The 144,179-nt window shown below is 40.5% G+C and overlaps 1 protein-coding gene across 1 annotated transcript; it reads left to right on the top strand.

Annotated features, from left to right (window-relative positions):
- Nucleotides 1-23,493: 23,493 nt before the first annotated feature.
- PCDH19 (protocadherin 19) lies at nt 23,494-131,559 on the top strand (the record flags this gene model as incomplete). Its single annotated transcript, XM_082864514.1, is given in 7 exon segments — nt 23,494-25,640; nt 28,411-28,456; nt 28,458-28,552; nt 29,235-29,562; nt 81,545-81,603; nt 88,771-88,943; nt 130,970-131,559. Coding segments are annotated over 7 exon segments (3,438 nt in total).
- Between the last annotated feature and the right edge of the window lie 12,620 nt (nt 131,560-144,179).

The following is a 144,179-nucleotide window of genomic DNA, read 5'->3' as shown; positions in this document are numbered from 1 at the left end:
TCTTGTAGTGTGGCAGAACAATCCATCATTAAGTACAAAGATGGTCCAAAGGAAACTACTAAAGGATTAGCCCAAAGGGGTATTCCTTGATTTGTTCTCTGTGTTGCTTTTTTTTTTTCATTTTAGTGGAGGTAAAAGTATTGTTAATGGGAGGTACACCTTTTCACACAGGAGCACATGGAACACCAACAACCAACTTCACTGAACCACGTAGAGAGATAAAAAAAAGCCTCCAGCAGAAGGAAGCTATAACCAAGAACACTCTGTTTATTTAACTTAACCTTAAAGCTTATTGCTGATTAGCTGTAAATAATGATAAACTTATTGGTATACTTCCATATATGTAGGGTTCAGAGAAATTGAACAGGGCTCACTGTACCATGTATTCACTTGCTAAATGGTTTTGAATACACAGGGAGCTACTTGAAGTAGCCAGAGACTGATCTCATTACCCTGGCCTTGGGTTTATGTTTACTCAGTGGGGACCTAGGGGGAGTTTTTGGATGAATTCTTATTCTGGAAAAACACTACAAACTCTCTGTTTCACTGATTATGGCTCAGTAGGGTTATTTCTATTTAAAGGACAGAACATTTCATTTTTCAAAAGTGATTACCTCTGAAACATCTATTATTTATATTAAATAATGTAATGTATATGTTGGATTGGTTTATAGAAACCCAGACTGTAGTTTTGTAGCATGCAATCTTTTGCTTTCTTATAACTATCCCTCCTGCAGCAAGCAGCCAACAATAAATATTAGTGAGTTTGACTCGTATTTTGGAAGGGGCAACAAACTACCTTGCCATCTTCCAAACTGGTTCTGGAATCACAAATGTGGATGCATACTTCCACAAGCACACACTGTTTCTCTAAAAGGAATATCTTATAACTGTGTGATAGACATGGTGGGAATAATGATCACTAATTTACTGATAAGGAAACTGAGGCATGGGAAGATTAAGTGACATTCCCAGGGTAGTGCCCCCCTCTCCAATTAATTTTCACCTGGAACTAATGACTGTGACCTTATTTGGAAATAGGGTCTTTTCAGACATAATCAAGTTAAGATGAAGTCACACTGGATTAAGATGGTCCCTAAGTCCAATAGCTGATGTCCTTAAAAGGAGAGGGCCATTTGGCGACACAGAGACATAGAGACCAAAGGGAAGAAGAACAAGTGATGGCAGAGGCAGAGATTGGAGTGATACAGCTACAAGACAAAGAACTCAAAGGATTGCCAACAACCACCAGAAGGTAGAAGAGAAGCATGGAGTAGATTCTTCTCTAGAGCCTTCAGAGGGAGCATGGCTCTGCCAACACCTTGATTTTAGACTTCTAGCTTCCTGAACTGTGAGAGAATAAATTTCTGTTGTTTTAAGCCCCAGCCAGTGGTAATTTGTTACAACATCCCTACAAAACTTAATAAGCCAGGGTTGCATAGGTAGTGAATAGTAGGTCCATGGATGTGGTTAGGCTTTTCTGAACTCTAGTGCAGTTTTTCCAAGATGCCTCAATGCCTCCCTGTGAGTGCCTCTTCTCCATCCACTATCATTATCCTCAGTAAAAATAAGTTAGGGAAATCATTATCTTTGGGATATATGGCATTTTGTGTTTCAGGATGTTGTAATTATGGGGAGGTAGGTAACAGATTTGAATTTTAAGAGGACTGCAGTATAAAAATCCCATAGATGCTGTCCAGAGGCAAAACTTGCTATATTGGGCAATCCACATCGTGTAGAGAACATGTTCCTCCTTTCTGGTTTTCCCCACTGAGACTATCTCAAAACAGAGCTGTAATGAGCACTATCTATCTCTGCTGGTAACCTATGATACAATTATGATAATGATAATGATAAACGCTTATTAAGCGCCCACAGTGCAAGGTGTTACTTGCTCAAAACTCATAAAAGCCCAGGTCCCCACTGTCATAGTGTTTATCATAGTATTAGCACAGTGTGGGAGTTGGCATTTTGTGGTCAGTTAATACTTTATGCTGATCTGCTTGGACAACAGATCACAATCCTTCACACTTCCAAATTTCTGTCGTGAGTTCTTCTGCTGTCTCAGACCCTCATAAGGCCACTGTGCTTGGAGACCATAAAAATTATAGATTCTGGAAAATTTGGCATTGCTGTAATCATCAAATTATTTGAGCCCACTTTTCTCACCAATTTACTGATCACAATTTACTGATGAGGAAACTGAGGAGTGGGCAGATTAAGTGACATTCCCAGGAGTAGTGGGCTGAATGGTGCTCTTTCCCTCAAATTCACGTCTACCTGGAACATGTGGATGTCACCTTATTTGGAAATAGGGTGTTTACAGATGTAATCAAGCTAAGATGAGGTCATACCAGATTAGGTATGTTGCTTTGGTTGTTCTGAATTATTGGAGTTTTATAGGTTTCATTGATTCTAGATTTCCTTGTTATGGTTCATTTAAGCTAGCAGCAGTCCTGTTATGAGGAGCAGCTGGTGATGGTCTCAGAACCACATATCTTAGAGTTGGAAGGGACCTCAAGATACCACCGTGAATCACCTGCTTTAGGGTGACTAATCTATCATTGTTTCCATTTTACAGAAGAAATAATTGAAGAGAATTTCAGTGACCTGATAAAGATAACACATTTGGTTAGTAGCAGATAATATCCAACATTTTTGAGTACTTTATATGTGTCAGGCATTGTGCTAAGGATCTTATGTGCACAATCTCGTTTAATTTCCACAATAATCTTATGAGGTATCTCATTTTAAAGAAGAGAAAACCGAGACACAGAAAGATTAAGTAACTTGACCAGGGCAGTACTGCTAATAATTATCAGAATCAGGTATCTGAATATACATGGTGTGGGTACCACTGTGACCCCAGAAAGTCTGATTCCAGAGCCTATGCATTTAATCACCATGTTATATTGTTTAATGATCAGAGAGAACCAGGTCCTCTTGCCTTTGTGGTTTAGTGAAGTGGTTCCCAACCATTGTGCAGGGTCTATGAATCTGTATATACTTCAAGCATTATCTGTAGACTAAAAAAATGTGATCATTGAATGTTTTTAAATTAATATTGATCTTGTTTGGATATACTGTACATTCATTTAAAAGCATTGAATTAAGAATGGCTTTGGCAGCTGCCAGGTGTCTGCTCCTCTGGTGAGACAGGGCAAGGAGATGCTCTTCTCAGCTCCTTGCCTGGGTGGACAAGTCGGGCTCTAGGGCCAGCAGAAATCCTCGTTTGAGGGTCCCACTGAGTTCCCCAGTCAGAATGCTACAGCTGAGCAGAGCGACTGCTGGGACTAGTGCTCAGGTGCTGCAGAAAGACTTCTTGGAATCTGACATGTTATCACTTTGGGACCTTGGGCCAGCTGCTCCTGATTTGGCCAAATGAAGGCTCAGACTGTCCCAGTCTCTGAACTGAAGAGAACCAACACTATTAGCATATTTCTCACCACCATGAATACAAGGTATTTCAATGAAGAGTATCAGAAGGACATCTACAAATCCGAGACTGACATGTGCAAGTTCTGAGGAATGGTGGAATAACCCAATGTATCTGGGTGACCTTTGGAAACAGCTGAGACAGAGCTACAACAGGGAAGTGGCTGACATGTAACTCATAGCATATCTTCTCCAGTCATGTGGCTGACAGGGTCTTGGTGCTCCGGCCAGTTGTCAGGCCTGAGCCTCTGAGGTGGGAGAGCTGAATTTAGAACACTGGTCCACGAGAGACCTCCTGGCCACATGTAATATCAATAGGCGAGAACTCTCTCAGAGATCTCTGTCTCAATGCTAACACCCAGCTCCATTCTTCAACCACCAAGCTCCAAAGCTGGACACCCCATACCAAACAACTAGCAAGACAGGAACACATCCCCACCCATTAGCAGAGAGGCTGCCTAAAATCATAATAAGCCACAGACACCCCAAAACACACCACCAGACGTGGTCCTGCCCACCAAAAAGACAAGATCCAATCTCATCCACCAGGACACAGGCACCAGTCCCCTCCACCAGGAAGCCTATACAACCCGCTGAACAAACCTTACCACTGGGGGCAGACACCAAAAACAACGGGAACTATGAACCTGCAGCCTGGGAAAAGGAGACACCAAACACAATAAGTTAAGCAAAATGGGAAGACAGAGAAATACACAGCAGATGAAGGAGCAAGGTAAAAACTCACCAGACCAAACAAATGAAGAGGTAGTCTACCTGAAAAAGAATTCAGAGTAATGATAGTAAAGATGATCCAAAATCTTGGAAATAGAATGGAGAAAATACAAGATGTTTAACAAGGACTTAGAAGAACTAAGGAGCAAACAAACAATGATGGCAACACAATAAATGAAATTAAAAATTCTCTACAAGGACTCAACAGAAGAATAACTGAGGCAGAAGAACAGATAAGTGACCTGGAAGATAAAATAGTGGAAATAATTACTGCAGAGCAGAATAAAGAAAGAATTGAGGACAGTCTCAGAGACCTCTGGGACGACATTAAACGCACCAACATTCGAATCATAGGGGTCCCAGAAGAAGAACAGAAAAAAGAAAGGGACTGAGAAAATATTTGAAGAGATTATAGTTGAAAACTTCCCTAATGTGGGAAAGAAAATAGTTAATCAAGTCCAGAAAGCACAGAGAGTCCCATACAGGATAAATCCAAGGAGAAATACGCCAAGACACATATTAATCAAACTGTCAAAAATTAAATACAAAGCAAAAATATTAAAAGCAGTAAGGGAAAACAACAAATAATATACAAGGGAATCCCCATAAGGTTAACAGCTGATCTTTCAGCAGAAACTCTGCAAGCAGAAGGGAGTGGCAGGACATATTTAAAGTGATGAAAGGGAAAAACCTACAACCAAGATTACTCTACCCAGCAAGAATCTCATTCAGATTCAATGGAGAAATTAAAAACTTGACAGAGAAGCAAAAGCTAAGAGAATTCAGTACAACCAAACCAGCTTTACAACAAATGCTAAAGGAACTTCTCTAGGCAGGAAACACAAGAGGAAGAAAAGACCTACAATAACAAACCCAAAACAATTAAGAAAATGGTAAGAGGAATGTACATATCAATAACTACCTTAAATGTAAATGGATTAAATGCTCCAACCAAAAGACATAGACAAGCTGAATGCATACAAAAACAAGACCCATATATATGCTCTCTACAAAAGATCCACTTCAGACCTAGGGACACATACAGAATGAAAGTGTGGGGTTGCAAAACGATATTCCATGCAAACAGAAATCAACAGAAAGCTGGAGTAGCAATTTTCATATCAGATAAAATAGACTTTAACATAAAGATTATTACAAGAGACAAAGAAGGACACTACATAATGATCAAGGGATTAATCCAAGAAGAATATATAACAATTGTAAATATTTATGCACCCAACAGAGGAGCACCTCATAAATAAGGCAAATGCTAACAGCCATAAAAGGGGAAATCGACAGTAACACAATCATAGTAGGGGACTTTAACACCCCACGTTCACCAATGGACAGATCATCCAAAATGAAAATAAATAAGGAAACACAAGCTTTAAATGATACATTAAACAAGATGGAGCTACTTGATATTTATAGGCCATTCCATCCAAAGAAAACAGAATACACTTTATTCTCAAGTGCTCATGGAACACTCTCCAGGAGAGATCATATCTTGGGTCACAAATCAAGCCTTGGTAAATTTAAGAAAACTGAAATCATATCAAGTATCTTTTTGACCACAATGCTATAAGACTAGATATCAATTACAGGAAAAAAAACTGTAAAAAATATAAACACATGGAGGCTAAACAATAAACTACCAAATAACCAAGTGATCACTGATGAAATCAAAGAAGAAGTAAAAAAATAACTAGAAACAAATGACAAAGAAAACACAATGACACAAAACCTATGGGATGGAGCAAAAGCAGTTCTAAGAGGGAAGCTTATAGCAATAAGATCCTACATCAAGAAACAAGAAACATCTCAAATAAACAACCTAACCTTACACCTAAAGCAAGTAGAGAAAGAACAAAAAACCCCCAAAGTTAGCAGAAGGAAAGAAAACATAAAGATCAGGTCAGAAATAAATGAAAAAGAAATGAAGGAAACAATAGCAAAGATCAATAAAACTAAAAGCTGGTTCTTTGAGAAGAAAAAAAATTGATAAGCCATTAACCAGACTTATCAAGAAAAAAAGGGAGAAGACTCAATTCAATAGAATTAGAAATGAAAAAGGAGAAGTAACAACTGACACTGCAGAAATACAAAGGATCATGAGAGATTACTACAAGCAACTCTATGCCAATAAAATGGACAACCTGGAAGAAATGGACAAATTCTTAGAAAAGCACAGCCTTCTGAATCTGAACCAGGAAGAAATAGAAAATATAAACAGGCCAATCACAAGTGATGAAATTGAAACTGTAATTTAAAATCTTCCAAAAAACAAAGGCCCAGGACCAGATGGCTTCACAGGCAAATTCTATCAAACATTTAGAGAAGAACTAATACCTATCCTTCTCAAACTCCTCCAAATTACAGCAGAGGGAGGAACACTCCCAAACTCATTCTACAAAGCCACCATCACCTTGATACCAAAACCAGACAAGGATGTCACAAAGAAAGAAAACTACAGACCAATATCACTGATGAACATAGGTGCAAAAATCCTCAACAAAATACTAGCAAACAGAATCCAACAGCACATTAAAAGGATCATGCAGCATGATCAAGTGGGGTTTATATCAGAATGCAAGGATTCTTCAATATACGCAAATCTATCAATGTGATAAACCATATTAACAAACTGAAGGAGAAAAGCCATATGATCATCTCAATAGATGCAGAGAAAGCTTTCGACAAAATTCAAAACCCACTTATGATAAAAACCCTGCAGAAAGTAGGCATAGAGGGAACTTACCTCAACATAATAAAGGCCATATATGACAAACCCACAGCCAACATCGTTCTCAATGGTGAAAAACTGAAACCACTTCCACTAAGATTAGCAACAAGGCAAGGTTGACCACTCTCACCACTATTATTGAACATAGTTTTAGAAGTCTTAGCCACAGCAATCAGAGAGAAAAAAAGAAAGAAATGAAATCCAAATCGGAAAAGAAGAAGTAAAACTGTCACTGTTTGAAGATGATAAAATGCTGTACATAGGGAATACTAAAGATGCTACTGGAAAACTACTAGAACTAATCAATGAATTTGGTAAAGTAGCAGGATACAAAATTAATGCACAGAAATCTCTTGCATTCTTGTACACTAAAGATGAAAAATATGAAAGAGAAATTAAGGAAACACCCCCATTTACCACTGCACCACCAACAACAAAATACCTGGGAATAAACCTACCTAAGGAGACAAAAAATCTGTATGCAGAAAGCTATAAGACACTGATGAAAGAAATTAAAGATGATACAAACAGATGGAGAGATATACATGTTCTTGGATTGGAAGAATTAACATTGTGAAAATGACTATGCTACCCAAAGCAATTTACAGATTCAATACAATCCCTACCAAACTACCAGTGTCATTTTTCACAGAACTGGAACACAAAATTTCACATTTTGTATGGAAACACAAAAGACCCCGAATAGCCAAAGCAATCTTGAGAATAAAAAACCAAGATGGAGGAATCAGACTCCCTGACTTCAGACTATACTACAAAGTTACAGTAATCAAGATAGTATGGTACTGGCACAAAAACAGAAATATAGATCAATGGAACAGGATAGAAAGCACAGAGACAAACCCATGCACATATGGTCACCTTATCTTTGATAAAGGAGGCAAGAATATACAATGGAGAAAAGACAGCCTCTGCAATAAGTGGTGCTGGGAAAACTGGACAGCTACACGTAAAAGAATGAAATTAGAACACTCCTTAGCACCATACACAAAAATAAGCTCAAAATGGATTAAAGACCTAAATGTAATGCCAGACACTATAAAACTCTTAGAGGAAAACATTGGCAGAACACTCTATGACAGAAATCACAGCAAGGTCCTTTTTGACCCACCTCCTAGAGAAAGGGAAATGAAAACAAAAATAAACAAATGGTTCCTAATGAAACTTAAAACCTTTTGCACAGCAAAGTAAACCATGAACAAGATGAAAAGGTAACCTTCAGATTGGGAGAAAATACTTGCAAACAAAGCAACTGACAAAGGATTAACCTCCAAAATATATAAGCAGCTCATGCAGCTCAATATCAAAAAAACAAACAACCCAATCCAAAAATGGGCAGAGGACCTTAAGAGACATTTCTCCAAAGAAGATATACAGATTGCCAACAAACACATGAAAGGATGCTCAACATCACTAATCATTAGAGAAATGCAAATCAAAACTACAGTTAAGTGTCACCTCACACTGGTCAGAATGACCATCATCGAAAACTCTACAAACAACAAATGCTGGAGACGGTGCAGCAAAAAGCGAACCCTCTTGCACTGTTGGTGGGAATGTAAATTGATACAGCCACTATGGAGAACACTATGGTGGTTCCTTAAAAAACTCAAAATAGAACTACCATATGACCCAGCAATCCCACTACTGGGCATATACCCTGAGAAAACCATAATTCAAAAAGAGTCATGTACCACAATGTTCATTGCAGCACTGCTTACAATAGCCAGGATATGAAAGCAATCTAAGTGTCCATCAGCAGATGAATGGATAAAGAAGATGTGGCACATATATCCAATGGAATATTACTCAGCCATGAAAAGAAACGAAATTGAGTTATTTGTAGTGAGGTGGATGGGCCTAGAGTTTGTCATACAGAGTGAAGTAAGTTAGAAAGAGAAAAACAAATACCATATGCTAACACATATATATGGAATCTAAAAAAAGAAAAAGGTCATGAAGAACCTAGGGACAAGACAGGAATAAAGATGAAGACCTACTAGAGAATGGACTTGAGGACACGGGGAGGGGGAAGGGTAAGCTAGGACGAAGTGAGAGAGTGGCATGGACATATATACACTACCAAATGTAGAATGGATGGCTGGTGGGAAGCAGCCGCATAGCGCAGGGAGATCATCTTGGTGCTTTGTGACCACCTAGAAGGGTGGAATAGGGAGGTGGGAGGGAGACACAAGAGGGAGGGGATAGGGGGATAGGTGTATAAGTATGGCTGATTTACTTTATTATACAGCAGAAGCTAACACACCATTGTGGAGCAATTATACTCCAATAAAGATGTTGAAAAAAAAAAGCATGGCGTCTTGTCATGATTAATTTTATTAAGTCAGTGACTACTAAAATAACAATGCTCTTTTGGGGGAGTCTGAAATATTTTGGTCTGGGAAGGAGTCCTTATATTCATGAAGAAGATTATGAACCATGGTTTAGTAGAAAGAGAGCTCAACTTCGAGTCAGGTGGACCTAGGTGTGAGTCTTGCTTCTGTTTTCTTCCTGGCCGAGTGACCTTGGGCAAGTCCCTTAACTATCTTAGCTTCATTTTCCTCACCTGTAAAGTGGTATTCTGTAAGTTATCTCACAATATTGTTGGGAGTCTCAGCTTTAATAGTGTACATGAAAGTCTTTTATAAAAAATAGAGTTCTCTAGGTATATAATGAGATAATTATTATTCCTCTGTTATGCTCAAGGGATCAAGTTTGGCCCTTGACACTTCCTTGTGTTCACTTTTCCTGTAGTCTTTCTGTATACCTTTTAATTTTTAAAACTTTTGTCACTATTGTAATGCTAAGCTGGGGAACAGGTCAAATTCCAAGAAAATAATATCCATCCCTGGCATGAACTAACTCCACTTTCTAGTCATGCTTGAAATAGCAACTTTTGTGAGAAGAAGATTTTATGTGACAGAGAGGAAAAGAAGATGGCATTCCAGCTCTTCTGTGGGTTTGACTTCACCCTTCTTCTTTGAGTAGGTCAAAGTTATTATGGGATACCCTACATCCTTTTTTCTAGGCTGAGAGCTGGGGTTGGAAGAGTGGAGCCCAGCCAAAGAGAGGAGGAACAACTCTTTCTCTTTCTCCTATGTCTCTCCTTTCTTAGCTTTCTAATCTCTTTTGGGTGCACTATTTATTGAAGCATAATTCCAAAAGAACAGGCCAGATCCATATCTGGCCTTTCTGAGTGACATGAAAATATTTTCAGGTCTACTGAATACACATACCACTGTGAAGTGGCCAGCCAAGGGCCACTGGTGAATCCAAGGGCCCTGGTGAAGTTGTGTCTAGATGAGAGCAGGGACAAGCTTGAAGGAACCTCAGTTACAGCCATGAATCTATTTTAGTATGACTTGGTCACTGCTGTGACTTTCCATTTCCCCTTTGAGCCTAGTCATTTGTAACTGCTGAGATGCTCCGAGGCTTAGCATGAAAATGTTTGCCTCAGTTTCTGGAGCTAGAGCTGTGCTGCCACCACCTGGAGTTGGGGGGGATTTCAACAGCAGTTCTTACCTCACTCCCAGCAGCCAGTCATCTACAGACAGAATGTTCAATCTGCTCTCTTGTCTAAGAAAAAATTCTTTTCCCTGGAAGCTTCTTGATTCTTTAGGAGGTACTCGATTATGGAATGGGGTTTGGTTTCTAAACTATTGAATGAAATTTACAAGTTTGGAAGTAATGAATCTTTAAACAGGCTTCTTATACTCTTCACCAGCCACAGCTAGCCATTATGATTAATGAAACAGTGCATTAGTAACCTAGGTCTGACCAGTGCTAAGGCATGATTAATCTTGTGGCCCAACTGCTCTTCAACTCTTTTTGTTAACCTCTTGCCTGAGGATGTATAGGTATCAAGAGAGACTAAGCGCCTCCTTGTCAATTACACTAGGAGCCCACAGTCAGTGCTTTATAAGCCCTGGGAAGTATGGAAAAGCTGCTTGGCTGCTCTATCTTCTTATCATCAACCTATACTGAGAGCCTTGCCACTTATCTCCTTGGTTCCATCTACACTGCTATTTGGATGTCACCATAGTCCATCCTCATGTGAGCCTTGGCAGAAAATAAAGATGAACTTAAGTGCTTGATCTGCTACGTTCTTTGTTGTCAAGGAGAGAGGAGGGGTTACCTTTTAATTGATAAGTGAAACCTAGTGCAAAATGGGGACGTCTTATAGAAAGGAGTTGTCTTCTGAACTTTGGAGTTGGTCCACGTGTCAGGCCTAAAGCAATTGCATGGGTAGCACCAAGAGAGCTATCATTTGCTGGATCCACTCTCAAAGTCAGACTTGCTTTATGTTCACATGGAAGAGGTTGGTTCTTAGTACTGGTCATCTGGGTGCTCTTAGACACATTTAATTTTCATTATGCCAAGACAAGGCTTAAAGAAAGATGTCATAGGCTTGGAACACACCATACTTCTGGTGTACTCATGAGCTCTGACAGAGGTCGAAATTGTGGGAGTACACAGGAGAGTTCCAGGACCTTCTGTCCCCAAGAGTATGCAAAACATAGCAATACATGGTTTTACAGATATACTGTCAGGGTTCCCAGAATTAATAATTTTCACTTCTACCACTAGGTCTTATACTAACCTCTGCCTCCTGGTCTTTTCCTTGTGCTGTGTGATCTTTTGACAAAGTTCTTACTGCTTTTACTGAAACTTTCCTGGTCTAATTGTTAGCAAACATATTGAAGAAAATCAGGTCTGCTCAACAGTCCATCTCTTGGCATTTTGTGAATTCTTATCAATGTAGACTGCCTTAATTGGTTTTTAGGTCTGATATTAAATGTTACTTTTGCAGAGAGGCCTTTCCTGACCCTCTGTTTTAAAGTTAGTTTCTCCAACCTCTTCTTTGATATAGTAAGAAAACATGCTCTAGATCCAGATAGATCCATTCCTTGGCTCTGCCCACCACTAACTGTGTCACCCAAGGCAAGTTACTTGGCCTCTCTGCGTCCCAGTTCCCTAGTAAAATAGGCACAATAATAGTGCATACTTCATAGGGTTGTTGTGAGGATTAGTTATGGTACATAAAGCATTTAGAACAGTGCCTGGCTGTCATCATCATCATTCTCATTATTATTTCAGTTCATGTTTGTATCTTTCATATCATTTATTATAACTTTAAATTGTTGTAGGCGTCAGTTTGTCTTTTTTATTTTTCAGTCTCTCTCTCCCACTGTTCTGAAAGTTGTGTGAGGGTAGAAACCATGTTTGTGTTTGCTTGTTCATTCTCCTTTCCTCAGTGCCCAGCACATAGTAGGAGCTCAATAAATATTTGCCAAGTAAATTAACGATAATTTAAGGAGTATTTTTAAACTGCTCAAATATCTCTTTCCTCCAAGCTCTTATTATCATAAAATCTCTTTATAACAAGAAGACTCCCAGATCTCAATCAATAGAACATTTTATTTCAAGGAACATTTGCTACAAAAAAAATGCCAGGACAACACGTTCCAGTCTTCTATGTCAGCCTCTTCCTTTTTATTATTGCCTTTGCCTTCTCCAGCTATTTACAACTAGATCTACTAATGAGACCCACCTCTAGGTCCAGACCCAGAGCCCACTTAAATCATTTGACCCATAACTAAGGCAAAGTGATTGAGGATTTAGTCTAGGGTATGGAAATTTTGAAGGTACACACAATTAAATAATTTAAATGTGCCATGCAAACTGTAAATACACCTTATCCTAACATGAAGTGTATCCTAACATGAAGTGTAGAGATGTACTCTAGATGTCTGTGTAAGCTCCAAGTCATAGATCCTACTCACTGCACCCTCTGTCACAGCTAGATCTCCTGGAACCAACTAAAGACTCCACCTGTGCATTTTACCTGGAATCATCTGCTGATGGATGGATGTATCCTGTCCTCTTCTTCCTTGAAATATTTTGGAACTTCATGAATTCCTTGGACACAATGCCTTAGACATCCATCTGCCATTGCTGATACCATCCTCCTCTGAATTGCAATACCTCTGGTCTCAGTGTTGCCACCCATTCTCAGCCTGGAGCCTGAGCTCGCTCTAGTTATACTGCCTTGGTATATGTTGTACTGGAATTTGACTTGTGTAAGAATTAGTGAGTTAACCTAAAAGGTGGGTAAACTAGAGGAAGGAAGAGGAAGCCAAACTGATTTATTTCCAAGTGAACCACATATCATATAAATGATATTTAGTTACTACCTCATTCAAAACTTTGATGACTCCACTGGCCTCTAGTATAAAGTTCTAATTCTTCATTCTAGCAATCAAGGCCTTGCACAATAGCCTCTACTTACTTTTCTAACCTCAACTCCCATTACTCTATACAAAGCTTCTGTGAGATCCTAGAGGGCAGAAGCTTTCTCTTTTTTACTAGTAGCCTGGCACTTTAAATTTTATCTGTTAGTACATATAACAGCTAAAAATTATTGAGTCCTTTACTCTGTGCTAGGCATGTAAAACATGAAGTACTTTACAGATATCACCTCACTTTACAGGCATCATCTCATGTAATCCCCCCAACTTTATGAAATAGGTAGTACACTAATTTGCCCAAGGTCACCCAGCTAGGGAAATGTTAGAACCAAGAGTTGAACCCAGATCTGTTTAGCCCCAGAGCTTGTGCCATTAATAACTACATCATATTACTTTGATGATGTCTGTAGAAAAAAATACTTGAGCCAAACTATACTCTTAATTGTTTGCCTAACACAATGAAATTACTGCAGCTTATGTGCCTCTACAAACACCCTTTCCCACACCTGAAAGACTTTCCCACAGCTTCTAGGTCTTTAGCCACTCCTTTGGACTTAGGTTATTTCAATGCTGAGTACTGCTGTTTGGATACATGATAAATACTTCCTTGTATTTGTAGTTCTGCTTTTATGATATCCATAGCTAGACCCTAAGCCCTTGGAGGGGAGGATTCACGTCTTACACTGTTACGTATTGTCAGTCTTAAGTATCAAGTACAGGAACTTAGATCAATTAAGTAATATTTTCTGTTGGTGATGGCTTAAATGGGGATGAAAAAAATAAATTGAAGTAAGACTCATGATTAATTACAGTTGGCAAGAGACCTACATTACATAAGGATGTATCAAAACATGAAAGTCCTTTCATGTGCAAATATTAGTTACTGGGATGAGAAAGTGAAGAAACAGGAAAGAAATAGTTAGTCATCATCATAAACATCATCCTTACAAGTAAATCTGCTTCGGAGGTTGAATTATCCTAACACCTATCTTAGACCAATCTATGGGAACTTCCAGAAATCAGAAATTAGTTGCTTAGGCTGGACATAATTATTTTGCATTTTTGGAGTAATTTACATTTATAAAACTGCTTTATAATAATTACAGTGTTCACAGGAGATCAAACAAGACTGAACAGGAAACCTGGGAGGAACTTCAAAGGCTTCCTGATGACCAGGGACTGCCTATGGTAGGAAATCTTTGGTTAAACTCTATGTAGATCTCTTTTTCTCAAGAGAGGATCAGATTTCATTGATCTCCATGTTCCAAAGCTGTTCATGAGCCCTGCTGCTCTGGATGTGTGACAGCTATTTATTTCTCAGGGAAAAGGGAACTAAATTAAGCATCTTTATTTTACTCTCCTTGGCTAGAAAAATGTAATGCTATATTGGAACAGGTTAATGGTTCACCAAGTAATATTCAGAGCCCTGAGTTATAAAGGAAGAGAAGCCCATGCGTGAATCTTCTTTAACATATAAGAAAATATGTGAAATTCAGAGTTGTAAATTTTCTTCTGACTCTTGTAGGTGATTACATCTGCTGGGGTTTTAATCTGGAGATTTCACAGACTATGAGGTCAAGTATGGTACTCCATTAAAAAAATACATATATATATATGTATACAACGACATAACTTTCTATTCTCTTTACATTAGGAAGAAGAGTCTGTGGAAGACGTCTTCATATACGTTGACACTGAAGAGGGAAACTCTATCTAAAATTTTTTCCCCCCAGATAGCCCTGATCTCTGCTATGGAGCATGCAATTTGATTAGCTTGCTAGTGCTCACTTATATTGCATGACTAACAAAATTATTAATAGCTATAAAATTATTCAGTTCCTTAAAGATGCAGTCACTATGCTTCTCTCAGTGGTCTCTCACAGCAGCAAATTCTAAGCTGATAAGAAGTTGCACACTGATTTTAATTTTAAATGTATTTTCCATTAATTTAATTGAGCTCACTCTTGCTCTTCTGCAATGGCACCAAGAATCAGAAGGGCTTTCTTGTCTCTCCCACCACACCTCCATGGATGGAAGAAATCAGACGCGGATTTTCTCACTTCTCATCTTCAGGCTGAGCCTGTCTTTTTCACTGTACGGTTTCTTTCTGAATGACCCTGTTGTTGACCCTGGGCATGCAATCTGAGAGCTGCATGGGGGTGGAGTGTGGGGAGGATGTTCTGGAGCTCAGCAGATGGATCCCAAGAGCACAATGGTTTACTAGCCCTTCCGTGATTGTTGCCAAAACGCCTTCCTGTTTTCAAAAGTGTCTTGCCCCCTGCTCCTTTGTTTTGCTCTGTTAGGAGACTGCAGTTCCGATTTTGCTAGGGACCAAAATCGGCTGTTTCAAGGAAATGCAGCTGCTTGCTTTGGTGGGTGACTTGAGAGAGGGAATTTTTCTACCCTTCTTCCCCAACCTCCTTGCTACCCCACCCCCACATGAACTCCACTGGCTGGCTCATCATTTCATAAAACATTGATTTTAGAAGCTGACTATTTGCTTTTGATTGTTTGGCTGGGGCTGCAACGAAGTCATTGATGGCTCTCATTTTGAGCTATCTCCTGTCCACTCTTTTCGGTCAGCCTTCCAGAACTGATTGCTTCTTCCCCCAAATGAAACTGCACAGCCAGATGGCAAGGCTTTTTCAAGTTCTACTGTTTCCCAGGGCAGAGAACACGCAGAGCTGCCTGGGCCTCAAGCTGGGCCAGCTCTCCTCTAAGACTGTTGGTTCTCTTACCAGCCTATCATTAGGCACAAGGCTTAATCTGATCACTGCTGCCTAGCCTGGTATCCCTGAGTAGATATTGCCTGGTACTGATGTCATTGCATTTTGTGATCTTGCTGAAAGGGACCAGACACGCTCAGCCCAGCTGGTTTCTTCTGTGATTCAGGACACCCTCTTTCTTTACTCCTCCAAAGTCCCAGCTTTTGGAAGAAAGGTCTTTGGTTCTCTCTGGCCATTCTGGCCTCAGCTGCAGGCAACAGACACAAATTAATATGCTTTCCCTCCCCACGTCCAGTACACCGATATGCAGACTCTTGGACCCCAAATCGGGATGTTTTCCCAGCTGGCAAGCCATTGTTTTCTTCTCATTCAAAATGGGTGCATAATTTCTCTGCTGCTAAGATGATTTTTCTGTCACTTCTGCTCTATCTGTCCCCTTTATGGTACTCTCTCTGTCTACTTCTGGGATCTCCATCTTTCAGTTTATTCTCCACTGCCCCAGGGCTTGTCAACCTGAACAGATATGGTGCATTGTGCTGTTAGTGGCATACATGACATGCCTTTGGTACTTACATTGCTAGCCCAGGTACTGTAACTGTAGCTGTCAAACTGGTAGTTCTTCATGTTTATTAGTTTTCTTTCTTTCCTTCTTAAGTTGACATTAAACCAACTAGTAAGTTTCCTAGTTCAGTGACAAATCAGTCAGTGGAGCAACTGGAACTCCCAGGGAGCTACACAAGGCCTCTCCTGAGTTTTGGGAGAAGCTTTGGAGGAACCAAGAGCAAACCTAGGCCCAGCCTGGTCACCTAGGACAAAAAGGTATACAACAGGTCGGGGCTCCTCACTGAAATCATCTTTTGCCCAAGATATCTAGAGAAGCCCAGGAAGCTGGCTCATCAGATTGATTTTTGTGTTCCTCTTTTCACCAGCTCTTTGGCTATTATTGTCTATTTGAACTTAAGGCAAAGGGCTGCTCTAGGTGGAGTTCACACACTTACCCCAGCTCCATCACTGTATATCTCAAAGCCTTAAAAGATCTGATTTGTTTTTTCCAGTCCTGTGGACATCTCCAAAAAGAATCCAGCCTCCTATAAAACCAGGCAACCAGATAGATATTTTCTTTTAGTTTAGAAAACTAATCTTCAAGGTCCATCCTGTAAGGCTGATATTTTGGTAAGGGATCTTTCAGCACCATCAACCATTCCTTTCAATGATATTTCTGCATCTTTTCCTGCTCCACTTGAACAACTCCAGAAATAGCAGAAGAGACTTTGAGAGAAGTCGAGGCTGGGAGTCAAAAGCCAGCCGTGTCTGGAGCTCTAATCTAGGCAGTTACACATGGTATAGGGGCCCCTAGAATCCACTTACTAGGTTGCAGTACTAAAATGTGGGGATAGCAGTGCAAAAAAATGGATTGGCCTAAAAGAGAGCATCCCTAGTCTGTACACTTTCAATTGTCTCTTCTTTTTAGTATTCAGTTTATATTTCAGTTGGTTTTTGAGGTCTTATTTGGTGATGATTTTTTCCCAAGTTGTCAAGAAAGCATTTCTTCTGGTGGTAGTGGGGGTGTGGAATGTCACTCTTACCCTCCTCCTTGGGATGAGAGAAGCAGCAGTGGGAAGGATGGGCATGATCTGATCAGAGTGCCTTTGAAGGGAGAGCTTTCTGTTTTCAGAAGTGCTGGTGGTGGGGAACAATAACAGTTGGTATGAGTTTGCACCTAGGAAAATAGCGTTTGGGATCCACTTGGAGAGAATTCACATGAAAAGGTTCAGGCAATAATGCCATGAGCTCAAATGGTGCTGTCAAAACATCACAGGTAGTCACTGCAGGATAGTACAGAAGGTGTTAGAGAGCAGTGTCATTTATTGAAATGTATCTGCTGATTTAGCTTTTGCTAATTAAATAGTCCCCATGATGTGTGTTTATGTAGGAACCAGTTATGAGTTTTGTAGTAGCAGGGATTTGGCCCTTTGGGAAGTGCCATTCCTAATGAGAGGGGTTAAGCATGGAAAGGACTTGGGCATAATCTGTTCAGGAATGCTGGTCTTGTCAAAATGGGAAGACTTGGACTGATTAATAGCTTTCCGTCTCTTTTTCACCACTGTTCCCTACCTCTCTGTGTTTCTTGGAAAAGGCAAGCATCAGGGTCATGATGAACAATTTTAGCATGTAAGGAACACTTTCTCTACTCTTTGTTTTTCCTGCTACAGCTCTCTGGCTGTCATTATTATCCTTTGTCACAGGGTGGGATTGGGGGTGGGGCTTGGGAGGAAGAGAGGAAAAAGTAAAAGGGACTCAAAGACTTGCCTTGTACCCCTTCCCTTATCTTCCTGGTATTTCAAAAGTGTCATAAACAGCATCCAGGATGGTGAAGAATCACCCCACCCCTGCCCAGCAGGCCTACATCCCTGGCTGCTTCTCTTAAGGCCTTTCCTTGTGATGCCTGGGAGTGTGTGTGTCTGTATATGTGTGTGTTTGTGTGTGTGTGTGTGTGTGTGTGTGTGTGTGTGTGTGTGTGTGTGCTGGGGGTTGTTAACTAGAAATTGGGCAATCACTTTGGGCAGAAGGGACAGAATTTCAGGAAGATGTCAACATGGTATACCTCATTCTAGTTCTCCCATTGCCATTCAGCATTATTTCAGTGGCATGTCTGAAATTTTAAAGATAAAAGTATCTTACCAATTTGATTCTGGCCTCAGAACCAAGAGCTGTCTTGGTCCAGAGAGCTGGCCTGGGCTGCACAGCACTGTAGTTGATACCTAGGGGGGCCTAGTGTTTCTCAGCAAAGTTGGATCAAAAATACTGAGGATGGTCACTAGATGTCCCTCTTGTGTCTCTAAAGAGGCTGAGGAGGGGGGCTCCCTTCAGGATTGAAGTAAAGGGAAGCTAAGACTGAGGGAACTTTCTTTTGTTTTTATTATCTACACCCAGAACGGTTTTATTCAATTAATTAATAAATTCCTGAGCATGAAGGTGTTTTCGGCTACTCACTTAGTCAATAACATTGTTGCAGTACAATGATCAAGTGTGTCTATGAGCAAACATTGGTGGAGTATAATGATAAAGTGCGTCTATTCACAAAAAAATACATTCTGAGAGCAAAGGACGGTGGCCTTAGGGTTATCTGTAGAAGTTGATTGCGGGGGATGGAAGAACTATTTTTTTGGAAGGGAGGTGTCACTATCACTTTGATCTTGGGGGTGATGGGAAGATAGGAAAGCAGAGGCACCCGCCCCTGCCTCTCTCCATACCTGGCTTCCATAAAGCGGTTTAGTATAGCTGGGAGTACTTGGGGTGCTCTACTTGGAAAGGAGGGGTGCATTGAGTGTGAACGGGGAACAGGACCCAGGGGACCACGTGTGATCTCCTTAGCTAAGAGAGTATTTGTCTTTGCAAATGCAGAACAGGCCTTTACAATGTGATTGCACTTACAAAGGTAATGACATTGTACATGAATTGAATTCTCCTATTTATCTTTAAAAGACAGCAGAATATAGACATTCTATTAGCACTCCCCAAGGTAAGAGGTCCTCAGCCCTCTTATCTTGTTGTGTGCATCTTTTCAGATGCCACGGCAATATTAATCATTTTACCTGAGTAATTCTTCCATTTCTCGTTACCTGGGGGATTGTTAATGGCCGAGACTACTTCTCAGACTCTTTGCTCCCGCTCAGTCAAGCCGTGGAGGCGCCAGTTTACTTTTATTGATCAGCGGGTTCCTGACAGCCTTTGCCACAAGGAAGCAGCATCATCCTTTTTTAACTTAAAGGGGAACAGATCGCCTTAAAGTTTACAGCTAAAAGCTTCTAAGCAGAGCATGCAAACATTTTAGTATGCTGCTAATTGTTCTGTTTAAATAGTCCAAGCAATATTTTAGAAAGCTGCCAAACGCCGAACTCATATTCCGTGATCAGATAGCAAACCCATTTCAAATGCCTTTTTAGGCCTTTTTAATTAGACCAAGATGCACTTCATTCCCACTCGCTGACATCAAAGGTAAATAACTGTGATAAATCAAATGGAGCGCTTCTCTTTACGGAGCGCGTGAGGTGCGCCCGCGTTGCCTGCCATGTTGTCACTCTCCTCCAGAAGGGTCTGCAGAAAACCGGGCGGGCCGCGGGGCTCCCTCGAGCCACGCTCTGCTGTTCACCCGCATCTCTAAACGACCAAATTAAATGATACTTATTGCAGATGCTTCGATTTTCTCCTACATCTTCTGGGCTGAATTGCATCCTAATGTGAGAGAGTGAAACGACCCCCACGCGGAAAGCGGATCAAGCTCTCCGCGCCCTCCGCTTGGTCGCAGATGCACGTTTAGGGGGTCTCAACCTCACTCCCGAAATAATTCCTTTCTGTAGGAGGAAGCTGTCTTCTTCCCCTTCCAAGGTAAATGCTGCTAAACTAGCTCCTTTTGGAAAGAGAAATATATTTTTTTAAAGCAGCTGGGTTGCTCTCTGCAAGAAGATGGCAGTTTTGAGAAAACCTATTATGTGTTCAAATGCCTTTTCCCCTTTTCTTGTTTAATGTTTTTTAAAGGGCAAAAGTGAGTCTCATTTTAAACAAACAGACTCGGGCCAACGTCGCTGGGCTAATTATGACTTTGCTCACCCAAGATTCCCAAATATCCGAGACGACTCACTCAGAAGGGAGGTTTACTCTTCCAAGAATTCTGAATTCAGAAGCCGGTCCCCTCCACCCCCAATCTGTGATGAAAAAAACACTCCAACTTGTTCGGCGAAGTGCTTTTTATTCTTCCCGCCAGTGACCTTAATTAAGAGACTCAGAACGGGGCGGGGAGGAGTCCCCTCTGTCCCCAGGGCGCCTTCAGTCCAGAAGGCAAGCCGAGTTTGATAGCCCCAGCCACGCTGGCCTCCCGCTTCTCAGCACTGGCACACACCAGCCACTGTCGCCACCACCGCCCGAGCGAAGCTGGCAGCCCCCTAGGACCGAGGCCCCGCAGGAAGGCTGGGGCGCCCAGCACACCGGCGCCGGCTCCAGCTGCCAGCGACCTATGTGGACTGCGCGCCAGCTCCGCAGCTCCCGCTGGACTCGGGGCTCTCCCGGCTTGGCGCGGCGCGGCGGCGTCCGCTCCACCAGCTCTTCTCAAACGTACGGTTTATTTATAGGAAGCTAAATTCTCCAACGGGGTGGGGTGAGGGGCAACGAAATGTGTCCAGCCCTCTCGGCGGCTCACTCCCTGCGCCACAGATCTCATTTGATTAACAAGCAACAGACAAGAGCTAACCGAACCGGGTCAGGGGCCCTGCTTGGGCCGGGGGTGGAGGGGGAGCGTGGTGCTGCGTCTGCTGGGGAAGGAGGGAGAGGGGTGACGGTCCAGGAGGATGGCCGCCGTGGTTCTTAGCTGAAGTGAAGAGTCACCGGCCAAGAGCCGGATGAATGACCACCTCTGGGGCGCTTTCTCCTATCCGTTCTTCCTTCCACTACCCGAGAAGGAGAAAAGAGAAAGACAGAGAAACTGACTAACAAACCCAGGGCGAAGAGACAAAGAGGGAGGGGGGGAGGAGGAGAAAAAGAATATGAATATGAATATTATATTCAAGACATGAAGATATGTGAGGGAGATAAACACGCCGAGAGAATCAAATCCTGCAATCTCTACAAACATGAGAGGCGCGCAGTTCCTGGGGAGGCTAAGTTGCAGCGCCAGCACGCCGCTCTCCTTGCTCCACCCTGCCTTCTTGCCCTGGCTGGGCCTGCCCGCCTGGCCTCCCCTGACTCCTGCTGCGGCTCCGCTGGCTGGGGTACCACTTGGTCCCGCCAGTGTGTAAGTTTCCGGCTGGCCCCGCCCCGCCCCCTCCCGCGCATTGGCCCCTCCCCAAGCCCGGAGGCCGCTGGGCTGCGCGCTGATTGGCTAACGCCTGGCGTAGCCGGGCTAGGCAGCTCGGGCTTTCTCCGGCTCTCTCCAGACTCCACGGCCAGTAGTTTGCGGCATCGGCAGGAGCAGCAGCAGCAGTAGCGGCGGCGGTGGGCGCAGTGGGTAGACTGACGAGCGGGCACAGACGGTAGCACGGCTCCCGCGCGCCATGCCCCGGTTGCCCGGGGGACACTGGCATCCGCGTCCCTAGCCTGGCACGGGCCCTTGGCGCGTTACGCTCCGCGGCATTCTGGCTGAGCGGATTTATCGGCGATCCGAAACCTCCCACCCCTGCTCGCTCACACTCCTCACTCACACTCCCCACACCACACACTCACTCTTCCTTTCTCTCACACATTCACCCACAGCCCGAGACAGAAAGAGACTGCGAGATAGACCTCCGAGTGCTGGAGCGCCCGGGAGGGAGTGAGCCCAACGCAGCGCGGCCAGCGCCTCTCCAGGAGGATGGAATCAAGACGCTCCCGCAAGTAAACTTTGGCGGCGACATAACCGTCGACCGTGGCAGCTGCTGAGGCGGACCCCAGCGACATGCAACTGAGCTAGGAGGGCTTCCTACCGCGGCGGCGGCGGCGGCGGCGGCCCTCGGAGCGACACCCCAGCCCAGACTGAGGGAGGAGGAGAAGCCCCTGGTACCTGCGGCGTCGGCCCCGCCTCTCCTGGCCGGTACTGTTGTCGCTTTGCCTCCCCTCCTCCCCATTCCCCGCCCCCCGGGCCATTGGAAAGACCCGGACTTCTATTTTCTTGGACAAATTGCCATCGGCCCGCTTTCGCAAACTTGACGTGGAGGCTCGGGCTGCGTTGGTAACTGTGATTTTCGAGACGAAAACGCCCGCAGTCCAACTGCTCTGTGGGGGTGGCTCCGTGCCCATCTCCGATCCTGGATACACGCGCCCCTCAAGCCTTCTGAAGCCAACCACAGTGCAAGGGAGCGCGTTCTCGTCTCGGCAGCCTCTCTCCCCTCCCCCTTCTTCTGCCGGCCCGGGGAGAGCCATCCCGCTCAGCCGGATACTCTGGCGGCTGCGGCTCTTGACAGCAACTCAGACTCCCTCCTGCGACCCCCCTTTCTCCCCAACAGGCCTCGAAAAGGCCAGCGTGACCCCCCTGGACCCCGGAGGGCGCGTTCCAGGCGGGTCCTGTCTCCGCAGTGATCCAGGAGCACTGGGGGGAGGTCCTTGCGCATGCCAGGTGCACAGACTACGCGATAGCCAGCCCCAGTGCAGGTGCGCCGCGGCGGGCCGGGCACTGCCTGAGAGGCTGTACCCTCACTGCACTCCCCGCCTTCGCCTCAAGCGCGGTCAGGACTCAGCAGCGCGTCGACCCGGCCGCTCAGACGCCGTCCGACCCGCAGCCCTGCGCCGCTGCGGCCAGTCGAGCCCGGCTAACTTTGAAGGGGGAAAACTGAGTAGCCGGGCTGGAGGGAGGGGGCTCGGGGCCGCGCGGCGCTCCCTCGGCCCCCCGGAGCCCCCGGGTCCCCCGCGAGCCCCCGCCCGGTCCGCCGCAACCTCAGCATTGGAGCCGGCGCGGGTGTCCCCCCCGCGCCGCCGGGCCGCCCTGGGCGAGACTCCTCCGGCGGCCTCCGGGGCCCCGGGGCGCGCGCAACAGGCGGCCCGAGTCGGCGGGAAGCTGGAGCGCCGGCGGCGTCGGCCTCGGAGGGGTGTGGAGAGGCGAGGCCAGGCAGAGCCCCGCGCAGCCATGGAGTCGCTCCTGCTGCCGGTGCTGCTGCTGTTGGCTGTACTGTGGACACAGGCGGCCGCCCTCATTAACCTCAAGTACTCGGTAGAAGAGGAGCAGCGCGCCGGGACGGTGATCGCCAACGTGGCCAAGGACGCGCGCGAGGCGGGCTTTGCACTGGACCCACGGCAGGCCTCTGCCTTTCGTGTGGTGTCCAACTCCGCTCCGCACCTGGTGGACATCAACCCCAGCTCGGGCCTGTTGGTCACCAAGCAGAAGATCGACCGTGACCTGTTGTGCCGCCAGAGCCCCAAGTGCATCATCTCGCTTGAGGTCATGTCCAGCTCAATGGAGATCTGCGTGATTAAGGTGGAGATCAAGGACCTGAATGACAACGCACCCAGCTTCCCGGCGGCACAGATTGAGCTGGAGATCTCAGAGGCGGCCAGCCCTGGGACGCGCATCCCACTGGACAGCGCCTATGACCCGGACTCGGGCAGCTTCGGCGTGCAGACGTACGAGCTCACGCCTAACGAGCTATTTGGCCTGGAGATCAAGACGCGCGGCGACGGCTCGCGCTTTGCAGAACTCGTGGTGGAGAAGAGTCTGGACCGGGAGACGCAGTCGCACTACAGCTTTCGCATCACTGCGCTCGACGGCGGCGACCCGCCGCACCTGGGCACTGTTGGCCTCAGCATCAAGGTGACCGACTCCAATGACAACAACCCTGTGTTTGGCGAGTCCACCTATTTAGTGACCGTGCCAGAGAACTCACCTCCCAACACGCCTGTCATCCGTCTCAACGCCAGTGACCCAGACGAAGGCACCAATGGCCAGGTGGTCTACTCCTTCTATGGCTACGTCAACGACCGCACTCGAGAACTCTTCCAGATCGACCCGCACAGTGGCCTGGTCACGGTCACTGGTGCCCTAGACTATGAAGAGGGCCATGTGTACGAACTGGATGTGCAGGCCAAAGACCTGGGGCCCAACTCCATCCCGGCACACTGCAAGGTCACCGTCAGCGTTCTGGACACCAATGACAACCCGCCGGTCATCAACCTGCTGTCGGTCAACAGCGAGCTGGTGGAGGTGAGCGAGAGCGCCCCACCGGGCTACGTGATTGCACTGGTGCGGGTGTCTGATCGAGACTCCGGCCTCAATGGGCGCGTGCAGTGCCGTTTGCTGGGCAACGTGCCCTTTCGGCTGCAGGAGTATGAAAGCTTCTCCACTATCCTGGTGGACGGACGGCTGGACCGCGAGCAGCACGACCAGTACAATCTCACGATCCAGGCGCGCGACGGCGGCGTGCCCATGCTGCAGAGCTCCAAGTCCTTTACCGTGCGCATCACCGACGAGAACGACAACCACCCGCACTTCTCCAAGCCCTACTACCAGGTCATTGTGCAGGAGAACAACACTCCCGGTGCCTATCTGCTCTCTGTGTCGGCCCGAGACCCCGACCTGGGTCTCAATGGCAGTGTTTCCTACCAGATCGTGCCGTCGCAGGTGCGGGACATGCCTGTCTTCACCTATGTCTCCATCAACCCCAACTCGGGTGACATCTATGCGCTGCGATCCTTCAACCACGAGCAGACCAAGGCATTTGAATTCAAGGTGCTGGCCAAGGACGGAGGCCTGCCCTCGCTGCAGAGCAACTCCACCGTTCGGGTCATCATCCTCGACGTCAATGACAATACCCCAGTCATCACCGCCCCACCCCTGATCAACGGCACCGCTGAAGTCTACATACCCCGCAACTCGGGCATAGGCTACCTGGTGACCGTTGTCAAAGCAGACGACTACGATGAGGGCGAGAATGGCCGGGTCACCTATGACATGACAGAGGGCGACCGCGGCTTCTTTGAAATAGACCAGGTCAATGGCGAGGTCAGAACCACTCGCACCTTCAGCGAGAGCTCCAAAGCTTCCTACGAGCTTATTGTGGTGGCCCACGACCATGGCAAGACGTCTCTCTCCGCCTCTGCGCTCGTCCTAATCTACCTATCCCCTGCTCTCGACGCCCAAGAGTCGATGGGTTCGGTGAACTTGTCCTTGATTTTCATTATCGCCCTGGGCTCCATTGCTGGCATCCTCTTTGTCACTATGATCTTTGTGGCGATCAAGTGCAAGAGAGACAACAAAGAAATCCGGACCTACAACTGCAGGTAGAGCCAACTTTTCTTTCTTTCCTTCTTTGTCTTGGGTGAATAATGTGTATCTGTGTCTCTGTGTGAAAACCCCAGTGCTTTTGTTTCCTATTTAAATACATGCACCCTACTTACAGCGCTTCTTTTTGGAGGGAGGGGGGAGTTTATGTCAGCCCAAGTTGATCAATTCTTTTGAACTGACAGTTTTCTGGAAGACAATCATTTACTGTTCGAATGGATTCTGTCACATAATGATGATGAGCAGAATAGCAATTATCATTTTAAAATTTGCACAGCTGTCTCCATGAAGTTATGGCAGAAAAAAATTAATATGAGAGAGAGAGAAAGATTGATTGATTTTTAGCAGAACGTTGAAGTACCACAACTTGATTTGGGGGCTGTAGTGTTTTGGGGACAGGTACTGAAAGGAAAGGGGGTACTGGCAGCTGCCCTGTCCTGTTGTAGAGAGAACCTCTGAAGAAAGCCTGTGAGTGGGAGTCTAAGGTAGGAAACAAAGTTGGGGGAAGAGAGAACAGAAGTGTGTGGGGAAGCAGGCGATTAGAGTTTTTTAGTGTGTTCTTGGCTTATTTTGTATCCAGTCCCCAAACATCTGGCTATGTGAAGTGAAATTCTACTAGTCATCTATATGTTTTCAAATATCTGGTTATTGGGTAGAGACCAAACATCCCAATGAGGAACAGGACTTTTGCATCCAGATGTTTCACTAAAAGTAGCAATCTTCTGGAGTTGATGGTTCTTTCCTCTAATGTGGAACTCTGCTGTGGCCCTAAGAGCTGGTCCTTACCGGTGGATGTCACTATGGGCTGTGGTGTTACAGTTTCCCTTGAAATGTGTGCAGAATATGTGTGTGGTATGCCTGAGAGAGAGGGAGGTGGGGGAAGGAGGGAGGGAGGGAGGGAGATAGAGAGAGCGAGAGAGAGAGAGGGAGGGAGGGGGAATAGAAATGTGGAAACTGGAATGACACGTAGTAATTCTTTTAGAAAAAGATTTCCTGATAAGCACTTTGGAGGGTCTTACTGAAGCCCTTCCTTACAATATCCAATTTAGGATAATACATGTAATTTTTTTTCAGCAGTGTCTCATTGAAACGGTTGAAAAAAAAAGTTGTTTCTTTAGTTTGCTGAAAATGAATGATGCTGCTATTTCCAACCAAGGTGTGTATGTGCTTTCAACACACCTGCACATCCAGTGTGTCTTTTGTGCCATCTGTGCTTGCATGTTAATCAGTCAAAATATGTTCCTGTAGGTCCAATTTGTATTTGACATCAACTGAAATGCACACTTCTGTGAATCAGAGCCCCTTGAATATGTAACAGCCATGCAATTATTGTTTCCCTTTTACTATTCTCTGCGTTACACAAGTTAGTAGACAAATGCTAACCACACATGAATATCAATCAGGTGCCATAAAAGAGCAGCTGCAATGCCTCATAAATGCTTTAATCCTGTTGCTAGTGAAATGGCCATGACTTTTCTTTCCTTCAGCTCCGAGTCATTTCAGATGGGAGAAATGGAAATTAATATTACTCTTACCTTTGAAACCTGTGACTGCCAGTGGCATTTTTTATAGGAGAAAAATGAGGAGTCTATAAAATTTTATTTATATGGAGATAATGATAGAGGGGACTCTTAAGCCATTTCCTCAGCATAAAGTAAATGCATAAGACCCTTTCCTTGATGAAAAGAAATCAGGTTGAAATAAAGATATTGAAGGCTTTGCCACCTCTTGGTGATGTATGACTCAAAGTGAGAGCTCTTTCTGAGAGCTTGCCAGGGAGATCATTAAACAGGGAGGAGAGCATTTGAAATGAAAAGAAAAAAAAACAAAAAAAGTGAATCTCAGTGCTCTCCAACTTCACTCATATGTGTATTTTGTAAAGAGCTCTGTTTCCTGCGCTGGTTTGGGATTAATGAAGTACAGTTTAATTAAATAATTGCTCGATACAGAAAGGGCTGTGCAATGAATGCCTCAGCTGAATAATTGGACAGGGCATTGCCAAACTTACCCATCGTGGGTAAACAAAATGATTAGAACTTCTCATTGATTCTAAACGATTAGAAAAGAAAATCAACCCCAGTCCTGGGGTCTTTGGGATTTTATCTGCTCCCAAGCCCCAATAGCATCAACTTGCCCTCACTGCAAGTCTGCCTGAGCACAGAGAGAAAGGGTGAGGGGAAGGCAACTGCTCAGCTCTAGGAAGATCCCTGGGACATAGCAAGAATGTGCCTCTGGAGATAGGCAATCTCCTGGTCTGATCACTTTTTAGAAACCTAAAGTTTAAGAGCTTGTTTTTCCGTGTATTAAGCAGAGGTTTCTTGTTCTCAGCCTCTGCAGAGCCTCTTCCTGAAATGCATTCATTTATGATACTTGCGAGATGATCTGCACTTGCTGTTTGAATTGGGCTCCCTTTTTGTATTCAGACAATTAGCTTTGTCGAGGGAGAATACAGGCACAGTCTTTCCCTTGTAAAGATCAACCTGTATTATTTATTAACCCTATTGTTTTGCTGATTATTGCTCAGAAATGGAATTTCCAGACAATAAGCTGAATCATTGTGTGCAAAGTAATAAATGACTTTGAGAATCTGGCTACATTTAAATATATTTCTTTTGACAAGTCTCTTAATGCTAGGTGTCTTTGGTGCGCGTTGCTGGGTCTGTGTCAGTGTTAATTAAATTGAGCTCTTTATGTTCCAGCACAGCTGCTTGTAGGTACACCTGAATGGAGAGGGATGCTGAATGCACTAACCTTTAAATTCCTTTGCAGTAATTGTTTAACCATCATTTGTCTCCTCGGCTGTTTTAAAAAAATGACAAAACAGCAAGTGTCTGCATTGCATCTTGGTTTCTCCCATTAGCAAGGAGCAAGACAAAAAGGCTGAGGAGAAAGTGAGCCTAAGGGGAAAGAGGTAAAAAGTCTTTTCCCCTCGTTCAAATGGGTTTGGCTATCAGATATCCTGAGGAGAGGTGGGGGGTGGGGTGGGGAGTAGAAGGGAGCAGGGCTAGGGCAGTGGGAACGAGGGTGTGGAGGAGAGGAGCTGAGAATTTGTCAAAGGACAGGGTCTGATTTGCTCCCGTTCAAAATCGATCAGTTCAATCACCAAGGAACCTGATTGAGGGTGTTCGTCACATGGCAATTGCTTGGAGGAACTGGAAACGGGATTAGTTTTTATTTCTTTCTATCTCCTCTTCTGTTAAATTAGAACTAGCTTCTTATTTCACCCAGGAGTTCCTTTGGCTTCCAGAAAAGCTCCCGATTTGAGCATTTTCATGCTTTCTCTCCCATAGGCTCAACTTTCCCCGTCCCCACACCCTTGTTAAATGGTCACTCACAATGAGGAATTCCAAATCTAAAGTATAGAAATTTTGGGGAGGGGTAGTGGGAGGTTACTATGTTTAATATAAAAACTTTACAGCCCTCAGCTTGGTTTCACACGTAGAAAGCACAGGGAGAAACCTGATGATGTAATGCACCAGAATAAGAAGCTGGAGCGGAGATGGGGTGCAACCCTCTGGGGTGCTTAATGTTTATTAATCGATGCGTGGTTTGGGAGGGCGTTAGCGATACATGCTGCCTTTTCTGTCACATAGAATCGCTGAGTACTCCTATGGGCATCAAAAGAAATCAAGCAAGAAGAAAAAAATCAATAAGAATGACATCCGCCTGGTACCCCGGGATGTGGAGGAGACAGACAAGATGAACGTTGTCAGTTGCTCCTCCCTGACCTCGTCCCTCAACTATTTCGACTACCACCAGCAGACCCTTCCTCTGGGCTGCCGCCGCTCTGAGAGCACTTTCTTGAATGTGGAGAACCAGAATACCCGCAATACCAGCGCCAACCACATCTACCATCACTCTTTCAACAGCCAGGGCCCCCAGCAACCAGACCTGATCATCAACGGTGTGCCTCTGCCCGAGGTGAGTGCAGCTAAGCCGCTCTATGAGGTCCTCCGAGGCCTCTTTCCCATGCTGCTCGCTGGACCCCATCAGCCTCTATGGTGGCACATTCCCTGGCAGGGGTGGGAGAACTTCTCTGCCTAAGCCCATTTCCAAAGTCAGGGTTTGCTACCAGTGCTTCTTGGGGCAGAGGGTAACCCAACATATTGAGCCTTTGTAGGGGTGGATGTTGGGAGTAGGAGCTCAAGGTCTGAGCCTTTGAAATACCTATATGGTATTTTGGCGTAATATGAATTGTACCACCTGTTGCAAATACAGTACGCTTGCCAGCCTGTTGTACCAGTACAACAGTTAAAGTGGCTAAGAATCAACAAGTAGTCTTAAAGATAGATGAGCCCTAGAATGCTCGGGGGCCAGTTTCCTAGTGTGAGAGTGATTCAGCCTTCTGAAGCCCCCTTTTGCTTTTTCTTTGGTCATATACGTGCTTTGCTGAGAATATGGATGGGCCGGTTAAAGGGAGGCAAACAAAAATATAAAAAAGCCACATTGCTGTTTCTTAATAGTTCTTATGGTGACATTTGACAAATGAGGAGGTTGAAATTGTCACTAATAATGAAAATTTCAGGAATTAACTATGTATTTGAGTTAGCTCTGTTTCTCTTTACCAGGAATGAATGTTTTCAAATGGAAGCATTTTTTTTTTTTAGACACTACGTGGTCCGGTGTTTGCTGTCTATTGAAATTTTTCAGGGTAGTAGGGTAGTAACGTGGATGATGGTAGGTTGGTGGCTGGGTGGAAGGCTATAAATAACAGCTCTTAAGTTAATTTCATTTTTCCTTGAATTGCTTAAGTCCCTCTTTGGTTGGAAATTTAATGCACTGGGAGGCATATGCCCTCTTCCAGGCCACTAATGAAAGGAATACTACATACTTGGAGAGCACTTCACAACCTTTGTCTTCTTTGATCCTTACAGTCAGGTATCTTAATAGGTTGCACTTCAGTAGATGATGAAAGGAGGTCCAGAGATGCTAAGGGACTTGTTCAGACTCACTGGGCAGGGATATCAAGAGAGAGAGAGAGAGAGGAAGGACTAGATTGCAGGGCTCTATAACTCTGGCGAGTGCTGTTTCAGTGACACTTCCCTGCCTCAGAAATAATTCAGCCTAACATACCTGGGCTGGGATGCATATAAAATGGCCTGATAGTATTTATATCAATTTCATAGGGCAAAGGGTTTTAGGATCACTTTTATCGACTGCTCCTCCTAGTTCCTGAAAAATATTTCTCATCAGAATTAATGGGGCCAAAAAGCAGTGCTTTTCCTTAGAAACTGATGATTTTCTTCTAGCAACAGAGACACCAATATTGTCAATCTATAAGTAAGGATTTATTGAAAATCCAGTATTATGCTAGGTAGGCTCAGTTATAATTATGAATGTCAGTGGATACTACTAGGGACTAGACCATAGACTTTCTGGAGGACTGCTCATGGACCACCAAGAGTTCAACAACGGAGAGGGAGAGGTAGTGCTATGTAGTGGAATCAGATAGACCATGATTTTGAATCTGGGGGACATGTCTTGCTATGGTATCCCTCTGAATCTCTGTTTCCTCATCTACAAAATGGGTACATCTGTCATGCAAGGTTGGTCCAAGGAATAATATGGCATTATGTAATGTAAGGGGACTGACACATAGGTACCCCCTGAATCGTAGGTCTCTTCACCAGACAATAATTGAAGAGTGACTATTGTAATGGCCTGCATACCTGAGTGTAACTCCCTAGGCACTTATAACCAAAGAGGAATTTAGGCTGGTTCTGTATAGAGAAGATCTACAAAGTGGTGCGGTTACCGTATTCATACTGGACTTTTAAATAATGGAGGTAAAAAATGCCAAGGTTTTGGGTTAGGTGCTGACTGCTGCTGCCAGTGGAGATGGACAAAAGAATTGAATCCTGAGGGCTTGGTGACTATGCAATCAATTCAAAGTAGTAGAGAAACATAAGCCCTGGTGTCTATGGGATGCTTTGAGGGGGCAAGAAATATATGACTATATCTGCATGGTTTACTTGAGATCTTGGTGTTCTTTCTGAGATTCTCCTGTGGACAAAATTAAACAAAGTATTGTTTCAGTTATTTAGAAAAGCCATTGAAAGTCTGAATTCTGATCCTATCTCTGACTCACAAAGCATGCAGACCTAGCATCTAGGGCTAGTCAGGGCCAAGACAGCATATATTAGGCATGGTGAGGTTGTGTATTTCTAATATGCAATCCCGGAGAGTTCAACTGACAAACCCATTCAGAAGGAGAGAGACCCACTCACAGCAGAGCATGAATCAGGCCATTTAAACCTGCATCTGTCACAAAGTCCTGCATGGAGAAAATGATACTTCTTTTCTTCCCATACCAGAGGCCCTTGAACATGGACTAGGTAGAATACTTAGGTACAGTGAAATCTGTAGAGGTGTAGGGATGATTGATTCATACATTCAACTAATATTTGTTGTGTGTCTATTCTTTGTAAGGTTCTGTTGTAGGCTCTGGTGTTAGAGAAATGAAAAAGATGTCCTCTGATCTCAAAGAATGCACATTCTAGTGAGGGAGATAAGCAAATAGGTGATTTGCGGTATGGAGTGATAGATGCTACTATCAGGTACAATGGGATAGTCTCCATTACTAGGATAATAATATCATAATGTATTTCCTACCTTTTCTTTATATTTTTCCTAATTAATTAATTGATCCATCTAAGAAACCAACAATTATTAAGCAATTATAGCACAGAGTGTTAAGTGCTACCATGTGATACATATAAGATTCTGTGGAAATTTCTGTATTAAATCTTATTATGTCATGTACATTTTTCTCTATATTATTTCATTAAACCATTTTTTATTCATTAACTCAACCCAGGAGCATTTATTGCACACTTAGAACATGCCAGACACTGTATAACTTGCCAAGGATACAAAAATAAAACACTTGATCCTTGACCCCAGGGAGCTTACGGGGAGACAGACAAGTAAATAGGTCATTTCAGTTCAGGAGAACATCTCTTTACTGAGCACATATTACATTCTTACTCACCAGACTGGGACCAAAGGTCACTACGCATTAGGTTCCTTTGCTGGGCTACCTTGTGGACAAACTCACTCCCTTCATTAGCTGCAGCGTCGGTTACAGGGCTTACTGGCAATGGCATTACAGAGGAGTGAGAATTGCTTCCCTCACAGCGCTGCATCACACTTTAAAGTTTATCACCATGGCATTAAATCAAATCACTAAACATTGTTTGAGTGTCCACTGTGTGCTCAGCTGTGTGGCAGGTACCATGGGGATCCCAAATAAATATAAGATGTAGCATCTGCCTTCAGAGTTCATAGTTTGGTTGGGGAGCTAAGATCACCCACATGATTTCCCTGTAAGCAACACAAAAGGGTTTCTAACCTCCAGTCACTTTGCAGCCTGCTTAGTACTCTCCTGCTACTCCTTCCCTGGCAGTGCAGCCATCATTTATATGTAGATTTACTGTTGAGCTCTCAAGTTTGGTGCTGATGTGAGGGTAACTTTTGCATCAGTGTGCAGACCTAGCCACATTTGAATATTGTTGGCTCTAGAAACTGAAGGGAACGTGACTTTAAAGGCAGTTAGGTAGGAAAAGGCAAAGGGAATGGAGCACTGAAACATTCAATATTAAAATACTCAAATTAAAAAATGCCTCACCAAAGAGACTGGATGTTTGGCCACTTCACCCCTCCTGAAGGCAGGAAGAGGTCCCACCCAAGTCTCTATTAATTACCAGCAGAAGAAATGAGTTGCATTGGAACTCAGCCTTTAGAATTATGGAGACCATCTTGCCTGGAATTCTTTTTTTGTTCGTTTTTTTTTGCGGTACGCGGGCCTCTCACTGTTGTGGCCTCTCCCGTTGTGGAGCACAGGCTCCGGACGCGCAGGCTCAGCGGCCATGGCTCACGGGCCCAGCCGTTCCGCGGCATGTGGGATCTTCCCGGATCGGGGCACGAACCCGTGTCCCCTGCATCGGCAGGTGGACTCTCAACCACTGCGCCACCAGGGAAGCCCTTGCCTGGAATTCTTTGTCTTCATTTACCTGTCCTCTGATGTTGGTCAGGAGGTCAGCTGTGTGGATTTTGTGGTTTTGTACACAAATTTGATGAGGGAACGTGGAGGATGCTTTTGCTGTTTACAGAAGACTTTTGTAGGATTAGTGATGTCAAGTATCTCTTAAATATTTTAAATTGAAGGTGAGATTTGCATTCTTTGGCATCCTGGTTTATTTAGTCCATAGATTTAGTGTATATGTAAGTGAATGTGTGTGTGTGTGTGCACATGCATATGGGTGTATGGGGTGGGGGGATAGTGAAGAGAGGGGAAAGGAGGTTGAAAAAATAGATAATGGAGAAGAAAGTAAGTAGTTTTGCCAGTTTGCTAAGATTTTTCTAAACTTAGTCCAGTTTTTTTTATTATTATTATTTTTTCGATACACGGGCCTCTCGCTGTTGTGGCCTCTCCCATTGTGGAGCACAGGCTCCGGATGCACAGGCTCAGCGGCCATGGCTCACGGGCCCAGCCGCTCCGCGGCATGTGGGATCTTCCCGGACTGGGGCACGAACCCGTGTCCCCTGCATCGGCAGGCGGACTCCCAACCACTGCGCCACCAGGGAAGCCCTAGTCCAGTTTTTTTAGAGCCTCCTCAGTATGGCAAATAATTTTTCTTCCAATCTTATGGAATGGTGGCATGCCTTCTGGGTGTCTCTGTATGCTACAAAGTATTACTCCTTTGTACATCAGCATTCCTGCATTACCCTTTTTGTCACCCAGGCCATGGTCATTGTTGAAGGAAGAAAATGAAACTCATTTCTTCTGCTGGTAATGGAGACTTGGGTGGGACCTCTTCCTGCCTTCAGGAGGGGTGAAGTGGCCAAACATCCAGTCTCTTTGGTGAGATATTTTTAATTTGAGTTTTTAAATATTGAATGTTTCAGAGCTGACAATTCTAAGAGAGTGATAGTGGGCAAGAGCTTCCAGAATTCTAGTCATAGGGTACATAGGGATTTAATTTTGGTTTCAGACTCCATCTTGAGGTCTCTCTTTTTATTTTTCCTTCTTTCACTAGCAAACTGTAACATCTTTGATATAAGACATCCTCAGGGTGTGTGCGTGGTCTGCTATGGTCACTCACGGAGCAGTTTCGTAAGTAGCAGCGCGGTAGCAGTGGATGAGTTTGCAGGACAAGGATGTATGTGGCTGACCAAATTGAATGCTTCCAATTATCCTACCGAAAGTCTCAGTGCGTGTTATCTTAGTGCAAATAATGAAACTAAAACATCAGTTAGGCTTTGAAGAAAAATAAGAAAGAAATAGCATGCTTTGGTCCCTAAAAAGTGTTTTAAAAGTTAGGGATTTGCAGTGATCTGAATGAAACTCTGAGCTAAGGAGCTAGAAAAGCAGCCACAAACCTATCAGGTGTCAGGTTCAGAAGTCACTAGAAAATTAATAGGTACAATGAGGCTGGTTAGGATAGCAAGGTAATGACACAAATCACCCCCTCCAATTAAAACAAACCAACAAACGCTTCAGGAAGCAATTTTATTGTAATTTCCTTGTTTTGACAGGGTCTTGGAACCATCTGAGTCTTATCCCTAAGGGTCAAAAGTACCCCTCAGGCTTCAGAAGGAAGCAATGCAAAACAGTGCAGCCCACATATTTTCAAGGCTCACTCCAGTTTTCTTAAAAATCAAAGGCTCCACTTTTACTGAGAGACAGTCTAGGGCCACCCATTGCCTACATTGCATCTTATTGGCCCGTTTCACATCTAGTCTAAGCAGTACGTTTCCCATGGGGATCCGCTTGCAAGATGTGTTCCAGAATAAACTGTTCCTCTGTCATCTCCATGCAACTGCTGCAGAACTGAGTTAGTTTACATTAGTATTTGCTAATTTATTATTATCATTCCTTATTGGCAATTAACTGGTTACCTTAGAGATCACCTCTCTCCCCATACACCTTCACTAAAGTTGAGCTCAGCCAGAGAGCTTGCTAATGATCCTGAGATTTCTCTCCCTAGGGGACTGGAGGCAGGACATTTTCCATAGAGGATTCTGAGCCTTTGGAATTCCTCTTATCAGAGGACCACTTGCTTTGGGTCCCAGTCACCCTACCTGGTTTTTCTCTGTCAGTCAGATTTATAAGGTGGGAGGAGCTGCAGACCTCTCCTCCCCTAACCTTGCCCTAGTCTTTGCTGTGGCTTTGGTATACCATGCCCTGAGGCTGAAGCAGTAGGGTTGGGGGATTTCTTGCTCGGAATTGGAAGACTGAAAGAGGATGAAGTCACCTCCTGGCAAAGCTGGAGTCTTTCAATTATGGTGCTGCGGTGGATCTGAGGCGTCTGCTTGGAGTTTGAGATGTTGACCCCTCTGCATGTGTATCTCAGCTTCTAGGGCTTAGGGGAGGCCAAGCTTGGCTGGATCAAGTGTCTCAGATGTGGGTAAATGAAGCCATTTGTACAAAAGCCCTGTGTATAAGAGGCGGGAGGCTGGCTCTGGAGCAGCCATTTTCCCCCACTGAGAGGAGGCTTGATTTCTTGATGTGTGACTGGCTGGCCTTTAATGTGAGCCTCATTTACTTCGAACAATTGATAGGCTTGAAGTGAAAAGTCCCAGAGGATCAGTTGTTTGTAGAGGGAAATGCTCTTCAAGTTACATTTCCTCTTTGGCTGTTGTGTAGTTAGGAGTGGTTTTTGTGTGGGCTGCATGGTGAGGGTCACTCTGCTTCCAGTGGGTGTACCCAGGCTGCTAGTGCCTTCCTATGTCCCCCCAGAAAACCAGGAGGAAAGTACTGCAGCCTGAAACTGGATAACAGCTCTGCCAGCTCTAGGAACTTGGGGTCCCATGAGGAAATCTCATTTGCCATCATTCAGCAGCATTCAGGATACTGGTTAGGACCACACGGCGCCACAGCACTCCTGGAAGAGGTGTCAGAAGGGACCAGTATTTCTACTCTATAATCATGAAAATGGAGTTGCAGAGAAGGCAGATGAGTTGCCCAGGCACACATCATTTGGGGCCAAACTGGGTCCCTTTAGATCGATAGCAGTTCCTCTGTTGCAGTTTCCAAGTGCTTTCTGTCAGGTAACAGAAAACTTGACTGGATTCCACAAGAAGACCTGTGGCTATACCTTTGGCCCTTAGTTGTGTTCCTGAAAAGTTGTGCAGCAGGAAGTGTTTGTTTTGTAAATTAGACCCCCTGTTAACCACAGTAGTGGCATTCCTCATAGAAACACTGTGGTGGATTCCTTCATAAAGGAAAGAACCCTTGTGTAATGTGAATAATCAACTCCTTACCGATTTCCTTTGTAAGTCTGGATTTTTCACATATCTTGTTTGCTTAAAGTGCAATTCCTCACATTGGCAAGATTTACAAAGCCTTTGAAAGGTGGGCCAATTCATTATTCCCTTGACTTCTCACTGTTTAGCCTTCCTGGTTGAATCTCACTTAATTACAAAATGTAATTATGTAATATCTAAAATACATGGTGTCCAGAGAAGACAGATAATATCTCCCAGATTTAACAAATGTTAACATTTCATATTTGCTCCAGATTTAAAAAAATTAAAGGTTACAGCTATCCTCTTCCCATTCTATTCCTCTCCCTCTATCCATTCTTTGTAAGTCTGTAGCTGGAAGAACAGCAACCCATCAGGAATGTTTTTGGTGCGTTTTGTCTTAGCCTCATGAGCTCGCTTCTGAAAGAGATGGCTCTCATTTTGCAGCCCCAGGTCCTAAAAGCTCCCCAAGTCAATATGTGTCTCCTGGATTGAGTAGAGCCTGGGAATTACTTTGGAAAATGAAAACGCTCTCTTAAGCTTGCTTTAAATTCAGCCTTTGGTAGTATATAAAGATGTTAAAAAAAATTTCAGCCTTTGGGGAGGGAGAAAATTACTTTTTGGAAAGAAAATAAGTGAGAGTGAGAGTTAGACAGATTGACAGACAGACAGGTGTCAGGGGCAGCTATCTTGAGTTTTGAGCAGACCATTTGGGATTGAAGCAGGCAAGAAGCTTGGTGTGAAGCCTGCATTCTCCTTGAGCTCAGTGTACATGGACTAGCACTGGGGCTTCTCCATGTCAGATGCTTAAGCACTGCCTTGATGTGCATAGTCTTCGGATGCTCCATTAAGTCTCCGAATGCCAGGGTGGCCAGTTTTCAGCTTCTCCCACCGGGCCCCATCTGGCCACTGTTCTGTGGCAAGCTGCTCTCCCTCACTGCCACCAGCACTGGTCTTGGCAGTCTCTGCTTTCTGGATTATTTTTGCTTGTAAATTTGATTTCCAGAGCATGAAGGGCACTTCATCTCAGATTGTGTAGTTTGCTCTTCTGAACAAAATGGATTCCCTGTGTAAGCTGGTGGGAAGATAAGTTCAATACAAAGGCCAGACTCTCCCTTTAGGGGAGCGTGTGTGTGTGCGTGTGCGTGTGTGTGTGTGTGTGTGTGTGTGTGTGTGTGTGAGAGAGAGAGAGAGAGAGAGAGAGAGAGGGAGAGGGAGAGAGAGAGAGGACATATCTACTTGTCTCACCCACTTATTCTGCCTCTGAGGTGATGGAGCCTTTATGAGCTGGCCTGATTGTATACATATCTATGAGCTTAGCTTCTCAGAGCTCCCCTCCCCACTGTGACACTCTGCTGGTTATCTCCCTGAGGAAATGCTTATAAATCTCATCACAGCAGGGTGTGATCCCCCAAATGTGAGGCCAGGGCACCCCAATTTGATATAGCCCAGGGACAGATATCCTGGGGACTATTTTTAATTGAGAGCTCTGAGTAGGAAGCAGTCAAATAAACATTGCTGTGCATACAACCTAGCTTAAGAAAACCTTACAGGGAATCTCAGTTCCTTGGAAATGATTTTCTGAGTCTCAGTTTCTCTTTTTGTCTTTTTTGGGCATAATTCTGTTTAAAGTCTTCCTCTTTAATTCACTTGGCTCAAGGAAATCTGGTTTGGGCTGCCTATGTGTATAGGTACTTTGCTATAAAACCATATCTTTTCTGAGTGAGATGTATGAGTAGGGAGACTAGATCAGACTGCATTCATAGGGATTGACTTAACCTTTAAGCAACTCTTTTTTTATAACTAAAGATGCCTGTAATCTAGCATTCATATTTGAAGCTTGACATGCTTGAGGGATACAGGGCTCTGGAAATGCAGGGACAAGCAGAGGCATCTGGCTGTAGGTAATGTTGAATGACTTGTTGGAAGACTGATTCCCTTCTCTGTGCTGCCAGGCACAGAGGCCATGGTGAGGACACAGGCATGCTGCCCTCAGAAGACTGTCACTGACTCTGATCTTGCCATCCTGGTCATTTCTTTAATTAGTGCATTTCTGTTTTCTCAAGTATGGACTTCCAAGTGATGGAGTATGCTAATGGCAACATTTGTTCCTAAGACCTTAGGGGAGAGAACAGGATGGCATTAGTATTAAATAATGTCTTTTTCATAGTGAGATTTTGCCTGATTTTTAATTGCAAAACAATTTATGATAGTTATGACTCTTTAGAAACAAATCTCAAATGCTATATATGAAACACCAATTTTCTGTGTGGCTTGTGAGCCTGCTAATGGGATGTGTGTCCTTACATCTCTAGGTCACTCTTTCTAATTTTGCCTCTACTGGTAATTCTTTAGAAACAGAAAAAGGTGTGTGCTTTGTTGCAGCAAGAAATACAATAAGGAAATGCCTGAAATGGAAAGAAAGTTAAACTGCTTTTGCACGAACTCTATGTAGGGGCCTGATAGAGCAAAATCTTATAAAACTGGTAAAGCTTGGTGTTTGCACATCTGATCATCTAGCGCCCTCAAGAAGTGATCATGGAAGGTGGAGAGAAACTGAACTGCAAGGGTTCATCCGGAACTGCAAAGGTTTGTGGCTGTGCATGGTGTCATATTTGGAGTCAAATATGTGTGTGACACTTGCAATACCTTGTTTTCCTCACCCTTTGAGCCTAGAAAGCTCCATTGGGACAGTTATCCCTAATGTGTGTGTCACCCCTAGTCACTGTATTCCCAAAGATAATCTAGAAATCTATAATTCTGGGATAGGGGAGGAGGAGGTCACTAGCAAAACAGGTGAAACAGAATTAAAAACCTCATAAAAGAAGAGCTTTAATTTATTGAAATCTATTATTACTTAGGAAAGCAGACTCCAAGACATTGAGAATTCTGAAAAATCCAAACAGATGCCAAACGGCACCAATCCTGGAACAAACATATAAGGAGACTGGGTCAGGGGATCTCCAAGTTCTTTTGCAGTTCTGAGTATAATTTGAATTTTGCAGTATTGGTTTGAAGGGTTTCATATAACTGCATTAAGGTTTGAGTCTATGATGACAATGGCTGCTACAATGGCTACCACAATGGTGGTATTGAGACTAAGGAACTTAGCTATGACAGGTGACACAATAGATACGGCCCTTTAGCTTTTACATGAGGGCAAGATATTCTGTGTCTAATGTGAGTTGTATGTACGTCAAAAGTCAGTAGCCTCCCTATTCAAATGGGTCTCCTTGTCCAATGTGAGTTCTGTCATAAAGGCAGCAATGAGTACATTAACCTGGCTTCAGTTGGTCTGTACTTGCTCTAGGGATGAGTAGGAGATACACTTCTCTTGCCTGGCCAGCTAGACCTTTCAGAAGAACACAAATTCACTTAAGTATAAATTATGTTGATTATCATGCTACCGAAAAATTCACAGGGCTGTAAGTCACCAAGACCTCCTTTTTAAGTTAGGTATTCTTGAGAACTGTTTTGTATATCATGATAAATTATCTAACCTTTCATACTTTTGAAGGCCAACATTATGGAAATAAGCAGCTTTTTATTCCATTCTAAGGTCAGTCTAACTAAATTATGCAACTTCTAATGCAATTGCTTGAAGCTTCAACTTTGAAAGTTTTCTCATTTTAATACCTTGCAACAGAGATAAATATTTTTTAGCTACTATTCATGCTTAACAATATATTTCCGTGATTGTCCATTTTTTTTGGTGGCATTTGTTGGCATGAGAGGCAGTTCACCATGGCTTTGCTTATTTTGCTGTTTGCTATAGATAATCAGCAAAGAGCCAGAATTCAAAAAAAACATGTATTTTTGTTTTTGCTGTTATTTTTAAATTTCAGGCCATAGGAGGCTAACTGAGCCCTACAGAATCAATATATAGGGGGCACTTGGGGTTTTTCTTGAGAATCAAAAATGAGGTAGATTTTCTTTTAAAGTAGATTTGATTCCAGAAGTATTAAACTCAATGCATGTTGGAGGCTGGCGGATTGCATTTAGCAGGATTTGGGGCACTATCTGTAACAAAGCAATCTACTTCTTTCAGAGAGTAAACTGCTATTTCAGGGGAAGGAGAGGTCAGTAGGGGAGCTTTTGGGAAGCTCTGTTTTACTTTTAAGCCCCCTAAAGAATATTTTTCAGGGGCTCCTTGAAGGCAGGGCCAATTCTGTGCAATTCCTTCTGTACAGTGTCAGGTGTTATTGTGTTTTGTTACTCGTGAGTTATATAGTTTCTGTGGTGGTTATTGTGCCCTGATCTTAAAGGGTATTCATTTATTCTAGGTAAAGCCTGGCCCTCTATGTGGATTACTTCCAGACTTTAGTGAATGGACTTCCTGTTTAATTAGTTAGACTTTTTTTCAAAAAGATATTTTGGCTTGAAAATATTCACCCATTCGTCCATCCACCAAATATTTGTAGATCATCCTTTATTGACCAGCCAGTACTCAGCTCTGAGGTACATAGAGCAAGTATAAGCAGTGCCTACCCTCATAGCTTATATTGTCATTGAGGAGACAAACTGAGAAGTTAAACATTTTAAAAAGTCAATGGGGAAACTAAGGATTATTCACTAAGTGGTGACATGTAATTGATTAACAATTAAAAAAAGTTTTAATTTCCCACTATATGTCAAAATAAATTCCACATGGCTTAAAGAGTTAAAACTTTAAGATGAAAATTCAAATAATACAATTATTAAAAGAAAACAAATAAATATCCATCTAACCTTGAAACTGAATAGGACTTCAGAAGTGTAAAAGCAGTGTAAATGAATGCAAAGAAAAATACCAGCAGCTCTGGCTAAGTAAAATTTAGAAATGTCTGTATGTCCCAAAATATCAAAAGCTAAATAAAAAATAAACTATAAGCCAGGAAATATTTTCAATTTATATAGCAAAGAACCTATATTTATTATTTCTACAAATATTTATAGAGTGCTTACTGTGTGCTTATCACTATTCAAAGTGCTGGGGATGCAACAGTGAACAAAAAAGTCTCTGTCCCCATTGAGTTTATATTTTTATGGGTACAAATAATAAACAAATAAATATATAATATGTTAGGTGGTGATATGTAGAAAAATAAGGAATGGTAAAGGGCACATGCTCTGCCAGGAATGAAGGTTCTCTAGGGAGGTCAGGGAAGACATCTTGGATAAGGGGACATTTAAGCAATGCCCTTCAAATATAAAGAGCTCTTAAAAATCAATAAGACAAATACTACAATATAAAATTTATGGGACTTCCCTGGTGGTGCAGTGGTTAAGAATCTGCCTGCCAATGCAGGGGACACGGGTTTGAGCCCTGGTCTGGGAAGATCCCACATGCTGCGGAGCAGTGAAGCCCGTGCGCCACAACTACTGAGCCTGCGCTCTAGAGCCTGTGAGGCACAACTACTGAACCCACGTGCCACAACTACTGAAGCCTATGTGCCTAGAGCCTGTGCTCTGCAACAGGAGAAGCCACCTCAATGAGAAGCCAGTGCACTGCAACGAAGAGTAGCCCCCACTTGCTGCAACTAGAGAAAGACTGTGCGCAGCAACAAAGACCCAACACAGCCAAAAATAAATAAATAAATTAATTAAAAAATTATGCAAAGGACACAAATAGGTAATTCATAAAGAAGCTGTACAAATGACCAGTATATGAAAATATTTCAATCTTAATAACCAAATAATAGCAATGGAATGCCATTATTAACTTTTAATTATGGACACTATATATACTTATTAAAAAGTCAAGCAGTACAGGAGTGTACAAAATAGAATTGAAGTCTTCACAACTCTCTTCTCACCCATCCATTACCTCAGGGGAACCACAGACAATAATTTGATGTGCAAGATGTCATTTTTTACTTATCAAATTAGGAAAGATTAAAAAAATATACTGAGCATTGGCAAGAGTGTGGTTATCATACGTGGAGTATAATTGATAGAACTGAAATTAATATAATCTTTCTTGGGGTGCAATTTGTCGATATTTAAATGTCCTTGAGGGCTTCCCTGGTGGCGCAGTGGTTGAGAGTCCGCCTGCCGATGCAGGGGACACGGGTTAGTGCCCCGGTCCGAGAAGATCCCACATGCTGTGGAGCAGCTAGGCCCGTGAGCCATGGCTGCTGAGCCTGCGCGTCCGGAGCCTGTGCTCCGCAACGGGAGAGGCTACAACAGTGAGAGGCCCGCGTACCAAAAAAAAAAAAAAAAATGTCCATGAATATGTAGTGTTTCTTCTTCTGGAAGTTATCCTAAGGAAATAACTTTAGATTTGCTTAGAAATTTATGTTCAAGGGTGTCAATCTCAGCATAGATTATAGAAATAAAATATAGGAAATATCCTAAATATCATCAATATATGAATGACTAAATATATCATGGTATATATATTGCTAGAATTCTATGAAACCATTAATATAATATTTTGAGGAATATTTAGTGACACAGGAAAATGCTCATGTTTTACATTAATTGAAAAAAATAAGTAAACAAAACAGCATGTATAGATTGATTCCAGTTGTTTAAAATACATATGCAGAGAAAATACACTGGAAGGTAAATTACCAAAGTGTTAATAGTTATCTCAAGTTCAGGAAATCAGGTGATTTTTACTTTTTATACTTTTTAAATATACTTTTCTAATTTCCCTATTTTTCTACATTGAACATGTATTATCTTTGACATCGGAAAGCAGTTACTTTAAAAAGTTAACTACTATATTACACAGTAACTATTAAGGAACAAAGAGGTGGCATAAACAGGATTGTAAGTTATTATGAGGAGGGACAGATCAATTATTCTTTTCAATTTCATTTTTCAGTCAGATTATACCTTCTGAATTTTTCTTCTTATTTTTCCTTTTTTGGAGGTCTCTCTCAGATGATAACAGGTATGAAGGTTTATATTTAAAAATAACCCTTTTCTTTACAGTTTACATTTTAAGTGTGAGAAATAATGTTATGAAAAATATATTTTCCTCCTTCATTCTTCTTACCCATATGTATACTCTTGCAAAAGTAGATTTATTTCACCAGTGTTAGACATCTGGTTTACAAAATTTATTTTTAGAATGAGGGATTTTGAAATAGTAACATTTAACTTTAATCCATACAGATTTTTAATACTATAAAAATGGTGTAGACTTTTTCTAAGGGCCAGTTATACTCCTCAGTATTTGATTTCATGTTTGGGTTTGTTGGCTCTAAGACATAGGATAGCCCTGACAATTTGAAACAATAAAAATGAGGGAGTTGATGAGTTGGTGGTCACTGAGATACTCAAAATTTCAAATTTCAGCCTTGACTAAATGCACTGTTTTTTCCCCCCAAAATTGAATGAGTTCAATCCTTTTAAAGAAATGCTCATTTATTTGATTGCCTCCCCATCTAGTAGCCTAACTTAAACAGCATAAATACTACAAAACCCAGTATCCATTGGGACACCTTTTAAATGATGGCTGTGTAAACTTCTCACATACTAAGTATTGCACTTAGTATGTAAAATGACTATTCAGTGGCCCTGTGTAGATATCAGAACTATTTAGATATTGTAAAGAAAATTCTCATTACAAACAAACAAATAAACAGATGCTCACCCCACCACCCGCCACCATAGCTAATAGATGAGAATGTCATCTGTACAATGTCACCCTGATTGTAGATGAAGTGTTTGCCAGCTATGGGAAAACATCTGTGGCCTAATTCTGTAGTCTGTCCCTTGGATAAATGGAGACTATGGACTTCAGTAGAACTGTATTTCTTATATGTGCAGTCATTTAACTAGATGAGTTTCTATTCAAATTGTGTTTTTCATGTTATAACATGGAGTATTTGATAGAAATAAATAGCTGTTTCTTTTTTTTTTAATAGCTGTTTCTTTTTTGTGAGTGTGGTCACAGGAAGAAGGGACTAAAAATTAAGGGCAATTAAAGGAAACACCATTACCTTCCTCCCAGCCCTCCTCTTTTCTATCTTAGATCTTTAATGAAAAAGTCCTCATTTAAAGAAATATTGAGAATGCTTGAAACGATTATGAGGCAACTTAAAAAAGATTCACATTTTTCCTTCATATGGCTTGAAGATGAGGTTGTTTGGATTAGAAAAGAATTCCCAGGAAATTAAAATATTTAATTGATTTTAAGCCAGAATTTGAAAGAAGTTAATGTGATAAAGCAGAGTGTTCTACCTGAAAAAATAAAATGTAATACTATGTAAATTCGTATCACCACTAGAGTGTAAATCTCCCGAAGGTGATAAGAAGATTGAAAGCAAGGAATTTTGTTTACTGAATTCTGATCCTATTGGCGGTTGCCTATCTGTGGGGGTTTGGTACTGGCTCTGAAGAAGGCCCTACTAAACACATGCTGCTGCCTAGTATGTGTGTGAAGTTCTGATTCTGAACTTGCCTATGGGCCATGGATAGGTCTAAAGACCTTGAAGTTCTCCCTACCCTCCACTTTCCACACTGTTGTTGCCTAGGACCCAAGAACAGAATTGATTAGACTTTGTGGCTGAGAAGTTCTTGTTTACTAGTGCAATTATGAGGGAGATTGAGCCATGTAGGGAGATATAGGCACACAAAAGCCCCCTGCCACAAATGGTAATCTCACAGGTTAGTATCTTTAAAGACACATCTGTTAATGTCCTGAGTGAATGTAGTATACTAGCTGACTTTAACTTGACAATTATTAAGAAACCTGTTGCTCTCTGGGGGGAAAGTAGTCTGGGGCCACAAGGCTTGTGGTACCTTTGTTCCCTGACGAAGGATCAAACCCATGCCCCCTGCAGTGGAGGCGCAGAGTCCCAACCACTGGACTGCCAGGGAATTCCCCCAGTGTCTTTTTTATTATTGTTCTTATTGGTTACTCATTACAAAATCAATTCATTTTCATTGTGAAAACAATGGAAAATAACAGAAATATTTGAGGAAGTTGGAAAATCATCCATAATTCTACCACTCAGGGGCAACCACCATTAACTTTCTGTTCAGTGCCTGACACAAAATAAATGCTCAATAAAAGTTAGTGAATTAATGAAAAAACTTCCACGGTTTTACTGTTTTAAAATTGGAATCACTTTAGTTGAGATCATTCTGTTTCTTTTCCCATCTTTACATTATATCATAAGAGTTTTTTTCTATATCAGTAGAAAATATTTATAAGCAAGTTTTTTTAGTGGTTGAATTGTATTCTTTTCTATAGATAGGATTTATTTTACTCAAATAACTTTTAATGTGGATCTTTTAAGTTATTTAAATTTTTGTCATATTATAAATAGCACTGTAATAGATATCTTTATGTATAAATCTCCTTGTTATCTCTGATTGTTTCCTTAGAATAAATTCCCTAGAGGTGAAATTGTTTTATCTGAAGGCTTATATATTTTTAAGACTTTTTATATATATAATTCTCCCAGAAAAGTACCAATGTACAGTCCCACCAACAGTGTATAAGAACCCATTTCACTGTACTCACAAAGCATTATTATAAAATATCATCACCAATCTGATGAAACCATAGGGAACCAGACAGTCTCATACATTGTTGTTGGGTGTATAAATTGGTACCAATCCCACGGAGGACAATTTGACAGCGTTCTTCAAACTTGCAAATGATATATTTTGACCCAGCAATTATGTTTTTAGGGTATTCATCCTATAGATATGCTTGACCATGTGCAAAATTATGTAAATACAAGATTATTCGTTAATGTATTATTCGATATAGCAAAAATTAAAACAATATGTATGTCAAGCAATATAACCCTTTCAAAAATGAATGTTTTATGTATTGATATATTATAGAGATATGATCTCTAAATATATTGTTAACAAAAGGAAGATTCAGGAAAATATGTAAGCACACTATCATTTGTGTGAAAAAGGAGAGAAAAAATGTACATTTTATTGTTTTATATATGCATGAAATTGTATGAAACGATAAACAGGAAATTAATTAGAATGGGTACCTGTTGGGAAAATGGCAAATGAGAGTATAGGGCACAGGAATGGGAGGAAAAATTATTAGTTCCATAGATGAAAATGGGTATCTAATTTTAGTTTAAATTTGTATTTCTTTGATTTTTCAAAAAAAAATCTCCCTTATAATTTGTTGCAAAGACTTTTTTTCAGTGCGTTGTATGACTTTTAACTCTGTTTATGCTTATTTTTTATTTACAGTGTTTTGGAATCATTATATAGAAAAATATATCAGCCTTTTAGTCTGTGATATCTTTTGTTCCTTTTAAGCTATGAAACTTTCTTCCAACCCTGAGATTATATATATACAATTGTCCCTCAGTATCTGTAGGAGATTGTTTCCGTGGATGCTCAAGTCTCTTTATATGTCACAGTATTTGCATATAACCTACACATCCTCCCGTATACTTTAAATCATCTCTAGGTTATTTATAATACCTAATAAAGTAAATGCTATGTAAATAGTTGCCAACATGTGGCAAATTCAAGCTTTGCTTTTTGGAAATTTCTGGATTTTTTTCAAATATTGTTCATCTGTGGTTGGTCAAATCTGCATATATATATATCACATTTTCCAATATTCTTATGAATTCATTTTTTCATTACATTTTAAATTCATTAGGAATTTATTGTGGCATGTGGTTGGAGGTGACTGTAGAAAAATATTTTTCTAGATGGTTAGTTGGTTGACTTTGTATCATTTATTGTTTATTTCTCCTCCATCTCCACTGCTTTCTGTTGCTTCTTAAAAACATCATATATTAAGTTTTTATATATACTAGGAACTTGCCTGAGTTGTTCATTTTTTCCCATTGACCAGTTTCTCTACTTTTGTACTAATACCACACTGATTTAATCACTGATACTTTATAATAAATTTTAATAAATAGTAGGATTTGTTTCTCCTTATTTATCTTTTCAAAAAAAACTTTTAGTTTTTCTGTATTTTTTTCAGATAAACGTTGGAATCATGTTAAATTTAAAAATGATTATGTTGGGATTTTGATTGGAAATAAATTTAGGAAGAACTGATGTACATATAGTGTTTAATACCTTTTTATAAGAACATGATATCTTTTCATTTAGTCATGTTTCATTCCATTGTCATCATTAAATTTATACAGTTCTCCTTACATTTCTTGTTAACCTTATTTCCAGCTACTTTATAGTTTTGCTGTTATTTTGAGGGGGCTCTTTTCCCCATTACATTTTCTTTTTTTTTTTTAACATCTTTATTGGAGTATAATTGCTTTACAATGGTGTGTTAGTTTCTGCTTTATAATAAAGTGAATCAGCTATACATATACATATATCCCCATATCTCTTCCCTCTTGTCTCTCCCTCCCACCCTCCCTATCCCACTGCTCTAGGTGGTCACAAGGCACCGAGCTGATCTCCCTGTGCTATGCGGCTGCTTTCCACTAGCTATCTATTTTACATTTGGTAGTGTATATATGTCCATGCCACTCTCTCACTTCATCTCAGCTTACCCTTCCCCCTCTTTGTGTCCTCAAGTCCATTCTCTACATCTGCGTCTTTATTCCTGTCCTGCCCCTAGGTTCTTCAGAAGCAATTTTTTTCTAGATTCCATATATATATGTTAGCACATGGTATTTGTTTTTCTCTTTCTGACTTACTTCACTCTGTATGACAGACTCTAGGTCCATCCACCTCACTACAAATAACTAAATATCATTCCTTTTTATGGCTGAGTAATATTCCATTGTATATATATGTGCCACATCTTCTTTTTTTTTTTTTTTACATCTTTATTGGAGTATAATTGCTTTACAGTGGTGTGTTAGTTTCTGCTTTATAACAAAGTGAATCAGTTATACATATACATATGTTTCCATAGCTCTTCCCTCTTGCGTCTCCCTCCCTCCCACCCTCCCTATCCCACCCCTCTAGGTGGTCACAAAACACTGAGCTGATCTCCCTGTGCTATGAGGCTGCTTCCCACTAGCTATCTATTTTATGTTTGGTAGTGGATATATGTCCATGCCACTCTCTCACTTTGTCCGAGCTTAACCTTCCCCCTCCCCATATCCTCAAGTCCATTGTCTAGTAGGTCTGTGTCTTTATTCCTGTCTTACCCCTAGGTTCTTCATGATATTTTTTTCTTAGATTCCATATATATGTGTTAGCATACAGTATTTGTCTTTCTCTTTCTGACTTACTTCACTCTGTATGACAGACTCTAGGTCTATCCACCTCATTACAAATAGCTCAATTTCATTTCTTTTTATGCCTGAGTAATTTTCCACTGTATATATGTGCCACATCTTCTTTATCCATACATCCGATGATGGACACTTAGGTTGTTTCCATCTCCTGGCTATTGTAAATAGAGCTGCAATGAACATTTTGGTACATGACTCTTTTTTTTTAATATTGTTACTCATCTTTATTTTCTATGTTTTCAAATAAATGTCATGCCACATGACTTTTTTTTTAAAACATCTTTATTGGGGAATAATTGCTTTACAATGGTGTGCTAGTTTCTGCTTTACAACAAAGTGAATCAGTCATACATAAACATATGTTCCCATATGTCTTCCCTCTTGCGTCTCACTCCCTCCCACACTCCCTATCCCACCCCTCCAGGCTGTCACAAAGCACCGAGCCAATATCCCTGTGCCATGCAGCTGCTTCCCACTAGCTATCTACCTTACTACGTTTGTTAGTGTGTATATGTCCATGACTCTCTCTCGCCCTGTCACAGCTCACCCTTCCCCCTCCCCATAACCTCAAGTCCGTTCTCTAGGAGGTCTGCGTCTTTATTCCTGCCTTACCCCTAGGTTCTTCATGACATTTTTTTTTCTTAAATTCCATATATATGTGTTAGCATACGGTATTTGTCTTTTTCCTTCCGACTCACTTCACTCCGCATGACAGACTCTAGGTCCATCCACCTCATTACAAATAGCTCAATTTCGTTTCTTTTTAGGGCTGAGTAATATTCCATTGTATATATGTGCCACATCTTCTTTATCCATTCATCCGATGATGGGCACTTAGGTTGTTTCCATCTCCAGGCTATTGTAAATACAACTGCAATGAACATTTTGGTACATGACTCTTTTTGAATTTTGGTTTTCTCAGGGTATATGCCCAGTAGTGGGATTGCTGGGTCATATGGTAGTTCTATTTGTAGTTTTTTAAGGAACCTCCATACTGTTCTCCATAGTGGCTGTACCAATTCACATTCCCACCAGCAGTGCAAGAGTATTCCGTTTTCTCCACACCCTCTCCAGCATTTATTGTTTCTAGATTTTTTGATGATGGCCATTCTGACCGGTGTGAGGTAATATCTCATTGTAGTTTTGATTTGCATTTCTCTAATGATTAATAATGTTGAGCATTCTTTCATATGTTTGTTGGCAGTCTGTATATCTTCTTTGGAGAAATGTCTATTTAGGTCTTCTACCCATTTTTGGATTGGGTTGTTTGTTTTTTTGTTATTGAGCTGCTTGTAAATTTTGGAGATTAATGCTTTGTCAGTTGCTTCATTTGCAAATATTTTCTCTCATTCTGAGGGTTGTCTTTTGGTCTTGTTTATGGTTTCCTTTGCTGTGCAAAAGCTTTGAAGTTTCATTAGGTCCCATTTGTTTCTTTTTGTTTTTATTTTCATTTCTCTAGGAGGTGGGTCAAAAAGGATCTTGCTGTGATTTATGTCATAGAGTGTTCTGCCTATGTTTTCCTCTAAGAGTTTGATAGTTTCTGGCCTTACATTTAGGTCTTTAATCCATTTTGAGCTTATTTTTGTGTATGGTGTTAGAGAGTGTTCTAATCTCTTATAAAAGTGTTCTAATATACTTTTACATATACCTGTCCAGTTTTCCCAGCACCACTTACTGAAGAGGCTGTCCTTTCTCCACTGTACATTCCTGCCTCTTTTATCAAAGATAAAGTGACCATATGTGCGTGGGTTTATCTCTGGGCTTTCTATACTCCCCATTACATTTCCTAATTGGAAAGCTGGTAGAGTATGTAGGAGAGCTCTTGACATTTGTAGCTATTTTGCAGCTATATTTTGTATCTAGCTTTTTTTTTTTTTAGACATGGTTTTCACTTGGGTGAAAAGTTTCTTTTGTGGAGACAAAAAGGCAGGGCTTGGACTTATACATCTAGGCATAGAATAGGCAGGATAGTGGAAAGAGCTTGGATTCTGGATGCAGACTATACGAATTCTAACCACGCTAGTCTTTAGCCAGTGACTTTAAGGGAAGTTACTCTCTGAGCCTCAGCTTCCTCCATTGAAAATGAGAATAATACAACCTACTTCATAGATTTTTGTGAGTATTCAAGTACCTGGCACATAGTAAGCCTTTCATAAATATCAAGTAGCTATTATTATTATCATCATCTCTTTATGCCTAAGAAGGTATCTAATTTGTACCTCTCTATTTGAAAGGAAGCAATCAGAATCTCATGTCCCTAACCATGTACTGTAGAGGGCAACACAATCCAATTTTGAAATTAAGGAAAACTTCCATTTGCCTCTATTTAATTATTACAAATAAATTCCACCCCAGCATACGTTTTTTGCTATTAGTTACATGAAGTCCCTTTTGCATGACAATATTTAGTTTTCTCATTAGCGGCTCCTTCAAGGTTTCTCATTGCTCTTTACTATGATACTCATCTCTAGTTCAACTGTGAAGTTGCAGGAGGTCCTACACGTATCAGAGTTAGCTAGTTGTGCTGGCAGGAGAGCAAAAAGCTCTTCTCTGATGTTATCTCCTTGTATTTTCTTTTCAAAGTCAGTGGATATCAATTTAGGCCTTAATCTGGCATTTTTCAACCTTTCTCCTGCGTGACTCTGTGCTGGGCATCTCCATTAGCTAGGAAGCTCTAGAGATGGCAATTTCATGGACCACTGGCTTGGGGTTGTGACTTGCACTTCAATAAATACTGCCCCAAGCCTTTCTTCTCCTGTGACCTGCTGCTTCCGCAGACCTGGGCTCTGTTTGAGGCCCACTGCTTTTTCTTCTCTCTTTCACGCAAGTGACTTACAAATGAATTTTAAATAGCCAGTTCATGGTGAGGAAATTTTGAGCTCACGTTCCCAGGACTGTGCTCTGTGCCAGACATGCCTTCCTTCCACCCAGGAAACCAGTTCCTGGTGTCTCTTTTTGAGGGATACTTTATACTCTTTTCTCAACTTTTGGGAAGGAAGATAAGGGCCTAGGACAGGGGCTCCAATTCTACTTTGGCCACTTGGGGACCATTTTATACTTTTGGGAGTTTCAGGGAAATGCCAGGAAGTTAGTGGGAGTGGGAGTAGGAAGGGAGAACAAAGCTTGATTCTCTAGTATAATATTTAATGTGAATAAAAAGTGTGAACCTGGCAAACAAAGCTTTACTCTGAGTGAATATATTTCACCTGAATGGAAAGTGTGAACCGTGGCAAGCATGGTCTCACTCATTCACTGATGCCAACAAAACAATAGGTAGCTGGGTGCCACTATTTCCTAATCAGGTTGTACGTAGTCCTGATACACTAGTTTGCTTTTTTAAATGACTAGATATTGTTCCCTATAGAGTCAGAAGTTGAGTATCAATCACTTTCTGTTTATTTAAATACAGGCTGATCTTTTTTTCTTTTGTTTTCCTTTCTAGCTTAGAGAGTTGTAATCCATGTGCATACAATTAAAATAATATCCACATAGAGCTCAGGGTTTCCTGCGAATTTGTAGTGGCTTTTGTGCGTAAGGAAGGTTGTTGCTTTGCTGTAAACCACAGACCCAGCGTAAACCTCAGCTGTGCTGTAGCTATTTTGGACTACAAGTTTCTTGTTGCTTGTGTGTAATTGCCCATATTACATCATCCTAACCATTGTGAACTGTGCAAAATACAAAGCTTATCTGATGAGTCATTTCAGGTGGATAGTTCCTTTTAATGTAATTTTAGAAGTGATTCCCTGCACAAAGCAGATTCCCCCCTTTGCTCTTGCTTTCTTGTTCAGGCACAATGTAATTTAATGATTGATAACAATATAGCAGAGAGAAGTGTATCATATACATTGTGCTCCATAACCTTGACAGTCTACCTAAAACATTCTATGGGATGTAGTTTCTCTTGGTGCAAGAACCAAGGGGGAGAAAAATTCCCTCTACATCAAATCAAGTAAGCATTAACCCCAAATGAAATTTGATTTCCCTATGGCTGAGTGGAAGAGGAAGAAAAAATCTGCTTTCAATGACGACAAGAAGCTTGGATACAAATCACTCACTGGTTTTACTGGGGTTTCAGTTTGTCAGATTATGCTGTCTTTTGTGATGGTAAATGTATGCCATACAGAAGACTTTAAAATGTCTCTGTTGGTGGATTGCATTAACCCATCTTTAAGTCAGGTAGGTGAAATTCCACTAAGCTAAGACCTTCTGGCATTTTCTTACCAATGATAAACATTTGAAGACTAGGTAATAGGTCATGTATACTCATCTATTAGTAGGAAGGATTTTTTTAAAATAACATTTGTCTTTGGCCATGGACTTTATATACTGCATACAGAGTATAATTTGGTGAAAGGCTGTATAGATAATATTTCAAAGTGGAAAAAAAAGATTTCTTAGAACATAAAAGTCAGAAATAGATCAAATGATTCTAGGCCTTTTTATTGCTGAATAATGGACTATGTAAATACTGTATGTGACTATTAGATCAAATGAGAATACATAGAGTTCAATATTAATTGGTTAAGCATCAGCTGATGGCCTGTTTGCAGGATACAATGAAATTATGTTATCAATATGTTTTATTGATTCCTTGGTTTGCAAAATTAAATAAACATAGCATAAGCACTTGGATTGGTAAATTGTAGCAGGGAACAGGATTTTGATTTGGAATTTGAAAACAGAATTAAAGGTAATTGAAGCAGAAAGCAGGCTGTGGCATAAGGGTTCTGCCAGCATTTCTTGATGTAACTAAGTATATCTGGGTGTTTGGGAGGAATAAGAACCAAAGAACAGAGATTTTGGGGGAAGTGTTCCAAAATGCTTTTTAAGGCTTATGTCAATATTAGAAAATCCTTTTCTTGCATAGTTTAGCTTGCTTTGCTATGGATATATTCATTTATTTTATTCTATACTTTTCCCCCAGTGTTTTCTTAGTGTTCTAGATACTGGTTAAAGAGCGGTGACCAAAACTGGCATAATCCCTGCCTTTGTGGAGTTGGGAGACAAAAACCCCAATATAAGGTCATAGTGCTATGAAAGAAGGATCATGTTATTATGAAAGAAAATGGGAGAACCTGAGCTAGTCTGGGGGATTAGGGAAGTCATATTTGAGTTGACACTTGAAAGATGAATAAGAGTTGGTGATGCAAAAAGGTATGGAGATGGGGTGATAGTTGAAAGCTGAGAAAAGGAGTAGCTTGTATGAAGACCCTTAGGTGGGAAAGAGCTTGCTGGAGCCGGAGTGAGAGGGCCAGGGAAATCAAAGCAGGTGGGTAAGTGGGAAAACATCACATGCTGTGGCTGGTGAGGTGTGGATCTGGAATGAAACCCTTGGCTGAATTTCAGGAAGTTGTTCTTTCCCCCCAGGTGGTGTGAATCTGAATGCTGACGTCTGGAATCCCACACATAGCGGTTGGCTGAAAAAGGGAAAAGGGGTTGAGGCAGGAGGGTGGTGCACAGAGTCTACTGTGAATTCTGCAGAAAACAAATTCATTTCAGAGAAGTAGCCATGGAAAGGATCGATTTTAACGTAGAGAAAGAAGCAGCCTGCAGCCAGATTCAGATGGATGGTTTGTAGTTCAAGCCCATTCTGCTCGATGGCCTTTTGTGTTCATGCTGCATCCACACACATTAGTGAGTGGTGTACTGATGAGCTCTGTGACATAGTGTTTGTGGCACACTGCAGGCTTATCAAGTTACATTTACGACATGAATCAGTAGTGTCGAGGCATTATTTATGATTTTATCTTCTTTCCCGGCTGCTCTTGATAGAGAAGAAGGCAAAGAATTCCTCCTTTTCATCTTCCCTCTGGATAAATAAACAGCAGGCCCCAGAGAAGAAAGAACTCTTTCTTCCCCTATGTCTCGGCTTCTTTTTCTCTCTTCCCTTTCTGTTCCTTCTTCTTTTTCTGTGAAGTTCTGCCCAATAGCCAGTAGAGGGCGCACAAATGCACTAAAATGCAGCCTTTATTCCTCTGGCCACAGTAATTTCATTGTCTTTATCTCTTCATCTTTACATTCCTCAGAGATAGGGATGCATCTTGGCCTTTTCTCTTTTAATATTTTCATCAAGGGTAACCATTTCCCCACCTATTTTGTAAAGGTGGGAAAAAGCTACTGTCTACATTTTTTTAAAAAAAGAGAGAACTGGATTGTATTCCTGAGATCTGGGAGCAAATTGTGTGTGTGTGTGTGTGTGTGTGTGTGTGTGTGTGTGTGTGTGTGTGTGCAACTGTGACAGATCTCAGAATTGCTGGTACCCTCTGTGACTCATTTGGGAAGGACTCATTTTGCCAATAACAAGGCAGAATGTCTGGGCTCCTCTTCTTTGCTTTCCCTGGGTTGTTGTCCTCATAGCAGCTGCCCTGCTTCCTGACATGTCTTAATAATGAGGATGATATGGCCAGGGAGAGATTCACCTTCTTCCCCAAATATGACCTCTTCATTGAATTTGCTCCTTGCTGAAGTCCAAAGAGGATTGTCTCCTTTTAACCGTGTGCTCTGTTCACTCTGCCCAAGGTCAGAGAATCCACCTGGAGCCTGTCTGCCTCCAACATCACTGGCCGTAGAAAGCAAACCACATATGCCTGTGACAGTTCTGTGTGTGATGTGTGAGAGGCAGAGGAGAGCTAGTTTAAGCTCCTCTGAAGATGTCTTGGCATGGCAGTGCTGACGAAGGTGGAGACTTGTTTGTGTCAATGACATAATCGGAGAAGACATCCACAGCCCAGCTGTAGGGAGTGAGGAGGTGTGCAGCTTAGTACCAACTTCTGACAAAAGCCCACGTACTTCACGTTCATCTGCTCCTAGTGCCAATCTCCTTCTGATGTCTTAACCTGACTTTTGTTCTGCTTTGCTCAAATGATTCTGGTCTCACAAAGAATTGCTTGGCCGGGGGTAGTTATACTGGCTAGCACATTGATACAAGTGCAGGGAGCTTTATAACTAACTAGTTTTGTAATAACTCCACACGAGGAATGAACAAGGTTTAGTTTAGCATATTCTGCCTATTGTGAAGCACCAGGCACAGTTATAGCTTTCTCATAAATAATAGCGATAGCTCTGAAAGGCCATTTTCCATGTAAATTTTCTGACTGTTAGCGAGTTTGGAAAAGAGCTGTGTTGAAGAACAGGTTATTTAAAAAGCAGAATGATTTCCCAATAAAATGCTTTTCAGCTTTTCCCCTTGGGGCTCTGGGCTGCCCCCCTTGTTTCTAAGATCCACGTGGGTAGATTGCATGTTAGCTTATGAGCCCAGTAGAAGTATTCTTCTTTTCTATACCAGCAAAACACTAATACTTTAAACACAAAGGGCATTTAACACAGTAACTGTTACTGATGGAGTGAGTGGTGCTGCCAGCTTGCTCTCTCTTGGATGGCTTCCGTATGATGGGAGCAAGATTAGGAGTCAGGCCTAGGCTACTACTCCTTGGTTTGTGTGCTATAAATGAACAACTTAAAAAAAAGTGTTTGTATAGTCAGGGTCATTCCTGCCCTTTCTCAACAGACTTGCAACCCTGTGTTGAATACTTATCCGGCTTGGTTTTGTGTCTTTGGAACAAGGGAAACTTCCAGTGACCAGTTTGGTTAATCACTGTGCTTATTCCCTGTTCCCTACTATTCCGTATTGGGTTTCCTTCTACTCCAGTACATTGGACTTCCAATCACATCAAACCCTATTAGGCTGCCATCCATTCATAGTAGATTAGATTCCCTTACACCTCACTGCCTAGCAGGATTTTCCTCCCCACAATGTGGAGAGTATTAGGTTCCCTTACATGGGTCGCTGCTTGTTAAGTTGTGTTTGGTGCTGCGTAGTATTGAATTTTCTTTCCCATCAGCAGTCACTGAGTTGTTAATTACACACTTGCAGATTCATTTCTCTTGAACCTTCTTTAATGTACAGCTCTCCATGAGCTCTGACTGCACACTTCAGTGCCTCAGGCAGCCCTATCTGCTCACGGGTTTGGTTCAATTCAGCTGTGTGGTATTGAACACCTGTGCATCAGTCTGTGCTCGAGGCTGCAGAGTCTACAAAAGTGAGTGGGGAATAATCCTTGCCTTCAAGGAGTTTACAGTCTACTGGGCGGGGCTAGGACAGGGCAGTACATAAGATGAAAAACTATGTGCATGAAGAGTAAGTGTTGGTTTTACCACTTCCCTAGTAACAGTTTATATTTGGCCTAATTAAAGCACCTTAGAAGGCAACTTGTTACTTATAATGCCATTATTGCCACCACTCTGTTCCATAATGAAAAAAAAAATTATGAAGCACAATTGAGTGAAATATGGACATTTTACCGGGTTCCACTGCAGGTATTGACAGAATTGCGATAAAACTCTGGGGTCTCTTAACACACTCAATCCTGCTTGCATATGTACCTAGTATGATATTAGAACTCATGTGATTCTAAGAGATTCCCATCAGGCATAGAGTAATAAAAATTCATATGTAGATTACTCTCTAACAGGCCTTGACATTACATACAGACTAGGGTCTATATCTTTTTCTTTTGACACCCAAATATATACAATTTAATTCATCCCTGGAAGGGAGGGAACCAAAAGGAATGGAAAATGGAGTCAGTCATGGTTTCCTACAAGCATCAGCAAGGGGACAGGTATTACCAATTGTGATCTTAATGCTCAAGAGTCTCAACCTGGTGGCAAAATCACAATCTGTGTCCCACATTATTGTAAATATTACCTAATTCCTTCTTCGTGTAGCTCCTCATTCCTTGAACACTCACCACATGCCAGGCACGGTTCCAAGCGCTTCATTGCAACATCTTAGTAATTGCTCACCATAAATGAACCTTCTCTGCATTTGCTGTCGATAAAAAAATCCAAGTTTACTGGCAACAAAGGGATGTGTTTTGTATCTCTGCCAACTCAACCAGAGCGCTTCATTAACGCCAAATTTCTAATTTGATGTGAACAGTACTTAGAGCACAGTCTGAAGCCTGAAATGACAGTGATCTCAGAAGGAATGCAGTTTAGAAAAAGACCTAGCTAATAAATACAATTATTTGATATAGGAATGAAACAAAAAACAAAACTTTGGTCTAATTTTTTTTCTTTGACACCAAAATATTGTGCCATTTAAAAAAATCCCTGGAAGAGAGGGAAACAAAAGTAAGGCAAAGTAGAAAGAGGAGGCAGGACCAATGTTTTTGCAATTGACTCAATCTTTTCTAACTAGTCAAATTTATAGTGCATCTAAAACCCAGAGTATGATATCTGTATTTCCTATTCTAATTGTGGAGTGTAAAGACATTTTACTAGTATGGAAAAGTGACAGCGACATTCAGAACTCATTTTTCAAAGATGTGTTACTTTTCAAACATGTGGACCATAACAGTGTTTCATTAGAATAATAAAACATTGATCTTTCAACTGAAATGCCTTACCTCCTTACTTGACCAAGGTCATCACCAGTTGTTAAGGGGACATTTCTGAGGTTTGTCCTTATTGCATAGGGCTTAACATGCACATCTGGACGCAGACTTTATTATCCCTGAACACTGTTCCTGAGGCTTTACTGAGCTCCTACTACGTGTAACGCAGCATACCTACCCTCTCAAACCCTCTTACCAGGGTATGTACTTCCATAACTCAACTATTTCATATTTCATCCCCTTTTGAATCCAAGACTGTGACCATCACTTATGGGTTATGGATTCAGAGGAAGAGTCGGATACAGTGTACCCTGCTATTCTTTGGACAGGTCTTAGTTCATAGTACAGTTACCACTTTCCCCCTGTTGCTCCTTTTTAGCGATAAAGACCATAGAGTCAGTCACTGCCTCAAATTTGGCCACCTCCTTCCACATTAATAGCACAATGGTGAACATTCTGTACATTGCCTGTGACTCACATAATCACCATGCAAAATGCATCATTCATAAATTGTTTAGTGTGACCTTTTGCACAGTAGCACTAATTATTATTATCACAGAAGCCCAGTAAACTAGACGGGTAATTATCAGGGATTTATTTGAATGGACAGCTAAGCTATTCTTGGCAAGTTAGTCAAAGCAGTTGTCATGACAGCCATACAAATATGTCTCATGAATTGGGTTAATTAGGGTAATTAATAACTGTTATTTGGCCCCCTTTTCCCAAGGTATTGCCTATGCATTATCAAAAGGGGAGAGGTAAAATTTTAAAAAAAGTTTGTTTTCTGGAAGGCAAAATCGATTTCCCCCTGTTTCTTCCATAAAGCTTGCTTCTAAGAAAGCTACTTTTTAAATCAATGAAAACCACCCAGCCTCCAAAGGTGGCTCCCCTAGAGAAACCCTTATTTTAGGGAATCTTCTCCTGCTTTTGGAGGTTTCAGAGCCAGCAAGCACAAGCCACACTGGAAAAAAATGTAGTTAAAAAGAGGAGCTGCCCTGAGGCTGCTGCTTTCCTTTTAGTCACCTGTGAGAGCCCCCAAAGGACCGTCCCTCTGGCTTCCACTTTTGGCAGAGCCCTGCTTTGTTTTCTTTCTCATCTAGAACTTTCTTGCCTTGCTCTCTAGCCTGTCCATTGTATTGGTTTTCTTATTTTTCCCTCACAAGGAAGTTGCCCCTCTGAGGTTTTCCAAGTTTTAGTTTTGTTGGAGGCCTTTTTTAAATTTAATGCCTTGGGGACTATCTAACATTGCCTGGTGGTGGTTTGTTCTTTTTTCAAAGAAAGGAAAAGGGGCTAGCTCTGAAGAGCTTTCTCCTGGAAGAGTAAGGGGGAAAAGTCCAAGTTTCTTCTCTGCGCATCTCAGCATATTAAGTTGTTTTCCTTATTATAATGCAAAGAAAAGACAAAGGGAGACGTTAAAAATGAAACCAGTTTTCCCCAATGAGATCATCCTTTCAGAGGATACCATTGTGTGCAACAAGAATTCAAGATTTTTTATAGTGCTTTTGAATAGCAAATCGATTTCCCCCTGTTTTTCCCATAAAACAAAGAGAAGGGATCCAAGGAGGGAAGGGAACTGAGGACATTAATTGGACACTGAATCTACGTCAGTTCTTGGGCTTGATCCTTTCTTATATTAACTAACGATAGTCACAACAGCCCTTTGAGACTGGAAACAGTATTATCCTATTTCTACAGATGAAGAAACTGAAGTATTTAAAGGTTAAGTAATTTTCCTGAGGTCACATATATATCAGGACTTGAACCCAAGTCTCTCTGATCCAGAGTCCTTTCTTCTGCAGAAAGCTAGCAGAGTTTTCCAGAAAAGCGAGAGGCTTCTAGTAGTTCTAGTACAAATTCCAGATCCCTCTTTGACATCTGGAATTTGCTTCTCTGCCTCTTTGGCAATTGAGACTTCTAGGACAGGGGGCAGCATTCTGGCTGACCCATAAAATTTGAGTTGGGGGACGATTCTAGGAAAAACTTTTAGTAGAGGGCATTAGGCTAATACTTTAGAAATGACCACAGCACTTTCTTCCCATGTCGCAACGGAATCTCATTACCAGGAAAAGGCAGTTTCCTTCTCTATTTTACTTACAACTGCCCTATTAGGAAAGAAAGGCGTTGTGTTGCCTGAAGTGGCTTGGTGATGCTTGGAAGACATAGGACACATGGGAAATGGAGGTGGGTGGGGTCCTCTAGTAAAACAGGACCATGTTCTGACATCTTAGGAAGCCGAAAACTGACAAAGGGGGCTAGTGTAGGCCCATTTCTCTGGTGTGCCCTTACAAAATTTAGAATGAGTATCACACATTTACTATGAAATTTTTTTTTGTCATTTGCCTAGTCCATAAAGAACATTAATTCATTCAACAAGTAGCTATTGAATACCTACTTCACGCAAGGCAGTGTTTTCAGGGTTCCAGGAAGAGCGGTGAACAAAACAGACAAAAATTCCTAAGATCATGGAGTTTACATTCTAGTAGGGGGAAAGAGATAATAAACAAAATAAATAAGTTAAATATATGATATTTTAGAAGATGGGTGTTATGGAGAAAGACAGAAAAGAGGGACTGTGAGTATTGGAGAAATTTTGCAAATTTAAATAGGGTGGTTAGGTAAGGCTTCAGTGAAACCTATTTTTATTCCTTTTCACTTCACACACAGACTCTTCTCCAGCCAGGCCCATAGTTCATTCGTTCATTAGTACCTACCCTACCTACTACCTTTGTATCCTACATGGGATATGCATTTAAGAACAAAACAGATATTTCTCCTACCCTTATGGAGCCCAGAGTATAGTACAGGAGACAGTAAAAAATGGTTACGCAGATAATTACTTGCAATCATGATAAGTGTGATGGAAAGCAGTACAGGGTACTAACATGTACCACACATGGAGGCCAGGACACAGCTACCAACTCTGTGAGGCTAAAGGCCATAGACAAACCACTGAACATTTGATCTCACTCGATTATAGTAGGAAGGACCATGATGACATGATTACAAAACAGCAAGTCTCATTTGATTTTGGTTGTATCTAGGGATCCACAAATTTGTGATTTCAAATGTCTGATGCCATAATTGCATATAGATACCTTCAGCCTCCATCCTAGATAATTACTAGCATTTGATTTTAAACACACACACACACACACATATACGACTATTTTTCTGGAAAACAAATTAATGACTGTTTGATGTGGTGAATTTGTGGGGCTACTAGATAAACTAACTTAAAAGGAGGGAAAGCTTTAATGAAGTAATGGTTGACTTTCGGAGCAGAGTGCCTATTTATTTTTTCTTCTCCTTTCATTGTGCCTGCAAAGATTCAAAACCCCCTAAAATGAAAGATTGTAGGATAAAATGCATCCTTTTTATTTTTAAACCATGGAGAGCAAAGTATTTTCATGAAATATTTTATTCTCCTATGAACCAAGGGCTAATATCCTGGAACTGGTACTTTGGCTCCCTAAAAAGACCAACAAGACAAGCCAATTACGGACTCTGAAACATTTTTATTTTCAGTTCCTTGTAATAGCGATTCATTCTCTGCTATGGTACATTAACTGGGAAACAAGTTGAAATGAGAGTTTGGGCACCTTTAGAATAATTAACTATATTTACCAAATTCTTAATAGTGTAGAAAGGCTAGTGGGTGGAGAATAGAAGAGCAAAAGGAGACATGAGGGGAATGTGTGTCCAGGAGAGCATGACTTATAATAAAGTTATGACTTTTAAATTGACATCTGTGGAATATAGTTTAGCTAACTTTTTTTTCTTTCCATTTATTCAAGTAGACAACAGTTTGGTTATTTATGCTGATCTCTGCCTTTATGTACTATGTGGTGTTACTTTTTTTTTAATGTTCCCTGCATTGTTGGTACAATTTATTCTTTTAATATTTATTTATTTATTTGGCTGCACTGGGTCTTACTTACGGCATGTAGGATCTTCATTGCTGCATGCGGGATCTTTGTTTGCGACATGTGGGATCTTTAGTTGTGGCATGTGGGATCTAGTTTCCTGACCAGGGATTGAACCCAGGTCCCCTGCATTGGGAGTGCAGAGTCTTACCCACTGGACCACCAGGGAAGTCCCTAATTCATTTTTTAAAAATTGAAGCATAGTTGATTTACAATGTTGTGTTAGTTTCAGATGTACAGCAAAGTGATTCAGTTATACATATATAATATATATGTATTCTTTTCCCTTATAAGTTATTACAAAATATTGAGTATAGTTCCCTGTACTATACAGTAGGTCCTTGTTGGCTATCTAATATTTTATATATAGTAGTGTGTATATGGTAATCCCAAACTCCTAATTTATCCCTTCCCCCTTCCCCTTTGGAAAACAAACCATAAGTTTGTTTTCTATGTCTGTGAGTCTGTTTCTGTTTTGTAAATAAGTTCATTTGTATCACATTTTAGATTCCACATATAAGCGATATCATACGATATTTGTCTTTCTCTGTCTGGCTTACTTCACTTAGTATGATAATCTCTATGTCCATGTGGTGTTACTTTGGTGAGCAGGAGTAATTAGCTGTTTACAAGTGAGGAGTGCAACAGGCAAGACTATGACATTCTTCTCCATGTCATCAAATCTGGCAGTCTCCAATTGTCCTCTTTATCTAGGTAACCTATTAGCTGGTAACCCTATTAGCTAGCCTGTTCGCTTTCCTTTTCAGGAGAATTTCTTTTGTTTGGGAGTTCTGTTACTTTCCCTTTTGGTCTACTCTTCAGTGGCTCTGCTTGCCTATCTGCTGGTTTTTTTGAAAGTTCCAACCCAATGTCAATCTGGAGTGGGACTGGTAATGCCAAAATGGAAGGAGTCTTCAGGAAGGATAGAAATGTTATGAGGAGAGCAAGTTGAGGTTAAGTGGATTGCTAAAACAGATAGGATCTTAGGCCTCATTAATGAAGTATAGTTTGCCGATTATAGAAAGGATTAGCTCCTCTGAACTCTTTGCTGCTCAGATTACATCTGGAGTATTATGTTCAATCCTGCATCGCCTTATTTTAAGTAGGACACTGACAGACTAGAGTAAGCTTCAAAGAAGGTTAAGAAACTGATCAAGGAAACCACGTCATTTGTGGAACAACATTTCTATTGCTTCATTATGATGGAGGCAAAAAGTCAGTTGCATGAAGCCAACATTATCATTGGTCTGCACTGGGAAAATGTGTTGAAATGCAGATACTGAAACCAAAATGTCACAAAAGTATAAAACATTCTTCTTCCTAATGTTTGAACTTTGAATTAGTTACTTTGAGTAAAAATATATACTGTTTGAACCCAGTACTAGCTAATTGTTCGACCAGCACAACAGCCTTTACGTACTCAGCCTGGAAAATCAGTTCTCAGGTATAAGGCTAAAACCTCATGGATCCTTGGGTGATCATGGGGATTTCCCTTCCTCTTGTAGAGTGCTATATTTAATATTCTCATCATTTAAAAAACACCACTGCCAGAGGCAAGGTCCTAGAAAGGATGGACTGATTGCTAGTATGCTGTTTTCCATCTTGACATCCTTTGCAGCTTTGTAGTGGTGTGCTTTTAGTGGAGTTAGGAAGGAGTTAGTATCTTGGAATAACCTTGAATGTTGTTTGTTTTCCTCTTAGGAATATTGAGAAGGTGAGCATGTAGTGGGAAATTTTGAGATTTTCTGGTGTATAGGCTCTTTTTCTAAAAAACACTTCTAATCATCATCATCATCATCGCAAATGGCAGAAGAAATATTAACTTATGAAAATAAATGTTCAAAAGGCAAATTTTATGAAATGCTTGATCTCCATAGGATCCTCATTATTTTTAGAACACGTAGGGAGAGGTCACTCATACCTTTATTTATTAATTGTCTATCTTCTCATGCCTTATTCATTTATTTTTTAAAGCACAGGGGAGAAAACTTGTGAGGGAAGAGATAAAAGTAATCTTTTGTTTGCACAGAAACACAACGTGTACATGTTGGCTTAAAGCCTGTAGTAGACAGAAAGAGTCTGGCTTGAGAGTCATCCAGAGCAGAGACAGTGTTTGTGAACAAGCCAAGATTTCCCTTGTTTCCTCTTGTGACCTTCCCTCACTTTGAGGTACTGGATGGGATCAGGGCTCCAGGGATGGCACTCAGTTACCTGGTGATAGGGAGGAACTAGGGATCCAGTAGTACCTGGAAGGCAAGAGGGTGACCCAAGAACTTTCAGCTTCTTCTGGAAAAAACGCACAATGTCAGGCAATCAGAAGAGGAATGGAAAAAGCATAAAATCCACATTCTTAGATTCCATGAAAGGAGAAAAGAAAGTGCTCACTCTGCTCCCCACCAAATGTGCAAGTTTTATGGTAATCTCTTGTAAGGCTGAGAGCAAGTGGGTCAGCCATGCAAGGAAAGTGAAAGTCTCCACCTGCAGGCTGCTGTAGGAAAGAGCTCCATCTTCTTTCCTACCTCTGACAAGTGGACTAGGGCACCTTTTAAGAGATTATCCAAGCTAGGGTCGACTTGTCTTGGGACTCATCTTTATGCAAAGGCTGCAAAAAAGAATTTGAAGATCATGAACATCTGACCACTGGTGAAAACCTTTCCTGGCTCAAAAATAAGTCTCTGTGGTTTAATTAGCTACCCCTTTGGACATTGATTTTTTGAGCACTTGTACTGAATTTAACTTGTCTTTCAAACTTGACAGAAGAGCCAACCCAAATCCAGTTGGATTTGTGGCTGTAGGGAAGTTGCTTGCTTTTATTAAGCATGGCTTATGCTTTCTTTCTCTCACACCTGACACTCACACGTAGCTTGCAAAATCAAGAATTAGAGCTAGAGAGAAGAAAACTCTTCCCCCCAAACAAATGATTTCCCTAGTTCCATCCCCCACCTTAGATTGAATGTGTCTGAAAGCAGTTCTGATGTCAAGTGTCACCTAGAGGAAACTTCTTCTCTGTTGCTCTCTCCTCTGTGCTCCCACACATATATACCCTTGTCATAGCACTTACAACATGGCATTATAATTCTGTCTTTACTTACATGTCCCCAACACTAGAAATGTGGACTCCTTGAGGGCAGGAGTGGAATCTGATACATCTCCATACACTTAGCATCTACTATGGGTCCTGGCACATAGTTTTAATAGTATTTGTTGAATTGAATTAAATTATTTCAGGCCTGAGCTGTGTATTGCTTCCATTTGTTCTAAACAGCAGTCAAGGACAGCCAGGGAGCATGAGGCAACTCTTTTCAATTGTGGGGAAGGCTCTGAATGATCTTTTTGCTTTTCCCTCTATCCCCCCTCCCCCATTACTCCCATCTACCATTTTTCACTGCTGGGTGCTTATAGTTTGTGCAAAGAAAAGTCTTAAACATAGCGCTGGATTTTCTGTGACTTTTTTGTCTTTTGACCTGGGGCTGATGGCTTTGTCATTTTACTCAGCCTTTATTTAGTACAGTCAAATCTGATTAATTGAGACTAACTTGAGGGAAGGCCAGTCGGAATTATAGATAGAAATGAAATGCAATTTTATTACTTTCAAGTTCATAGAGCAATAAGAAGTAGACTAACAAAGCCCTTGCCAGGAAGTTTTGCCAAGTAGAAGTCCTTGGATCTTCTTTAATGAATAAATAAGAATGATGTGCAATTAACATATTTATTGTTTGTAAATTGCTTCTAAAGTGCTTAAAAACAATTTATTCTCTTGAGTGGTTTAAGCACTTCCCTTGTAATCTTGTTTACACCATAATTTGCCCAGCAAACGTTTTAAAAAATAGATACAGCAGCCTAGCTCTATCAGAATGATCACCAAATGTGAATTAGTGACATCTGAACTACAAAGGTATGACTCCAACACGGTGAAGCAAGTAAGCCTGAGAATGATGCTTTGAGGAAGTGGGCAGAGCAGATTCCTCCTTTCCTGCTTAGTTGTTAGTCACAGAGGCAGGACCTCAGTCCTATTCAGAGAAGAGAGAAGCTCCCTCACCAGGAAGCAACACTTGCTATCAGTCTAGCCCCCCTCAGTGGTCTAATGCCAGTTTCCACTGAGGCAGTAAAAATGAGCAAATTTACCTTTTCAATAATTTCAGTATGATCAAACAATCCCCAGTGGGCAAAACTAATAGAAGATACTGTATTTTGATTGCAGTTTATCTCTAGCAATTATAGATGAGCAATTTAAGTGGCAACAAAGCAAGTCATTTGCTAGAATGAGGCTGTATTTCATCGAGCTTTATCATTAGACTTTTTTCGGATCACTCAGCTAAAGACAGTCTGTTTCCTTGGGTGGATCATACATCCTCTTTCTGCAGTATCCTGAGGAACAATTACTTTTCTTAATGATAGGACATTGACAAAAAATGATTTACAAACATCATTTGCACTAAATTTTACTTTTCCCTCCCTTTAGAAATTTTGTTGACGGAATTTACAGCATTAGGTTTTACTCTTTGGGGACTTCTTAGAAGAAATAAGAGGAAGGAGCTGGGAAGGTAGAAAGGGATGAGCCCTGGCCTGGGTGCCCAAAGAGATGAGTTCTAAACTTATGTCTGGGTTTCTAATAACCAGCTGTGATGCTTTGAGGGTGGTGGTGAGGTTCCCTGGGCCCATTTCCTTGTCTTAAAAATATTGACTGTGTGTGCGTGTGTGTGTGCATGTGTGTGTGTGAGAGAGAGACAGAGACAAAGAGACAGAGAAACAGAGAGATAGCGAGGGAAGAGAGACAGAGAGAGATTAGATACTCTCTAAGATCTTTTTGAGCTTTAATGCTCTCTGAGTATCTGATTCTGTGACGGTCATGAGGCCAAAAGGGAATTTTTCAAAGCCTAGGGCATAGCATGGTCAGACTGCAATAATGATTTCAAGAACCTTTGCAAATGACCACATTTGGCAGAAAAGCAACTGAGGGCTCTATCATGATCTGAAGAAATAATTAATAGTGCATAAAAGGATGTATTTCTTTGTAATTTATGAAAGAACTCAGAAGAGACTATAGATTGAAAGCAAAAGCAGTGCTGGCCAACTGGGTTTCCATTTCCTACTGTCTATAAAGTTAGACTGGGTGGAAGGTCTGTACTGGGAAGCAAGAGTCTCAGGTTCTTGCTCTGACTCTGCCAAAAATTGGCTATTGATTTTGGATTCAAAAACTCTCTGGGCCTCATATTTTCCATCTGTTAAAAAGGGAAAATAATACCTTGCCTATGTACTTCTTAAGACTGTTGTGGTTATTGGAAAAGAGCTTAGAGAAAGGCTGTGTGAAAAACAGTCACCATACTGAAACAAGGTGCTATTTAAGAAAATAATTTTTTTTAATTGGGCCATTGAGAGACACATCCCTACAGGTGTTTCTCACTGTATTAGATTGTAAAAACTTGCTTTAAATGTGTAGATTGTATCATGTTCATCATGACGTGTATTATACACTGGCATCTTAATGTTAATAAACATACCATTCTAATTTTTTAGGTTCACAAGTGATTCTTTGGATGAATGAAAGAGATGGGTTTACAGGGGTGGGAGACAGAAGGGTAGTTTTAACTTAAGCCAGTCCTCCCTACAATCTAAATTCTTGAGAAATGTTGAAACAAATACAAGTCTAGGAAGCAGAGTAGCCTTTCTTAAAAGAATTTTGCAAATCCTTACATTTCATCTATGGAAGAGACAAATGAGCTCTTCCTATCTGATGGACAGGTCTAACATCAGCTGTTAGCTGACTAGCATGTAGTGGGTGAGTACCTGCTCTGTTCCAGGAATGGTGACAGGCACTGAAGATACAGACACTAAAGACATGGTCCTTGCCTTCAAGGAGTTTCCAGTCTCATGGGGCTGACATATAGGTAATAAAATGTATTACATGATGTGATAGAGGTAAGTCTACTCCTTATATTTCGTTAGGTCACCAAGGGCATCACATTTCATAACTGGAGAGTCCTGAGTCACAGGCCAACAGTCTCTCTAAGGCAGCACTATTCAATAGAACTTTAAGGGATGATGGAAATATCTATATCTGTGCTGTTTAATACGCGAGCCACTAGCCACATTTGCCTACTGAGCACTTGAAAGATGGCTACTGTGATTGAGGAACTAAAAATTTAACTTGATTTTTGCTAATTTAAATTAAAGTACTACATATATTTGTGCTATTGGACATGGTATCTATGCCATTGGACAACACAGCTCTAAGGAATGGTAGAATGAGCCCACAGTAGGCTCCAGGGTGGTCCTGAGTTGAACTCTCTCATTTCTTTGGAACTTAGAAGGCCCTGGTCAAGCTGCTCCAGCCCTTTAACCATGTTTTTCTATCCACACACTACACTAGGTTTTGAATGGCTCCTTTCCAGCTGACTGCTCTGAATTATGCATGCTAATGTGCTTTACTTAATCCTGGGATGAGGTTTTCTTTTTTTCTTCCTTCCTTCCTTCCTTCCTTCCTTCCTTCCTTCCTTTCTTTCTTTCTTTCCTCCTTCCTTCCTTCCCCCCTCCCTCCCTCCTCCTCTTCCTCCCTCCCTCTCTCTCTTTCTTTCTTTCTCTTTCTTTCTTTCTTTCTTTTTTCTTCCTTTCTTTCATCTTCCCTTTCCCTCCCTCCCTCCCTCCCTTTCTTTCTTTCTTTTTCTTTCTTTCTTTCTTCCTTCCTTCCTTCTTTTTAAAAAGAGATTCCATGACAGTTCAATCATAACAGGGGAAGCAAATGGGGCGAAGGAAAACTAGTTTATAAAGGATTTTAAAGTGTCTCAAATCTTGCCTTTCACATAATTTCAGATGTTATGAGGTCATTTCAACTCTCTTTAGATGAGTTGTCTTTCTCTCTCTCTCTCCACACACACACACACACACACACACACACACACACACTCCAGCTAAGGTGTTGAATCAGCAATTAGAGAAGTTGGGTTCATGTATATATATTTTTATCTCTCATGCCAGAAAACAAGACTGTTCACTGCATTCTTTCTTTTTCTGATAGTACAGTTAAGGGGAGAATGAGATAAAATATCCTAGTAGGAAACCTCAGAAAAAAACTATTCATGATGTTGAATGGAAATTTAGTTGCAAATAGAAATGAGTATTCAAGAGAGATCAAGTTTATAACCTGATAATCAGATGACCTGTCATTTGTCTGGAAGTTCACTTTTAGAAAGCACCTGCACATTTATTATTTTATTTGATCCTAATAACAACTCTGTAAGATAGTTAGGACAGGTGCTATTTCCATTTTATAGATTAAGAAATTGCAGGTCAGAGAGGTTCAGTGATTTCTGTAAGGTCACACAGCTATTTTTACCTTGAAGGTTCTGTATTTGGAGGGTTTCTAGGACTTTTCTTTGAATAGTCTGTGTTCTTTTCTAAGCTTAAAACAACCTGAAGAAACAATCACCAGGGTGACTTATGGCCCTAACTGAGCTGTGTCGAACAGGAACAAGCATTTTTTAATATGGAGACACAAAAACACAACCCTCTTTCCCTCACAAAAATTATATGTAATCTGCGTGTACCTGTATGTGTGTTATGAATGAAGATATGACTGCCCGCACCTGTTTGTACTGGTTGAACCCCAAACAAAATCTTTCTTTGTTATCAAGTAGACAGAAGTATTGGGCAGACCAGGATGAGGAGTGAGTGTGCTAGAAATGGAGAAAGAGCTGAGAAAACCATAATTCAAAAAGAGTCATGTACCACAATGTTCATTGCAGCTCTATTTACAATAGCCAGGACTTGGAAGCAACCTAAGTGTCCACTGACAGATGAATGGATAAAGAAGATGTGGCACATATATACAATGGAATATTACTCAGCCATAAAAAGCAACGACATTGAGTTATTTGTAGTGAGGTGGATGGACCTAGAGTCTGTCATACAGAGTGAGGTAAGTCAGAAAGAGAAAAACAAATGCCGTATGGTAACACATATATATGGAATCTTAAAAAAAAAAAAGGTTCTGAAGAACCTAGGGGCAGGACAGGAATAAAGACAGAGATGTAGAGAATGGACTTGAGGACACGGGAAGGGGGAAGGGTAAGCGGGGACGAAGTGAGAGAGTGGTAGTGTATATATGGACATATATACACTACCAAGTGTAAAATAGATAGCTAATGGGAAGCAGCCTCATAGCACAGGGAGATCAGCTCAGTGTTTTGTGACCACCTAGAGGGGTGGGATAGGGAGGGTGGGAGGGAGGGAGATGCAAGAGGGAAGAGATATGGGGACATATGTATATGTATAACTGATTCAGTTTGTTATAAAGCAGAAACTAACACACCATTGTAAAGCAATTATACTCCAGTAAAAATGTTAAAAAAAAAGAAACCAACGCAGCCAAAATAAATAAATAAATTTATTTATTTAAAAAAAAAAGAGTATTTGGAAGACTGGCCAGGAGAAAGCTGGGGAGGGAGGACAGTAAGAACTGTGTGGAGAAAGCAACATAGAAGTTACTTGTACAGGTTGAGTGGTAGGACTCCCAGGCACAGTACAGTGTTATGTTTCTGACAGCATTAAGTTTTTTTTAGACAGTTAATTTTGGAATTGTTCCTGGTTTTTGCTGCTGAGAGTCTGATGGGAGAGGGAAGGTGAGGTGTTCCCCCTCATTATTTCTTAATCTTCCTGCAGGAGGAAATTGCTCTAGTTGTGTTCACTGCCCTTGAACCTGTCATGTTCAAGCAGGCTAGGGTATTTTTTTTCTCCCAAATAGTACATCCAGTCAGCCAGTCTTAATTACTTCTATTTCATTGCATTTCCCAGAATCCTAATGAGGTGTGGCCTAGTGGTGTGGGTGCAGGACCTGCAGTGAGAAATCTTGAATTCTAGTTGCAGATGTGACACTGCTTCTCTTTAACAGAGGGCAAGTCTCTTAACGTGTTTTGTCGTGCTGTTAATGGGGTTACTAATATTTATTTAACTTATAGTAGCAGGAGAATTAACTAGTTAATGTTGGTTAAAAGGGAAAAAAAGAAAAAAGGGCAAGTTTTTGTGTATCGTGTTCATTTCCAAATGCTAATTCTTTCAGGATGATATTGACAGGAGGCACCTGCTCTATTGCACTTATCAAGCACCTCCTGGAAGTCTTGCTGGATGGATGAGAAGCAAAATTCTGTGCCATGACCTCTGTAGAAAATGTAGCTACCTTCAGGCCCAGTTTCTAACCTGGGTGTCTGTTTTCTGCCCATCTAAGAATATTCCTCTATCTTATGGTTTCTCAAAGGTTAAGTACATTTTTTTCTCTCTCCTGAAACTCTTTTTAAACTTTCTGAAATTCTTTGTGAAAAAGGTTTCATATACATGCAAGGTGCTTTAGTAATTGTTCTGTTGGTGCATTGCATAACTACATTACAGATTTCTGATACTCTGACAATTTCAAACTGCTCATAATATTAGCCACTTTTCAAGGTGTAATCATGGATTTACTGTGCATGGTTGCCGGCGTTCTTAACGTCAGATAGTAGCCTTTTGATTAATCTCTGTTTAAAAAATCAGGTCAAATTCCAGCCTACCCTCACCACCCCCACCCTGGCATAAAACAAGAAGGTCTGTTAGGATTTGGGAGGACAGGTAGGGGTTTTGAAAGAATGAGTAAACATTTCCATTACTTCCTTGAATCAGTCCTCTTCCTATTGCTTCTCATTGATGCTTCATGAGGTGATGCCGAAGTGTAAGCTCTGTCTTGTCTCCAACACTGATTTGCTGCAATGCTTGTTTTAAGTCACTAGAAATTGGAGGTTACTGTGGATTTCCTTCAGTGCCTAATAATTTCAACAAAACCAAATGCCTTTATTTAAACTCCAGTCATAATTAGAGGGTTGCCAATGTTAAGCAACCGATGGAGTCTGATTTTGAGAAATGTTTATTGTGCCTCATTAAATTTGAAATTAGTACTTAAGATCAGAAATAAATAATCTGTTTATATTTTGGTAGTGGATGCTGTGTGTGCACACCCTTTCCTCTATGCATCCCAGTGAACTGAGACACCCCTGTGTTTGCCATGGTGGTAATCAAAATAGCTACACCAAAAGAGAACTATGGAGGATTTCTTTGACGACAAACAAGAAAATGATCTATTGAGTTGCATCTAATTAGAAAACATTAATATTAGAAGCTAACACATTCACTATTTCTAAGATGGTATATAACTCGGTTGTTTTTTGTCAGCATGATCACACATTACTGGCTTGAGCAACAAGCCAATACAAGGGAAATGAATTAAGAATGGTATGCCAAAGGCTGTTACTCCTTCACGCTTAAATAAGCTTGTGGAGACAACCGGGTTTTAAGTGATGTATAATATAAATAATGAGATTGGGGCTGGAACTGGATTTGGGGGTGTTGTTGGCCCACAGGCACAGGGCCACACACTGCTTTCCCTCCAAATATTATGAAAGTTTTTCAGCTGGCAAGGCTTGCTCAATAGAAATTGTACTCTGCAGGCAGTCAAGGCTCTGTAGCTGCTAAGTAGTAGAGAATTGAGACCAATGAAATAAAATTTAGCAGAAATGTACCAGCTCAGAGTGCTGGACCTTCTCTAAGCCAGGAGGGCTTAAAGATAGGCTGGATTCAGGAGAGCTCATACGGTGGATCCATGGGCCATTGCTTGTGGGACATCTTATATTGGTTTCTGTCAGTTAGACCAGCTTTACCAAATCATAGCTTCTGAAGTTGAAGCTACCCCATAAGTCATCACTAGTCATCTTAGGTCACCTTGTAAAGATCGTTGTAAATGCCTCTAAAGGACAATTGAAATGGTCACCAAGGTTGCAGGGAAGAAAGTGGCTCATTCCTGGATCCTTTGGGCTATGTGACTGGGTCCTCCATCTAGGTCTGGAGAACTTTCTCCAGTTAATGTGTGCCAAATTTTTCTTTTGTCTATCTGCTACACTATACTCTCCTGACCCACTCACTGAAAGTAGCCAAGAAAGTCATTCAGAGAAAAATAGGTATAAAGCCGGCTAATCACTTCCCTGATGTTTCCATCTTGTGTTTTCTTTCCATCTCAGTAGTAGGTAATGCCAAGAACAGCGTTCCTGGGGATTTTTCTTGTTTTTGTGACTTGTTCTAGCTGAGTCAGTATTTAACGTGGCTGTAGCACTTAACCTGTGTGTTTGTTTTCTTGGCTGTTTAAGGGGGAGAGTAACAATTGGCACCTGCTTGTAAAGTACTTTAATATTTGGGGATGAAAGGCACTCTGAGCCTGCAAAATAGCTTTAATGTGTTGTAGTTACATATTTGGGGATGGTGATTGGTCTTCAGGGTTTGTTCCATTGGTGAATGTGGTTGATAGCTATTTACTTCTCAGGTTGAATTTTGTTTATGTGGGATGAGATAGTATGACTCATGTGATTGGGTTAGTCATTTTATTTAAACTACTTGTATCCACACCGAAGTCTTGTTGATTTTGCATTCCTGTGTAGAATAGGCATTAACTGGTTCCTCAGAGCTTTTTATAAGCAGATATTATTTTAAAGTGCACTGTGCCCCACAGAGGACTTAGAAAATGGTCCCAGAGCCTTATTCAGAAGCCTGTTCTTATCTATATAATGGGGTGGTGCTTAGCCTGGTCATTCAGTAGGCTCTTTGCCTCTGAATTACATGGATTCCTGAAGAAAGCTGCTAGGTTTCTCAAGGAGGCCTTTGTAGTAAAATTTGCACTGGGTTGCTCTTCTAAAGTCACAACTTTGACCCAATAAAAGATGAGGGTGGAGAAAAGTGATTTCCCTAAGCTGCCTTTGTCACCTCTATGTAGTCTGACCACATCAATGGTGCCAGTGGAATTTTAGCAGTGATGACAAAAGGCCACCAAGAGGGGAACTCTTTCAACTTGACTTGGATGTTAACTAAATGGGCTGTGTTTACCACTGATAGCCCTGTCCTGAAAGCCATTGGAATCCTAGAGTTCCCTTCCACATGCAGAAAAGTAGCTGCCACGCTGTCAATCTGTGGCTCAGAAGTCTACAGATAAGGCAAAGCCTTATCACAGAAATTTTATCTACCCCTGGTTTGGAAACAGTATCATGTGTCACTACTGCCATTCCCAGAGATATGGCAGGACTGATGGATGATGGGCAGGAAGCACCTAACTGTGGCATCTTATCCTTGGCAGTTATATCCAGACTACTGTGTATTTATAAGGTCATAGTTGAAAGTGAGGAGAGAAAACAAACTGTAACTACAGAAGACAGTGGGCAGAATAGATACTTTCTGAAGAAACAAGACCACCTTGGACTAATAGAATTGGTCACCTGCTTTAACTGCAATAAGAAGCTTCATTCTAAACCTCTTCCATTTATTCTCTGGTCTTTCATTGATGGATTCATTACATGAGTACTTGCTAAGTGTCCAGCATTGTGGCAGTGACACTTCAAATGAAAGCTTCCAATCCAGTTGGAGGATGAACTGACATGCTACACACTGAAGTAATCATAGAACCTGAGGAAATTCATAACTACATCACACAGTCTGTACACTAAGTGCTGAGAACATGCTAAGCTATGTGGGATGATCAGGGATGTAGACATATTAGAAATGAAGGAAATGAGATATGAGGGAAATAGAGGACTTGTGTTGGTTGACTGCTTAGCTAAAGATTTAATTTAGATTTAGTGCTAAATGTAACAGGGAACCACTGAAAGTGTTCTTTGAGGCCTTGCAAAGAGAAATGCTGTGATGAAAATAGTGGGTGAGGAATATTATCCACATAACGTTTTGCAAAATGGGCTAGAGGAAAAGGCAAATGGAACTGAAGAAGTAGTGTCACAAGGTGATGAAAGCTGTTGAAGTAGAGCCAAAAGGACGTATACACATGCTATTTCTAAGAACTTCATAAGTTTTATAACTCATTTGATAGGAGAGGGATGTGGTTTGTATTTGTGATATGGGTTTGTACATGTAACAAATATAAAGGCCAAATCCGCCTATGTGCATCACCTACTACCATCAAGCCACTAGTATGCTACTTAGTTCCATAAAGTTGCAGTGTAATTCTCAAAGTTGCACTCCATAGCCTCTGTACAAGTATATGCATGTGTCTGCAGGTATATGTGCCTCTGTGTGTGTGTGTTTCATGTTTTTCTGAATGGCTGACATTTTAACCATCCCCAGCAAGAGGTCTATCAATTTGTGACCTCCTCACCGGTACAGCCTATATCTTTTTTTTCATCCTCAGGGTTTGGTGCATGTGTTTTGAATGGATGAATGAATAGATGAATCAGTGCGTGAACAAGACCCATTTTGTTTTAGAATCCTACAATTTGAGGGGGCTCGAAGGGAACATTGGCATCATTTGGGTTATTCTCTTCATTTCCTAGATAGATAAATTAAGGCTTCAAGAGGAATCAAGTGATTTACTCAAGGCCATCAACGAGTCAGTGACAAACATGAGGAGGGAATTCAGGTCACCCCACTACACCACCTTGCTTACTATAGTCAAACCGCGTGTGTGTGTGCGCACGTGTGCGCGCATGTGTGTGCGTGAGAATTAGTGCTGGTGTGTACATAGGCATGGCTAGTGGAAGTTTATTTAGCTTGTTTTCCAGTTCAGGGTAAATATGAGCTTTCTAGTGATGGCAGCTCTGGGGATGGTGCCTTTTATTCCATCTTTACTAATTCCTCCTCCGGCTTTTGTTGTCTGGATGGATGTCTTTGAATATACATTCTAACTGGAGGCATGTTGACTTTGTTTTTATATAGAATTTACATTTTAATTTTTATGTGTTGAGGATAGTAGGGAGGAAAAAGCCATTTTTCAATTCATTTTCTGAAAACGCCTTTGTGAGGAGATGCCATTTGAACATCTAAAGCAGCAATCGCTTTTAGAAAAAGGTTATGCATCTTATCATTATTGATCAAGAACCAGCATTTAAAAATCATTTTGCGGTGCATCTGATTTAGGATTCCAGTTTTCCTATTTGTTTTGATAAGATGACTGAGTGAAAAATTAAAAAGAATTAGTTAGCGGATCGCAGTTATAATGCTTTTCAGTTTGATGGGACTTTTAAAGTGTAATTTAAAATGGCTGTTCATTTTCAAATGAAAACCTTAAGGTTTGATGAATCTCTTGTTTTCATCTCAGCATCTGTAACCTTCTTTAACTTTGTAGCATGACCTGGGGATTTGTGCCGCTGGGCAAATATTCTAGTCCTGGATATCTGCATTTATTGGGCTTGTTTCTCCTTAGGGCTGAAGTCTCTCCTGGTGATAAATGTGGTGCTGAGAGAGTCGCAGTCACTCTTCCAGAGACTAGGGCACAACTTAGTGAACTGTGAAAGTAATGCAAAATGACAGTTAAAGTAGGGCATTCTGGTACCTTGGGGGCCTGACAAAGTGGAAGTATTTGACTTCAGATGTGCCACTCATTAACATAATAACATACTACCCACCCCAAAGTCTCTCTAGAAACCTCCCATATCCAGAAAGGAGCTGCGAGTAGAAAGTAGTTAGCAAAGAAGGCTCCTGAGCAGGTAAAAAAACAAACAACAACAAAACCCAAAACATTACACAGAAGTCCCTATAGTAAAGATCACGTCATTTCCCTCTCAGAAAAACATCTCAGCTCTCTACCCAGAACTTAACTCTCATTTTCTAGACTGTTCTAATAATTATATAGTTTCCAAGACAGCAGAGTGGAAATATCAAACTTGAAACAGAAGAGGAGCTGCTTTTGATATACTAATAGTACTGAGAAGTAACAATATTGAGTGTTTTATAGCAAGTTGGTGGGAGACATATGTTAAAAATTAAAGGTAAGAACTCAAAAAACACAGTGCTTTGGGGTCAGTGAGTGTACAGGCAAAACCTGCACGGTACAGTGATTTATGTTTAGAAAGGTTCTTCTAAGGAACCAATAAGGAACTGTGTGATAACGTTCAAAAAGAAGGCAGAATGGGTAGGATTTTAAATCAAAATTTTAGTTCTTAGAGGAGAAAGCACAAAGCTATCTAAAAAACTGTGCTATCCAGGGGCTTCCCAGGCTTCCCTGGTGGCGCAGTGGTTGAGAATCCGCCTGCCAATGCAGGGGACACGGGTTCGTGCCCAGGTCCGGGAGGATCCCACATGCAGCGGAGCAGCTAGGCCTGTGATCCATGGCCGCGGAGCATGCGCGTCCGGAGCCTGTGCTCTGCAACGGGAGAGGCCACAACAGTGAGAGGCCCGCGTACTGCAAAAACAAACAAACAAACAAACAAAAAACCCCCCAAAAACCTTCTGCTATCCAGAAGTATTTATTCTTTAGGTTTTCAGAAAATCAAGATTTTATTAAACCTAAACAAAGTGAGAAGTCTGCTCTCAGTGAATCCTAGGATAAGGAATTCTAATTAGAGAAGGGATTTGGGAGAAATATATTAAATGATAGGAAAGTGACTCTTATTTACCACTGAGACAGAAAATAAAAGTTTGCTCTAGACCCATTTTTTTTCTAATGTCAAAATTTAGGTTTTTCAGAAACAAATATTCTTGTCTCTTTGTTGTGTTCCTGTGTTAACTTGGCTGTCTCATTAGAGATGGGGACATTTCCTAGTGAAATTAATGTGACATTTAGAGAAAATTTCCCCTCTCAAATGTTTTATGTTATTTGCCATTTAGAATACTTAGAGAGGGGATTGGAATAATGTCAAGCAAATTTTGATTAAATAAGGCTAACCAGGAGCCAATACATTCATGCAAAAAAGAAAAGCTCTTCTATTATTTCTTAAAAAGTGTATTTCTGTTGTCATTCTTTATCTTCTATTGAGATCACCTTGGCAGATAATCTGACAAAAGAGATCCATCTTCTAAACAGCTGAGCTTGCCTTAGAAAACACAGCACATCAGGTCAAAGCCTGTGGCCCATCTTTTGCTCAGGAGAGTTCTCCACTCTGGATGTCTGTTAGAATTAACCTGGGAAGCTTTTTAAAAAAATACTAATGCCTGGGCCCCATTCCATGCCAATTACCTCAGAATCTCTTGGAGTGGGACCTTCACAACAGTATTAAAAAAAAATTCCCTAGTTGATTCTAATGTGCAGTTAGGGCTGAGAATCACCGGCTTAAGGCATGCAAACTATTCATTAAGAAAAGATTATTTCCTTCTTCAGGGTGGTCTGAGTCTCATTGTTTGCTCTACCTGAAGTGTGAAAAAAATTTACTCTTTCAGTGCACAGGAGTTGGGTTTGAGCACACGCCTTGAATCAGTATGAGCAAGAACACTTGATGTTAGTATACCCTGACCCATAAAAGGCCATCTATGGCCAGTTAGCTCAGTTGTTTGGATTATAGTTCTAATGAGGCCAGAATAGTGTATCCTACCCAATTAGAATAATTCTGTTGCATACGTTGTTTCCATAACGCTAACCAAGCTGCCTCACAAAGAAACTTGATACTGATTAAAGAGGCAAAAGACAATGGATGACTCAGCATAGTACCATCCATTATGGGAAAATCAGTTCTAGTAACCTGCCTCATGAACAGTACTTCTAATTGCATGAGGATGCAGCATGGGCCATCTGTCCATTATGGTTGGTGCTGGTTTGGGGAATGGAGTATTTACATTTGAAGGCCAGGACCCACGAGAATGGGAGGGGGGTTTACTCTTTTAGACTAAGAAAAAGGAGAAAGATAGGAAGGTGATAAGCTTCAATGATACTCTCCTACCTACAGTGGCAGATCATGGCTGGCTTTTCTGCCCAGGTTAACCCATCTGTATATCACAGCAAGGGAAAGAGAATTGTTAAGGTTTCCATAAGCAAGCCTTTTAGACCTGTGTCCTCTTTTAACTCAGTGCCTGTGAGTGGGAATCCTCAAGGTGAGATATATTATACCATTAGGACCAAGAAGTAGTACAGTCACCAGGGATAAATTTGTATGGTTTTGCTTATTTGCCCAGAGTTCTGGCACCATGCCTGGAGGTCACATCTCCACAGGGCTCCATATTTGATGCACAGTGCACACAGATTGGACACCCTCATATGCAAGTCTATGTAAAATATTCTACTTGAAAACTGGCTTCTTTAACATGACAATATCTTGGGATGTTGCTCATGCTTTCCCTGCAAAGCCAGTATCCTCTTTTCTTTTACATCTGTGTCTCTATCTATTAACTTTCTTGAAAAAATGATTTAGGAAGTTTGGAGGCTGAGATGGAATGTATGCATGTTACTCTTTTATTGCCCGAATGTGGTCAAATCCCTGCTCCTACTCAGGGATCCAGGTTCTGTAGAAAGCAGAGGATAAGGGTTTCCATCATTCCCACAATGAGTCATGATAAATGCACTTGAAATTCCCCTTTGGATTTGTGTTCCATTATGCCTATTTTATAGAGGAGTAAAATGAGACACATAGAAATTAAGTAATTTGTCCCGGTTGTACAAACTAATAATTAAACTCCTGAGTGCTTAATCAATTCCCTGTTTTATTTGGATAGAATGCTTTTGGGGGGGCGGTTAGGAGATTTCCACTTATTAAATTATATATTGTACTGAATATCATAGAAAAGCACATTTACCCAACACCATTTTTGCATTTTATGTTCGTATAAAAATCAGTTCAAGAAGCGTTTGTTGGTTGACTGACTGATGGACAACCTCTTCCAGCATTGTATTCCCCATGCACCTTCAAGTTTGCTTCCTCCTTCTGTAATTATGTTTGCAACAATTTCAGCCTCCATTTTCTTATGAACAAATTAGAAATGAACTGACCCTTTTGATTTTCACTCTCCCAATCCATTCCTTCCAACAGCACAAAAACTTGCTTGTGGTTTTCATTAAAGGGGATTTTATCCTCTAGATAAAAGCAGTGTGGGTGGATATTATACAGCTCATCTTCAAATAAGGGGCATGTGGAGGGCATGGGCATGCCTGAGTAAGTACAGGGCAGTGATGGGATTTAGTTTTCTTCTCCATACGTTCTGCCTTCTTTCTCTCACCTACTCGCCACCCCCATCCCCACTTCCTCTAGATACTTAGGGTCCCTATCCTGACTATTGGCTGTTTGGTGCTCATGTGGTAGTTAGATCTGCTATCACCTGTCCTGTTTTCCCCTCTACCAAATTCTGAGCTCCTTGAAACATAAAGCTGCATCTAAGAGCCTAGCGACAGTAGTCATCGGAAAGGAATGTACTATTTTGTTAGCTCGACAGCTATTGTGTTTCCTTTCCCAGGCACTTTCAGTTGAAGTGATTTCAGAAGGCCCTAAGGAATGGTGAGAATGGTGAGAATTTCTGGTAGACTGGCAGGAGAGTGGAGGAGATGTGTTTGGACATTTTTCAGTTTATACAATGGTTCAAGGAGAGTAGTACTTTAGTGTTAGAGGTAAGATCCACTTTACTGGACTTTCAGTTACTTCAGTGTTGACTTTTCCCTGTGTTCCCCCTTCTAAGGCTGCCCCCCCTTCAATCCACCCCCAACCTCTGGATGCTCATCAGTTGTTAGCCCATCTCTTTCATCTGGCAGGTATTCTGCATTTGCTTTTGTAAAACCATTGTTCAGGCAGTCTGCTGTAACCAGATTAGACAGTGGTGTTTTAATGATAGGAACGTGCTATGATAGGTTTGCTTGAAAACTTCATGTTTCACATGAAAGGCTTTGGCACCCCCTGTGGACTGCCCTTCATCCCGTTTTAGGCATAATACTTGTTTGCCTTTATGTCTGTGATAAAACGAAGGCCTTCCTGTATAACCAGTGCTGAGCAAAATGTCTTAAAACAAAGGGAAGTGCAGTTTAAATCCACAGTGATTACCTTGCTTGCATTTCCATATCTATGGAATACATATTTTAACATGTTAATTATCTACTACTAATAAAAATACCTTTGAACTTCCAGTCAATTTGATGGGCACAGAATTGTGTCCACTGGGGAATGGGAAGCAATTAGTTTCTGTAAAGATTTTGGGTCATGCTGTATCTTCCCTAAGTGGTTGCATGGTCAGTAGCCAGGCATATTCTAGGGGATGTTTGTGTCAAGTTCATCTTCATCTGCCTGGGAGAGCTGCCTCCACAGAGCCCCCAGGGCCCCAAGGAGGTGGCAGGCATTCGTCAGGCTGTTGCACCACTATGGCCTTGGTTTCTGATTCATTCATTGCCTCTTGCCCAGTAGAAAAATTCCTCCTAAGCAGGAGAGTTTAGCTCTTTTCATGAGTCATCTCTGTAACCTTTTTAATCTTTTTTTTCCCCCCACTGCAGACTGAAAACTATTCTTTTGACTCCAACTACGTGAACAGCCGAGCCCATTTAATTAAAAGGTATGTTGGTTTGCTTGCCTATTTCTACAACTAAGCTTGATTTAATATAAAAAGCGAAAAGATTAAGTATTTTTAATGGTGCCGTTTTCAGATTTTGAAATGAAAATACCTATCTGTTTATTATAGAAAATTAGGAAAATTCAGAAAAGCATTAAAAAAAACTAAGTAAAAATCACTGGTAATTCTGCCACCTAGAATCACTGTCGACATTTTGTCGTGTTTATTTACATAACTGTATACAGAAATAATTAACAAAATAAAAAAAATTGGGGTCATATTAAAATACAGCTTTATGTGATGATTAAGAAATCTAATATTAAAATTTTCTCCTGTGGAACTTCTAGTGAATTTCATTCAGCATGGCTGTTATTTTGACAACTTTGAAATCATTTTAAGGCTATTTTAATGACAGATAAACTAATTCCTTATCTTTAAAAAACTTTATAGGTGAGAGAGGGAAAGAAAAGGTATTTGCCTACTTCAATAAATCTTGAAATAGAAGTATTTCAAATGAAGCGTTCAAAGTTGAGATTTGTGTGAATGGTTGGTCATAACTCAGTTATCCATGGAGCCACAATATATGTGAATACAGAGCTGAATACTGCCAAGGAAGATTTCTATCTGGTGCGGTGGGCACTGAGGTGCCCAAGGCAGGCAAGACAAGGGGTTCAGGGAGTCCTCTAAGGAGAGAACTTGTGCAGAAAAATTGGTACTGACCATTCAGATGATGCCTTTATTACTGTTTGATGCAGATATCATCTTGAATGGTCCAGTGGTTATTCTGCAGCTAAAATTGAACTCTGTGTGTGATTGTTAAAATAATAGAAATGAAATAGAGAAGCAAGCAGGGTATGTTAGAGCTGCAGTAGAGAAGATCTGAAAATTCTATTATTTGCTGGCTCTAATTCCATAAATTTACATCACCAGAAGTGTAGGATTCGAGGAATAAACTAGTTTGTTGTACAAACAACTTTAATTCAGATCTAATTTAATTCACGATGCTGCAGTAACCCCTGAAAACATGCTAGGTTTATCTGTATCGGTCTGGAATCGCTTGTGACCTTAAGTGTCGATCGTTAATTATCTGAAAATGGATAGCCCAGTATTAACAGTCATAGCATTGTTTGGAAGTTTTTGAGGGGTTGGGAGGAATCCATTTTGAATATTTTCTTGGCCTACAGAATAAAAGCAGAAGGGGAGGAATTCAAAATTATCCGACTGATCTATTAGGAGGGAAAAAGCCCTCTTTTTTGTGCACTTATTAGAGTAACCACAGCAGAAATTTGCTTTCTTTCTCCTTCAGAACTGTTATTTCATAGCTCCTTTTTTAAACTTCTGGTAAAAACAGTGACTTACCTTATCCTCATAGATCCCTTGGGCTAGCTCTGGGTACCCGGGGATTCTACGACCAGGTTAAACTAATAGCATAAGCCGGATTTTCATAGCATGGCAGAAAGCTAAGACTCCTGGGGACCCTCACCGTCTTAGGTCAGACCTGAATATCCAATGCACAAGGCAAACTGATGAGATGAAAACTTATGTTCGAACATTTAGCTGTCGGGACACATGTATTTCCACAGCAGCTTTGGGACTCACTTGAACTTCTGATTTTGATTAATTACTTTATATGTTTTTGTTTGCACACACAGACACACAAAAGGCACAACCTGGACTCAATAGGATCTCAGTGGAAAAATCTCCTGATGTTGCCTGAAATCAAAGATAGTGGCTTTTTACCAGGGACAACCTTGATTAAGAGGAAACATCTGAAAGCTCAGGGACACATGCATTTTTGCCAGGTTCTGTTTTTGGAACCCTGAGGGCTTTAGAAAACCACAAAGGCCTTGGAATTTATAGGATCAATTGAATTTAGACAAAGCACAATACCTGGAAAGACACAGGGAATCTTGTGTGCTATGCTTTTTGGGGGGACTAACTATTTTAAATGTAAAATGTGTGGAAAATGTTAAGAGAGTAGTGACTAGGTGATAAAACCACACAAACCATGTTCAAATAGCTCACAGTGATGTTTGAAAGGCGTTTCGCTGTATGCGGTTTCTTGAGGATCCATTTACATGCATGGAAAAAGCTCCTGACCAGGACATTCTGAATCTGATTATCAGTTTTAACTTTATTATCAAGTCCTTGTTTCTTTAAATGCCAATCCAATTTCAGGCCAACCTTGAGAACTTCTTTTCCTATCCATTTTTTCTTCCTCTATTCACTTTCTACCCATCCAAGGATGCTTCTTGGACCCTTCTTTTTAGCATTCTCCAGCAGTTGTTAACTGTCTTACACTCAGACTTCTTTTTTTCTCTCATCTGTCTACCTAGGGTAAACCAAAGGAAAGCCAGAGGGCAAGGGGGTTCTCCTAGCACAAATCAAGGTTGAGAAGGGTGAAGAGTAGATCTGGAAGGGTAACGGAAGATATATGGCACATTCGCCCATAATCTTCTGCACTGAGTAATCTAACAATATATTTCTGTAGTTTTTTTTTTTTCAGAACGTCACCTGTAACCTGCAGGTATACCCAAGGTTTATGTCAGAGTCCAGATTAACAAGCCAAGACAGTTAGGATTTTTTCTGGATAGATTTCCTTCCTGCTATGTTTGTTTCCTTGCTGTCATCTCAGCAAGGAAAGCCAGCAGTGCTACTTTGTCCCTGCTGCAACACTCTTTCCTCATGCCAGTTTTCTGTGCTGCTGTCTGATACCTGCTTCTGCAGTGCTTTTTGAGCAATATCAAGCAGTGCATGTGGCTATAGCTCAAAGAAAATAAAACAGAAAATGAACATGGTACTGAAGCAGTGTGGGGAAAAAAAATGAGCATTGGCTCCTAAACCATGCATAGTGCTTTCCTTTTCCACCCAAATTGTCCTGGGGTTTTGCAGCACCTGGTATGGTGCCTTGTCTATAACAAATGCTGGTACATGTTTATTGAAGGAATGGAGGAAAAAAGTTGAAAAAAACGCCTCAGCATTTTTCCATTGAAAACTAGCATTAAATGTTCCCTTAAACCTGCAATTTCTGTCCTTTTATGTGCATTAGAATCTCCTGGGAGGCTTGTTAAATACAGAGTCTCTAGCTCCATCCCTGGAGAATCTCCAGTTTTCACAGGTTCCCAAGGTGATTGTGATATAGGTGGTCTAGGAACCACTCTGGGATCTTCCTTATGCTTCTTAAATATAGTTTCCCTTCTCTTTTGACTTTCACTCTTTTCTCATTCTCAGAAGGTATTTCCTGGGTATGTGGTGTGACCTACTAGGAAGATAAGACCTGTTTCCTTTCAGATTTTTTTGTCTTTTGGAAAGATTTCTAATATTTTAAAGGGTAAATGCGGGTCAGAATGTTATTAATGATCATTCATCAAGAATTTTATGAGTAATTATTGTGTGCAGAAACTTGTTCTAAGTTTTCTCAGACAAACTTGTCCCTCTGTTGGCCACCAGAGCAAGTAATAGAAACATTTGTATTTACAATACCATTGCAAAAAGAACCCTAATTTATTGTCCCACAAAAGTTGGTTTACAAGTCGTTCATCTCCCAAGAAGTACACAGGTAATAAAGCAAGTGGAATCAGCATTTTTTATGCCTGGCATAAATTGTTATTTGTTTTGGGTGAGTGGCCATTTACCAGGCTGTTTTACAATTTGCAGCATCTTACTTACTGTCTTAAACTGCCTTACAGAAATCCATTCATTAAGCCACTAAATGTCCTTACAGGATGAGAGAGAGAAAGTGGTACTTAGAGAGTAAATGGTACTTAGTTTGTCAGATGGGCAAACTGAGCTTTAAACAAGTTAACTATTCTAAGGTTTGGGGGAGGGGGTTAATACTCCTTGCTTTTTCTTTAGAGAATATATGACTTATTCTCTCCTTACCAGTCCCTTAAGTCCTAGTAGCCAATTCTTCACTATTTTATTATTTCTCTTCTTTCTACCTAAAAAACCAAAAGCTCCGAGGTGGTTTATAATATTTAGATGCATATAAAAACGATGATCAAAAATTTAAAAGACAGATCCAAAACCAATTACAAGAAGCTAAATAGAGATCCCTGGCATGTAACTCACTGCAATTAAACATTATATTTTCCTTGAAGCTTTTGAGAAGCCAAGACAGAAAGGTAAGTATACCAGAGCGTGTCATTCTCATTTTTTAATAAAGGAAGGATACACATTTGACAGGAGAATTTCTTTCCTGTCCCTGAATTTTAGAAGAAATTAACATAGTGGACAATGTCTGACTATAGTTTATAGAAGATATAGAAACATTATTTATATATACATTTCCTATATCAATCCTATAAAAAGACTATGGACATAATATTTAATAGTAACTCAATGAAAGCATTACCATATATGGGAGTAATGATCATATTAAACAATAACCATTTACTGAGCATTTGTGTATACCTGGTACTTCATGTGAACTATCTCATTGAGTCCTCAAAATGGCCTCTTGAAAGAGGTTTTAGCAAATGCATTTTATTATTTTATTTTTTTAAGCTTTTTCTTTCTTTCTTTTTTAAATTGGAGTATAGTTGATTAACAGTGATGTACTTAGTTCCCCAACAAGGGATTGAACCTGGGCCCTTGGCAGTGAAAGCATGGAATCCTAACCACTGGACCACCAGGGAATTCCCAGCAAATGCATTTTACAGACAAGAAAGTCTAGGCACCAAGACATTAGATATCAGGCCCAGGTTCCCATAGATGAAGTGGCAGATTATAGATTATCACCTGTTCTGATGACTCCAAGTTCAGTGCTCTTTCCACTACAGTCAGGAAATCTAATATGCTACAGGAATAGAGTTTAAAGAACCTAGAGCAGTGGTTCTCACCTGGGAGTGATTTGGCAAAGTCTGGAGACATTTTTGGTTGTAACTTCTGGGAGGGGCTCTACTGGCATCTAGTGGGTAGAGGCCAGGGATGCTGCTAAATATCCTACAATGCACAGGACACCCTCCCCCAACCCACAACAAAGAATTATGCATCCCAAAATATCAATGGTGCCGAGGTTGAGAACCTTGCTCTAAGGAATGGTTAATTGCATTGTCCTTATTCTACACCCCTCACCATCGTATGTCTCAAGCAAGTTTTAACAACTGCTGAAATGCAGTCAATTCAGGGTTGAATTCTGTGGTTTAAGGTAACAATTTTGCATTGTGGATTAAAGAAATTTTCACGTGCTTCAGATAGCAGAAATGCAGGTCAAAAAATTATTTGTTATAAAAATGTAGGAACTAGTAATACCATCCAGGCAGGTTTCCTTTCTCCTGAGGTGCAGGGGTGCATGTGGGCAGGACCAGATTTTTTTCTAAAAAACAAACTTTGAATCTGTTCATGCTGTGTGATTAGTATTTACAGGAAGCCTCCAAATCTGTGCCATAAAACTAGAGGTGGTGACACACTTTAAAGCATGTGTTTCCATTTGGTCTTAATGACCATAAAAGACTCATAAGATGATTGATTTTTGAATAGGACTGCATCCTGGTGGGTCCATAGGGCTGAGTAGCTGCATGACATAATTTGGAGGAGCTGAGTGAGTTGGCCTATTGAGTGATTTTAGTTTTAATACAGTTGATGCTCAGTTATTCTTTCTGAAAATAATTAGCAAACAGGTCAATGCTTCATCCCCTTCTGCCCTTCATGTTCTGACAATTATGGCTTTCCAGTTACTGCCCTTTTGGTCTTTTCCTTTTCATATTCAGGGCAGCAAGCATTCTACATGTAGGTTGGTCATATGTTAAAAATCTGCTGTGATTTCCTTTTGACCAAGTGTGGAGATTGACAATGTAGACATTGTGTCCATGGCATAGCTCTTCATCGTATGTACTGAATGTTCTTATCAAAGCTTCAGAGAGCCAGGCCTGTGGATGTTCAAGGTTGAGCAGATCAAGGGAGTTTGCAGTGTCATCTCCACAGGGCTCCCTTTTCAGAGGTAGAGTAGGTCTGTTGAGACTTGTCCTAATTCACAAGTGTGCCACTCTCCCTTGTTGAGACAACAACACATTTTCTTGAGTATGCCTTTGCAGCTTCCTCACTGACTAGGGAATGGATTCCCCATTCACTAGGTATTTCAGACGCATAATTTATGGTCCATGGTGGAGCACAGCTGCAGATTCTGTCAGGACACACAAAGTATTAGAAATAGCAGATGGGGCCTCTATGGATGTACCTAATGTATTGTTCTCTATTTCGTGAGAAATGGTGTGGGGATTTTGGGTAGTATGCTTAGTGCATTGAATGGTGGATTGATTTAATAGGTGCAAGAAAAATTTACACACAAAGTCTTGAGCTGCAAGTTGCCATGTTCTTAGCATAGCTACACTCACAGTTTCCTTAGAGTTCACTCTCTGGTTCTCACTTTTGTCTTACTTTCCATGCACGAAGGCTCTCTTCTTCTCAGCTCTTACCTCTCCTCTTTTTCTTTGACTCTGTCCCTCAACCTTTCTCAGTTAAAACTGACCTGAGTTCTCTGATCCTGATAACCCTTTCTATTTGAATTGCATTACCTCAATTTCTTCCACTTTCATTTTCACAGTTGGTTAGTAGATATCTTTGGAGGGGTAGTATACATAGTGTTTAAGGGTCCAGGCTCTGCAGCTAGACTGCCTGGGTTTGGTCTTAGATCTGCTACATTTTAACCAGCTATGTGACCTTGGACAAGTTATTTAACTTCCATGTGCCTCTCTTTTCTTCACCTGTAAATGTGAATATTAATAGCACCTGTCTCTTATAGAGTTGTGATTATTAAAATAGTTAACTCATGTCAAGCACTTAGAACAGTGCCTCATGCACAGTAATCCCTCAGTAAACATTAGCTGTTATTATTTTAATTTGATTATGTAAGAAGAGAAAAAAACCTTCTGAAATGATGATATTTTTTGCAGGTGGTTGTTTCAGAGTTGTAGCTTCTTCCGCCTCGCCAGTAGTGATGCAATGAAGATAAGTGAATGAAAGTATTAGCTGCATCAGCATCCAGTAGTGGGAATCTCTCTACAATGTTAAGTTCCGTGATCTTTAAACAGAAATTTCTCTTCCTCCTGCCCTGTTGGACAATCCAGTTGCTGTTGGCCTCACCACAGAGCTGACATCATCCTGGCTCTGAAAGAGTTTTAAAAATCAGATCTATCACAGTTATAAATTATCATTCTTTCTTTAACCCAGCAGCTCCACCTTCAAGGACTTAGAGGGCAACAGCCTGAAGGATAGCGGCCATGAGGAGAGTGACCAGACCGACAGTGAGCATGATGTCCAGCGAAGCCTGTATTGTGACACTGCTGTCAATGATGTGCTGAACACCAGCGTGACCTCCATGGGATCTCAGATGCCTGACCATGGTAAGGGCTGATCGGCTGTAAGTTGCAACCATAGATTCCAAAGAACCCAGGATGTTTGGAGGCTCACTGCATTACTTTACTGTAATGAGTGTATTTTCCTACAGGGTTTTGAGATGTCCTGACACCTGTCCAGACTCTTCTTCACCCTCCATGAGTGGATCCCCTATGATCATATAACGTTCAGGCATTTAAAAAGCCAACTACCTATACATATTGTATACATACTCATCGATCATAACTGCACTGCACACATAGGAAATTAGCAGATGCCTTCTCACTAGGAATAAATGCCTCTTTTTGCTTTAGTACATGAATTGGACTGATCAGTTGAGTTGCAGAGAACACAGCACTTATGACACCAAAGAGGTGAGTTTTATTTCCATATCAAGTTGGTTAACTTTACCCAGAAAGAGACTCTGTTCTCTGACCACAGATTGCATAATCTTTACTGAGGAGAGAGTACAAAACTTCCCATTTTGTCTATGGGGCTGTGATGCCAAATCCCACTAGCTACCATGCAAATGCATGCCATTGTTCATAGGAGAGACCAAGGTAAGAAAACATGGCTGACTTAACATTCTGTGCATGTCAAAAATGCCTCAAAGCACAAGTCAGGAACGGCATCCTCATGTATGAAGAAGAGTCTATTTTTGGGAACTCAGCCACACATGCTTTAGCAAGAGGAGCCAAGCATAAACCAGGGTATAAAAACATTAGCAGAGTTCAGCTAAGGCAGAATGTTCAGATGGACTTGAGCACAAATGTCATTTTCAGTGTTTTACTGATGCAAACATGTTGGACAAACAGCCTGTCTTTTTCAATTAAGAACTATGAATTCAGCTTGGTGTTTAGGCTCAGTGAAGGTTCAGAATGCTTGGCTATGTCTTGAGAGAAGCTAGACGCAAGCTCAGCTGGAAGCCCCACTGCTAAAAGACTTAAAGATGAGAAAGCAAAATATGGTGATTATGTGCTGGTCTTCAGCTGTTTCATTTCACTGTAAACATCATTAAATGCTTTTGTTTTGGTCTTGTAAATGAATCCAAAGGAAAAAAATATATAAGATCCACAAAATAAAATGTTTTCTATGGAGAAAAAGTTAGTCACTGTAGATTCTATTAAATTGTTTAGTCCATCCCCTCCCCAGCAGATCCAAGTGTCAAAGTCTATAATATATATGTCACTACCGATTGTGCACTGCTGCCTTCTCTCATTGGTGAGTGGTGCCATCTGCAGAGATACTATACTTTCTGGGTAATCTTACTAAGACTAAAGATGAAAAAATCAAACATTTATATAACTGAAACAGAGGCTATTTGATTCCCAGAGGATTAGCAGCGTGTCACAGTATACAGACTGATATGTATCATTTACTAGTCTTGTGTCTCAAAGAAATGCTTTTTCATTTGTATCAGGAAGGGTTTTAGATGCTCTCTAAAATGAAATGACTCCAGGAAAAGAAATAGTCATAATTGATTCTCACTTTGTGCCTGGCTAGAACAACATTTGTTTTAGTTTTTTGTCACATGTCTCTAGGAAAATAGTACCAGTGGACTGCAGCTAATTTTTCTGAGTGTTTCTTACAAAAGGGATGTATTGTGTATAGATACTGTAGATTTGTAATAATGAGACTTCTAAAGCAAATGTGTGGCATTATCCCAAGACTCTCCTATGTTTAAGATGGGGATTACACACACACACACACACACACACACACACACACACACACACACAGTTTTTTGCTCTTCTGTTTTGGCAACACTTTTACATTTTGTTTCTCAATATTCGATCCTTATCTATGTATCTTCATTTTTTCCATTATTCTAGCAGTGGCTAAACCTTGAACCAACCCTCGGGTTTGTTCTTTTCAATTTGGTTGAGTCATTAAAGTTTAGTTACAAAGGGAATTCAGGCCTTGTTTACATCTCTGGCTCTACCTTATGATATCCCAGTACTACTGAGCTTTCCATAATGGTACTTAATTGTATCCCCAATCAACTCTAGGCTAGCCACATAGGTGGTGTCACCAGTTTACTTGGGTTAAATATTGCTACCTCAAACAATAGCAATGATTCAAAAATTAACATTTTCTAGCATTTTCTCAAACTTGGATTCATATAATAAATGTTTTTCATTTTATCCTAAGGCACAGTGGTTGAAAGACAATCACTGATTGCATTTTGATTGCCCCAACCAAACACATCTGTGAGCTGGGTCAGGGTGGAGATATGATGGAATGGCAGGAATCTCTTCTTTCTGGATTATTATCAATCCTGGTATCACTCTCAACAAGCCTAAAACCAGGTCAGTGGGTTGATGAACTGGCTGAGCTGAATTTCCTGGTTGCCAGGTGACTGAATTACATTTATCATCTGCAGTGCCTTTGAATTAATATGTCTCAGCTTGTTCCCCATACTGTAGCTCTTGTCATGGCTTCCCAGAAAAGAAGGTGATGGAACATTCTTTATCCTGTACTTCTACTGGCATATGGCACTTTTTTGCAATGCTATCTCTCTATAGCTCTCAGAGTGCCTTGAGAACAAGTGTTATCACTCAGCAGATTTTACCACCTGATCTGGTTCCTGATGTGATTTGGTGCTAATCTTTTAACCATTGTTTTCCCTCCCTGAATTTGAGTTATTTGGTAAAATTACCACCTTCTGGCAGGGACAAAAATTTCTCCCTATGCAATTTCTGCAGACAATCTCTAAGAAGAATAGCCAAAAAGTAGGGTGGTCAGAGATGCCAGAGGCTCATGGGTTTGTTGCACAATTGGGGGTTTCACTGGGCTTGAATCTCTTCCTGTCAGGGTTATTTTTGGATTGAATAGTGCTGGGTTAAGAGGCTTTTGTCTCCTTGCTTCTTTGCATGCCCATTTGTGATGACTTGGATATCCCATTATGCATACTCAAATGTGTAGTCCTGATATGAAATTAGAGTTTATAGGTTCATGTCTTAGAACCGTACATACTAGTCCCAAGCCCAACTAATTTGTTTCAAATCACACTCAATCTCTTACCTTATGATTTTAATTATTGATTATAAATTCATCAGCTGAAAAGATGACTCTAATTGCTGTAATATGCACCTAATTTGGAGTTCACTACAACACTGAATTGGTTTCCCCTCCCATGCTAATTGATACCAAATGGAAGCAACATACAGAAATTTGTGATAACATCTAGCTGATTTTGACATCTAAAATCACCAAAATGCAATATAATGATTGCTTTATTTCTCGGAGTGTAGGTTCTTCTGCATGTTCCTAAACTTGTTTATTTGCTAGTTTCATAGCCTGAATATCATTTAACATGTTTATTGTGTAAAACATGGATTTGAAGAACTTGATCTGTGTCTAATGTAACCACTGTTGCAAATTAGCCATGAAAATGTTCTGTAGACTGCATACTATGCATATTCTAGTTTCAACCACAGGTGTATTAAGACGTTTACACTTTCAACACTCTACCAACAATGTGTAATTTAATTTCCTCTAGGCTTTTAAGGAAATTATGATTCAGTGACTAAACATCCTTTCCTTATCCTCTTACCTATCCCCCGACTCACCTCTCACCTCACTAAATTTCCAAACACTCATTTCAATTAATCTCTTAGCAAAATAGGGAGTTCTCAATGGAGAATATTTTGTGACATTGCAAAGCAGTGTGCTGCTGGGCTCCAGAAATGGTAGCATGAACCAGATGTTCATAGAGTAATTGAAAATTCCATTTTATCAGAATAGCATTTGCTGTCAAAAAGTTTTATCTTTACTTCAACAAAGAGGTTGATTAGCTCCCCCTGGACCCGAATTAGCATCTTTCAGGCTAGATATACTGTTTTGCAATTCATGTGGTTATTTCTCCCCTGGTTTTGCTCATATAGAATCTTTTAAAGGTGTGTTTAGCCTCTTGAAAATATACCAGGTAAAATGTTTAATTACTTGAACACAGTAATGTATATGTATACAGTGTTTCTATATATATGACTTGCAGGTTTTTTTCATCTTGCCTTAGGTATACAGCATTCTAACCAGACAGGAACAATCCATGCATAGATATATATTATTCATTCATTCAGCAATATTTTGGAGTGCCCACTATATGTCTGGCTCTGGGAATGTGTCAACTACTTCTGTTATTGACTGTGAAAGTTATCTTTTTAGCTATGCTTATCCGGGTTTTACTGGGGTGACCAAGGTCAGCTCAATGATGAAATGAATAATTCTTTCTGATTTTAGAAATCATCATAAGAATAGAGCCTGGGACTAATAAAAACCTTATTAATATTGTGCCAATAAAGCAAAAGAAACAATAAAAGAAGACTGTTACACTCAAGATCTTATTTTTAGTAAGAGTATCACGAAAGGTTCTTGATGTTCTAATTTGAACAGTGTCACAATATTAAACATTTTCTTTTTAACTCCATCTACTCTGAGATTGAACTTCCTGCTTACTTTTAGTTACTGTCATTGTAAGATGGTTGGTTTAATCTCTGACATGCCCAGTTACCTGGCTGGTTAAGAGGTACTCAGTGATACTCAATACCCAGTCTCCCTTTCAGTCTGACATCCAGGACCTTTATCCATTCTCAGTCTCAGCAATGGCTGGGTAGGTGGGAAGAGAAGTGACAGGTGGATGCTTTTATTTATTTCAACTACATTGCTGCACCAGATAATTGAACTCCTTCCAAAGCATTATTTACATTTTATTGGCAAGGTAGCCGCTAGAATAAAATGTTGTCCTTAACTAATGGAAACATCCATGCTCTTAGCAGTTGTTTACTAGCATTATTTTGGCCTGGGCCTTTTGGTCAGAGAATTCTTTTAGGACAGCTCTGTTCATCTGCTTTGAAATAAAAGCACTATTCCTTTTCTTAATATAATAATGTTTTCCTGATCCACTTGGAACTTTTAGTTGTCTCATAGTCATTGTCTATTTTAAAATTTATTATTATTAATAATTACCTGTAGTATGGGATTCATTACTCATCACGAGAGTAAATGCCAAGGGCTTTCTTTACTGGTTGGCACTAAGAATTTCTATATTTCTGAACACTTGGAAAGCATTGGAGGATGGAGGCTATATAAAGGGAGCACACTGAACAATTAGCAGTTTCATTCTCTAGGAGTTTATGATCCAATAGCACAAATGGTCCAGTATGGAATAGACTGCATAGGATCAGTGAAGAAATTAATTAAGATTATTTGAGCTGGAAAGCAAAGTGCATTTCAAAAGACAGTTTGGTGTAATGGGATCCCTTTGGAGGAAGAGTGGAAGCCAGGCCCCGACATAGTATGCAAGATAAAATTATGCTCTATGTGATTTGCTAGGTGAATTTTTTCCCAATTGCTTCATGATGAAGCAAGTTCTATAGGCCATGATAAGTAGGGACATTGCCAATAGGACAACAGATGAGAAGCAAATCAAGTTGTTGTATAGGGCTAGATCATATGGTTGATTCACATACTCAAAAAGTCCATTGAAATGTCAAGATCATTATTTTCTTTGGGTCTCTCAATCTATTTAACATTATTTCTGTCCTATCATAAGGTGGTTAAGGACCATAAATAAACTCCATCAGGATGGGAAAACATAAATCTGAACTTTCTGTTCAAATATTTATGAAGTATTTTTTCTGTCATCTTCCCTTTAACCCTTTTATTATGAAATAAATATGAAGAATTGAGTCATAATTTAAAAAGCAATTTCAAGAATACCAAAATCATGTATTATTCCTTTATTGCACTGTAGGCAAAATACTTGTGAGATGGTTTTCCTTTCTTACTGTAGATGCTTTTTGTCATACAGGATCAGGTCTTTGCCCCAGGTATTTTGGTCTCTGTCTTCACCAGATGGCTCATTGCCTGTTTGTTCATTTTGGGCCAAGGAAAGCTAATTTGACACATCCACTTTTGAAATGTGGCTTGACAAGAAAGTCTATTCAATTTCTATTCCTACCCCAAGGCTTACCCCCAATAAAACTTCAACCATGGAAAAATCACCAGGCACCAAATTGGAAAAGGTTTGAACTGGCCTTTAGAGCCATCAGAAAAGTTACTTTTTAGAGACTTACACACAGCTTAAAGTGGGTAGACAAAACAGATGCTTTTGCAATTGGGCAGAATGGAACCCCCTCCCTGCCAACTAGTTATTCTGCCATGCAGAGAGAATACAAAGCAGTTCCCCACGGCTTCTCATAAAGATTATCAGTGAGATACCAGTCTCTAGAGTTGTTTTGGAGCAAATCCTTTGGGACTAGACATTTGTGTGCAAGTGACAAAGTCAGAAGGGTGTTGTGGGATTTTAGGTTTTATGATGAACACTGGACTTCACCCCAAAACGTGCACCCCAAAGATCTACTCTTGTAGTTAGAGGAATAGGTGAGATGGTAGGTAGCAGAGGTGATTTGAAAGGCACTGAATTCAGAAGGGGCCAAAGGAGTTTGTCATAAAATGAACTCTGGATGAATTCATTCAAAGTTTTGTCTCATTGAGGTGGCCTCATGAGAGACACTTTGTCTTTTGTGGGTTCCTTGTTATCAGAAATAATAATTCTACTCCATTATTCTTCACAACAGTGTAGACAACAAACTTGTAAACTGTTAAATCTGAAATAATAGACGACACCATCTTATTGTTAGTTCTTTTAAATCTTTAATATCCATTTTCGTGGCAAATGAGACTCTTTATGTTCCTTTCTTAGTTGAACGGGGAGATTTTCAGTTTGGAAGAAGTTAAAACCTTAAAAACACATTCATCTCCCCCTACCCCAGTTAGCTAAGCCTTAGATTCTTTCTAATTTGTGGTTTAGTAACTAGACTCTAAGTCACGCAGGAGTGCAACTGTAATCTACTTTAAAATAAAAGCATAACCTATTATACTGCTTCCCTTTGAATAGATATCTGTAAACAAACACTACTATAATCACCTGGAGAAACTTGGTAATCTTAGTTGATTACAGCAAGGCAGCTTCCCAGACATGAGTTTGCAAATTCAAATCCAGTGTCAGAGATACATTTTTCCAATGTGTGGCCGCTTTCGCCACTTCTAAGCTCATATAGTCTCTCCTTTCTGTCCTTAGGTTGCATAATAATAGATGTTTGACCACTTGCTTTCTTCCCTCCTCTTTCACCCTGTGGAGTTTCCAACCTGTGTGAACAATAGAATCTTTCCTTTTTAATACGTGTAAAAGGGGGAAAAGAGGAATGGTAGAGGTTCCAAGATACTCAGACTGGTCAAACTGTTCTAAGACATCACCACCTGCTGTTTTTAATCATTAATGAGGCTGTCAGTTGCTCTAATCTGGGAGTTGAACAAAAAGAATGGTTTTGATTTTAATTTAATTTAAAAATCAGCTTATTGGAAAAAAAATGCCTCCAGCTTGTAAGAGTCAGGTTGCCCACTGTTGATAAACTAAAGTAAGTCAGATGCAGAAGCTGAACCATGATTCATATGCAAATGTGAACTATTTTAAATTTGGGGAGCTATTATTATTATCATCACTAGCTAGAAAATTTAGTCCGTTTAATTCAAGGACCCATTTTATTGCAGAGACATGCTTCGTATAAATATCTGTTCCATTTTTTTTTTCTGGAAGAAAAACTGATGCACCAAGAATTTGAAAACTTTATTCACATCAGAACACAAATCAATGGCAAAGTCCAGAGTGAAACTCAAAGTGCAAATTCTTTTGCTTGACTCACTGCCCATCAAACTGTACATTTTAGAAGTTGAGTGATTATCTGTGAGTACTCTATTAAGTTTGGGTTTTCTTACACTGGATGATTTTGCTTAGCAGCAAAATGAGAATTCAGAAATATGGTGTCGATGCACAAATTGGATATTAAAGACCTGGAGCCAGACCTTTGTTTGTGCCAACTGTCAACTTAGAAGGTTTCATTATGCCTCTCAGAGTTTCACCAAACACTTTCAGATTTATAATCGATGTCAACTGAAGTTGAAGGCAAAGAAAACCTGCCTTATTTGACTGCAGAAAATGTTACCTTACTGTTGGGCCCTAGTTAGCTGTAGGGTAGGTGTATCGAATCACACTAGCTTTCTGCTAACACAGCAAGTGAGCACTTCCTGAATTCAGCTGATAATCAATCTAGGCAGCTAATGAGTTTGCAAACAGACTGAGCTGCTGGAGCTGGCACCAGGAAACCACCATTCCAAACTAACCATCTCTTATTAACCTTTTGGTGTTTCCTTTGTGATGCTAATTAGAGACTCATAAAACTATCTGCTTTGTATCTTTGGTTTAGAATCCAGCTTTCAAAGAAACACAGTCTACTTTAAGGCTTCCATTAGTATGGTGCCCCTCATGGAGGAAAATGACTGACTTGCCATTTAAGTAAAGTTTGCTTAATTAATCTCTAATGTTCCAGCAATTAAAATGCCAGAAAAAGTTGCTTCTGTAGTTGGTATAATTTATAATGCTCTCCAGATTCCGGTGGTATTGAAGTGGGTGGCAGATGTTTCTACCAACATTATAGGTTGATGGTCTGAAGGTACCCATTCCCAGGCTGTAACCCTATCTGCCAGACTCCCCGTCTGCCTTCTGTGTTGAGCTAAATTCCTCTTGATTGCCTAAGGGTGTTAGAGGTGTGTTTTGCTTATTTTCTGCAGGATGATGAGCCAAGGAATGAGAATTGTACTGTCGGGAGGGGGGAAGTCTTCTATATTTAAAGAGCTGTTTAAGTAAAAATGATAGTTATCAACTGAGCCTACCCAACATTCAAACGATTACATCTGCATGATGAAGATGAAGGAGCAGCATTCCTTTCTGCTATTGTCCCCCATCCCACTGCCTTGTTGATAGTTTCCACACTCAGAAATAAGTGTCACTGAGGAAGGAGTATTGTGAGATAAGCGTTCAAAACCTATTGGACTCATGTCTTCATCCTGTGCTTTTGTTTATCCATCTACAGCACCTTTAACTGCCTCATTTCTCTCTCATTGTCGTAAAGAAAAATTATCTAAAATGAACAACTTACATGATCCTAGGGGACAGAACCTTTAGATGAGGAACTGGCTGTCTATTAAATAAGTGAGATTTGCAAAGTTAGACATTGTTTTATTTAATTTAGAAAAGTGGTACTTTTTCCAGAAGCCTAATGTTAATTATGTAGGATCCTTTAGAGATTAAAATACCTATACCAGAAATGCAGACACAGAACCTAATATTCTACCTGCAGCATTACTTAGAGGCCCCTTTGGTATCTTAATTTTCCACTTAACATAGAATGTTTGAAGTCCTGAAAAGTCCCCAAAATCATCGTGAAAGGGAGTTCATGTTATATCATTTATCTATTACAGCAACCCTGAGAGGGAGACAAGTGTAGAATTTTAAAAAGTTAACAGAGGAGTGACAACCATTTAAAATGAGACTCAAAATCAGAATCTTAGCTGATTAAGAAAGGTAGACAAGGTTAGAATGAAGAGTTGAGAGAAATGAAATAAGATACAAATATCTGTGGTTGAAAGTAAGGTTGGCAGGGACAGGAGAAGCATAGTCCAGACAGACTATCTAGCTAATCCTCATAGGTAAACCGGAGAATGCTAATTGTCATTAGAGTTTTCCAGACAGACAGTGTCCCATCAATTCAGGCTCCAACTAGTATAAGCAAGTCCAACTTCTACCCTGTTCCATTCTCTTCAAGATCGACACCACTAGTCTGCCTGTAAATCTGAAGGCAAGCATAGCATCATAGTGACTACAGATTTTGGAATAAGACAGATCTAAGTTCCATGCTTATCTTTGCTTCTTAATAGCTATTAACCTTACTCAAATTACTTATTTTTTGGAACCCTCAATATTCTCATCTATGAAATAGGAGTAAACATAGAAATTACTTATCAGGATGGTTGTGAGATGATCCAGGTAAAGCACTTAGTGTTACTTCCTGGCACATAGTAAGTGCTCAAGAATAAAAAGTGCTGTTATTACTACAGAGTTCAGTCAGTGAAATATCTACTTTCCATGATTTCAGGGACACCACTGTCCAGAGCCTCTCATCTGCTTGCTGCTATCTATGATACCTTTAACAGAGGGTCAGGCATTTCATTTTACAATTATAGCTCAAATTTCAAGCAGCCCATGGGAAGAGGGAATGCATTTATTCAAATTCACACTAAGTTGTAAATGACTGCTATTAGATTGTTTCTAAGTTTGGAATTTGGTGTGTGTGTGTGGGTGGTTTCTAGAATATTGAAGACTGAGTCTCAGCAGGTGGAGGGAAGCACAGAAAAGGAGTGCCAAAGATGACAACCTCATGAGTTCACCCACAGCTATCAATGTCCAAATGAATGCTGGATAATTATTTGATTTACTCGCTGTGAAATATCTGAATGCTGAAAAGCTGCCTTCACTATCACATCATGTTTCTGAATTAGCCCAGACTTTGGTTTGAGAAATTAAAGAATGTCCACTAAAGGTTCTTATCGATGCTGAAATCTTGGCCTCGGTGCACAGGTGCCAAATAGAATCTTCGAGACAGAGTTTTGGGTGAAGTAGAAAAGAATATCTTTGTTGCTTTGCCAGGCAAAGGGGGACACAGCAGACTCGTGCCTCAAAAACTGTGTGTCCCAACCCAGGAGGATTTGGTGAGGAGTTTTATAGCAATGGTTCAACAGTGGGGTTGCTGATGAGGATCAGGGTGCGTGCAGGACCTGCACTCCTTTAATCTGGTTTCAGGTGGTCTCCTGATGCGTTTCTCTAGATATTCAAACTGTGATCTTCTCTGGAATGAAGAATGCTAAAATCTTCCATTTGTTGGGGGTTTTATTTCTTTACAGAGCTCAAAGATATTGTTATGTGTATCCTTGAGGCAGAACCAGGACCCTGCTGTAAGGCTGCACTATTGTTTCTTGGCTGCTCCTCCTTTGTCTCTGCATCCCCTCCCTTCCCTGATTAGCAACTGTTAGAATCTGCCCTTTGAAACTCAGGGAAGGTCATGGAGGCTGGATTCTATTCCCTACAAACAAGAAATGGGGGACATGGAAAGGCTTCTGTGCCCAGGAGCCCCACAGTGTCCTGCTTGGTTTCATTGTGGAATTTGAAAGAGAGGTCCATGTTAATCTATGTTACAAAATGCACATATTCTTGAACACCTGTGGTGAGGCAAGCAAAGTTCTAGTTCTTTTCTGTTGGCATTGACTCTGCTTTGCTTTCCATCTGCAAAAATGTGCATGTTCCAACCCCCAGGGGCTTTATCCTTCCCTGCTCTCCTTCTCTTGCCTCACTGCTCTTAAATGGCTAATGGGCCATCATTTTGATTCTTTTTTGTTTGTTTGTTTCTACCTCATGCCCAGACTTTCATTAAAAAATAAATGAGGAGATACATTTTTCATTTCTAGTTCTCCTCTAGAAGTCACCCTGCAAAGGATCATTTCTATTCTTTTTTTCTGCCAATGAACTGAAAAATGCCCAGCTCCTACCTGAAAGGTCATATCTCCTTGTCATATGAATGAGCTCACAGCAGGTCCATGGGGACAATGTCATCTGAGCAATGATGGGAATTTATGTGCCTTTGGATTTCTGCCTCTTTCTTGTAATGAAAAAAATGAATTTGTTAATGATAGAAAAATACTCAGCCAAAGCCCCTTATAAAATCCTCTCTATATAAATGCCAGGAGAGAGCCACTCAAATACACAGTTGATAAATGAATTTTCTTTTTCTTTTTCCTCATGCCTTGGCTTAGAGCTGTTTGTCTTATATTAAGGTAAGTCAGGTAGCTCATCTTCACTGGTTATAGTGTGTTGAATTTAGCTGGCAGGCTGTGGTTTTGTGACATAAAATGCTTTGGCTTGTAAGGGACCTTATGCTTGTGTTTGCCAATAAATGGAGATGGAGAGAGCAAGAAAGACAGAAAGAATGAGAGAGGGAGAGAGTGAGAACACATACAGAGACTAGTGTGGAATTAGGGATATGCAAAAAAGACTTATAACACAGGAACACGCACTGTGTTTAAAAAAGGCAGATTCTGAAAAAGAAAACCAAACTTCCCTAGCTTGAACATAACATTCTATGATCAGTGTAACTGGAAGGGCATAATTTTTGCCTTTATAAAAATCCAAATCCACATGATATTGCAAAATGCTAAAAAGATCATTATAGCCCTAAAATGATTTAATACTATGTTGCCCAGGGGAAAGAGAATTATAGTTTTCACTCTATTATTTATTCATCACAGAGCCCTGGGTAAGTCACTAACCTCTCAAAATCTTAATTCATATATTTATAGAGAGGCTGATGAGCAATGTTGCAATAATGTTGCTAGGATCAATAACCAAAGTGCTATTTATATGTGTATAATACTTTTTCTTGGTACAGTATAATTGTGATCAGCTATTTTTTTTTCTCTGCCCGTCTCCTGCTTGACCTTTTGACCTGAGCACTTTACTATCAGCACAATCTAGTTTAGCAGATAAACACTGACCTGAGAGTCAGGGGATTTTGGTTCTCGTTATATTCCACAAATTCATAGCTGTGCAACTGTATGCAAGTTACTTGTCCTGTCCAGTCTTTGGGTTTCTCATCTGTAGAACAGAGGCTATTGGTAGTACCTACCTTATAGGGTGATTGTAAGGATTAAATGAGATAATGCATGTAAAAATCTTAGATAAGTACCTTTCTTATAGTAGACACACAAAGAATCATGGTGGTAAGATGAAGCTAATGAAATCATTCTCCTTCTTGGCTTACTTCCCCTCTTCACTTATCCATATCTCTTTCTTACTTTAAAATCCTCTTGGGCAAAATTTAAGTCCTATAAGAAGCCATTCTTGACTGATCTCTCCTTTACTTAGTACCTCTTCAACAACTATATACACGGTTTATATCACATTAATTTGCATTTTACCTATTTTTTTAAAATGTAAAATGAGGGGGTTGGTAATTGTTAGGACCTTTCAACTTCCAAGCTCTTTTTATTCTGCATTTTGGGTTCTGGGCACAATCTTTTTAGATTCCTGAGCACACAGCCATTTGCCAATGGATCTGTAATGAGTGCCATACTCAAGTTAACAGACGGTATGGTGTGCTTGCTTTGAGGGGTAATTGCTCTTTCATCTTAATTTTCTCCCTTTGGTGTTCCTTTCTTGGAAACTGCTCAATGGCAATGTCATGAAGCATGGAGTGAAAATCAAACTGAAGTAACAGGTCACTTGTCTATTTTAGGAAAAATTACAGTTAAAAAGTAAGGAACAGTGAAGTTCTACCAAGGGAGGGGCTTTTCACCCTAGTATTAGAGGCCAAATAAGTCTAAGGACACAATGAACTTAGAATGTCTGTTCATTCCTCTTTTCCTAAGCAAGTTGGCTATATCTAGTTGATAACTGTCTTCATTTTCCTTAAACAATGTTTAAGACTCCTCCTCCTTGGCTACCATGTCACACCTCTCACAGTCAATCTGTTGTTCTTAAAATCTAATACTCTAAGCCAAATCTGGTGTACTTTCTTCTATGGGGTCAGTTGTAAACTGCTCACTTTACTGTAGCCTTTCCCTTCCCCTCCTCCTCTTCCCTTCCCCATCTTTTTCCTTTGATGTTTCTTATTTAGTTCTTTCTCCAACCCTCCCCCTTTTAAACTCAGCCTAATTCCATCCTCTTTTCTTCTAGGGACAGCTTCTCTTTCACCATTATATTTTTATGAAAAACAGAGATGTTTTCAATGACATCGAGTAAGAATTTTTTTGGTTGTAGTGGTTCAGTGTTCCTTTATGGGAGATTTTTAAGGCTTCTTTTCATTTAGTAGAGTTGCCTTCTTTATTACTTTTCCCCTCCTCCCACACAGCTCATAGCACACTCCTATGACTAGAGAAGACCCTTAGTGAACAAATGTTGATTAGTTCATTGCTCTGAACACTACCAAACAACAGATGCCAGCCACCAATGTTTGATCCCCAGGGCAGTTCTCATCCACCCCTTTCTACAGATGCCGGAGGTGAAATGATTTACTCTAAGACAGTGCAAGGATCAGAAGAGAGTTTGTGTTTCCTGGACTTGTTATGTGACTCCAGGGCATTGTTCTGTTTTTCCATTTGAAATCTCAAAGACTATTGGGCTGGCAGGAAATTTTCATTCCTGTTATTAAAGGGCTACCTCCTCCAGTTGAGAAGATATGTTGCTTAGGGAAATTGCGGCAGAATATGGCAGTGAAGCCAGAAAGATCAGGGAGTTAGAAGCATTACTATGAGATGGGAGGAAAGAAATGTGCCTAACTAGCCCAGGGGGCATGTTTGATAGTACCTGGGTGTGTCTACAGTATATCTATATAGATATTGGCCTTTCACTTTGTTTCTTACATTTTACTCTTTGAGTTGGTCTGCTGTGTAATCTGTTTCACTGGCAATTCCATTGACCACAACACTTCAATTGAATCACAGCTTGAGTCTTCTTGAAGTTTCCTTCCCTCTGACCTTGATGATTTCTTGCTCATGTTGGGGCTTGAAAAAATGCCTGATGAAATTCAAATCTTTAGCTTCTGTTCCCCTCATCATTTCCTCTGATCTGGGCTATTTTGGGTCAAATGTTTTCATTAAGATAAATGTCCTAAGTTTTATCATATGGTTTCATTCTTTTTCACTTATTGGACTGCAAACTTGCTGAGATCCAATCATTCTAGATTGGCTTGTTCTTTGTGGTACTGTATGGGCATTTTGGTGACAGTCATTTCTCAAAGATGACTTAAAAAATATTTTCCACATTGTTAAAACACCCTGTGATCATTCTTCACTAGAGTCATACAGAGTGAAGTAAGTCAGAAAGAGAAAAACAAATACCATATGCTAACACATATATATGGAATCTAAAAAAAACAAAAAGGTTCTAATGAACCTAGGGGCAGGACAGGAATAAAGATGCAGACATAGAGAATGGACTTGAGGACTTCCCAGTATTTATTAAGGTGTTTTCTATTTTTTTTCTTTTTATTGTGGTTTTTGTTGTTTGGGGAAAAGCCCTGATTCAGGCATCTGAATTCAAGTCCTGGATCTGTTACTAACTCCATTTATGATCTTAAGCGACTTACTTCCTCATTTTGGGCCCCAGTTTCCTCATCTGTAAATGAAGAGTTTGGACTGGAATGATTTGTAGGGCTCATTATTGCTGATATTTTATGACTCTTTAATTTTCATTTAGTATGAAACGATTATTGGGGAAGTAGAAGGCATGTTGGCTGAATTTTCCTTTGTATTTCTAAAGACCAAGCCAGGATGGGAAATATGACTCAGTCATGGGACTTTGGGTTGTAAAAATCCTTCCATCGTGGCAAGTGAAATTAGGGTGAAACATTGGTGAAGATAGCTTGTATTAAACATTCTGAGTTTCTTCCTTGTCTTTGACTTTTGCTTGCATGTGTTTAGCTTAACTCTGCTTTCAAGTGCGTGCATTTTTGTGAAAATGGTCCTCCTTTCCTTTTTACACCCGATTCATGTTCTCATCTTCCTTCTCCCTTACTGAATCATCGATTTCTGAATAGTTTGCAATTTTCAACTTAATTAGGTCTTTCCCCTAACTGAAGAACACAGCTGTTCCCTCTCTGATGCTTTGGCAGCTGCCTCTGCCTTTCCCAAAATGTAATGATTAGCTCTTTCTTTCAATTTCTTAGCTGTTCATTAGTTCAGGACTACTAGCCCATCTCCTGGTGATGGAACTCCCAAATCTGATGACCAGAGTTGTTCCCTTTGGTGCCTTTCAATCTTTGGGGGTCTTAATTCACATGAAATGGGGAATTTAGCAATCTTTCAGAGCTCCATTTGCCTCATTATCTCCAGTGATTCTGTTGTTCAGCCTTTTGAGACACTGATTCATCTATGAGGAGAACCTAGGCCAATGTCTCTAATGTGGTTTTGATGAAGAAACAGAGGGTAAGAAAGATCCTAAATATACTTTTCCCCTGAATTAAATGGCTCTCATTTGTCCATTTCACAGATTCTCCACTTCAATTCCTAAGGAACCTTCTTGCCCATTGTTTTTTTTTGTTTTACTTTTATGTACACCTGTATTTTAGAAAGAAATTGCTGTTTTTCCCTTGGTGCTTTGATGTTATCTGCACCTCTGGCCTTTAATTTTATGATGACTCACTTCCACTGTTAACTGTTGGGAATTGCACTTATCATAGCTTGCCCTTACATCTAAGATATCAAGTCAGCTTCTCCACTCCACTCCATCTTCCCTCTCATATTATGTTCCCTGTTAATCAACTGAAAGCGTTTTGTATTGTCGGTTTAGTACTGTCGTTCCAAATGTGTGTGGTGCAGCCTGTTTTTGCTTTCCCGCCCCAAGTGCCTCATTCAATTTAATTCCTCATACTTAGCATATTAGGCATCTTGTCAATATTTCCTTTCTGAGGTCTATTTTTTAAATTTGAATGCATTCTGCGTGTGTGGTTTTTTTTTTTTCCCCTTAAGTGATGAGCTCTACTGCAGCAGAGAGTCAGAATTAGCTCTGTGCCTAGGAGGAAAAAAAGCACAGAGGGAAAGAGCATTGCTCACATTCTCAGAAGGAGTATGCGAGGGCGAGCCCTTGGCAAAATTGTGTCTATCGTGCCACTATATCTGTCTTCTCCTTCCTCTCCATTTGGGAACACTGGCATCTAATACTCCCCTTGGGTTTTCTTAGTTTCTGTCACCACTCAGGGCCCTGCATTCTCAGGCTTTGTTTCCTACTTCCCACATATAAACTTATCTGTTTCACATTCCATTTCCCCAAGGTCCTAATTATTCCAAGGGATCTGCTAAACTCATTGGTCTCTCTTTCCATATAGCATTTGATATCTTAATGTGATGATAATACAAGGGAATAATTAATGGTGGCATTTGGGCCACCAAGGTAGCCTGATGAGGGTGATCTCTTTAACATGGGATCTTTCCCAGCATCCCTTCCTTTATATCCCACCAGTAGTTGGCTACATGTTCTAAGGATAAGGCCAGCTTGGACTCCATCTATCCCAAAGAGTTAGAGCTTCTTGACCTAAACATGTATGGAGTTCTTCCTTTGTGCCAGGTACTCTTTAGCTTGGTTTACATGCATTTTTACTTTTAACCATCCCAACAACCCCAGGAGGTCAGTGGGGTTATTCCTATTTTACAGATAGAAGAAAAAAAACTAAGGCACAGAGAATAATTTTAAGTAATTTCCCGATAGGGCTATTAAGTGGTAGAGCTGGGACTTGAACCAGGCAGTCTTGCTCCAGAGCCTACAGTCTACACTCTATGCTACACTGCCTCTGGGAGAGAGGGATGGTGCCTTTTTCAAATGCACACTTCACTGAGAGAAGCTGGCTTCAGGTGTGCTGCAGGGTGATAAGCTTCCCTTTGGCAAGGAGCAGATTAAGTCTTGAGTTGCTCCAGTAGATCTGACTTACATACACCTCATTCTATCTGGAGAGAAGCTTGCCTTTGGACACACTGCTGCATCAGCATTGTTTGCCTTTGCTTTTCTGTAACCCCAAAATTAGCAATGCTAAAAATTTTCTTCACCAGTCCCTATGACTTTAGGTCCTCAGCAGGAATGGTTGTCAAATGCCTAGGACCAAACTTACACTCTATCTGTTCTCTACTTTTGGAGCTGATGGAGCTGTGTGGAGGGTTTTCCTTGGTGTTGGCCAGCAGGACCATGACAAACTCAGGGTGGGGGCTCTGTGAAGGGGAGAGCAGACTCACCCATACTCTCAAGGGCCGGAATGGCTAGAAACTGTGCCTCACTAAGGTAGTGCCAGTCTCTCCACTAGAAGTAGTTTTTCAGTGTAGTCACACAGTGAATTGTTTTCTGATGTGAATGATTGTGTTTCCTGTTATTACTGCTTTTCCTACTGGACTGAACTTGTATTGGCTGCTGCTTACTTACTAGCAGACATAAAGCCTCACACCTGTGGGATGCTGCAGGAAGGGGAGTTTTCTTTCCTGGTAGCCGTTACCCCAGTGCTGGGAATTTAATACATGCATTTATTCTTCTTTGGATAAACAGGATTAAATCTAGAATGAAGCAGGCAGCAGTCTTAAGCAGTCTGCATTTTGCATGATTTTCAGGGTCTGCACAGTTCCAGCTGTGTAAACATGATTGAAGAACTTAGGTATTATCTAATAGAGGAGGATTGCAATTTGGGAGAGGCCCACCATGGCTGGGCTGGAGCCAGACATTTTTCTACCCACTCTAGTCCACACCCTGTGAGGTTGGCTTGCTCAGCTCCTAGAGTCAGAAGTGAAGATGGGGCAGCTGGTGTTAATTATATTGTCTTATAGCTTCTTATCAGTAGGAGATAAAAACTAGGCAAAGGTTAGGAAAATCTAAAGACACATCCTCAAATATGTTCCAGTTATGGTGCTAGGAAACAAAGAAATGGAAGATGTTGCACAAAATAAGGAACCCTCAAAGATTAAATATGACAGTGAAAAGAAAATATCTAGTGAAATTGTAGCTGCATTTATATTCAGTTTGATTCTCTCCATGTTCACTGGAAGCAAAGGCAGAAGAATACTGCCTTTGGAAAGGACTGATTTGTTATGATATCTGGACTCAGTTTTATTCCTGAGATTTGTTTAAATAATGACTAGCTCAATAATGCTAAAGACTTTTAATATATGATCACTATTATTGTGAAAGGAACTGTGGTTTCCCCATAGCAAATACAAATATTATGGATTATCCAACTTTTCCATTCCCACCCTCCACCCACAATTATGTACAAAGTTGGCTCTGCTCAGTTCAATAGAGTCTGGGACCTAGTAATTGTTCTATCCCTCTAAAGAGGCACATGGGAATGCATATACCTGAGCCCCAAGGTATGGGCTTTCTGAAGAGATGCCAGGTTTCCATGCCTTGGATTTTCCAGGTTATTCTTGGAGGAGGGTCAATGATAGTTAACACAAGGCAGTTGGCTTTCCTCTGGATATGAATGTCAAGATATGGTCCTGATCAAGGAAGAAAATAAAGCAGCACCCTTTAAATGCACTGGGATGCTGCTGCATTTAGGGATAACTCAGTTAGATTCACTCCTGATACAACTAGCTATTGAAAAACTGTTTTCCTGAGCAGCTCACTTTGAAGTAGTGTCTCTGAGATGGAATATTCTTTTATAGGATGGGAAGCCTCTGGTTTGAGAAGAAAAGATAATTTGATAGAGCATTGAGTTTGAATCATATGGGTAGTGTTCAAGAATAGAAAGGGAAGGAAAATTCAATAAATTAACATTTGATGCAATATTAGGATGTTAGGGAAATAAGAGACCCACTAGAGAGTTCTAGGCTATAACATATACACATGCATTCCTTTGTTCACTAGCTGTGGGAGTCTGAAGAGGCAGAAACAGACCTCCAGACTAGCAGCAGGGCATATGAGAACCCCTACATCTTCCATCATATTTAACCAGGGATGGGAGGGGTAATCCTGTCAATACTGTGCATGTGGTGCCCTTGGAACTCGAGACTGGGATGCCTATTAGTGTTATGCTGAATGCTGTAATTGTAGCATGCGCAGAGCATCCCATAAAACTTAGCTCCTGGATACTTGTCTGAATCATTAGATATGAGAATTATGGGTGCCATAATAGCACTGGAATTCCTGAAGCTAAAAAGGAAACACATTTGGCTTGTACTTCATCTACAGTCACTTACACTTAAGCTATTGATAGTTGATTGGGATCTGTAGGCTGCTGGGCTTGGGTCTTGGGACTTCTAAGCATATTTGATGGGTGGAATAGACAGGGAGACTGTAGATTTTGGCAAGCTGTAGTTCCCCTTAGTCAGACTGACTATATCTGACACTAGAGATTCCAATTCACCAAGATGAAGCTTACCACTTCTCTAGGCCTTGGCCGATGGCCCAGTGATACTAACGTGAAGGACAGAAGAGGGCCAGTGTTAAATTAGACTGTGATTCCAGTGAGCAAATAGTTGAGTGGTTTACTGAATACCCTTCTGATTTTTTTTGGCAGACATAAAATTCACGGCAACTTTTTTAGAATTTGAGGGAATTGTCTTAAAATTTTGTTTTACAATAAATGTTAACCATTCACTCTCCTAATAGGGAAATGTGGGCTCTTTTATAGGGTGTGCAGACTATGTAGTTGTACAGATAATATTCCTCTCCTCAAGTTTTTCTTGTAAGGGGTTCTGGTAACATATCTGGCTAAGGAATTTCCAGACACAGCTGTTTCTAATATTCGGAGGGGCCCCCACAGAACCATCAGGCTTACTCTGAAGGTTCCTTGGTGGGAAGTGGGAAATGTCCCAGGGAACAGGCCTTTTTCATATTGGGGGATTTTCTGTCAGAGATTTGGCCACTGCTGTTATTTCTGATTGCCTCCCTGTAGCTTCCCTGGAGGTGTGAGTTTCTAGGCAGAAAGATTTGATGTGATGAGGAAAGGCTACAAAGCTAAAGGAAGAGAAATGAAGTCTGAGCAGAATGGTAAGAAAGAGGATATTTTGGGCAGGGCAGAGATGTGTTGAATACTGTGGAATGGAGACAAAGGAAATGAGATGAGAAAAGAGGAATGAGAATTAATTCATGAGAGCACTTATTATTTATAGGTGGAAATAAAAGGTCCATTGAACTCCAGGGGAACCTTCCTTTATGCAATGCCTGTGAATATGTTAGAAATTTTGTGAAGGCAATTCCATCTTAAATGCAATGGGGGAACCGACAACCTACCTTGGAATATTCTATCTGGTGCATAATCAATCTACTCTTTCCCTGCCTTGGACAGTCTTTGGGGTGTGGTCAGAAGAAAGTAAATAGAACAGATGAAAGATTTCCTCTCAGGACAGTTCAAGAGCTTCTTTAAACAAAGGCGAGATGTCAACGTCCCCTTTTACTCTCCAAACAACCTTTCTGAGAACCATCTTGGCAATTCTTTGGCTTCCGCACAGTTCCTAAGTAATTTCTGAAACACTTGGGTACCCTGATTAGTGTTACTTTTGAAAATAAAACTTGGTTTGTGTTTTAAAAAAAATCATCTGGACAGTCTGTGTCTAGTTGGGTGGTGCAGAAGAAAGGCGAGCTCTTGTATCAATCTTTATTCCCTCTGTAAACACAGATGACCAGAAGGGAAGGCTGTTATTAATGGTAATGCAGACCAGAAAAACGGCTATTATTTTCAGTCTGTTGAACAGTACAAAAATGCTTCTCAAGCACTGTGTTCACATGTTTCTTTTTATTAGCCATCACACAAGGAATTAGACTCATTTCAAACCGTTCGTTTTCCCACTCTTGTCTCCGTAAAATCATTACTCATGAGTGGTTTCTTTGTTGAAATACCGCTGACCTCCCATATTGGAATGGATAACAGGGTGTTAAACATATAAACCTTTCAGTTTGCATAAACTCTGGAAGAAGGGGGACAAAGATTCCTCAGGAGAATAAAACCATGTGTCAATGTCTTTGTTACTGTCCTATAAGTATCTCATCCAGGAAGCTATGTCAGCATTACAATTCTGTGTTGTGTGTATATGTGTGTGTGATTAGTAACAGCAGAGAGCTCATTGATTGCCAGCAGGAAGTTTTAAAATATAATTCTGCATCTGCCCCGTTCTTTTCTCCTTTCCAACCCTTTTCTAAACCCTGCCCCCAATCCAGGACCATTAGGGTAGTTAAAAGAATTGTGTCACGTCTTCATATGTGAGCAGATGATGATCCTTAGCTCTTCAGCTAGTCACCGTTTGCATTTTGCCAAAGCTGATTATTTTATCTGCAGTTTTAATAACAAGCTAGATTATTTGCTGTTCACTAACTGAGGGAAGCAAAGAAAAAAAGATTGCAAAGTGGAATTAAGGGGATAAGAAAACTCTAGGGCCAAAGAAGTCTTTTTCTTTAATTATTTCAATTTACTCTTAGAATATTTTTATGCTAGAGTCCAACATCTTATATTAAACAAGTCTACACCCTCCTTCTCTATAACTGCCAAATTGGAATCTCAGAGAACAGAAATCATGAAGGCTTGGCTGAAGCATCAAATTCGCTACTCCCAGTGCTGTCTTGTTTTCTGAACATAGAACTAGACTCCTCAGGGCTTCTTAAGCCACAGCATAGCATTCCTTCATTAGCCCCATGTTTCACAGACCCAGTCATGAAAGATTGGCATATTAACCAACAAGGGGCAAATGCAATAAAATTGGAGTTCAGAAGAGGCAACGTTTTGGAAAAACAGATTATTCCAAGGGTGTAAAGATACATGATCTGTACAAAATGGACAGAGCATTTAAATTTACCAGACTGGTTTTTAGTAATCTTTTGATTTGTTCCATTTGATTTTTTCCAGCTTTATTGAGATATGATTGATATATAATGCTCCATTGTTTTAACTTGTGAATGGAGATGAGTATTCAGGATGATGAGGACTGATAGGGGTGCTGGTGAGTGTGTGTGTGTCCGTGATAGTTTTTTTTATGGCCATAATTTAGGATTAATATGCATCAGCTCTTACATAGATTTTTCTAGAGCCATGTCAGGATGTCTGAACTCAGGTCATCTCAACCGAAAAGCTTCTGCTACTTCTGTATTCAGAGTTCAAGCCAACTCAGAGAAAGCCCTCACAGCTGTGGCCCAAAGAGTTTCTAAGACTTCCTCAATGCTTCAGATGGAACAGCCATTCTTTCTTTCCAAGTAGAGTTGGACAAGCTGAAGGTCAGGCGGTCATACTGGAACCACCATGTGCTAAAGGTGTAAAGGATTTTTTTCTTCCTAAAATGAGCAGCAGGACTAGCATCTCATGCTTTCAAATGATCAAGCTTCCTCAAAGAAGCTGACCTCCCATATTGGCTTTGCTTCTGAATTTGTCTAATTGCTTTTGAGGCAACACCCTGAAAAATACAGCTTGTTTTCTCCTACTAGTATGATTAAGTGGACAACTGGAAAAAGAATAATTCTAAGTAATTCTAAGGAAAAGAGCAAAAGAATAAAATTAAGCATTGTTCGTGAAAGATGGATAATGACAAGTAAACATAGAAGGTGGCGTTTGATCCCTTCAATTTTGGTATTCATTATTCATAGTTATGATTCATAAATTCCAGCACAAATGTTAGGCCTGCACCTCAGTGACATATTTGCATTTATTTTAAGTTGATTTCTACCTGGTTTTGCAAACAAGGATTTAATGATTATGGTTATTTCTCACTCTCCCTCTGCTGCAATTTTGTCTTTTTCATATACTGGCTTCTATCCCTTTCACACTATCTCCATCATCCATCTCACTCCCCCGTCCAAGATTCATTATCTCTCTCTGCCTCTCTCTCTCTCTCTAATGTTTTAGGAAAAAAGATTTCTAACATGGAAAAGTGATATTTGAATAGATTCCCCTAAGGCAATCAATTTACTTTTAATTTGTCTGGAACGAAGCTTTTCTTTGTTGCTATGTGGAAGGATTGAAACTGCTGTAAAATTTATTAGCTTCCAGGAAGATATTTGAAATGAATATTTTTTAATGATTGTGCTGTTTGCTGTACCCAGAAGCAGTGTCATTGCAATTACAGTATTCCAGATGGTTGCTGAAGTTATGCTGAAATATCAAGATAATGCTAGACTTTTCTATGAGGCTTTTGTTGGTAATGAATAGTCCAACCTAAGGTAGTTAATAGATATTAATCCCTCCGACACTCATTTGCTTCCAGTGACTATTTCTAGTGATTCTTACCTATCTGATGACATGACACACACTATCTTTTTGAATCATTGCAAGAAACAGTGATTGGTTTACTGAACACTTTATTTTTCAAATGGGAAGTAAGTGATTGGAGAATTACTAATGTTGTTTCTTAGCCTCCCCACCCAGTAACAAGAACATTTTGGCAGTCGAGAATCTTTAAAGAATTTAGAAGTTACAGCTGCAACATTTTTCATTGACTCATGTATGGCATTGCCTGTTCCACAAAACTGAATGTCCTGGGACTTGACTGAAGGAAGTGTCAGTTCCTGTTAAGAAGAACACCAGCTGCTGGGCGCCTTTTTTTCCCCACCAACATTAAATTTTCACTCAAAAAGGGAAGGTTTTTTTCTTGGCTAACGTGCCCTGCCCCTCCTGCTTTCCATACCAGCCTTATTTGTGACATCCTCACTACGTATTATGTCCAATACCCAGAAACTTATGACCAGCATAAAAGTGGCTTTTTTTCTCATGCTAATGATGTGTCAGCAATTTCCTTAGTTTCAAGGAAAGAGTGAAACTAAATTGGCAATAACATTAAGTTCAGTGCTACTTGCAAGCATCATCTAAAGCCTTTGTCTTCACAGCGGTACAACTACCTGTAGAATGTGTGAAACGGTCTGTCTGTTTTTCATCTACACAAAATTAAACAGCTGGTTCGAACTCTTCACAGAAGTGATGAGGTGTTGTAGGTGTCCAATGGATGTAGGCTAAAGGACTTAATTCTGTGGACATTGTAGAATGAAACTCTCTTTTCTCAGAGTTGCAGTATCTCAATGTTCCTCCTTTGGGGGAATAGTTCAGTGGCCTTCTGTGACACCTCATAGTTTAGTTGTAAAGCTTTTTCAAATGGTTTCGAAGCACCTCTATGAAGTCCAGAACTTTGTCAGGTAATTTGCTCCACACAGAAGCCAAAATACAAAGATTCTAGTCTAGCCAATCTCTGCTTATCTCAGTCACTGTCAGTGCCTCTTATTTATCAGTCTCAATTTTCCAGGCAACCCCAGCTTCATTTCTTTACTCCCCATGCATCAGCACAAATGATTTATACTTATAAACATCTTGAAATCTCTTCTTTATGGATTGAATTGAATTGAGCCCCAGTACAAAAATGAAAACTCCAGGAACTATTGTGATTGCCCAAATTGCAACTTAGATTGTATGACTGTACACACTATACTCTCATCTATCATAAATATTAAATTCTCAACCACTTATACTTTAATATGTTTTAACTTTATCTTTTCGACCAACTCAGCACTGAAGATTCCATTGAAAATAATTCAACTGCTTTGCATTCTGGAAGGGGCATCTTTTTTTTTTCTTTTTTTTTTTTGGTACGCGGGCCTCTCACTGTTGTGGCCTCTCCCATTGCAGAGCACAGGCTCCGGATGCACAGGCTCAGCGGCCATGGCTCACGGGCCCAGCCGCTCTGCAGCATGTGGGATCCTCCAGGACCGGGGCACGAACCTGTGTCCCCTGCATCGGCAGGCGGACTCTCAACCACTGCACCACCAGGGAAGCCCAGGAAGAGGCATCTTTTTAATCTATTTTCATGTTGCACCAGGAGTAAGTGAATTTCATGTGCATAGACCGTGAATGAGGGGAGAGACCTTTGTGCCATTTGGCATCACAGAGGCCCAATATCGGGTGGCACTTGCTAACTGATGCTGATCTGTCAAATTGTCTAGGACAAGGTTGGGATTCATCAGTCTTTTCAGCCATCCTCTTTATTGCAAGCTAAAGCTAAACTTCACAGAATTCTTGCTGTTTAACTAGTTAGCCATCCTGAAAATGCCAACCTATGCTGATCAAGGCTGACTTTTCTCTCTCTCTGTCTCCTCTCTTTTGGCAACATACCTTTGGCAGTCTCAGGAACGCTGTTCCTATATCCTATCCCCCACCTTGCCTTTCCTGAGGTATCTCTGCCTCCAGACATTTCTAGTCTTTCTTACCCCCATCAAACTCTCCTCTCCTGGTACCCTTTACCCAGGGCTTTGCTCTATGACCAAAGGAAATCTGTTGATATCAGTTTGATAGTGGATCCTCTTATTTTAACAGGGACTTTTAATACCTGTATCCAGATGAATGAAAAATGTGGGAATTTCTCTCCACGTTACAAGTGTTGGTTTTTGTATACTTCTTCTTTGGCATCTGTCACATAAGCGTTTTGAATGCCAATCACAGTTTTTGGTCCTACCCCTTCTGCATGTTGTCTGCCTGGCCATAGTGCTGTAGGTAGGGCTGCTAACTAGCAGGATGCTAAGGAACAGGAGAACAGAAAGAAGGAGAAACCAAAATGGCAGAAGATGCTGCAAGAAAGAGAAGAAGAGAATGAGAGACAAGGAGCTGTTTGTAGTGTACATAATTTGTGATTTACTTCTTGTCACACTGGAATGGGTGCAGAATAGCCTGGTGTCATTGGTTCATGAGTCTCTAGAAATGTCCCAGCCTTCACTGGTGCGCTCTTGAATATTTTACAAATGGAACTCCATCTTTACTTGCTGAAACTTTGGGTCCTTTAGGAAGTGAGTGTAAATTCCTCCCAGAATTACAGCTGGAAGAGGGGAAGGCTTTGGGAAGTTGTGATTTTACAAAGTCCTGAGCCCTTATTGAATTTTTGCTAGATACTCAAATGGTATCTAAATACCCAAAAGAAGCTTAGCCCTTAATATGTCAATCAGATCAAAACTAAGATGGAATATCTGAAGCCTAGATAGTGCTTCCTGCTCTCTTTCCTTTCTTCCCTCTTCCTTCCCTCCCTCCCTTTTCCACTGAGCCCATTGCTACTCGTTTGCATTGTTAAGTTACAGATAACGGATGGATGTTCTTTCTCCTGACTCTTTGCAGGCCTTAAAATGCTTTTAAGAATTATTTCCAGGATAATTCTTTCCTTTGGTAATTCCCAGGCATATTTGACTTGAGAAGTAGTCTCTTGATGGGTATTTAAATTAGTTTTGCCAGGAAGAGTCAGCATCTGCGGTGGGTATTTGGACAACAGATTAATTTCATAAAACAGACGCTTCTGCTTATCGTGTTGTTAACTTATGAGTACAGGCCCCATTAACTATTGTTAGGATTAAAAACTCCAAGGTACATGGCAAATGTATTTTCGACTGGACATCAGAGCATAATAGATCTCTTTAAGATCTGTATATAGTGTGCAGGAAACCACTCAGAGGCCAAGATGACGTTTGACTTCAATGTTTCTCAAGTGTTCATTTACTTTATTGCCTTCAGCAAAGCTACATAGTTTTCTTTGCAGGTTTCCTTAGTGTTTCTACTAAATAGAATATACTAGTTATTTCCACTTTTAGGAGTTGTATTAGTGGCACAGTATCTGGTGTGTTGACCAAGATTCTTTGTTCTGTTGCCATCACTTTTTTGGGTACCTTTTTCATTCAGTTAAATTAAACTGTTATTGAGTACCTGCTTTCTGCTGGGCCCTTTGCTAGGTTCTGTGGACATGGGAGGGAACAAAACAGATATAATCTTTGCTCATTTAGAGTTTACAAGCTGGCATTGAATATAGATATTAAACAAGTAACTACAAGTATGATGAGTGCTATATAGGAGGTGGTATGGGACCTACCTTAATCTAAGGAATCAGGCAAGGATTCCCTGAGGAAGTTACATTTAAGTTGAGACTTTAGGGATAATGTATCAGATATGAATAGTGTTAAACTGCTGGTAATAAACATCCCCTTCCCTCACTAAGGGAAATAAATCACTGAATGAAATAAGAGAGAAGCTTAGTTTTCCTCTTATTTAAAAAAAGTTCATGTCTAGTGAGGTAGGTTTACAATATCTTCAGTATCCCAAAGTCCTTATATTTTTTTACTCTGCTATTCATAGGCACATGGCTTCCATCCTCAGAGTTGCCTCATGGTAGTAAGATGGATGCTGTGGCTCCATCTATTATGTCTCCATTCCAGACAGGACAAAGCAGGGAGAAATAAGGACAAAGGTCCCCCAGTTAAGTCAGCTCACCTCTTTTAAGGAGATTTCTTGACATCCTACCTCCATAACATTGACCCACTCTTAGTTACATGGCCACTCCTATCTATAAAGACTAGAAAATGTAGTTTTTTAGCTGGCACATTGCCAGTCCTAACAGAAGTGGGGTTCTGTTTCTAAATGATTCACTTTGTTATAAAGCAGAAACTAATACACCATTGTAAAGCAATTATATTCCAATAAAGATGTTAAAAAATAGATATGGATGTTTGGTAGGCAGTTTGTTTTTTCTGCTTCAGATGAGTAGGAGTTAGCTAAGTCAAGAGGGGACACTTCTCGACAATTATGTTTTATTGATTAGGTGCATGTGATCAATTTTAACAGCATTTAACCTCTTCATAATCTTTGCCACAATCCCTTCTATTGTATCTTACAAAAAATGGCCCCACTTTGGTCTTAGATTATTTTGTTTATGGGATGACGCAGGGTAAGCTAAGTGGATATATATGAGCACAATCCAGGAAGCTTTTCTGATTTACACATCACTTGCATCTAAGTTATGTTACTGCTGCTGCTTAGATGTAGCTAACTACTTGAGCTCTCAGGAACTGGAACTCATTTTAACTTTCCCTTTCTGCCTCATTGATTGCAGATCACTTCTGAGGAGGTAACACATTGCTCTTGTAATTCTTACCTTGAACTATTTTAGTGTTGGAGTTTTGTCTCTGATCATTGGGATCTTTGAGTTAATACACCAAACTCTGAATCATGGTAAAGAACTGCCAGCATTATTGAACACATCCATTGTGGCTGAACATCTATACAAACCCAACAGAGCCTCTCAACCCTTCTATTATACCAAGACTTTGAAAGTTTTAGCAAAGCCTGAGATGGTGTTTTCATCATTTTCTTTTTTTACTTTGGTTGGGACCTTGGGTAGGCTCTTTCTAGTGTGTGGAAACATATTGTTTGCCCACATCTGAAGAGACAGCAGTTTCACGTCCTGAGGAGGGTAGTAATTGCTGCAAAAAGTTTTGCTATTATCTGCACAAAGTAACATATTCTGTTCTTTTTCTATTTGAATTACTTCCTTATCCATCATGACTTAGGCGTTGCAGCCTCTTATGCCTCCCATGTTCTCATAAGACTGATGCATTAGGATTTATTTAATTTTTCTTTTGGCCAGAGGTTTTGGGAGTCTCTTACAAAAGTCCCTAATGACAGATTGTGACCAAAAATATATTTATTACTACCTAGATTGAAGAAGCTTTATTTTTTCTCTATATTTTATTTATTTTTTTGTCTAAAATAATCTGATCTGTTTTGAACTAAGGAGTTCCATGGCCTCAAGATTTGTGTCCTCTTCCAAACTCATGCACTCTCTTCATTTATTTATTTATTTATTTGCAAATCCTAGGAACAAGTTCAGAAGCAGGGAAAACCAATTTGCAAATTCATCATTCACCCGTAATCATGTGTGTATTTGAATTAAAGACACCTGCTTTTATTCATCTGTACATGTTAGTGTGTTTAAATTTCCACAACTTTGTGTGGATTTTAGTCTTAACATTTTGCTTTGCCTAGTCTCAGGGTAATGCTTTCAGAGAAAGATGTAGCAAGGTATAGAGTCACAGATAGGCTCATAAGAGGAATCTTAGCCGGGAATTAGTGAATTGTTAGCTTACCTCTATTTCAGCTGGAGCCAGAATCTTGACAGTTAATTTGTGACAGTACAAAATGATTCCTGTCTAGTCGCATAGCTCCATCCCCAGCCACAGAACTACATGATGGCAGGCACATAATCTCTAACAGTTCTAGGCAATTCCACAAGTCGTCTCTACTTTTTTACATCTGGTTTGTCATCATTGCTATTCTTAAGGGACTTTGTGTTGTGACTTTCTAACATTTGTTTTTTTTTTAACATCTTTATTGGAGTATAATTGCTTTACAGTGTTGTGTTAGTTTCTGCTGTATAACAAAGTGAATCAGCTTTATGTACACATATATCCCCATATACCCTCCCCCTTGAACCTCCCTCCCACCCTCCCTATCCCACCCCTCTAGGTGGTCACAAAGCACCGAGCTGATCTCCCTGTGCTATGCAGCTGCTTCCCACTAGCTAGCTATTTTACATTTGGTAGTGTATATATGTCGATGCCACTCTCTCACTTCGGCCCAGCTTACCCTTCCCCCTCCCCGTATCCTCAAGTCCATTCTCTACATCTGCATCTTTATTCCCGTCCTGCCCCTAGGTTCTTCAGAACCATTTTTTGTTTTAAGATTCATATATATGTGTTAGCATACGGTATTTGTTTTTCTCTTTCTGACTTACTTCACTCTGTATGACAGACTCTAGGTCCATCCACCTCACTACGAATAACTCAATTTTGTTCTTTTTATGGCTGAGTAATATTCCATTGTATATATGTGCCACATCTTCTTTATCCATTCATCCGATGTGGACACTTAGGTTGTTTCCATCTCCTGGTTATTGTAAATAGAGCAGCACTGAACATTGGGGTACATGACTCTTTTTGAATTATAGTATTCTTAGGGTATATGCCCAGTCGTGGGATTGCTGGATAGTATGCTAGTTCTATTTTTAGATTTTTAAGGAACATCCACACTGTTCTCCATAGTGGCTGTATCAATTTATATTCCCACCAACAGTGCAAGAGGGTTCCCTTTTCTCCACACTGTCTCCAGCATTTATTGTTTGTACATTTTTTGATGATGGCCATTCTGACTTGTGTAAGGTGATACCTCATTGTAGTTTTGATTTGCATTTCTTTAATGATTAATGATGTTGAGCATCCTTTCATGTGTTTGTTGGCAATCTATCTTCTTTGGAGAAATGTCGATTTAGGTCTTCTGCCCATTTTTGGATTGGGTTGTTTGTTTTTCTGATATTGAGCTGCATGAGCTGCTTGTATATTTTGGAAATTAATCCTTTGTCAGTTGCTTCGTTGGCAAATATTTTCTCCCATTCTGAGGGTTGTCTTTTGGTCTTGTTTATGGTTTCCTTTGTTGTACAAAAGCTTTGAAGTTTCATTAGGTCCCATTTGTTTATATTTGTTTTTATTTCCCTTTCTCTAGGAGGTGGGTCAAGAAGTATCTTGCTGTGATTTATGTCATAGAGTGTTCTGCCTATGTTTTCCTCTAAGAGATTTATAGTGTCTGGCCTTTATTTAGGACTTTAATCCATTTTGAGTTTATTTTTGTATATGGTGTTAGGGAGTGTTCTAATTTCATTCTTTTACATGTAGCTGTCCAGTTTTCCCAGCACCACTTATTGAAGAGGGTGTCTTTGCTCCATTGTATATTCTTGCCTCCTTTATCAAAAATAAGGTGACCATATGTGTGTGGGTTTACCTCTGGGCTTTCTATCCTATTCCATTGATCAATATTTCTGTTTTTTGTGCCAGTACCATACTGCCTTGATTACTGTAGCTTTGCAGTATAGTCTGAAGTCAGGGAGCCTGATTCCTCCAGCTCCGTTTTTTATTCTCAAGATTGCTTTGGCTATTCAGGGTCTTTTGTGTTCCATACAATTGTGAAATGTTTTGTTCTACTTCTGTGAAAAATGCTGTTGGTAGTTCGGTAGCAATTGCATTGAATCTGTAGATTGCTTTGGGTAGTATAGTCATTTTCACAGTGTTGATTCTTCCAATCCAAGAACATGGTATATCTCTCCATCTGTTTGCATCATCTTTAATTTCTTTCATCAGTGTCTTTTTTTTAACATCTTTATTAGAGTATAATTGCTTTACAATGGTGTGTTAGTTTCTGCTTTATAGCAAAGTGAATCAGTTATACATATATATATATCCCGATATCTCTTCCCTCTTGTGTCTCCCTCCCTCCCACCCTCCCTATCTCACCTCTCTAGGTGGTCACAAAGCACCAAGCTGATCTCCCTGTGCTATGCGGCTGCTTCCCACTAGCTATCTATTTATGTTTGGTAGTGTATATATGTCCATGCCACTCTCTCACTTTGTCCCAGCTTACCCTTCCCCCTCCCCATATCCTCAAGACCATTCTCTAGTAGCTCTGCATCTTTACTCCTGTCCTGCACCTAGGTTCTTTCTGACCTTTTTTTTCTTTTTTTTTTTTAGATTCCATATATATGTGTTAGCATATGATATTTTCTTTTCTCTTTCTGACTTATTTCACTCTGTATGACAGACTCTAGGTCCATCCACCTCACTACAAATAACTCAATTTCGTTTCCTTTTATGGCTGAGTAATATTCCATTGTATATATGTGCCCCATCTTCTTTATCCATTCATCTGTTGATGGACACTTAGGTTGCTTCCATGACCTGGCTATTGTAAATAGAGCTGCAATGAACATTGTGGTACATGACTCTTTTTGAATTATGGTTTTCTCAGGGTATATGTCCAGTAGTGGGTTTGCTGGGTCGTATGGTAGTTCTATTTTTAGTTTTTTTAAGGAAACTCCATACTGTTCTCTATAGTGGCTATATCAATTTATATTCCTACCAACAGTGCAAGAGGGTTCCCTTTTCTCCACATCCTTTCCAGCATTTATTGTTTGTAGACTTTTTGATGATGGCCATTCTAAGTGCTGTGAGATGGTATCTCATTGTAGTTTTGATTTGCATTTCTCTAATGATTAATGATGTTGAGCACTGTTTCATGTGTTTGTTGGAAATCTGTGTATCTTCTTTGGAGAAATGTCTATTTAGGTCTTCTGCCCATGTTTGGATTGGGTTTTTTGTTTTTTTGATATTTAGCTGCATGAGCTGCTTGTCAGTTTTAGATATTAATCCTTTGTCAGTTGCTTCATTTGCAAATATTTTCTCCCATTCTGAGGGTTGTCTTTTGGTCTTGTTTATGGTTTCCTTTGCTGTGCAAAAGCTTTTAGGTTTCATTAGGTCCCATTTGTTTATTTTTGTTTTTATTTCCATTTCTCTAGGAGGTGGATCAAAAAGGATCCTGCTGTGATTTATGTCATAGAGTGTTCTGCCTATGTTTTCCTCTAAGAGTTTGACAGTGTCTGGCCTTAAAATCAGGTCTTTAATCCATTTTGAGTTTCTCTTTGTGTGTTGTTTAGGAAGTGTTCTAATTTCATTCTTTTACATTTAGCTGTCCAGTTTTCCCAGAAGCACTTATTGAAGAGGCTGTCTTTTATCCATTGTATATTCCTGCCTCCTTTATCAAAGATAAGGTGACCATATGTGTATGGGTTTATCTCTGGGCTTTCTATCCTGTTCCATTGATCTATATTTCTGTTTCTGTGCCAGTATCATACTGTCTTGATTACTGTAGCTTTGAAGCATAGTCTGAAATCAGGGAGACTGATACCTCCAGCTCCGTTTTTCTTTCTCAAGATTTCTTTGGATATTCAGGGTCTTTTTTGTTTCCATACAAATTGTGAGATTTTTTGCCCTAGTTCTGTGAAAAGTGCCAGTGGTAGTTTGATAGGGATTGCTCTGAATCTGTAGATAGAGTCTTTGGGTAGTAGAGTCATTTTAACATTGTTGATTCTTCCAATCCAATAACATGGTATATCTCTCCATCTATTTGTATCATCTTTAATTTCTTTCATCAGTGTCTCATAATTTTCTGCATACAGGTGTTTTGTCACCTTAGGTAGGTTTTTTCCTAGATATTTTATTCTTTTTCTTGCAGTGGTAAATAGGAGTGTTTTCTTAACTTCACTTTCAGAGTTCTCAACATTAGTGTATAGGAATGCAAGAGATTTCTGTGCATTAATTTTGTATCCTGCTACTTTATGAAATTCATTGATTAGCTCTAGTAGTTTTCTGGTAGCATCTTTAGGATTCTATGTATAGTATCATGTCATCTGCAACCAGTGACAGCTTTACTTCTTTTCTGATTTGGGTTCCTTTTCGTTCTTTTTCTTCTCTGATTCCTGTGGCTAAAACTTCCAAAACAGTGTTGAATAATAGTGGTAAGAGTGGGCAAACTTGTCTTGTTTCTGATCTTCGTGGCAATGGTTTCAGTTTTTCACCATTGAGGACGATTTTGGCTGTGGGTTTGTCATATATGGCCTTTATTATGTTGAAGAAAGTTCCCTCTATGCCTACTTTCTGGTGGTTTTTTTTTTTATCATAAATGGGTGTTGAATTTTGTCAAAAGCTCTCTGTGCATTTTTGAGATGACCATGTGGTTTCTCCTTCAATTTGTTGATATGGTGTATCACATTGATTGATTTTCATACATTGAAGAATCATTGCATTCCTGGGATATACCCCACTTGATCATGGTGTATGATCCTTTTCATGTGTTGTTGGATTTCCTTTGCTAGTATTTTGTTGAGGATTTTTGCTTCTATGTTCATACGTGATATTGGCCTGTACTTTTCTTTCTTTGTGACATCTTTTTCTGGTTTTAGTATCAGGGTGATGTTGGCCTCATAGAATGAGTTTTGGAGTGTTCCTCCCTCTGCTATATTTTGGAGGAGTTTGAGAAGGATAGGTGTTAGGTTTTCTCTAAATGTTTTGTAGAATTTTCCTGTGAAGCCATCTGGTCCTGGGCTTTTGTTTGTTGGAAGGTTTTTAATCACAGTTTCAAATTTAGTGCTTGTGATTGTTCTGTTTATATTTTCTATTTCTTACTCGTTCAGACTCATAAGTTTGTGATTTTCTAAGAATGTGTCCATTTCTTCCAGGTTGTCCATTTTATTGGCATATAGTTGCTTGTAGTAATCTCTCATGATCCTTTGTATTTCTGCAGTGTTAGTTGTTACTTCTTTTTCATTTCTAATTCTACTGATTTGAGTCTTCTCCCTTTTTTTCTTGATGAGTCTGGCTAATGGCTTATCAATTTTGTTTATCTTCTCAAAGGATCAGCTTTTATCTTTACTGAACTTTGCTATCATTTCCTTCATTTCTTTTTCATTTCTTTCTGATCTGATCTTTATGATTTCTTTCCTTCTGATAACTTTGGGGGTTTTTTTGTTCTTCCTTCTCTAATTGCTTTAGGTGTAATGTTAGGTTGTTTATTTGTGATGTTTCTTGTTTCTTGAGGTAGGATTGTATTGTTATAAACTTCCCTCTTAGAACTGCTTTTGCTGCATCCCATGAGTTTTGGATTGTCGTGTTTTCATTGTCATTTATTTCTACGTATTTTATGATTTCCTCTTTGACTTCTTTAGTGATCTCTTGGTTATTAAGTAGTGAATTGTTTAGCCTCCATGTGTTTGTATTTTTTACAGATTTTTTCCTGTAATTGATATCTAGTCTCATAGCGTTGTGTTCGGAAAAGACACTTGATACAATTTCAATTTTCTTAAATTTACCAAGGCTTGATTTGTGACCCAAGATATGAACTATCCTGGAGAGTGTTCCATTAACACTTGAGAATAAAGTGTATTCTGTTGTTTTTGAATGGAGTGTCCTATAAATATCAATAAAGTCCATCTTGTTTAATGTGTCATTTAAAGCTTGTATTTCGTTTTTTATTTTCATTTTGGATGATCTGTCCATTGGTGAATGTGGGGTGTTATAGTCCCCTACTGTGATTGTGTTACTGTCGATTTCCCATTTTATGGCTGTTAGCATTTGCCTTATGTATTGATGTGCTCCCTTGTTGGGTGCATAAATACTTACAATTCGTATATCTTCTTCTTGGATTGATCCCTTGATCATTATGTATTGTCCTTCTTTGTTTCTTGTAATAGTCTTTATTTTAAAGTCTATTTTTTCTGATATGAGAATTGCTACTCCTGCTTGCTTTTGATTTCCATTTGCATGGAATATCTTTTTCCATCCCCTCACTTTCAGTCTGTATGTGTCCCAGGTCTGAAGTGGTTCTCTTGTAGATAGCATATATACGGGTCTTGTTTTTGTATCAAATGTTGGTGTGTTTAATATTGTCCCAGAGGTCTCTGAAACTGTCCTCAATTCTTTTCATTCTTTTTTCTTTATTCTGCTCTGTGGTAGTTATTTCCACTATTTTATCTCCCAGGTCTCTTATCTGTTCTTCTGGCTCAGTTATTCTGCTATTGATTCTTTCTAGAGAATTTTAAATTTCATTTATTTTGTTGTTCATCATTCTTTGCTTGCTCTTTCATTCTTCTAGGTCCTTGTTAAATGTTTCTTGTATTTTATCCATTGTATTTCCAAGATTTTGAATCATTTGTACTATCATTCCTCTGAATTCTTTTTCAGGTAAACTGCCTGTTTCCTCTTCATTTCCTTGGTCTGTTGGGTTTTTAGCTTGCTCCATCATCTGCTGTGAATTTCTCTGTCTTCTCTTTTTGCTTAACTTACTGTGTTTGTGGTTTCCTTTTCACAGGCTTCAGGTTCATAGTTCCTGTTGTTTTTGCTGTCTGCCCACAGTGGGTAAGCTTGGTTCATTGGGCTGTGTAGGCTTCCTGACAGAGGGAACTGGTGCCTGTGTTCTGGTGGATGAGGCTGGATCTTGTCTTTCTGGTGGGCAGGACCATGTCTGGTGTTGCGTTTTGGGGTGTCTGTGACCTTATGATTTTAGGCAGCCTCTTTGCTTATGGGTGGGGTTGTGTTCCTGTCTTGCTAGTTTTTTGGCATAGTGTGTGCAGCACTGTAGCTTGCTGGTCGTTGATTGGAGCTGGGTCATAAAGTTGAGATGGAGATCTTTGGGAGAGGTTTCGCCATTTGATATTCCATGGGGCTGGGAGGTCTCTGGTGGAGCAATGTCTTGAGCTCGGCTCTTCCATCTTAGAGGCTCAGGCCTGACAGCCAGCTGGAGCAACAAGACCTTGTCAGCCACATGACTCAGAAGAAAAGGGAGAAAAAGGAAGAAAGAAAGAAAGATAGAAAGAAAGAGAGAGAGAGAGAGAAAGAAGGAAAGAAAGAAAATGCAATAAAGTTATTACAATAAAAAATGAAATTAAAAATTTTTAAAAAGTAATTTAAAAAGAAAGAAAGAAAGAAGAGAGCAACCAAGCCAATAACCAATTCCACCCATGATAACAAGTGCTAAAAACTATACTAAAAAAAAAATCCAAAACAAAACAAACCCAACCAACAAAATCTGGACAGAAATAACCCTAGGCAAATGGTAAAAGCAAAGCTATACAGACAAATTCACACCAGGAAGCATACACATAAACACCCACAAAAAGAGGAAAAGGAAAACATACACACACACACACACACACACACACACACACATATATCAAAAAAAAAAGGAAGAGAGCAACCAAATCAATAAACAAATCTACCAATGATAATAAGCTCTAAATACTAAACTAAGATAAACATAAAACCAGATACAAATTAGATGCAGAATGCAAAACCCTAGTTTACAGTTGTTCCCAAAGTCCACCACATCAATTTTGGGATGATTTGTTGTCTCTTCAGGTATTCCACAGATGCAGGGTACATCAAGTTGATTGTGGGGATTTAATCCACTGCTCCTGAGGCTGCTGGGAGAAATTTCCCTTTCTCTTCTTTGTTCGCACAGCTCCTGGGGTTCAGCTTTGGATTTGGCCCCACCTCTGCATGTAGGTCACCTGAGGGCGTCTGTTCTTTGCCCAGACAGGACGGGGTTAAAGGAGCATCTGATTAGGGGGCTCTGGCTCACTGAGGCCAGGGGGAGGGAGGGGTATGGAATGTGGGGCGTACCTGTGTTGGCAGAGGCCGGCATGACGTTGCATCAGCCTGAGGCGCGCCGTGTGTTCTCCTGAGGAAGTTGTCCCTGTATCACGGGACCCTGGCGGTGGCAGGCTGCACAGCCTCCTGGGAAGGGAGGTGTGGATAGTGGTCTGTGCTTGTACACAGGTTTCTTGGTGGTTGCAACAGCAGCCTTAGAACCTCATGCCCGTCTCTGGTGTCCGCACTGTTAGCTGCGGCTCTCGCCTGCCTCTGGAGCTCATTTAGGTGGTGCTCTGAATCCCCTCTCCTCGCACACCCTGAAACAATGGTCTCTTGCTTCTTAGTCAGGTCCAGACTTTTCCCCAGACTCCCTCCCAGCTAGCTGTGGTGCTCTAGCCTCCTTCAGGCTGTGTTCACACAGCCAACCCCGGTCGTCTCCCTGGGATCTGACCTCTGAAACCTGAGCCTCAGCTCGCAGCCCCCACCTTCCCCAGCGGGTGAACAGACAACCTGCTCAGGCTGATGAGTGCTGGTGGGCACGGATCCTCTGTGTGGGAATCTGCCCACCCCCCTGTCTCCCTCCCACTGGTGCAGGTCCCATCCCTATTCTATTGTCTCTGTTTTTCCTTTTTTTTTTTTTTTTTTCCTTTTTTGAAGTACGTGGGCCTCTCACTGTTGTGGCCTCTCCCGTTGCGGAGCACAGGCTCCGGACGCACAGGCTCAGCGGCCATGGCTCACGGGCCCAGCCGCTCCGCGGCATGTGGGATCTTCCCAGACCGGGGCACGAACCTATGTACCCTGCATCGGCAGGCGGACTCCCAACCACTGCGCCACCAGGGAAGCCCTGTTTTTCCTTTTCTCTTTTGCCCTACCCAGGTACGTGGGGAGTTTCTTGCATTTTGGGAAGTCTGAGGTCTTCTGCCAGCATTTAGTAGGTGTTCTGTAAGAGTTGTTCCACATGTAGATATATTTTTGATGTATTTGTGTGGAGGAAGGTGATCTCCATGTCTTAGTCTTCCGCTTTCTTGAAGTTCCCCCCTCTCACTTTTAAAGCACACTTAGTTTCCTTACTAAACTGAAGTTTTGATTTTTAAAGGTAATTCATCTGCATTGCATTTATGAATGTAAGTTACCTTGGGCTGGGAAGACATTCTTTCTGTCCATCTATATTCTCCATATTTTCTTTCATATTTCATATGTCTATAAACACTAAAGCTAGGTTAGATTTTGTTTCAATAGTATAGACACAAATGTCACTGAGTGTTGTTTGATACTAAAATGATAAGCAGCAAGTCACTGCCCTTGTTAAGGGTTTAAGGAAATAAAGAGATCAGATCTAAACCAGGAGTGAGACATTGTGAGTAAATGAGTCTTTCAGATTGAAGTCTTCACTTGCATGGGGTAAGAGCAGTGTACCTAATATGTACACATAATTAACCAAAGAAAATTGTATATTATTCTAGCTTCCAAAGGGCTGAGGTGGGCTTAGTGAGATTGGTGTGTAGGCTTAGACCGATTGCGTTCCTGGGGGTGCTGAGTGAGTTTACCTTTTTCTCTTCCCAGAGAGTGATCTATTCACTTAGGCAGTGGGTAAGCTGAAAGCTGAAAGCAAGCACTGTCTTTGCAGAGAAGCTTCTGAGATGATTGAGTTCCCTGCTCTGGTCTTTGTCAATTCATAAGATCTTAGAGGTATCTACCTCTGGGGTCTCTGCCCTCTGTGTATGCTGGGGATCCAGGTCTCCTTATGTTGTTCATTTGAAGCAGCCTACCATAGGGAAGGAGCACTGTATGTGGATTTGGGGTGACACATGAATGGTGTTCTCTTAATGAATTGTGTTGAGAAAAGAAGTACCTCTTCAAATTTTAAGATAGCTACTTGAAACTAAAAACTTAAAAGAAACTTAAGAGAGCTTTATGTTGAGCCTATTGAGAAGATTCTACTAGATTGTCATTCATCACTGTTCTGCTCTGGGCATATGAGCAAGTGGCCTGTAATATCAGTCTGAAGGTCAGCTGGGATTTCCTCTTCATAGCTGGTCATATGGCTGTGGTTCCATGGCTCAAAGGTTAAGGCCTCTATGCCTCTGTGCCCTAAATTGTGGACAAAAAGGACAGGGATCCCACAGCCTTCCAGACATTTTTTTCTTTTCTTTTTTTTTCTGACTTCCAGGGAGCTCACTCAGTTATAGAAATGGAAGTTAGTTATTGAACTGTTCCCCCACTTGCACCTCCTTACTCCCCACCTCCAAACAAACACTCAAACTAATTTTTTAGAGCTATTACTTAGAGAGTTATGAGATAAGCCTCAGAGGAAATGTTGAGGAAGAAGCATCTTTTGGGGAAACTCTGAAGGTGTGAAACTCTGTCCTACTGGAGGGATACTGGGGTCATCCACTAGATTTGGATGAAATTGAATGTGGGTGGATCATCTATAGACTCTTCCACTCATAATGTTTGGGTCTACACAAAGTGTTTCCCAAGTATATCCCAACATGTTTCCCATACTTTCATACTTTCTGCCTCCCAGGAACATATGTGTATTTTTTAAAAAAATATTTGTTGGAGTATAGTTGCTTTACAATGTTGTGTTAGTTTCTACTGTACAGCAAAGTGAATCAGCTATACATATACATATATCCCTTCTTTTTCGGATTTCCTTCCCATTTAGGTCACCACAGAGCATTGAGTAGAGTTCCCTGTGCTACACAGTAGGTTCTCATTAGGTTATCTATTTTATACATAGTATCAATAATGTTTACATGTCAGTCCCAATCTCCCAATTTGTCCCACCCCCCCTTTCCCCTTTAGTATCCATATATTTATTCTCTACGTCTGTGGCTCTATTTCTGCTTTGTAAATAAGATTGTCTATACCATTTTTTCAGATTCCACATATATGCATTAATATGCAATACTTGTTTTTCTCTTTCTGACTTACTTCACTCTCTAAGAACATATGTGTTTTGAATAATGATAAGTTATCAGATGGCAACACTGAGAGTTTTCAGGGAAGAGGCAGAGAAAGGGCTTTTGACAAACCCTCATTTTGCAGAGGTGGCCAGGCAACCTTGACATGGAACTGTGCTGGAGATTGCAGAAGCATTGTCCTGTGTATGGGGAAGGCACTTATCTTCTTGGTGATAATGCTCATTTGCTATTTGGTTGCACCTCTGCAAAATTCTGAAAGTTTCATTCTTCAGTACTAAAAGGGCCATCTTAAAATGGCCATCTTAAAGATAAGTCGGCAAATTGTGTCCAGGTGCATTGAAGGAGATCTTACCTTTGGTTGGCCTTTCCATACTTTAGACTAGGTTAAAGGCCATTTCCAGAGTTGTGTTGAAATCTAGACTCAGCCTGGATTAGGCCTTGATGTTTAGCTGCTTCTAACACTTTTTCTCCAAATGATGAAGTATACACCCAATTCAACCATTATTTCTTGAGCCCCCTCCCAATTGCCCCTTTACCAAAATAACTTTTGATGATTGAGGCAGAGCAGTGCCTCTTTGCTCCGTCATTTACTCTTTAAAAAAATCAAGAAACAGACTAAAACACAGAAATACAATTGTATAAGGAAAGTGTGTTATATATAGACTAATATCAGGCAAGACCCTGAATTGCAGACCTCTTCCTGCAAAAAAAAAAAAAGCGGTCACAGCGCATATTTATAACTTTTTTTTAACATGTACTTTTTTGTCCTTGCGATCTCTTGTGGTCTCCCCACCTCTTCTGATCCTGCCCCAAAGATTTCTATAAATGTTAAGCTGCTAATATTTTGATGCATTGCACAATGTTATGAAAACCTTCATTAGGTCATCCTCATGCAAGAATGTAACAAATATAAATTGATCTGGAAAACTAGAGCTGTAAACCAGACATTAATAGTTTTCCAGTGGACAGGTAGATGTTAACCCTGGGTCCATGCTTTAGTGAAGCCCCTGTAGAAAGCCTTTCTGAGAGCCAAATTAAAACCTTAACTCTAAATGAACCGATATGAAAAGAGCAAAGCATGTCTTGCCAATAATTATGAATTCTATTTGCTGAGATCTTCTATGATAGGGTTAAGGTAATCCAAGAAAGAATTATTTTAAGAAATATGACCCTAATGAAACTGCAGATAAGAAAGATAAGGAGGGATGGCTAGTTGGGTATAATTAAATGATGTTCAATCTATGAGTGATGTGTGCATAAGGCCAATTGAACCTTCTGGGTCACATGTAAGGAAGAGATCTCAATATATTCCTTCTGATGGGAAATGAAATTATGTAAATGGTTTAGTGAGGAGATTGGCTGGTGGGACTGGTGGTCAAAAAGAAGTGACGTGATTGGGTTTTCAAAGAAAGCATGTTACTAATCTAAAATTAAGCGTTGCATATCATTAACAGGTAGGGTGGGAATGTGGTTGACAGTGCTACTGCTCAAAAACATGGCCAAGACTTCTCAGATATACTGACTGTTGGATTCCCTGCTCTGCCTCCACTCCCTCTTCTGCTGGAACCAGTTTCAAACACAGTTGATTTTTAACAGGAGTTGTTGATAAAATTGCTGACTCTCAGCACCTCTACAGTCAGGATAAACTTCTTAAAAATATATTTTTTCATCACACTGTGTTTTCCTTTAGGTTTTTAGTTTTGTCAGCAGTGGGAACAGCAACAAAAATAAAAATAAAAAAGAAGGGGAGAGTATTGAGGGGGAGATCTGCAGCTTTTTAAAAATCCAATTCTTCACACTTGTTCCAAAAGGCAATAAAGGACTATCTAAAAGTATCATTTCCCAAAAGGGCCTGTGGGTACCTAAGAAACCAGAACACTGGGGACTAACAATGATTCCTGGGAAAAGCTGATGAAATTGACATTTTATTTTCTCCAAACAGATCAGAATGAAGGATTTCATTGCAGGGAAGAATGCCGGATTCTTGGCCACTCTGACAGGTGCTGGATGCCCCGGAACCCCATGCCCACCCGCTCCAAGTCCCCTGAGCATGTGAGGAACATCATTGCACTGTCCATTGAAGCTACTGCTGCCGATGTTGAAGCTTATGATGACTGCGGCCCCACCAAGCGGACTTTTGCAACCTTTGGAAAGGATGTCAGCGACCACCCAGCTGAGGAGAGGCCCACCCTGAAAGGCAGGAGGACTGTTGATGTGACCATCTGCAGCCCCAAAGTCAATGGCGCTATCCGGGAGGCAGGCAATGGCTGTGAGGCTATTAGCCCTGTCACCTCCCCTCTGCACCTCAAGAGCCCTCTGCCTACTAAGCCTTCTGTGTCTTACACCGTTGCCCTGGCGCCCCCGGCCCGCGATCTAGAGCAGTATGTCAACAATGGCCCTTCTCGTCCCTCTGAAGCTGAACCCCGTGGAGCTGATGGCGAGAAAGTCGTGCATGAGGTCAGCCCTATTCTGAAGGAAGGTCGAGACAAAGAGTCTCCTGGCGTGAAGCGTCTGAAGGATATCATTCTCTAAATCAGTCTTGGGGAAGAAGAGAGAGAAACCATGCTGGCTAGCAAAGAAGCAGGAGCTGATCGTTTTAATTGCTCACCAATGGTTGGTTCTTGAGTGGCTGTATTTCAGAGCTTTCCCTAAATGTATTGTTTATAAGTGACTATCATTCTGTGACAATCCCTCTTGTTTCAACAGGCAGCAGGGGTGTTCCGTTGGAGCAAATTAGCTTTGGCTTGAGTTGTTCATGGGGCCTTGATGTTGGGGAAGCAGAGACAAATTCAGTTGTGAAAAGTATTATGTATTAAGTGTTTGGATTTATATATTTTTGTATGTCAAAATTATAATAAAATTACCATTGTTTGTGGAGGATTACATTTTAAAAAGCAAAAAAAAAAAAAAGCTCTGGACACCTTTAATAGGCTCGCCACTGTTTTGTAGTGTAGACAAGTTAATGGTCATTTATTGTGTACTATTCATTGATTCAGTGATGTGAAATCAAGCCCCCAAATGGTTGTTTCTGAAGCTCGAGTACTTTCCAATGCCACTACTTTGCTGTGGACATCCCTGCTTTAAGAACCCTTTTGCTAGCTGTGCTATTGTCATATTTGATATTGCAAATTGCTACGTGTGTGGTGATGGCAAAAGGCTTTTAGAAGTTGGTGTTTTTTTCTTAAAAAACTAAAATAAAACTACAGATAAAAACAAAGTGCAAACAACTGAGACAACAAGTGAATGAGTAACACCACACATATAGATTGAGTACTTGGAGGATACTCACTCACAGAGTCTACCCACGGAGTGGTTGCTCACCACGTTGCAGGGTATTTTTCCTGACTTTCAGTCTTCTGCCCAGATCCATGATAGATCATTGCAGAAAGACATTCTTGGATATTCTGCTATCTAATTTGCAGCTGTCAGAAATACTGTGCTGAAAATTTTATGAGATCAATTTTTCTGATTTTCAGGCCCTGAACAGGAAAGCTGCTCCTGAAGTTATCAGTTTCCAGGCTTAGAAATTCCTTATCTCCAATCATCTAAAACTCAAAAAGACTGAATCTATTTTGAGTTCTAAATAAGCATCTTTTCAGACACACACTTCCTGATTCAGTGTTTCCCCGTCATGATTAGAATTAGACTGCAAAGCATGTCATGAGCTGGAATTGAGAACTCCATGTTGCTCTGTATCGTAGGATTATAAATAGGGATAGAGTAAGCAGTACAAAGTGTACATTTAGGAAAAGACAGGTAACAGGTAACAGCATCATTAATTCAATTACTGTGCCTTCTAAATGGAGACACTTGGACACTTGAACTCGTCTTTTTATGACTAACACTTTTTTTTAAATTAAAAATGTGAACAGGAAACTATCAAAAATGCATTACATTTAGCTAACTCTTTGCTGTAGGCTAGGAATACATCTTTTTTATTAACAAGTTTGTTACACACATTCTTTTTTTGTTTGTTTAACATTCCTCGAACTCCCGTTTATTTACTGTCTATTAATATTCACTAGCCAACATAGTATTCTTGCAGCCTAAGAGTTCATTATTTAAAAATAGACAAATATGTCACCTTTGCTCTGCCTTGGTCTTAAAAGAGTTGTTTCTAGAGAAAAACGTTTTGTGGTTATGTTCTCATTTGTTTCATTTTTTGAAATTCAAGAGTATCCAGCAAAAAAAGGCTTAGAGGTTAGAGCACTAAGAATGCAAAAGAGGATTTATTTTCTTAAATTTAGGTAGATAAGTCTGATCTTTTAAATGTTTTAGTTATTTTTTGCCTGAGTTCCTGGCTTTATACATTACTAGGAATATTTTCTTTTGCAGGAGGGATGGTTTTGGGGAGGGTGGGTAAGGCAGTGGGGATGGGGTTACGTAGGGGAGAATATTTCTGAAAAAGAAGTTATAATGAAGCTACAAATTCATCCTTATTTCTTATTCAGTGATGAATACTACCTCATGCAAAATATTGGTGTGGCTGCAAATTTCCCTCTGAAACTGACACAATTAGAAATCAATTACCATAACATCTTCATTTTGGCTCATTTTATTCTCTTGCTTTTTTCCCCTTTGATTCATTTCATTTTAGTAGTAGATTTTGAATTAGGTATTTATTTCTGTTTGCAAGTGAATAGACTATTTGATTAACACATTAAAAATTAATTTTTTTTCCATTTAAGTTATGATGGCTGCCTGTAGAATTTAGACTGTTCCTCACCTGATCCATCCTGATATCATGTTGTTGGCTACCACCTCAAGGTCGCTTTCAAGTCAGATTTGACAGTTTTTGTATAGGTGTATTTCTTATTATGCTCAGTCAGAATGAGGGAGCTGAAAAGATTGTGGCAAGTGGGAACATTCAATGTTATGTGGCTATTGAGCCAGAGGGGCCACTGGCTGCCATGTCTTTACACTAACCATTTTAAACCAGCCAAGTTTAAAATGTTAGTGTAGGGGTGACATTGATTCTGCTTTTCTCTTGTGTTTATTTTCCTCCAATTTTTTTCCAGAATTCAGTTTTAAGTGATAGACCAATCCTTTTTCCTTCTCAAAATACTTGTTCACAATGGGCAGTCAGACATTTTTTTGGCTTCCAAACCCTTTATTGAGCATGTTCAGAGAATTCCCTTCATTAAGAAAATATCTTTTTTTTTCTCCTCTACAGTTGTTTGATGTATACATCCTCCCAGAAGCACAAGTGCATCCTAGGAGGGCTTTGTAAGCTGGTTTTATAGGCAGGCTGTGGCTGCAAATAGGAATTTTGTGCAAGGATCCTAAATTTCTCTTTTGGCTCATGTTTTTCTCCCCTTCTTTTGAGCATGTCTGATGAAAAGCCACAAAGGCCAGAGGGCCAAATATTCTCTTCTTTTCCTCTCTAAACATGTTACACATTTAAATATGAGGCAGCAATTTCAGTTCCTAAATCGTAGGGAGTTCTATTCCATTTATTCTGATGCCCCTTTTGGGGAGGAGTTGGTGTTGAGACGTGACTTGCTTTACTAATAACTGTTTTGGGCACGTCCCTGAGCAGATGAACATCTTCATGCAATATAAAGGTTTTAGTTTGTATTGATTGATTGCTTCTCCCCAAATATGGGAATACACTACATACAAGGAATAGGAAGAAGGGAGCCATGCTGTGTGGAGTCTCTTTCTTCTTTTCCCTATACTGACTAATCTATGAACCTGTTCAGAAGGAAACTTACCATCCCTTTGATTCTCTTAAAGCCAGCAGAGTAAATTATGGCCCACCTTATTGCCCAAATAGGTAATGGGCCAAGGGACCCCGCAGTTCCTGATTTTCAAAGTGTAGTCCCTGGACCAGCAGCACCAACATCACTTGGGAACTTGTTAGAAATGGTAACTCTCCATCCTCACGCAGACCAACTGAAGCAGAACCTCTGGAGGTGGGACCTAGCAATCCATATGGATCAGATGCCCACTAAAGGTTGAGGACTAGTTAAAGCACGGGTTGATGGGCCCCGCACTTAGAGTTTCTGGTTCAGTAGGTCTGGAATGGGGCCTGAGTCTTTGCTGATTTCAAAATTCCCAGGTGATGCTGATGCAGCTGGTCCAGGGACCACACTTTGAGTATCACTGCTCCAGTGTGAACCTGCCTAATAGAGCTAATTGCACCTAAGATGACCATTTAAACTGATTCGTCGGTGACCCTCTCACCACTAATCAAAAATATTAAAGGAATACAACTTAGAACTCTGAAAATTGGAACCACCCAGAGTGTCATCCCAATAGTGTTACTTCAGCATACAACTGATTGTCTGAAGGGAATTCAGCTGAACTTTTCGTATAGCTCTATCGTATTAACAAGCAAAACAAAAGCAGTTCACTTGAAGCAGCAAGGATAAAGGGCAGTTCTGGGAGAGGCAAGGGTGTAGCGATAGCTTGACTGTGCATTCAGGGTGGGAAAAGGATTATTATTGTACATAATAGAAGTTCTGGCTGGGATTCCAATTCACTTTATGGGGATCATTTTGATGTTGAATGTTCCCCAAAGCATCCTGACAAGTATGGTCCACTTGGCTCTTTACCCAAGGTAATAAGAACCTGCCTTTGAAAAACTGGCATAAATGAGCTTAAGAAGTCCATTGTATACAGTCCTAGTGTTTGCCTTCTTGGTAAAATTACATTTAGGGATGTCATTTCATGAGTCAAATTGTATCTGCTGACACTGAAGTGTATTGAGATGTTGTTCTTTAGTTTAAGTATGTAACAAAGTAATATTCAAAGGGGATGTGTGGGGGTGGGGCTGGGACTGGGTGGCTTTATATTGATATGAAATATTCCAGAGCAAAACACATTGTCCTAATGAAGTTATTGCAGCTCTCTTTGTTTTCTTGTGAGGCTGGAATTGGCCTGTGGGTCACATGTTGTGCAAAGTGAATTAATTTCCAATAGAACTCATATTGCTTTTGTAAAACAAAGAAAATCAACCACCTTGTCTGAAATATATATCGTAAGGCGCTCTTGGTAAAGAACAACCCACAAAAACTTGATCTTGATTGGAAAGCACTGTAGGTCATTAGGGAAAACTGATGATGCTGATTGTTGCTCCAGCTGTGTTGGCAATTAAAGATGACCTTGTTACTAACTGAAAGTTGCTGTCAACCTTAGCAAACAAACCAGCTAACACCATTACAGCACTGGTTAAGTAGATTTTTACTGGCACTGGCTGGCGTTCATCTGAGGAAGGCTAGGATACAGACTTTAATGACCAAGAGCCAGACTAGCTCGAGCTAGAAATTCAGCAACAAATACCTCCTGTGCTATTTGAATGCTAAGGTATTAGTTGCAAAAGGCTTACGCCTTCGCTCCTCTAGTGAGGGGAATGAGCCTGATGACACTATTACTGTTTACGTGTCAAACCAGGGTGGAAATTTAGAGGGATGCAAGTACAGTATGTCTCATTAAGCAGTCTCTGTTGCTGACTATATGAAGATGAAATTGTTGTATATGCTGATCTGTATGTTATGTACATTTTCACAGTGATTGAATCATTGTAAAAAGAAAAAAGACAAAAAAGAATCACCACTCTATTTTATGAAGATGATAAAGCAGCTTTATTAAATTATTACAGTTATGTTTTAGACAGTGTTATCTGCCACATTGTTTCCTTTTATCTGGTGGTTCTCTGTTTTCCCCTTAATGTGTTTTCTCTGCTTCAAAAATTTAATGCATTTTAGTATTAAAGGCTATTATGGAAAAATGATTGTTTGGTGAAATCTGCCTCGGAGGGTGTTGGTTGGCTAGGGTGTGAGGGTGACTATAAGGCCCAGGAGGGAACCAGCCCTTGGTGGGCTCACTGATGTTCAGACCCAAAGGATTTCTTTTGCCTTTTTCATTTCACATGATCACCAATTCTCCAACTAAGAGGAGATTCTTCCTTCAGCCAGGCTCCAGTCATTTCCTTAGTACCTCTCTCCTTCCCACCCTAGTCAATACCTTTTTCTGAGGAGGGAGACCCATTCATATCCAGAGTGGTAAACAACTTTCCTGGGTGGTACTTTACACAAGAGCACTAAAACTCTTCTTTAAAATAAACCATTTCAGGCCAACTCCACAGTGGGTCTTCTCTGAAGAATTAATTTTAAAAAAGGTGAAAAATAGTAGAGGCTGACAGCAGGGGGGAAAAAAGAGTTTAAAACAAAGATGACCTGGCTGCCCCTTTGATGCCTTCAGGTTTGAAAGAAGCAACAGGAGAGACTTTGACTTTGCACATAACAAGGCTGCAGTGAAAGCCCTGACAAGCTTTCTTTATCCAAACTATTATTCTCTGAGATTTAGCACTTGCGCTGTAAGTATTCATTCTGGCTGCAACTGGCAGGAAAAAAAAATCAGAGTAGAGGAAGAAAAGGGAGCATGGCAGACCATTTCCAAATACTGCCTTTAGTGGTTAAAGGCTAAGCTGCTTCAGCATGACCTACTATCTCTGGACAATTAAAAAAAAAATGATCTCAAGGAAATCCACTGCTTCCCCGGATCTCCATCTTCCTGTTATCGCTACCAACATGTATTAAATTGAGATTGCATCTTATTTCCCAGAATTAGCCCTAAAGCTGCAATAGCCAGCTATTTGGTGCTGCAGTTTAGCAGGTGTTACATCAGAAAGCAAACATGGACATGGGGGGACACGCAAGTCACATACACTGGTATAGGTGCAGATGTTCACACAGACTCACAGATGTTCATAAACGTGTATTGGAGGGAGGCTGGTCTGTCACTTGCTTAGAGGACATTATGTCTTAGAAGGCCATTATGAGTGCTTCTGGGTTAGTCCACACTAAGAGGGCAAAGAAAAGTTTTTTGACTCTCTTTCGTCTACCTTTTGTTTTTTGGTCCCCAAAGAAATGGAAACTCCTCCTTTAAAATTAGATCCTTCAAAGAATGAGCAATAAATAAATAAGTAAATAAATTCTCATGTAATGAAGGCCATTCACATATGCAACATAGGTATATCCAAGGTCATGGACCGCTACTATGTACCTCTACCTAACATGGGAGAGTGACCAGATTAGAGGCGTAACCTCAAAACTATTCAAATTTATAAAGCACAATAAAACAAATCATTAAAATAATCCCCTCTTCATTTTGGTTAACAGAGTGTTTCTGACTTACCTCAAATGTGTCACTGGTTTGCTGTGTTGGGAGTCAAGAAACCATGTTGGGAATTGATGCCTAAGAGGGTGTTTTCTGATAGGAGGTGACAGCTGCTCCAGGAACAAAGATAGCACTAACCATTTTTACTATTTTGGTTTGGGGGTAGAGATATGCCTGAGAGAGGAGCATCTTGGATGCACTGCCACAGCTTGTAAGTGGATCAGACCCTTAACCCCCAAAACAAAATTCTCCAGGATGGAAGCAGAGAGGCGTCCTCTTAGAGTTTTGGGTCCTTAACCTTCCTTCATGTTGGCAAATGACCTAGTTGCACATGTCTGACACTGCATTCTTGTACTGCTTTTTTTTTTCTTAACATCTTTATTGGGGTATAATTGCTTTACAATGGCGTGTTAGTTTCTGCTTTATAACAAAGTGAATCAGTTATACATACACATATGTTCCCATATCTCTTCCCTCTTGCGTCTCCCTCCCTCCCATCCTCCCTATCCCACCCCTCCAGGCGGTCACAAAGCACCGAGCTGATATACCTGTGCTATGCGGCTGCTTCCCACTAGCTATTTACCTCACGTTTGGTAGTGTATATATGTCCATGCCTCTCTCTCGCTTTGTCACAGCTCACCCTTCCCCCTCCCCATATCCTCAAGTCTGTTCTCCAGTAGGTCTGTGTCTTTAGTCCTGTCTTACCCCTAGGTTCTTCATGACATTTTTTTTCTTAAATTCCATATATATGTGTTAGCATACGGTATTTGTGTGTCTCTTTCTGACTTACTTCACTCTGTATGACAGACTCTAGGTCTATCGATCTCATTACAAATAGCTCAATTTCGTTTCTTTTTATGGCTGAGTAATATTCCATTGTATATATGTGCCACATCTTCTTTATCCATTCATCCAATGGTGGGCACTTAGGTTGTTTCCATCACCGAGCTATTGTATATAGAGCTGCAATGAACATTTTGGTACATGACTCTTTTTGAATTTTGGTTTTCTCAGGGTATATGCCCAGTAGTGGGATTGCTGGGTCATATGGTAGTTCTATTTGTAGGTTTTTAAGGAACCTCCATACTGTTCTCCATAATGGCTGCACCAATTCACATTCCCACCAGCAGTGCAGGAGTGTTCCGTTTTCTCCACACCCTCTCTGGAATTTATTGTTTCTAGATTTTTTTGATGATGGCCATTCTGACTGGTGTGAGATGATATCTCATTGCAGTTTTGATTTGCATTTCCCTAATGATTAATGATGTTGAGCATTCTTTCATGTGTTTTTGAGGTGGAGAAGGAGGATAGGTGGGAAGTGATACAAGATTCTCTCCATTACATGCAATTCCTGGCTCACTGGCCGTAACCCCATCCCACTCTCTCAAGGCTCAGTGCACTGCAGGGAGTCCATTGGGCCCTGTTAGGAACACCTGCTGTTTCTGCCCAGAAGTGAGGCGGGAGCTGGGCTAATGGTCCCAACACTTCCCTACTCTCCTTTTCTGTGTGTTTTTGCATCTTGACTTTCCTCAGGTGCCCAAAGCCTGAATTTCTTTTAGCTCTCTAGGTTTTCCAGTATACCCCATCTCCCCAACCAGAGGTCTCATCTCTCTTGTAAGGGTCTCCCTACTTCCCTCTCTACTTTATCTCTAAAATTTATCTGAATCCCATCTCTTCTACGGTTTTTTTCTGCTAGTGTTTAAGGGAGTCAAATGTTTATTGAGCACCTATTATGTATCAGATGTTTTACAAACATCATCTCATTTTATCCTCACAGTAACTTTATGTAGTAGATGATGCTATCTCCATTTTATACACAAATAAATTGAGGCTTAGAGAGCTTAGGAGACTTGCCCAATGTCACACAATTACTAAGTAGCATAGCTACAATTCAAAACCATGTCTATCTACTTAGAAATTATTACTCTTCTCAACTACTCTTAAGGGACAAATAATCAACCTGGTAAGTCCTTCCTTACTAGAGTAATAACAATGGATGCTAATATCTTAAGGCATTTATCCATCTGAAAAACATATTGACATTTTAACTGAGATTTTTGTGAACTCAGTGTCATGGTCCAAAGAAGTGATTGCAGCAGTGGGATTTTTAAGCTGGGGGCTTTTGATCAGCCTCATAGGCAACTCCCTACTCCTTCTATAGCCAGTACCTGCCTTTCAAGTTGCATTAGTCATGCACGACACAACTATGGCTCCTTTTAGAGTCTGTGCACACTAGCTAGTTAAACAGCCCATGAAATGAAGGTCTGGTAACCCTATGTTCATCTGTCTCTCTGGGTTTCAAGCAATCTGTCAAGGATGTATTCATGTGTGTTACAGGTCAGCACAGCTGGAGTCGATCCCAATATATGTTCACAACAGGCCTTGGTGACTTTTTTAGGTCCAAAAAGTTGATTGAAAGTGAGGTAGGTTGAAGGCTAAAACAGGGTGGTAGTGAGGGTGGGGATGGGTGGCATGCTTGAAAAGAAATTGAAACCCAGGCTATTGCAAAGAAAGATGTCAAGGAGTCAAAAAAATTAGCTGAGAAAAGTGGCTGCACTAGTTGTGAACACTTGGCCACCAGAGGCCTAGGAATTTGTTCCCATGCCTGCCTCATTGTTCAAGTGGGGTCGAAGAGGTGTTGATAGGCCCCCAAAGGCCCTTTATCTGGTCCTTCTTAGTCAGCAAGGGCCTTAACACGGAGCTAAACTAGGAAGTGAAGCCAGACAAAGAAAAATGGGAAGGGAGGAGAGGAATGATCCCAATTACATGCATGAAGTTTCTGGTAATGAATATACCAGGTTCCCCAAAAGGAGGCCTTGATATAAAGAATTTAAAGACAAACCTATTTTAAAATTCCTGTTATTGAAATGATCTTGTCCAGTTTGCCTCAGTGGTCCAGAACTTAGTCTGGGACATAGTTCTTTAGGATTTAGGATGTCAGAATTGAGTTACAGGGAATGCTATGCATGGAGATGTTTTACCAACACTGTTCTAGCATTCATTTTTTTTCCTTTTAGCAGAAAAATATGGAGTGTCAGAGACCAAGACAGAGGCATTTTATGTCCCCAAATTAATACAGAGGAGCTTTTCCCCAAATATCTGATAAGCTTTCCTCTGCCACCACTGTGATCCAGGCCACAGCATCCCTCATCTGAATGGCTGAAATAGTCTCCTAGTTTGCCTCCTCTCATCCACCCTGCCTCTATTTATCACATTCTTCACACTGTAGCCAGAAAGATAGTGCTAAAACAAAATGCTGGTTAAGTCACAACTCTGCTTAAAACCTGTCAATGATTTTCTTAAGATGAAGTCCAAACTCCTTAATATGGACAAGAGTGCTTTTCAATCTGGGGGGATTGCTCCGCATAGTAAGAAATGCATTTTGCATGATGACTCAGTATCACACACACACATAACTAAAACAAGCATTCCACAAACTATTATCCTTGTTACCTGCAATGCACTCAGATATTTTCTATTCAACTCTGTATGCCAATGATCAGCAAACTTCTTCTGTAAAGGAACATATGGTATATATTTTAGGCTTTGTAGGCTGGATGATCTCTGTTGCAACTACTAAACTTTACTGTTGTAGTGGTGTGTACAAGACTTCTGTTTACAATTCCCGGGACTTTGTGCATTCCCCAAAGATCCCCCAGTTTTCACATGCAGAGCAACTCATCCCCAATAGTAAGCGCTCTAACTAGAGATATTTCCATATCATACAGTGCCTTACCCATAGGCCCAGATCTTGAGAAGCTCCATACCAGTGTCCCCTTTATATGTCATACTTCTTATTTTCTACATTTCTTCCCCTCGTAGTACAACTGAAGTGTTTATCTAACCTCGATTAGCAAGCAATGAGCTAGAAAATAATTTTCACGATCACTAAAGAGAGAAAAAACCCCAATCAATCAAAACAAATTCTATCTCTTTCTCTCTTTTTCTTTCTCAATATATACAATGGTCACATCTATGTATGAAAATAAGTACCTACATATACACGACAAGTAAAGCACAGTTTAACATAAATTCAATCTCCAAGCCAACTTCACAAAATGAATCTTTTCAAAGAACACAACTCAGAGGAAGAAAGAGACACTCTTGTTTCATAGCACATTAGCTTGAATTTTCAGATGATGTTACCTATACACTTCACAAGTTTTGAGGAGAATACTTGTCAGTACACTTGAGCTTTATATTTCACAGAGAATAAAGGAGAATTGGAACCCTGGGTAGACTGTGTCTTTTGGAATGCTGACATTTTAATTTCCCTGCAATCAGAAGATTCAGAGTATAGTCTGGTCCAGAAATAGGAGACATCTCCAAGTTTTGCAGACTGAAGAACATCGAGGGGCAGAGAGAAGGAAAATGATAACTTTTAGAATTAGGAAAAAATCTACTAAGGAAAAGTACAAAGCCCTGAGCTGCTGGTGGAGTGTAACCCTCTAGAGGTTACGAGGTTGGCATCTAATGGTTAACTTTTCTCTTCCCAAAGTTTTCAGCTCAGTTTAGTCATTCTACTTGGGGTGTTTCCTCTTTTTCTTTTGATGAAGCATGAGATCATTGTTATATTTCAGCAGTAAAAATCCATAGGAAAAGTAATTTACTTTGCAAGTAGTTGTTTTTCACTCACCACTTTTTTTTTTGCAGCATGTTGACTTTTAAAAGTTTAAGCTCTTGGGCTTCCCTGGTGGCGCAGTGATTGAGAGTCCGCCTGCCGATGCAGGGGACACGGGTTCATGCCCTGGTCTGGGAAGATCCCACATGCCGCGGAGGGGCTGGGCCCGTGAGCCATGGCCGCTGAGCCTGCGCGTCTGGAGCCTGTGCTCTGCAATGGGAGAGGCCACAACAGTTAGAGGCCCGCGTACCGCAAAAAAAAAAAAAAAGTTCAAGCTCTTTTTTTTGTTGAAAGATGTAAGGTCCTTACAGTTTACAGTAGTGCCTTCTCATAGGAAAAAATGTCACAATTAACTTTGTACCATCTTCAGTTTTCTTATCCCTGAAACTTGATTGCATTGGAGACAAAAAAGCTGTGTATATGTGTATTTGTGTGTTTGTGTGTGAGTATAATTATGTGAGTGTGTGTGTTTGGAGAAGTGTGCTTAGATGGTTCTAGGATGGGGTAAGTGAAGGGTGGTTCTAGGATGGGGTAAGTGAAGGGTGGAGTAACTACAAAAGTTTACTTTCTTTTGATAAGTAATTGTTGCCAAAGAGTGATCCAACTGATAACACTGTTATACTTTGGCTTACAAAATAGCCAGTTTAGAGAGACCTTCAAGATGGCGGAGGAGTAAGACGAGGAGAGGACCTTCCATCCCACATATACATCAGAAATACATCTACATGTGGAACAACTCCTACAGAACACCTACTGAATGCTGGCAGAAGACCTCAGACTTCCCCCAAAGCAAGAAACTCCCCACATACCTGGGTAGGGCAAAAGAGAAAAGAAAAAACAGAGACAAAAGAATAGGGATGGGACCTGCAGCAGTGGGAGGGCGCTGTGAAGGAGGAAAGGTTTCCACACACTAGGAAGCCCCTTCATGGGCGGGAGACAGCGGGTGGTGGAGGGGGAAAGCTTCGGAGCCACGGAGGAGAGCACAGCAACAAGGGTGCGGAGAGCAAAGTGGAGAGATTCCCGCACAGAGGATCAGTGCCGACAAGCACTCACCAGCCCGAGAGGCTTATCTGCTCACCCGCCGGGGTGGGCGGGGCTGGGAGCTGCGGCTCGGGCTTCCGTAGGAGCGCAGGGAGAGGACTGGGGTTGGCGGCGTGAACACAGCCTGCAGGGGGATAGTGCACCACGGCTAGCTGGGAGGGAGTCCAGGAAAAGTCTGCAGCTGCTGAAGAGGCAAGATACCATTGTTTTGGGGGCTGTGAGGAGAGGGGCTTCAGAGCACTGCCTAAACGAGCTCCAGAGATGGGCGTGAACCTCAGCTATCAGTGTGGACACCAGAGGCAGGCATGAAACGCTGACTGCTGCTGAAGCCACCAAGAAACCTGTGGATCACTATCCACACCTCCCC

Source organism: Leucopleurus acutus (assembly GCF_964270905.1).
Source record: "Leucopleurus acutus genome assembly, chromosome: X".
Lineage (NCBI taxonomy): Eukaryota > Metazoa > Chordata > Mammalia > Artiodactyla > Delphinidae > Leucopleurus > Leucopleurus acutus.
Note: the sequence above shows the minus strand (reverse complement) of the source record. Positions and strands in the feature narration are given on the sequence as shown.